The sequence below is a fragment of the Cheilinus undulatus genome, linkage group 24, assembly GCF_018320785.1.
Source record: "Cheilinus undulatus linkage group 24, ASM1832078v1, whole genome shotgun sequence".
Lineage (NCBI taxonomy): Eukaryota > Metazoa > Chordata > Actinopteri > Labriformes > Labridae > Cheilinus > Cheilinus undulatus.
This window is the reverse complement of record NC_054888.1, coordinates 21,035,901-21,143,155: the sequence shown is the minus strand read 5'-3', so window position 1 is coordinate 21,143,155 and position 107,255 is coordinate 21,035,901. Positions and strand designations below refer to the sequence as shown.

The following is a 107,255-nucleotide window of genomic DNA, read 5'->3' as shown; positions in this document are numbered from 1 at the left end:
ACGACAAAGACGTGATGAGACCGACCAGAGGACAGATGGAATAAAGTTTCTGCACAATTTCCCTTGTTTAGAGAAGAGGACGATGAGAATATAATGGAGGAGAGGGAGAATGAAAGAGATTAATTGTTCGACACAAAAGAAAAATACATTTAAAGTTCAAATACAGCTCAAGACTTAATGTTGATTCTCTCTTAAAATGAACGTGTTCAATTATGATGAAATCATTAGAACAATCAACAATGAGGAGCTCACAAGCCCTGCCCCCATCGGTGACAACACGGTTTGATGAGTCATAAACAATTGTTGGAAAATGACAGCAATTTCACAGCTAATTCGTAGATTTCACGAGTGAACGCCCCCATCACCTCCCTCCATTTAACGCTGACATTATGAGTGAGAGAGCATGGAGGGTGGAGATCCCATAGGATTGAAGTTTTAGTGTCAGACACACATCACTAGTGTTTATATCAAATCTGATTGATTCCCCTTTATCATAAACATGAGCGTTCATAAGCTGATGTAAAAGATGAAAACATGCAACTGCTGAAAAAAGCAGCACTTTAAATATGATGAAACTGTTTATATTTATAAAAATAAACCTTTTTATTCTTTTAATTTAAGTCTAGAGCTAGTTAGAGGTAAAGTATGCCTAATTTTTGCGCTAAAATGTCTTCACTAATTGAAAAAATACTACTCAGGTTTTATCTTACTACTAGAACTGGCAGCGTGTCCGTTTGTCTGTGTTGATTTGCAAGCCACACCATTGCTCCAATTGTCCTTAAAACCTTTCAGAAGACTTCTAGGGTGTACTGGTTTGAAACTGGTGCCTTAAAAAAAAACATAAATATGCACAAATGTTCTATAAAATCCTAAAATGTCATCATTCATTAACTTCCCCTGTGCTATAAAGTGATTGTGGAATGTTATTGCGACTTAGTGCCAACAGAGGGCACCAGAGTAAAAGGCAAAGAGTGGGTGAGAACTGGGAAAGCTGGCGCAGGACTGTGACTTTGATGAATTGTTGGTAATAGTGTTGAGAGATCATAAATGAAGCCAGGAGGACGCGCTGGCTTTTTTAAAAGCACTTTAGTTTGCATAAGTAATGGAGGCAAAGTCAAACAGACATTGTGGATTTACATGGCATGAAAGAACCTGGGAAAGAGCGAGGGGGGCAACTGTGGCTCAGTAAGTAGAGTCAGTTGTTCTGCAAGGTAAGGCAGGCCTGCCCACAGAGTTAGCTGGACCCCCTGACAAACCCAGTGAATAGGCCCTCCTCCTTTGATTTGGTGCTGGTGTCTAAAAGTGTGCCAAGCTCGTATTGGGCTCTGATGATTCATATTATTTATTGGTGCCTTTTCATCACTATTTCCACCCGCTTTTGCCACATTTCTCTCGCTTTTGAATAATTTTCCCTCTTTAACCAACTTGTGCCACTTTTTAACTGCTTTTCCCCACTTTTTTTAAACCCATTTTTGCAACATTCATAGTATTTTTGTCTCATGTTACACTTTTTCCCACTCTGTAACCACTTGTCAACATTTTTTCTTGCCAGTTTTTGCCACTTTGCCAATATTCACCTATTTTTCTTTTTGCTATTATTCCATCATTTTTAAGTTATTTTGATCTTTCTACTTTATTCTCTGGCATCCTGACATTTGTGCAGATTGGCTTAGCTAGCTTTTCTTCATTTTTATAGTTTACGGCCATCATTGCTGTTCATGTCTTGTGCTACTTCCTTGTGATTGACCACGATTATTCTCTGACATCTGCTGCAAGTTTAACTGCCTAAGCTTCCTCCATAACAATGAACTCCACCCCCATTTGCCTGGAGACGCTGTGGCCTGACTAGATGACACCAAATTCATACACATGTTAATAGCCTCTAAAACACATGCCACTCACCAGGTGCCTGAGCACATTTGAGAACCATTAGCCTCTCCAGGTGCATCTCAAAAAATTAGAATATCATGTAAAAGTTGATTTTTTTCTTGTGATTTACTTCAGACAGTTCCACATATTCTAGATTCAACAGGCGAGTCACACAATAATTCTACCCTTAGCTCTAGAGACTAGATATTTCGTACCAGGCTAAAGTTTGTTCAATGGAGTTCTCTGGAAATTTGCTCACTATAGGAACCAGCCTCTAGTGGCCATTTAAGGAACTGCAACTTTATCACTTTTCCGCTGGACTTCTTCCCCTTGTCAGATAACTAATAAGACTTACTCCTTAAGCTGTTAACCTTTGCATCAACATGATTTTAATGCCAGAAAATGTATCAAAGCAACTTTACAGGATTATTTCTAAATCCCTCTATTTTCTAAAGTTACCTGTTGCTAATCGCAGCTTACTCTGAGCTTTCTATTCTTCTTCATTTGCCACATCCACACTTTTCTGCCAGCCCTATTTCTGTTTCTAAACATCTTATAAAGTGCACCCGACATGTTGAGTATTTTCACTCTCTTGGGGGTGTGAGTTCAGCTTCCTAAAAAGTGTGTTACCAGTGTTTCACTTTTGTGCTAAAGCTGCTGGAGATAACAGAAGTCTAAATCGGAGCTGAAAATGTTCTAAAGAACCCGGTTACACCTCAAATTTCATCTCCCACCTCTCTATATTTTTATGATGTGAACCTTAACAATATAATCCCAGGTAGACACACGTCATATTTTTGGTTTTAAGCTTGTAGAGTTGATGAAATAGGAGGTAAAATGTTCAGACTTTGCTCGTTCTGCTCACAGGTTTAAAATGATTGAATGAGTCACTGCGATTTAACCGCTGAGAGAAAATATCTCAGCGAAGGTAGAGGACGTTTCAGAGGCCTCAATGAAAAAGCACAGGCGCACTTCGATGTTTAATTCTCCCTATTTTCTCTTCACCTCTGACAGTCGTGCCCTAGATATTTCTGCCTCGCTGTCACACGCACTTGCAGGTCTCGGCGGCTGCCAGCTGTGGAGGAGAGGACGAGCAGATCTGCGAAGATGAGAAGTGAAAAGGATGAAGGAAATCCAATCGATCCAGAACCTCCATCCTAATCTTGTTGACGTCCTCGGATGGTGCAGACGGCAGCCCTGGAGCAACTCACAGAACACATTTAACCTAAAATACATTTTTAACCACCACTGAGCATTATTTTTCATTCAGACAGCACAGCAGCTCTGATCTGTTAGAAACACAGTCTCCTTAATCTCCTCCTCATATCTGCTTCTGATCGGATTTCATCAGATTCAGATCTTTGGAAACTCTTCAGAGGGGTTTGGTTTGTCTCCTCAGATCTTTAAAGACTTCAAAAAAAGCTCTGTGACTATCAGAAATACTCTACTGCCTCCATGTGGACAATCAGAGAAGCACAGCTACAAATACCTATTAACCCCAGCCCACTTCGGCCTGGGGGCCAAATCAGGCCCCCCAAAGCTTCCTGTCTGGCCCCTAAAAGATCATTAAATTCAGAGAAGCAGGAAAAGAAAATGTTGTGGTTTTAAGAGTGTCTTTTGGCTGTTAAATTCACCCCAAAAGCAATTAATATTCAAATAGTATTAGAATAACTTCACTTGTCAGCCATTAATAGTAAAAATGTAAAAAATGTGTTACAACTGGTAAAAATGGCCAGATAAAGGGGTTAAAGAGTGGCAAAAATGGGCAATAAGCATCCAGATTGGCTTTTGAGTGGAACTAAGGGACAAAAATTTGCAGGAAAAGTGATAAAAAGAGGTTAAAATGTGGCAAAACATTGGTATAAAAGGAAAAAAGGGGCAAAAAGTATGCAAAAAATGGGGTTAAAAGTGGCAAAAATGGTGAAAAAATAATGAAAAGTGGCAAAATGGATAAAGGAGGGATAAGACAGGCAAGAAAAGTGGTTTAAGGGAGTTATAGAATGGCAAAAATGGGTTAAAGAGGCAAAAAAGGACAAAAAGTATCAAAAATGTGTTAAAAGTGGATAAATGGTGCAAAAATAGCCATTGGCAAAGCAGTGAAAAGGCAGGAAAGTGGGTTAAAGATTGATAAAAGTGGCAAAAATGGGTTAAAAGTGGCACAAAGTGGTGCAGAAATGGCAGAATGAAGCAGTGAAGTAGTGCAAAGTGTGAAACATGAGTTCATATTGGTGCTAAATTATAGTTGTTCAGGGCTCATTCTCTGGAATTTTCGGGAGCCCAGCCAATTCTGTGGGCATGCTTGTCTGCTTGTGGTCACTGGTGATGTCTACAAATGTCCTGTGTTTTGACAGAAAACACAAATACATATAAAATAATATGTTATTCAGAACAAAATATTGATTTAGTTTGTCTTTATCTGGAAGTCTGGCCCCTAGAGACTCTGTCAAGACTAAATCTGGCCCTTGTTCAAATGTACTTGATGACCCCTGCCCTAAACTTGAATGGCCTTTTAAAACAAAAACCTATTATTTTCTACACCTCACTCGCATTATTTGTGGCTTACACTGTGACTCTTGTACAGTGCATTTAGAAAGTACTCAGACCCTCTTCCCTTTTTTTCAGTTTTGCCACATTTCAGCCTGATGCTACAGTAGAAAAAAATATTTTTATTCTCAGTACTCTACACTCAGTGCCATATCATGACAAAGTTAAAACAGAATTTTAGAAAATTTAGCAAATTTATGAAAAATAAAAAACGGAAATATTTAGAGACAAGTATTCAAACTCTGCAAAACACTGAAATTCAGCTCATTCAAGCCCATTTCTCCTGATCTTTTCTGAGATTTTCCACACCTTTATTACAGTCCACCTGTGTTTTTTAGTATGTTCTGAAAGCTCTTTATATCATTCATCTGGAGAGGAAATACTAATAGTGTAATTTTGAAAATAAATTCATACACCCAGCCGTGATCAGCTGGCAAAGCTTAATCTCCTCCACCCCAGCCTCCTCCTTTGTAGCACAAAGCCTGTTGGACCCTCATATTCAGATTCATGCTACTATGGATTAATTGCTTTTGCTTTAAACTAACTTTTTTGTACTCAGTGTGCATTTTCATAAATGTATCCCTCCATATGGAGGTTTCTACCAATGTGCTCCCTGGAAAGTTAGAGCATCCTGCTTGACTAACCCAGCGAGCATCTTTAGAGCAGAACCTTCTCTGCCAAGCAAAACTGTAGATCCATTTTGCAGTAAAATGGTAAAATGTATGACAAGTGTTCCAGACTGAAAGTTACAGTTACAGGTAGCCACTGACCACCAAAACAGATCGCTTGAGGTCAACGCTCTGGTGTCTGCGACTGACAGAAGCACTCTGTCTGAGCTGTAGAGTCATTATAATGACTAACTGAACAGAAGCCAGCAGAATTTTTGCATCAAATGTCTGCAGCCTCGCCCCTGCCTGGCTGGCAAAAGGTGCATATTTGCTAAATAAATACCCTGCAAAGTAATCTGTGTAGTGCACATTTCATACATGGAAAGTTAAGCTTGTTAAAGTGTTTGATGCTTGCAAATAATTTTTTAAAGCCTTAAATTTAGCATTTATCCGTGCAATTTCTCATTTGCAAGAGAAGTTCTGATTGGGCAACTGCGAATGCCAACACCGGTGTTATGGTTTAAAATGTGACCCTTCTTACAGATGGCTTTGAGCCGAATTAGATGTTGAAAACAGAGTACTCTTGAGTGCCTCTTTGTGTTGTCTGATGAGTATATTTTGACATTTTTATGACAAAGTAAACAAAGACAGCTACACAGGCATCGAGGCTTTCCTCTGCCTTAAATTCACTGCCAGTGTTCTTTATCTTCATGATGTAATGGTAGCCAGGAATACTGATTAACCGGGTGTCTTTATACTACAATCCCTGGAGACAAACATTCAAAATGTTAAAAAGTTATATGGATTAACAGACTGAGCAAAAATTAAGACTTTCTGACTTTGCAGGTAACCTTTAGGGGGATTACAGAAAAAAGATCACATTATTTCAGATTTTATGTTTCCATTTCTTTTATTTCCAAGCAAATGTACAGTCGTTTGCCATTGATAACTACAGAAAGGTTGGCAAAGTTCTTTATGATATGACTCTGTTAAAAACTGTATATAAAAAGACCAAAAACTGTACATGAATGAACATTACTACATTATTTATTGTAGTATTTATAGTGTATATATACCGCAGCTGAGTGTATAGAGAAGATACTGGAGGTTATGTGAAATATTGAACACTACAACAATAACAGCATAAAAGACGAAGATAACATTCTGTTTGAAGGCTGTCAGTTCAGGTGCGGTTTGTTGAAAGACCAGGACAGTTTTTAAAAATGAGCATTAATGGCTTTAAAGTTTCTACAGCAGAGTGTCGATCAGCAGACGAGACGATTCAGTGCATCACGGCCAACAGCTGAGACAGAATCCGTCAGAACTACGCAAATGTACGGGGCTAGTTTGGTCGCCTCTACATAAAAAAGACACACGTTAAATACTGTCTCAGTAAGCAGTCTCTCAAAAAAGTAAAAAAAAAAAAAAAAAAGCAAAATATGGGAAATAATTTAAGGGATTCCAGTTTATAATGGTAGGGAAATTAATAGTTGATGATGAAGATGCATGAAACAAAACATCCAAATATAGATATAAATGAATGTTTTCCTAATTCCATGCTTTTTTGCAATGTTTTTAATTGGTTAAGATGATATAACAAGGACATTAAAGGGTCAGTCCACCCAAATTTGATTTTGCATCTTAACATGTATCCCTCTTGTGTCTGATTTTCATATGCATGGAAGTAAAATTTAGAAAAATAAACAAAAATAAATCAGTTAAAACTAGCTAAAATGTTTTTAATTCCATCAGTTTTACATGTGAAACGTTAAAAGCCCAATGTTAAGCAAGAACAGTCAGTATTTGGTTGATTTCAAGCGCCACAACATGGTTAGGTTTAGGCAAGAATCCACTGTTTGGCTTTACACATGGTGGTGTACTGTACTTGATATCTTGTAAATTATCTAGGATTAGGAACAACTTCTAGAAGCATCTTGGCATCACACAGTATACAACATGGACATAGTCTCTCTGGTTTCTGAAGAGTTTTGAAGGCCAACCCTGGAAGTCAACATATTGAAAATGCCTGACTTTAGATCACTCTATAAACAAAGCTTGAGTGGTTCAAAGGGGGCACTTACTTTCTGACATATATAATGTCTCAGATGAATGGACATTTCTGACGCTCACTCTCAAAGACTGGCCTGCAGCCAGATTCCACTCCCTCATTTAGACTCCGTTAAAGACCCTGTAAACATGTGAAAACACCGAGCTCTACACGTGACTGAAATTTGGATTTACAAACATTTTTGTCCTCTTTTCTGAAAGGGTTTAATAAAGGCAGGGCCCACAATGAGGAAACACCCTGCCCCTTTAACCTTACAATAATATAAAATCACAGAGCAGTTCATCTCTGTACAGTCTGCCTTTTTTGAAAGTTAACAGCTAGTTTAATGCTGATCTTAGGCCAGTGGAAGGTCAGAGGCAGGCTAAATGTAGAGGGCTCATGCAGGAGCTGCTAAAGGTGTTTTATAATTCATATTTCACTCATCTTTAGTCTTTTATGATTAAAAGAGGTTGTGGCTTTGTCTCTCTCAAAGCAGCAACAGTTCAATCCTTCTGTCTGTTAGTGTCGCTAATCTAAAGTTTAGCATTGATGCTAATGTTTTCCTGCTAAGTACATCACAGTTAATTATTCATTTTACAGGGTCTACAGGGTAGTTAAGATAGGGAAAATGTTATAAAGTGTTTTTTAAAACTATTTGATGCACAAAATGTCTAATATACTGCTTTTCAGACATTAGGCTTGTTTTCTCCCAAAAGAGGGGTATGGTCACTTTGAAGAGTAGGAAAAGATGTGAACTGCTCCTTTAAAACTAAACACAGCTACACCATCTCCTCAGAATGTATGCCAGCAGAGGATTTCAATTGTCCTCCATGTTTGTTTTTCTTCACAAGCCATGTTTCATGCAAATCTTTAAGGTAAAAATCATTAAAGGTGGGTAATTTAGGTGAAATGCCCCTTTAATGTCCCAGAAGATTATTTAAGTCAAAAAACAAAGTGTAGATTTTACCACAGACTCCAACAAAACAAAACAAGAAAAAACATCTTTAGTTTCACATAAATACTGATGGAGAAAACAGACGTCAGAGACGTTCAAAACAAGAGGAATGTACACAAAATATTTTTAAAAATCCCCGTTTGTAACGATCGATAGAGCTGAGCTCTTCAAGTTTTTACCATTCAAATAAAAATCAAATTGACATTTAGTTTATAAATTTCCAGTGTGCTTGTTTGTGCTATCGTGGTGTCAAAGGGGAATTTAACACGTCATACAGGATAGAAAAGAGTAAAAATAACATTTCAGAGACGTGGACATGTAAAAAATTTAGGTTAAAAACATAAAAAACAAATATTAAACACACATCATTAGTTTGTTCATCTTTTGTTGATCTTTTTAAATACTTCAGTGCTGTTTTTGTTCGTAAAGGGGACAGCCTGATCTGCTTCAATCCTTCTAACCCATTCTCTCAGTCTACATCTACAAAACATCCAAATGCCTTTTAAAACATTTTCAATAAATTAAGCAAAAACATCCGACAGAGACAGATCATCTAGCACAAGGCACCTAAAGTTAAAGCAGCTAAAAGTATCTCTAGCAGCAACAAGGCTTTGGTTCATAAAGATCTAGAGTAAAAACGTCATTTCTACTCTGTCTCACGGCGAACGCTTTAACGTGTGGAGGAGATGCAGAAGAGGACAGACCATGATGGGCGGAGGCGGCTCTCACAGAGGTAGGAAAACTTCCAGAAAGAGAGAAGAGAAAGAGCTAGAGAGGAGAGGGGATGGAGAACACAAGTGTGAGACAGAATAGTGAAGGTGAAGGTGAAGAATCTCAGCAGGCCCTTTTAGTACAACCACAAGGCTTTAAGGGGACAGGAGAGAACGACTCAGCGGTTTAAGAATGGTCATGAATCTGACGGCTTCTCTTTGAAAATCTCAATAACAAATTAAATTACAATCCTACAATGATGAGTTGTTCAATCTTTAAAATAACAGCCAACTTATTAAAAAATGTGTAGTTGAAATGAGGACTGGCCACAATATGAGGGTTTCTGAGAGAACGTACGGGTGCTCGGGAAGGTCAAGCTGGATCTTTGAGAGGGGTCTGCCTGCAGACCGTACATCTCTGACAGCCACTCACAGTGGAATACATGCTAAAACTTTTCAAATAAAACTTCTGTTTAGGGTAATGGTAGGGTTAAGGTAACAGGTAAGACACCAAAAGAATGTTTACAACCTGACCTACAGAATCTGATACAAAACATTTAACAAAGCCAAGAAAACAGCTCACAGAATAAACGCTTGTACTCCATTAAACATTCTAATGTAGCAAGTGAAGCACACATAGCTGTGTAAGCTATGTAGATAACATGGCTGATGCAGCTGCGAAAGCTATGTAGCCTAATTCTCTACATAGCTACATCAGCTTTAGCTATGTATAAAACTCACATTGCTAAAGCTAAGCTATGTAGGAACATTTAGTACATAGTTAGCATAGTGAAAGTGTAGCTCACATAGCTCTGTTAGCTATGTAAGCTACGTAGATAACATAGCTGATGCAGCTACAAAAGCTATATAGCTAAATTCTCTACATAGCTATGTTAGCTTAAGCTATGTTTGCTAAAACTCACATTGCTAAAGCTAACCCATGTAGGAACATTTATTACGTAGTTAGCATAGCTATGCTAGCTTTAGATAAAGCTAACAAAGCTAAATGAAAAGTGTATCTCACATAGCTCTGTTAGCTGTTAATGTAGCTACTGAAGTTATGCAGCTACATTCTCTAAATCGCTACATTAGCTTTAGCTCATATTGCTAAAGCTAATGTAGGAACATTAATTACATAGCTAATGTAGCTATGCTAGCTTTACCAAAGTAAATGTAGTGTACACTGTGTAAGCTTTGTAGCTACATAGCCATGTTAGCTTAACTACGTTTGCTAAAGCTCACATTTCTAAAGCTACTTTATGTAGTAAAGTTAACTATGTAGCTAAAAATATGTAGTTTAAATCGGGATTGGCTCCATAAATACAGTTAACAGGACAGGCCATGTTCTGAGAGAATGTAGGGGGCTCTGGTATTTTATTTTATTTATAAGCTTTACCACCAGGTGGAAGTGTAAATTATTGTAAAGTATAAAAACAAAACACAAAGATGAATAAAAAGTAAAGCCATGCCTACTGGGACTATTGTAAGCTCTGTATATTCAACATGAATTAAACTCTGACACTGGCTGGTATCTCATAAATTTAGAAAAAACAGCAGATTCTGATTTTCTCATGTGAGTGTAGCACGTTTCTGTAAGTCTAAGCCTTTTAGGGAGCACTTTTAAAGCATACAGACTAAAATCAGTGACTTTTCTACAGGTTCATCTAGAAAACAGAGCTTTAAATGATCCATAGCAAACAGGAACATTTGTTTTGCATTGATCTTTTAAGATTTAATGCTTTTAAGAAAGAAAAAGATTTCTTTGAAAGGGATCTTTACAAATAAGATGTGGACGTTTGTCTTTTTCAAGTTGTCAAGCACACACACCTTTGGTGTGTGATTAAGAGCTACAGTCATTATTTATACATAAGGCATTGAGCGCTGTGGGGCACTTAATATAAAAATTGTTGCTCCTTTTAAGGTGGTGGTGATCTGCATTTTTCTACCATTATAGATTAAAGATTCATTTTTGTCTACATTCTTTCTAAAAATACTTTACAGATCTAAAAGTGAATTAATTTACCGATATATTCCACATTCAACCTCCTTAAGATTTCACTCTATCTTTGGTAAATAAAAGTCTATGTAGGGTATCGGGGTCTTTACATGGTGACATTAAGGCAGAAAGGAGCAGCTATGAGGCAGCTATTGCTAAAACATGAAGCCCTAAAAACAAACAGAGTCTCTGCAGTGGACACATATGAAACACAGAGGAGTGGAGTTAAAGGGCAGTAAAGGTGCTAAGACTAAAGTAGATCAACATGACTGCTGTCAGCAGATACAAACACTACAACACACTGAGGCTAGACTCAAGCACAAAGTGTTGGATATAAGGCTGAGTGGGCCTTTTATCCTTTAAATACTTACATTTTTGTTTAAACCTGGCCGGTTTTAATATTTTGGGACTTCAATAACAAGTAAAAAAAAATGTTTTGGGATTGCTCCAGAAGATTTCTGAAACTCACAGTAGCAAAATAAACACACCCAGTGGAAATGCATCTAAAGTTTGTTTTTGCCTTTTTTGGAAACACCCAACACAGTTTAGTTGCACACTGATAATCTCACACAGACCATTTATCTAGGAGGATGTATATCTTAAAACAGAAATACACCCTAAAACCCTGGAAATACAATCTGATAAAACTGCCGTTTAGGGTTAGAGTAACGGTTAATACCAGAAGGTAAAAGTAAAAAATTTGACCTACAGAACCTGATTACAAAACATTTAAAAAAACATGTAAACAGTCTTAGAGGAAAAAAAACATTCTAAGGCATAAAACATAGCTCCGTAGCTAACTGAGCTATGCAGCTAAAGCTAAGCTCACAAAACAGCCGCATAAGCTCACACTGCTTCAGCTAACTTAGTGATAGATAACAGAGCTACGTAGCTGATGCCTCTTAAGCTTAGCTCACACAACAGCTATGTATCTATGTTATCTATGTGGCCATGTTGGCTTTTGCTATGTTTGCCAAAGCTCACACTGCTACAGCCAACTTAGCCATAGATAACAGAGGTACGTAGCTAATGTAGCTTAAGCTAAGCTCACAAAACAGTAACATATCTATGTTATCTATGTTGCCAAGTTGACTTTTGCTATGTTTGCTAAAGCTCACACTGTTACAGCTAATTTAGCTATAGATAACAGAGCTACATAGCTAATGTAGCTAATGCTAAGCTCACAAAGCAGCTATGTAAGCTATGTAGATAATTATCTATCTAAATAGATATCTGTTATCTATGCTAAAGCTCACGATGATAAAACTAGGCTACATTGTCCTATGCAATAACATTACCCATGTAGCTGTCATAGCAACATTCGCTTAAGCTAATGTAGCTAAAGCGAGCCACTGTTCATGTCTACTTTTAAAACAGGTCCATACATAATGCTATCCTGGAAAGTGATTGATTGAGGCCAGTGGAGCTGAGTGCACCAGCTGGGTGTAAATACAGTCTTATCTCCTACGTTTGACGTAGCTACAATCAACTTTTTGGCTTAACATAACAAAGTCAAATTGGCTGTTTTTGTCTAAAAGAGGTTGTTGGTTGGCTTCAAAAAAAGAAATATGCTTCTGTTTCTGCTTAAAGAAAAGGCTTCTCACTTTGACAAAAAATGTTCATATCTGCAGGGAATATAAGCATAAAAATACAAGTTTTTAGCCGATAAATTTAGGTCTTTTAGAGGAGTGAATTAATGTTTATGTTGCAGCATTTAAAGTAAATCTCCTTCCTGCAAGTTAGAGCAATCTAATGGAGCAAATTCTGCAACTTTCTGTCTCCGAAGATCCCAAAATATCTCAAACTAAGGCCAAGGATTTAAGAAATGCACATAAAAAAAACCACTCAGCCCCTCTTCTCCAACACTTTGTCCCTCCTGCTCTACCACACTCGTCCTTACAGTTATCAGATCTGACGCAGACTTCACGGAGTATTTCTGGACAGTAAGTTTGCACACAGGCAACACAAGTTATTCCTGAAGAGAGGCAGAAAAGACAGAAGGAGAGAGGGATGATGGGAATGAAGAGAAAGAACACGTTTGGTCATTGTCATACTCATCAGCCGCCGTACAATCACACGCTGGATGATTTTCCTGCAGAATCGCTTCTTTAAAATCTGAATAATCGGAGTGAAGTACACTTCTGCTGCCTGGGATCAAACACAGGCACATTTAAAGGGCCAGTGCATGCATTTTTAGTGTTTTTGTGACATCATTACACTGAGCCCTTTGTGGCGGCGAGTGAGTCCTTCCCAGTTCGCTGTACGCCACACTTAGCTGCAGACCTGGGATCAGTTCAAAGGTCACTTCGTAGCACAGAAACATAAATAAAGCGGTCATCTCAGGACCAGTTTCAGTTCTTTTGTTTCTGATATTAGAGTTTAAAAAACCAAATAAGTTAAACTGATGTATCAGGCCCCGCCCCGCTGTAGGCGTAGCCCCGTTTAGGGCTGAGGGTGCCGTCAGCGAATCGGAGGAGGGGGCTGAAGGTGCAGTAGTTTGGCGTTTCCTGCCAGCGTGTGAACATGATTTTCTTGGATAAGGGTTCAGACCTGCGGGGGTTCTGGATGTTCCTCTGGGCGCCGGAGCCTCGCCGCTGACCCGACGCTTTGTTCAGAGCGCTGAGGTGAGCCAGGGGGGAGAACTCGGACAGCTGGCCTTTGTAGAGTTTGTCTGCGTTCTGCGAGGAGGGGGAGACATGGATGAAAGAGGAGAGACAAAGTAAACAGAGAGGAAGACGTGTCAGTGAGTGAGCTTACAGACGAGAGGTGGAGGAGACATTTTCATCACAGTCTGTAAAACCTGGCTTCCTCTGGCCACAATTCCCATCCGTTTATTGCGTTGTCTTTAACCCAGTTCTGCCAGCTGTGATGAAAATGTTTTTCAGACAACAGCAATGCAATCGGAGCAAATGTAGCACAAAAAAATATGAAACAAAAACTAAAATGTCATGAAAAGAACCAAACCAAAACATGCAAATGCAAACACGGCTTGTAGACATGCGTCTGAGCTCTGTAAAGTCTTCTGCTTCTGTAGCGATGCTGCAATGAGCCACTAGAGGGCGCCACAGCTCCATATCACCAGAATAAACCACACCTGGAGGATTTTAGGCTTTAAAACCCTTCAAACACAAACTACGGCCCAGGTGTTAGTCAGATCTGTAAACCACACACCACCACAAAATAAAAGGATGTTAACACCCACCAGTCCAACCGTCCACACCCACACAGGCAGAAACTCACACAGACGGTGGTGTTTTACCGTTCTGCAGCTCTCTAGGTTTCTGTGACCGCTACTTCATCTAGTAAGGAGTCAGAGCTGTGGTAGACCATCGCTCGCTCAAACTCTCGCTCACCCCTCACACGCTGGAAACACACATTCACAGACAGACACATACGGTTAAAACAAAATGTCAGGCTGGGATCACAATGAACAGGAAGGAGGATTTACACTGATCAGTGGTGGATTGAGCAAAGGTCATGCAAAACAGAAGAAGAGGACGGAAAATAAAGGAGAAGATGGAGGCGTCTGGAGGAAAGGTAGAGGGTCACCTCAGGGTTAGAAACTCATTCTGCTGGAGGTCTGGGACAGCATAAAGATGGTGGAGGGCTCAGAGGCCAGACACCGACGCTTGTTCTGCCACAGAGGAAGGAAAAGAGGAAGAAGGAGAGGGAAAGGAGGGGTTTAAAGGAGAGGAAGGGTTAAAGATCTAAATATGAGGCAGCTGTGTAAAGATTAGGTTTAGATTAGGAATATACAGAAGAGCTTTTAAACAACACAGAGAAAGGAGCAGGTTAAGACATCAGAGTAAGAACTGAAGGTTGCTTAGGATCATTAGGAGGCAAAAAATCAAATTTCACTGCACACGGGTTAATAGAAACACACCTAAGAGGCTGGAAAACTTCTACTTTAAGGGCTGTACAACACAGAAAGGTTATTCAGTTTGCACTCCCATCATGGTCAGTGTATTCTCTCTGGCATGTCCATTTCTTGTTTGAAACCAGCTTTAGAAAATGTGGAAAAAATCGGCCATCAAAATGGCAAAAAGCAGTTAAAAAGTGGCAAGAATGGGAAAAATTGGCAAAAATAAGAGAGAGATGGTTGAAGAGTATGCAGAAATAGGTCAAAAGAGGCAAAAATGGGATAAGGCACCAAATATTGTTTGAAAAAGGAAAAAAGGGTTTGAAGTGGCAATAGTGCATAATAGTGGCAAATATTTGTCAGTAAGTGCAAAATGGGCATTTAATATGACAAAAAGCAGTCAACTAGTGAGACACTAGTGGTGAAAGTGGTTTAAAAGTGGCAGAAATAACTAAAAAGGGGCATAAAAGAAAAAAAAACACCAAATGTAGAAAAAAGGGGGCAAAATTGGGCAGTAAAAATGGTGAAAAACAGTTGAAAAGTGGCAAAAATTCATGGAAAGTGGAAAAATTGGCAGTAAAAATGGTGAAAAGTGGATAAAAAGTGGCAAAACAGGGTTTAAATGGCCAAAAATTCATATTAATTGGCAAAATGGGCAGTAAAAATGGTGAAAAGCGGATATAATTGGCAAAAGGGGTTGAAAGTGCCAAAATTACGCAAAAAATTGGAAAAAAATGGTAAAAAGTTGCAAAAATGCTTTGAAAAAGGCAAGAATCAGGGGTTAATATGGTGAAAATTGATCCAAAATAGAAAAAACAGGTTGAAAGTGATAAAAATGCATTAAAAAGAGGCAAAAATGGGCAGTAAAGATGGTGAAAAGCAGATAAAAATTGGCACAAAGTTTGAAAGTGCCAAAAATATGCAAAAAATTAAAAAAACAAAAAATAAGTGGGAAGTAGTTAAGAAGTGGCAAAAATGCTTTAAAAAAACAGCCATAAATGGATGGTTAAAATGCTGAAAAGTTGTTCCAAAGTGGGAAAAAATGGATCAAAAGTGGCAAAAATGCTTGTAAAGAGGCAAAATGGGAGGTAAAACTGGTGAAAAGCAGTTAAAAAGGGGCAAAAAAGGGTTGAAACTGGCAGAAATTAATGAAAAGTAACAAAATGGCCAGTAAAAAATTGTGAAAATCAGATAAAAATAGGCACAAAGGGTTGAAAGTACCAAAAATATGCTTAAAAAGGAAGAAAATGGAGGAAAGTAGTTAAAAAATGGCAAAAATACTTTAAAAAAGGCAAAAATGGGTGGTTAAAATGCTCAAAAATGTTGTTCGAAAGTTGAAAAAAACAGGTTGAAAGTGAAAAAAATGCATTAAAAAGAGTCAAAATGGGTGGTAAAACTGGTGAAAAGTGGTTAAAAAAGGGCAAAAATATTTTAAAAGTAGAAAAAAGTGGGAAAACTTGCTTGAAAGGGACATTAAATGGAAAAAAGCAGCAAATTTGGGTTAAGAAAGGAACAAAGCAGAAAACTTTGGCAGTAAAAATGGTGATAGGCAGTTATAAAGTGGCAAAAAGGGTTGAAGTTTGAAAAATAGTTTTAAAGTTGCAAAAATGTATAAAAAGTGGCAGAATAGGCAGCAAGAATGGTGAACAGAAGTTAAAAAGTTGCAAAAATGGGATAAAAATCAATAAATCACAACTGGGGAGGGCCCATTTTAAGGGTTTGTCAGGGGTCCACCTATTTCTGTGGGCAGGCCTGCCTAGAATAACCCAGAAATCGGTGGCCAAGTCTAAAAGTAGACAATTGTTGCCTACTCCGTCTCTTAATGTCTACAGTAGTTGTTCTGTAAAGCATCTTTGAGTTTCCTAGAAAAGTGCTATATAAGTCTGATGAATTATTATTATTATTATTAGTAGATGATATGATGAACTCAGAAACAATTCTGGAAGAGTCCTGGTTGTGCCAAACTTCAAATAAAAAGCTTTATACATCCTTTAAGCAACTACACTACACTACTAGTTTAAAAAAGAAGCACTGCACACAGACAGGGAGTTAATATTCAAGGACTTACATCCAGGAGAGCAGGGATGTAGCCAAAGCCAGCACACACCTGCTGACCCACAGTCACAGTCGTACATTTTAACACTGGGTTTACACTCTGCATTATCACTCAGGTATGAAAGGCATGAATGTGTGTGCACACACACCTGTATGCGTTCAGTGGTGGTGGGCCACAGCGCCCTCCAGATGACCTTCTTCACCACGTCCGGCAGCAGACTGGCCGTGACGAGGAGGATGATGCTGAGCCAGGCCGGACCGCTCGACAGCATCTGCATGAAGACGTAGTACATCCTCTGGTAGTTCAGGAAAGGCCTGACGAGGAAGAGGAGGAGAGAAGACGTCATGATAAAAACTAGAGCCTCCAGGAGGATCTATTCTAGATTCACCTCGTACAACATGAAACTTACCAGATGATTCCTCCCCACAGCAGGGAGAAGACAACAAAGAAGATAAGCGAGCCCCAGATCACAAAGTGGTTGATCCAGGTCCAGTAATGAGTGTCCAGAGCCAGCTTCGACGGAGAGAGAGGAGGGAGACGAGGGGTTAAACCTTCAACCTGCCAGACCTCACAGCTCACTCTTAAACCAGCTCTGCTTTACAGCAACTCCTGCACAGACTGTATGAGTGTATTTTTACCTTTAATGTAACAGTGAAGACCAGCACAGTGAAAACCAGCGTCCCAAACGTCCAGTTCCCAAACATCTGCAGAGGAAAAATGACAACAGATACATTTATTACACATTTATGCACCTTTTTCATCACGTTAACTCACCTTTCTTACTCTCTAAACGGTGAGGACAAAACATGGAGGTGTTTTTAAGCTCACAGCTCACGTAACCCCTTAACGTTTTTTAACTACAGTAGAAAATAATGTTACAATGCAAAGTTTACAGGCCATATTTAAGCATTAAAAGCAAAGAGAACATGGGGAAAAAACATCCTGTGAGCCTTTGTTTTGATGAAGTTTCTAGAAAAATGCTTAAAAGTTCACATGCTCAATAAGGAGCCAATCAATCCAACAGATGGAGGGAGCTGGGACAGTGAAGACGAGATTATTGAACGATTTATGAGGGAGAAACAGTTGGAATGAGGTGTTTTAAATGCTTTAAATGGAGTGCATGTGGATGTGTGATATCTTTCATTATGCAGGTTTTCTGTCATTTATACACTAACATAGACAACACAAGGAAAAGCAGACACTAACATGATTTATTCAGACTACTATTTATCTGAAAAGGAGCATAATAGATGAAGGTTAAAAGATGTTGTAGTTGTAAAGTGGATATGACAGAGAAATGGATGACTACAGTAATGATGGCTGTAGCAGCATTAATAATGTGACATATTTTACTACTTAGGTTGCTCACACACTTTATATAAGGTGTTTTAATGAGTTTCCTCTCGACTGGTACTTGTGTAACATCAGCGCCCTCTGCTGGGGACCCTGCAGACTTGAATATTCAACCCTGTGTCTTGTAGTCAGTCTACGACATGCTGACCCCACGGTGAGGTGAATTTAAATAAACTGTTAAAATACTTTAATGTCAAAGTGAGAACAGATTTCTACAAATTAGTATTTAATAAAAATAGGTAATGTACAATAAGTGACTGCATAAATATTCACATCGGTACACTGAAGTTTTACTACATTCTTCTTTGTAAAACTGCTCAAGCTCTGTCAGGGACGAACAGCCCTTTACAAGTCCAGCCACAAAATCTCTATCAGATTAAGGTCTGGACTTTGATTCAGCCACTCCAGAACATTCATTTTGCTGTCTTCAAACCATTTCTGTGTAGCTTTGCTGGATGCTTCAGGTCAATGACTTTCTGGAAAATAAATCTGCTATACTTCTCTGCATTCATTTTACCCTCGACCTTTACAAGCCTACCAGGGCTGACTGCTGAAAGGCATCCCCACAGCATGATGCTGCTGCCACCATGCTTCAAAGTAGGGACTGTGAGTTTTTGGTGATGAGTTATGTTTAGTGACTACTAAACATTGCATCTTGTCTGATGGCCTGTCATATGGCCAATAGTAATAATAATTAAATTACAATAATAATTAAATAATAATAATAATCATAATAATAATAAATAAAATAAAAATCATAATAAAAATAAAAATAGAAATAATAATAATAATAATAATAATAATAATAATAATAATAATAATAATAGGATTAGCGGTTATTATTAGTCATTAACGTTATGATTTTTATATAAAAACTTGCCCTTTTTGTAAAGTATCTTGAGATAACTTGGGTTATGAATTAGCGCTATATCATTGAAGATTGATTGCTAAATTATTTATAAAAATACAACCAATCAATAAATCAATCAATCATTGTGGGTAATTTTTTCAGGTGTAATTGCCATCTTTATTGTAAAATTCTACATGTAAAGACAGAAAAATGATGCTACAATCTAATAAATTAATGCATTCAGCGTTACAGTTGTTGCCATCAAAATCAGCAAACATCCTTTAATTTTGGTCTTTTTCATGCTGCTTTAAATAAACATTTTACCTAGTTGCACCAGCTGATATTTGGAATGTGCCTCCTGAAAACATAACAGAAATATGTTGAATACTTGCTCATAACTATCCTGTGAATGTTTAATTTACAACATCCTACTTTGAGATTTTTTAAAACAACAAATAATAAAAGGTAAAACAAAATCTATGGGTTGAATAATAGTGACCTTTTTCGATGTTTACAGGAAATGCGTTGAATAAATAGTTCAATTTTAAAGACTCAAAAACATTTGCACGTGACCTCCTCACAGTTTTCTATGAAGTTTATATAGAGGCGAGTCAAGACTTAAAATAATCTCAAGAATATAAAGGGGGCTTCAATGTCAAATCAGAAAACAACTCATACTGAAACAAAAAAGGGAAAAGTAAAATAATGCACAAATCTCTGAAGAAATCTGGGAGAAATACTGTTTGTTTGCTTTTCCAGCTGTTGGAGGAACTGTGGAGACAATCAGTACCATCTGATTTGGGCCTTTTTATCACGTCCTTTCAAAATAAAAGTCCAGTGACAACGAATGCACCTTTTAAAGCAGTGGTTCTCAGCTGGTGGGTCAGGACCCAAAAGTGGGTTGTAGAGCAGTTTTCAGCGCAACTAGGTGTCAGAAAAAAAATGGTGGCAAAAATCCTGAAGTCCTTATTGGACATGCATTGATACCTTTTATTTTACCCTGTTTTACTGTGAAATTAAGTCAGTTTAAATGTTTGATCAATATTTCAACTAATTTATCTCCTCTTTTTGCAATAAATGGCTTCTTTTCCCATGATTATGAAGTAATTTCACAAGTTCTTGCGAAAATAAAAAAAAGACACATAATGATGGGGAAGAGGGTATAAAACTCGTCAGTTTTGTCCCATTTCTTTTTTATATTGGGTGTTTTGGTCAAATCATGCTCCAAACTGCAACATATTCAATTAACTAAACATGCATTGTTGAACATTTTTGGAAACGTGGGTCATGATCTGTTGTAAGACAGACTGGTGGGTCCTGAGGCTGGACCAGTTGAGAACCAGTGATTTAAAGAACTTGCAAATTCAGGGAGAAAAGTTTTTGACGATCTTACTAGATTTGAAATAATGAATTTTAAAAACTCAATTTCAACCATAAAATCAAGCTAAACTATCATAATTTGAAATTCTCATGTTTAAAATGCCATTTTTAAGTGTCAGTAATCCATTTATTTACTCAGACGGCAGCACCACCTGACATTTTTAGGATTTGAGACCTAAAAAATCTACTTTGTTTGAAAATGTAATAAAACTACAGAAGAGTATTAGGGCCACTGAAAAAAAAAATTTTGAGACAAATTTTTTTTTTTCAATTGTGAGAAAAAAGTCAGAATTCTGAGATTAAAGTCAGAATTCTGAGTTTAAAGTCAGAATTCTGAGATTAAAGTCAGAATTCTGAGTTTTAGGTCAGAATTCAGAATTCTGAGAAAAAAGTCAGAATTCTGACTTTAATATCAGAATTCTGACTTTTTTCTCACAATTGAAAAAAAAAAAAATTTGTCTCAAAATTTTTTTTTCAGTGGCCCTAATACCCTTCCATATAAAACTCAGTAGATTTTATAGAATAAATAAATATATATGCCATGATTTATGCTCAAAGACTCAAGAATATGCTTGTCATGTCACTGAACTTTTCTGGACTGGTAATGCCTGTTTTTTTTTTATTTTAGTGAATACAGGATGGAAATCACAACACTGCCAAAACTAATTCTGTTACTAAAGCTTCTCCTGCTGCATTTTAATATTTAGAAAAATGACTGTTTTCCTCCTAAAACATTTGTGTAGTTTCATATTTGTCTGCTGTTGGATGCAAACTTTATTACCCACCTCTTTGCGTCCCATTCAGACTCCAGCTCTGTGTTTTCTTTTTAAATAAGGCTATAGATAGTCCTGATGGCTCAGAGAAAAGCCACAAACTGGAGGTGGATTGGATTAGAAAGGTACTGAAAGTCTCAGATGTCGTGTAATGGACGCAGGAGGGCGGCTACTTCTCTAAACTCTCAGCTCAACTTTAGGACTTCTAAACAACAAATACACAAACAAAGTCAAGCTAAGGTGGTATGGATCTCTACGCACAAGCCTACAGTCGATGTTTCTACAACAAGCACTAAGGGCTGGACAAAGAGATGAACGAGTGATGTAGGAAAAGGAGGGAGCGATGACCGAGACAGGGACAGGCTTACCATCTGTGTGTTGGTTGTCATTAGCTGGGACGAGGAAAGAAGCAAAAAGAAAAAGCAACACAAAGGTAAGAAGGAGAGGAAGACGGAGAGGAGAAGGCCAGAAGAAGAAAAAAATCAGAATAAAACCATAACAATAAAGAAAACAACGATAAATGATAGTTTCATGGTTGGAGAGAGATAAAAAAAATCAGTCCATAAAGAAAGTTTCTGAAGAAAAGGAGAGCTGTAAAAACAAGGAGAATCAAAACAGAGAGGAGGATGGTGGAAACAGGCCATGTTGTTTGAAATAACACAAACATGTCTACTCATACACTTCCAGCCTTTATAGACTTTAATTTCTAACGTCCAGGCACTTTTTCCTTCCTTATCTAACAGAGAGCTCACACAAATTCTTCTGTTTAAATGGAAGGTAAATACATTTTAATTACACTAAAGAGGACAACAGCTATGCATTATCATCTCTAAATATATCAAATTAATTCCATTAATAAGTGTGATTCCATGCACACTATTTAATCTGTTGTGCATCTATGCAGACTTAATTCATGGGCCGTCCAGTTTGCCTTAGAAGACCCTACCAGAGCTCCCAGGTTCACAGGGCCCCACAAACCAGCCATCCTAGTACAAGTTTACTCACTTCTCTGACAATTACATCAATGTAGTACTCCTGTTTGTTGTAAAAACTTCATATGTGGTTAATTTATATTCTTTGTTTCCATGCAGCAACTGCTAAGAAAACCTACTGGTATATCTCCCTGTATATAAATATATTCTAACAACTGACAGATGAAACATACATTTCTGTGGCAAGTTAGTCAGGTAAAATAAATATTTCTATAGTATTTTGTACTTTAAGTAGTTTACAATGGTACAGTTAAATCAGCTGGTAGAGCAGATGCCTGTAAGAAAGGTTAAGATCTGCACCACAGAGGTCAGAGGTTTTAATCCTGATCTTGGCGCTGTTTGGTGTACATCTCCGCCCACTTTCTCTCCCCATACAGCTGCACCTCAAATAATTAGAATATCATGAAAAGGTTTTTTTTTCCTGTGATTTATGAACTTCTGCAGCGTACTCTGATTAAATAAGCTTTGATAAAGCACTCTGAGAACAGCCTGTCCTTTCCCCTGACCTCCTGTGGCTTACCCTTGTGGAATATGCTTTGATACAGCACTATGAGAAAAGTCTGTCCTTTCCCAATGACATTCTGTGGCTTACCCACCTTGACTATGCTTTAATAAGCCTCTAGGAACAACCTGTTCTTTCTCCAATGACATTCTGTGGCTTACCCACCTTAAATATGCTTTGGTCAGCCTTCTGAAAACAGCCTGCCCCTTCCCTTGACCTTCTGTGGCTTACTCTTCTTAATTATTAATCTAGACTATATATAAGAATAACTTTCTGAAGTAAATCACAGAAAAAAATGAACTTTAACTTGATATTCTAATTTTCTGAGATGCACCTGTGTTTTGCATCTCCCTTCCACTGCTATATGAAGGCAAAAAGTCCGCATAAAGGAGCAAACTTAGCCTAGAGTTGCATCAGAATCCAAACAAATCAAATCTGCTGACTTGTCTCCTTCAGACACGGCAACGTGAACTGACAGCGTCCTGTGGGAACCAGTTGCGAGCTCTAACTCGTCTCGTCATGAATCTTCAGTCTGAACTGGGCTCAGATCACGAGCTTGGATAACAAAAATAAAGAGTCTATGCTCAAAAAGTTGTTTAAAAATCATAAATAAACAAACCAAATAAAAAAGACAGGCGAGTGCATGCTGAGAAAAGTGACAAAAAGTGACAAATTATAAAAGGAAATTTAAAATGAAATGTGTTCAGTTGAAGTAAGCCCACAGACTGGTGGAAATATGAGTGTTTGTGATGTGATTAAATGAGGTGCATGTGTGACGAGCTTCAGTATATAAAATTAGAGAATTAGACAACAGTTCTGTTGAATTTATATACATTTTACTGAAATAATGTTCCATAAATCTGGTTTAAAGGGGCTGTTGTAAAGGTGTGGCTGTTACCTGTCCATTGCTGGTGAAGGTGGTGTTGTCAAACAGGAAATAAGCACCAAAGAACATCACGATGGCGTCATAGACACCGAGGATGGTCCAGTAGATGAAGATGGGCCACCGCAGCAGAGAGTTCTTAGCAATATCTCTGTAAACAAAAACATCACGTTAGTGATTTTAAATCAATACTGCATTAGCTGCAATTTAAAGGACATTCGCAGGGGATGACTTTGATCATACTTTTTATTTGATTTAGAAGCATTATGAAGCGTACACTACTAAATAATGATTTGTGCATCTCTAAAAGTTTGATTTCAAGGCCAGAAAAATGAAACAGCGTGTTCTGGAAATGAAAAAAGGAAAAGTTTGGGCTGCAGAGGAAATGTTTTATCAAATTATGTGAACCCTTGAGAGCTTAATTTGGAAATGTTTAGACTTTGACGTAACCGGACCCAAAAAAACCCATTTAAAGTCAGAGGGTTCTGACTTTAATTTTCTCAAAATGCAGATATCTAGTGAGATTCTCAATATACATCGAAGAGATACAAATATATATCCTGGCTTTTGAAGCCTTTGACCTTGCCACAATTACCATGAAATTAAACACACTTTCAGATGTAGACACTGACCGATACAGCGTGGGGTCCTTCTTCAGGATGTCCATGTTGATGTGCTGCTCGATGAGGCTGTAGAGGAGGATGGGGAGTGATGTGAAGCTGATGTTGTACAGAGTCAAGTAAGCTGTATCGTACAGCGGCTGGAAAGAAGGACAGAGAGAGTTTCAGGCTTTTCGACCTTATATTTTACTCACTTTAAAACTTAAAGCCTCTTCAGACCTTGCATTAACATCTTCTTTGTGCATTGAGATACCAAGTGGTATTCCTAAAAGATCCAGTAAAGTAAAAATAAATTAAATAAAGTTTATAAAATTAAGCTTCAAAATCATGAAAAATGAGGCAGTAAAATCTGCTCCAGATTGGTGTGGGCTTGTCTGTTAAATGAGCTGAAGCCACACCCACTCAGGAGAAAAACAACCCTCTCAAATTTACCTTTTTTTAGTGCTACAATGCAGCAACAACTTAAACTCAATACAGAAGCATAAACCTGGCTTTAACCTCAAAAACGATGAACGATTTTTTGCAAATGAAGCCGGTAATTGAGATCCAACTGCAGGAAGTCTCTAAAAAGTTTTGATGCACGATCAAAGTACAGTCAAATGTGGTAACCAGATGCCCAAAACAGATGTTTAATGCAAAATAAAACATAAAGCATGTCTCAGTGAGTGTTCCTACTTGTTGTGAGAAGCCACAGAAGAACTGGTAGAGGAACTGGGGGAAGATGAAACAGACGTTCTGGGAAAAAAGACAACAAATGAGAGAAAAGAGAAGTTTTCAGTTGATCATTATTTGTGCAGATGATGAAATGCTCTTCTGCAAATTCTATTTGAAGTTTGACAGGTGTAAAGGTAGACAATCAGTATGAAAGACGGTATGAAGGTGATTTTGGAGCACCAAAGTTCCCTTTCACTTCTCTAACCTTGACTAAATTTGTCTTAAAATCAGTCAATAAGTTCAGCTTATTCCCAAAAATACTACTTCTAGAAAGCAATTCAGTATGCAACAAAGCTACAGCGCTACAAGAATAGAAAACACATTAAAATAAAGATAAAACTCTCAAATTCTTATCTGAAACTTGTTCAATGACGGATTACCTTGTAGAAGAAGTATTGCACAAGTTCAGAGATGCGGATATAGTAATAATGTCCATGGACAAGCAGCATCTTTTTGAGGTGTTTGAACTTTGGGATGGCGTAGTCGCTGTTCCTCACTGCCTGACGGCCCTCCTTACCCATAATGCCTGCAGAAATGGAGAAAAGTTTCTTATTATATTTCTCAAATATACAGTAGGAAATTTGGATTAGGAGACACAGGACTGGAGCACTGAAGCACTGACCGATGCCGACGTGGGCCTCGAGGATCATGCTGACATCATTCGCTCCATCGCCGACTGCCAGCGTGATCGGATGCTCTTTTGAGGCCTTGATCAGTTTCACGATCTAGAAATGTAGAAACCTTCAGATTCATGTCCTCATATAGGAGATAAATGCTAAAGCTAAAGCAGCTGAATAAATCAATAAAGGGATGCATGCATGTTCTTCATACCTGTGCTTTCTGCAGCGGAGCCATTCGACAGCAAAGCACGGCACTGCAGTTCCTGCAGATTTCTAGGAAGATCTCTTTGTAGTTCCCTGAGTTTGAGTCCTCCTGAGCCGGCCTCATCACCGCAGAGAGGGTGGCTCCATCGATGATCAGACCGTAGTCCGTGCAGTCTCCTGATAAGCTGCAGAAATACACCAGTCAGACAATGTTTGCTAAGAGATTGAAAAGCCGGTTAAAAAACTGAGACCAACCCGGAGAAGTTGTCCCTGGTCATCCCTCCGTGCTGCCTCAGGACCGTCCTGCTTAGGTCGAACAGGACGTCGTGCAGGCTCTGCTCCTCGGTGCGTTTGGTGGTCAGCTCCAGGATCTGGGTGTTACGGCGGAAGAGCTTGCTGGCGTAGCAGGTGGCAGCCGCCGTCTCCATCTTGTCGCCGGTCAGCACCCAAACCTTCATACCGGCTTTGTGCAGGGACTCGATGGTGTCTGCCGCTTTGTCCTGGAGCCTGTCAGGGAGGAAATATGACACAAGTTACAACCCCACAGGTGTCTGAGGGTTGACCTGCCTTTCAGTAAAATATTAAGACGTGAACTGTCACATTAACAAGAAAACCCATCAGAAATGGAAATAAAAAATCATTTAACACAGAGTAGGTGGCATGGATTTGCACAAGTCTTCAGGTATGCATTAGCCAAAGTGGATTAAACCACTTAGAAATAAAGAAACTAGACTTTTTATGACATTTTACAGCTTTATATTTAAAGAGTCAGATTCTAGATGCTCCACCTGTCCTCCACAGCAGTGGCTCCCAGCAGAATCAAGTCCTTCTCGATGAGATCGTACGCCTCGGCCAATCGTTTGTCCCGGTCCTGGAGGGCGAGCTTGGCCCTGCTCAGCAGGTCACAAACCTCCTGGTACTGATCAGGAGTGAGAGGACGATAGGCGACACAGAGCGTCCTCAGACCCTCCTACAGGAGAGACAGGAGCGGTGCGAGGGTTAATTTCGTATCTATTAACCTGTTTTATTACATCAAGGTTTCTAAAGGACTTTTAAATATTTGTGGGTCTTTAAAGTCACACATCCCTTAAACCTCTCAGGAAGTGAGTCAGACATCTGTGAGTATTGTGTGAGCTCTCACCACTGCGTTGTGCTCCACCCGAGCTCGGACCTGCTCCACCTTTCCTGATATCACCCTGGGGAAGATGGACGAGTCTGCACCTTTACAGAACAGGTAGAGCTCCCCTGCTCATGCATAAAAAACAGAGACAGGAGAGAAAGGGAACACAGGACAGCGTGTTAAGAAGCATGCACTTTGATCAACTTTATTCACTGCTATTAAAAGTCTGTTACCTGTGCTCCCTCTGACGATGACGCTCATCCTCCGTCTGACCGAGTCGAAGGTCAAAACTTCCAGTAGCTCAAACCTGAACAAAAACATTTTTAGATATTTGAAAAAAGAAGATTTGTTTGGCACAACTGGAAATACATGTGTCTGAGCAGTGGCTCTTAAAAGTCTATACATTCCTGTTATACAAACTGACCTCTCGATCTCATCCTCTCTGTTTAGGATCTCCATGTGACTGTCCTTCAGCCTCAGAAAGGTGAAACCGAGCCTGAGGAAAACATGGACGGGTGAAGTGATTTAACATCCTGTATAAGAGAGGAAAAAGAGTCAAATGAGTCTTCATGCCGTACCTCTTCATGCCCTCCACCAGGGCCACCTCGTCTGGAGACGATGAGATGTAGAAGGAGGTGGATTTCCCCTGATGGATGCCGTGTTTGATCCCGTCCACCGTCTCCTCCTCCTTCACCTGCACCGTGTGACACAAACACAACGCCCGGAAAAACAACTCCTCGTGCTCCTGTAGTGGAGAGACAAAAGCACAGAACATGCAACATGTTTCCCAAACTCTAAAACTCTCCTGAAAAGTTCTAGAAATGTTCGGTCATGCACGTGAAAGCGGCGTTAATGCTCACCCTGGCTCCTGGACCTGGTGATGTGTCAATCATGTCCATACCTGCTGCACCGGGCATCACCTACAAACAACACAAATGGAGTAATTTAAATCAAAGATATCAACATAAACAGAGAGAAGAGTTTTTTAAATAAAGTACAGCCACTAACAGCTAACTTGGGGGCATTAACAGGCTCAAGAACTCAAAAGACTTCACAGAAAATTGTCCCCCCTGTGGAAATTTAGAGCTATTTGCTTGAAAATTGGTACACATATGTATCATGATGAGACAAAAAAAAAAGAAGTATCTTGGGGCCATCCTGTAAAATGTACAGAAAGAGCACAAGAAACAGCTAAAGGTCCAATTGTGGCGCTTTTGGGCGATTCACAAGATTCATATTTTAACAAACTTCTCCAAGGGATTTCATCCGTTTGACTCAAGAATTTTTTTGCTCATTCTAGACAACCCAGAGATCTAAATCTTTACAAATTGTGAGTTTTCACCATAGGGCAGGGCCGTAACCTGAACCCAAACCTGAACTACTATTTTGTACCTTTTTGGAGTGAAAATACACCAATAATGCCTTACTACTTTTTACTGTTTATGTCAATCATCACCAAACTTCACAAAGATGATCACAAATTGATCCTGAATACATTCATGTATAAATATTACTATTTTGTCACAGTGCCCCCTTTTGCCAGTTGAACATTTCCACCTCTGATTCCTTAAATATTCCCTTTAAATAATTAGGCCCCTCTCACCATTCTGCCTTGGCTTACGATTTTCAGTGTGCATATGGATCATCATAAGGTCTGCAAAAAAGCCTCTTGGACCCATGCCCTAATCCCAACAGGAAGTCCACCAGCTTCATCTCAATTTCAAAATAAGATATTTTTGATGGTGCCAAATGACTTTGACATAACTCCAGTAAACAATATTCTGTGATCTTCTGGTCTTTCTTACAACACAATCGTATCACACTGAACACGCCTGAATGCCAACATCTCGTGATACCGCATTTTCTTATTGGCAAGTAATTCGTGATCAGGAAGTTACTGTAACTCTTAAATGAAAATTCTGATTTGCATCAAATCCCACATGTATGATTAGGGTCTGCCCCTCTTCTTATATAACGGTGTATTTTTATGTATATTACATGTTTTTGCTAATGTGTCAATCAGAAAGCAGAAGAAGCTGAAGTGGAACAGAGATTGAAAGCCAGACCTTCTCGTCCAACATCAGTGCCTCACCCCATAAATGCTCCACAGAATAAATGGGCACACATTTCCATAGAAATGCAAAAAAATCACACCAAAATCTTGTGGAAAGCCTTCCAAGAAGAGTGGAGGCTGTTATAGCTGCAAAAGGGGGGCAACTCCATGTTAAAGTAGATTTATTTGAATACAATGTCATTATGCTCCCTGTTGGTCTACTTTTGGGTTTTGCAGGTTGCTAGTGGTCAAGATAAAGAAATAAGGTGGTGTTTACCTGTCCGTTACAGATGATATCAGGTACGTAAACGTGTCCGTCCACACAGCACTCGATAAACTCCATGTTGTTCTCTGTCAAGGTCCCTGTTTTATCTGTAAACACATACTCCACCTGGGAATGCAAGCAGGGCAAATACTATCATAAGAAAACACACATTTTTAATTCAGTTTATGTATTCGTTGTACTCTCTAAATCAGGGCAGACTTTTATCTCACATTTAACCTTTAAATTCATGATTTTGAATTTTAGCCCATATTTTTACCTTTCAAACTCATGACCCGGCCCTTGCTGTGATTGAGTTCGACCCCCTGCTCTAAATTCAGCACAGTAACATTAAAGATTTGTCTTACCTGTCCGAGCTCCTCGTTGAGGTCAGACGTGTTGACGACCGCCCGCTCTCCCAGCTCCTCGTCAAACATTTCATCGTCCCACATGATGAAATACGAGCCTAGAAACTTCTGCATCTCCACAGTGACGTACATGGAGACGGGGATGATGTAGTTGAAGAGAACCATGAAGGCCAGGAAGTCTGTGAATGCCCTGATCACCTGGAGATGAAGAGGAGGAAGAGTTAGAAATAGAGATTTTGTATTTTTATTACATATCTTTATCAAATCAAACAGACTGACAATGTATCTCTGCCTCTCGGTCTCCGTCCTCTCGTTGTACCACGGCTCGTCTCGGTTAGGGTCGGCCTGCCAGGCGTACTTCATGATGGTGTTGACGATGGATTTCCCGATGAGGATGCACAGGTAGACCACCAGGTAGGCATTCATCGACCTGCAGAGGGACACAACAAGAACAGACATTATCTAAGCTTTATTTTAGGCCAATACGGACAAAGAAATGGTGCATTCACTCTTTCCTGTTCATTATAAGCTCCTCGACTGAAATAAAAGACAAATCCACTTGTAATGAGTCAATCAGGCTTTAAAAGTGTAAATGTAATCCACCTCCAGTCATTGAGTTATTAACACGCCATCTGGATTAAAGATTCACATCAACACCAGACGGACAGAAGAGGATCCAGATATCACAGCGAGCCAGAGACGCTCAGAGTCAGAGAAGGAATAAATGGACTGGCAGACGGCTGGGTTGAGAATATTAATCATTATTCAAGAGTGAGCAAATTAATGCAGCCAAATAAATACGATTTATGTTCATGTATGTGGAAATGAAAGAAAGAGGGGCTTACTTTTCCACAGCCGAGCGTTTCTGAGACTTGGACTGGTAGTTTAGAGCCATCTTGGTTTCCATTCCCGTGTAGATGGCTACCGCTATAAAAAGGGAGGATTTTATAGAGGTGAAAGTGATATTAGGACATGATTTACTGAAGAAATCCAGGGTTATTCACTGCTTTTAGTTGCACAACTAGCACAAACAGCAAAAAGGGAAAATGCTGGGACTTTTAATATCAATTTAAACTCTTTTAAATGAGTGAGTGTCTAAATAAATAACAGGGACAGAAAATGTTGGGATTGCTCAGCTTACAGCAATATAATTTTTTAAAAAACAACCTATGACAACATGTATGACATAGAGTGCTTCTTTAAGGCATTCAACAGGCAAAGAGGGTTAGAAAAATGTCCCATTAGAGTTACCGTAGATATACTCAGTGTTCTTCAGCGTGGCTCCTCTCAGCAGCAGATTCTCTGATCCTAACGGCCTGCAAACACAAAACAGCTCAGTAACACACTAATACACATATACATTACTCTAAGTATTTTATAGTTCACTTTTTTGTCTTAGATTTCTTCAGGATTAACAAAGCATCCATCCATCCATCCAATTCCATCTATCCATCCATCCATCCCTTCATCCATCCATCCAACATCCATCTATCCATCATCTACCCATCCATCCATCCATCCATCCATCCATCCATCCATCCATAACACACCACATCTCTTTATCCTGACGTTTGATTGGCTGTGAGAGCTGGGAGGTGATAACTAGGATCAGCTGGCCGTCAGCTGATCACGGCTGACTCTCATGTCCTACATGAACTAACACTGAGCTTCATTTGTGGTATCTGACATCCTTAAAACCAAACAAACATACCTGGCTATGGGCTCATTGTCCATGTAGATATTTATTCTTCCCACAAATCTGTTCAGGACAGAGATAAAAAGCTTTAATTTGGTGTTCAGGTATTCAATCGTGCATTAGAGAGAGTTTTACTGACTTGTAGAGGTCTGGCTGTGGTTGTTCACATTCAATGGTCGCATGTATGGAGTCCACCTCCTTCTCTGTGTTGTAGGCTTTGGTGTCTTGAACTGCATAGTATGTCTAAGATGGGAGTAAAGGAGATGAAGTCAGAAAACATAATAGAGGAAAAGAGAGTTAGAATGAATCTCAATCAACACTGGTGAATTTTAAGGCTTTCCAGCCATTTCCATGAAGCTATGTGATTGATTTGCACCCATATGAAGCTGCATTTTCCAAGGCATTTTAAATTACCTGGTTCAGGTTAAATGAGTCATACTGAGTCCTGCTTGTTCTCTCATTACAGCTGTCAGCTGTCAGTTGCTAACATGAACTCTTAAGCTCTCTGAGTCTCCATAAAACCCAATTTTAGCCCAGAACATGTGGGACTTTATCTTCTGCATTCTTGTGAATGTTCTCCAGTGAATATTGTGATGCCTAATTGTGGTGGAAGTTTTATTTTGTCCCTCATTTGTTTGGTGTGACTGATCATAAATCTAATAAAAGTTGAAAATTCAATTTAATACTTGACTAAAATCCCCAAACGCCAAAGGAAATAGTTTATAATTACAGTAAGTTGATTTTCCATGCATAACAGCTCAGAGTCAGGCTGAAAAAAAATAACTGATCCCTTTGTTTTAGAACTAATCTACAAAATTTCAATATCTGACTAAATAGCTTTGGTATTCCATGATTTCACTACAACGGGGACTTTCATGCCTGGTTTCTAAAAAAAGAAGCACATTTTTGTTAAATCAGCTGTTTATTCAAAGTAAACATGGCAAAGTTAAAGCTCTTCCTCTGGCTTTGAATGCCTATTAAATCAAAAATGCACAAAAATTCAGGTAAAGATGAGGACAGAATTAGTAGCCCCCCTATAAGAAAGTCCGTTTTTTCCACATTTTTCCCAAGTGCTTTAAAACAAAGCAAGGAATTTTTAACACAGCTTATCCAGACATCCTAGTTTTAGTTTTGATGCTAACATTATTTTACTTCACACATGAAAACAAAATCATTTCATAGAAACTACAAGGGTCTAAATTATTAGCCCCCTTTAGAACTGACCTTTTTGTTGAGTCATAGCACAAACCACTGTTGTGCAAAAATGTGTTCTAACTTTGTAATGCTCAAAGCAGTAAAATCAAGCTAAAATTGAGGGTTGTCTTCAGAAATGGCACTGCATTTATGTGGTATATTTTCCTTTTTTAAAAGTTATGTTTTGGGCATTTATTTTGATAAGACAGCTAAAGGGAGACAGGAAATACAAGGAGAAAGGTTAGGGGAAGACTCGAGTCTCTGCATGTGGAAGCCTGCTCTACCAACTGAGCTACACTGGTGCCTAAAGTTCCTGTTTTTTATTTTTAAAAACCTACCTTATGGCTGCTCTCTCCGTCCAGACTGGCTGTAGTGACGAAACAGGTCCCATCTTCTCGAGACGAGGACAGGAGGATGAGGTCGCACGGAAACGTCTCGTCCTCTTTGACCGAGACGACATCTCCAACCTGAGAAGGACAAATCAAGATCACGCATCCTGTTTGCATTCATGAATAAACATGCTGCATTAAAAAAATCCACTCTGAAGCTATAAACGGAAGTTTTATATCATTATTCTTTCTTTTTTATGTGTACAAATCATGCACAGTGCATGAAAGCATATGTGAACATATAAGTTTGGACTGTTAATACATTTTTGCTTTCTTCCAACGTCTCCATGGAAACTGACTCCTAAACTTTAGAGTCTGCAGGTAGAGCATGTCCCTTTTATCCTGTTAGTATTGCTAATACAGTTGCAGCTAATTCAGTTAGCCTAACAGGCTAACCGTCTGCTGCACCACCTGGAAGCATCTGAACATCAGCCAGCAGTCGCTCATGTTTGTCCTCTCCTGACATGACTGCCGATCATGAAACAGATCGTCTGTGCTAAATTAAGCTGTAATATCACTCTGAATTATTATATAACAAACACGAATAAGGCAGAGGTTAAAAGCCCTCAAATGTAGGACTGTGCACACACACAGAGCTTAGGACGAGCAAAATCCCTCGGCATGAGCCAATAAAACAAACGCACCAAAGCTCACAGACGGAGGGCGATTTATCTGATCACAGACGTACCCTGAGCTTGCGGCTTTGTTTGCGGACCACTTTCCCGTGCTGAACCACGTGGACGGGACACTGGTTGACAGCGTTGTCTGCTTTGTGTCTCAACCAGTCCTCGTAACCCTGATGGAGACAGAGAGGGCTGTAAATATGAGGTTTTAAGATCAAATATGGTCGTGGAGGTTTTTGGGTCTCACCTGTTTGATGGCGGTGACTGTGATGACAAAGAAAAGTGGCAGGCCGCTGGTAATCGGACTGGTGGGAGTATCGATGATTAACTGAAATTAAATAGAAATGTCATGACTGATGCGCATTTAGTGAATAATCAAATATCCAAACCAAGGAGTTACTTCTGGAGTCCCTAAAAGCAAGTCTATCCCTGTGAAAATGTCCAACAAGTTTACATGAAGGCTGTCAACATCTTCAATCCTTTCTTAAGACCACATGTGTTAAAATAATGCAATTAAAGTTATTTTAAAGTTCTATAATATTGAAAAGAACAGAAACGTTTATAAACTACATTTCTTTCCGGGAAGAGGGGAGTAAAGGGAAATGATAGAAAAATCATGCACACTTTCTAATTTGCACAAAAACGTTTGCAACATGGTTTAGTGCAATTTGCACAGTTTGTAGAAGTTTGCTTGCAATTTTTGACAATAAAGAAAGAGAAATTATTGACAACAACTGTTGGCCGGGTTCTTCACCAGTCAAAGCTTTATGGGGGAGTGTCAAAGAGAAAGCCACTGTTGAAGAAAACTCAGATTCAATCGTGACTAGAGTTCACCAAAAAGCATGTGGGAGACTCCATGGTCGAGTGGAAAGTTCTTCGGTCTGATGGAACCAAAACGGAGTATTTTGGCCATCAGATGCCAGACACTGCATGCCTTCATAAACACCACACAACTGGGAAGCACAATGGCAGCATCATGCTGTGGGGATGCTTCTCAGCATCTAGCCCTAGAGCAAAATATAGGAAAATCCTGGATACTTATGGAGACTTATTCAGTCTGCAAGAAAACTATGGCTTGGAAGATTTATTTTCCAGTAAGACAATGACATGAAGCAGACAGAGAAAGCTACATAGAAATGGTTAAAAGACAACAAGGTGAATGTTTGGAGTGGCCAAGTTAATGCAGAAATGTGTCGTAGTATTGTCGAACTTATCTAGGAATGCACACTTGATTTTATCAGCCATGTCGTTCATTACAGGAAGAAAAGCTTTACCTGGATGAGGAATATGATGAGAAAGTAAAAGTTGGCGATTCTCCTAAACTGCTCAAACATATTCTTTGGGATGAAGTTCCAAAAAGTGTACTGGAAACAGAAAAGAGGAAACTATCAGTCAAAACAGAGGCTGAGGTCACTTATGATATCTATCATAAATTTATTCAGCTAACTGTGCCAAATCCACCTCCAGAGGTATTTGATCGATATATAGGTGTTGGTATTTTCATTAAAATAAACAGACATTTGTCAAACATCTGGTTTTCTCTATTATTGTGCGCTTGTTTGAGTGTTTTCTGACCTTGGAGGAGACTATTCTGTTGTCAGGGTATCTCTGTTGGATGAAGGCCTCTGTTCCTGGAGGAGGCTCCTTGTGTCCGATATAAATGGTCCTGCTGTCCACCCAGTTCTCCTCACCAACGCACTGCAACCAAAAAACACACAAATATGAGCATGATGAGATAAAAACATTACTATGTTTAAATAATGCCTCAAATGGCATCTGAAATCTGGAGAATTTTCCTTCTAATTGGACTTCAAAGGTTTTATTTGAATGTCTAATGATTTAATAAACTCCCACACAGTAGCAACACAAAGCTGACACACAGCAGCAGAGCTGCAGACATTTATACAGTGAATGAGTAACTCCTCCTCTATGAATGAGAGCTTTTGTTAGTGCAGATACACCGGCCTGCATGTGACTCACACTGGAATGCATCATACACTCACACAAACACTGATAAGACTCAGAGGGTTTGGCTCTGTTATGTTGTAATTTATTTTAACACAGATTCAGCCCAAGTTTACCGACTCCATCACCCAATCTTTCTTTTCTCTCATTTAGTGTGAAATACTCTGAGAGTAAAGAAGGTTACTGGGAAAATGGCTAAACATAAGATTTACATGACACCAGCATGAGGCATTGAACCAAAAACAGGGTCTGGGTCTGACTCAGAGATGGATAAAAGTGTCTTCAAACACACTTTAGTTTAAGAATGCAGAAAAATAAACAGAAATCAGCCTTTGGAAACCAGCTCAAGGTTCAAGGAATGAGGATGAACAAGTATTTCTTTTGGTCCAGTCTTAAACTTCATAAACTAATTTGTACATGTTGACAATATTAACAGCAGTACAGGCTGATTTTAACAGATGATATAGGTCGATATTTCAGGCAATGTAGGCCAATATGTAAAGCCATTATAGGCCGATATTTGAGGATGATAAAGGACAATTGTCAGAGCTGATAAAGATTAATATCTACAGCTGATGAAGAACAATATTTACAGCCTGTTTAGGCAAATATTTACAGCCGATAAAGGTTGATATTTGCAGCAAATACAGTCCCATATTAACAGCTGATAAAGGCAGATATTTGCAGCCAATAAAGGCTAATATTTTACAGGGAAAATAGGCCCATATTTATGGTGATATAGGCCACAACAAGGCGTATATTTACAGATGACAAAGGCAGATATTCAGAGCCAATATGGGCTATTATTACAAGGAGGATATTTACAGCCAATATAAGCCAATATTTACAGTGATATGGGCCATGCCAGGCCCATTTACAGCTGACAAAGGCAGATATTTACAGCTGATAATGACTGGTTATTTACAGATGATTTAGGCTGATATTTACAGCTGATATGGGCCCATATTTACAGCTGATAAAGGCTCATATATACAGCTGATAACAGCAGATATTTACAGCTGATAAGGGCCCATATTTACAGCTGATATCGGCCCATATTTACAGCTAATAAATACTAAAATTTACAGCTGATAAGGACTGATATTTACAGCTGATTATAGCTAATAATGGCTGGGATTTACAGTTGATAAATGCCCATATTTACAGCCAATATAGTCCTCTTTTACAGATGAAGAATGCTTATCTTAAAGGCAACATAGGCTATTTTTTAAGGCTAAATATTTACTGCCAACTGAGGCATATATTGGCAGCCAACATAGGCTGATATTCTCAGATATTGGTCATACACGGGCCAATATTTACAGTCGATAAAGGCAAATATTTTCAGTATATTAAGGCCAATGGTTAAAGCTGTTAAAGCAAATTTGTTCATATAATAATTTGCTAATAAATGCTGATATTTACTACCAATACAGGCTTATTTTTACAGTGATATAGGCTGTGCCATGACCAATATTAGGCTAATATTTAAAGCTGATAAAGGCTTATATTTACAGCTTATGAAGGTTGATATCTACAGCTGATATAGACATTTACAGCTGTTAAGGCCAACAATTGCAGCCAGTACAGTCTGATATTTACAGGTGATAAAAGCAAATATTTACAATCAATAAAGATTCACATAACTGCCAATGTAGGCCCATATTTAGAGTTATTTAAGTCACAAGAGGGTAATATTTACAGCCACTAAAGGCTCATATTTACAGCTGATAAATGCTTATATTTACAGCCAATGCATTCTGATATGTACAGTTGATAAAGGCAGGTATTAACAGACAATATAGGCCCATATTTATAGTGATGTAGGTTGTGACAAGGCCAATATTCATAGCTGATAAAGGCCAATAATTACAGCTAATAAAGGCTAATATTCAAAGCCAATATTTACAGCTAAATAAAGTGGGTATTCACAGCCATTATAAGCCAATATTTACAGTGATACAGGCCGTGCCAGGGCCAATATGGGCCATTGTTTGCAGCTAATAGTGCTGATATTTAAAGGCAATATAGGTCATTTTTTACAGCTAATACAAGCCGATGCTCAAAGTGATATTGGCCATGCCAGGACTAACATTTACAGCTGAATAAGGCCAATTTTTACAGCAAATTTATGCAGATATGTATTGCTAATAAAGGCAGATATTTACAGTCGATACAGGCTGTGCCAGGGCTAAGGTAATGTGCCGTTGCAGAGCACGGTCACCAGTCAAATAAAAAAAGGCCTTTAAGGGTTAAGCATGCTTGAGCATGGTATAACTTGTCTAGTCTAAGCACACTCTAAAGAGAGCCTCCTAGTGGCTGAATTTTACACCATCTTTCAATAGTTCCTCCTCCTTTTAAAAACTTCTAATATTGCCAGTCTGCTGTTGTGTGAATATTTAAAATATGAGCATAAGCAGTGGTTGCAAAGTTTGAGAGATAAATGTTCTCCAACAGTGAGTGAAGCTACAGTTCAGAAGGCTTTCACTTCCTATCAGACCATCACCAATTCTAAACACCTGAAGGTAAGAACTAGAGGCAGGCCTAGACGTGAATCCTTTACCCTCTGTCTATCAGTAAACATGTCCGTGGGTGGCTGTCAGTCAGCGGGCAGATCATGTTTTAAATCACCACTAAACAGTTTGTGAACACACCGTCGTCACAGCCTAACTGGAGGTGACAGTAATCTGTCAGATTGAGTATCAGGATGTTGTGTGGCCCACTTTCTTCACTCTCTCACATAGTAACCCGTTAACTTACTGCTCTAAGATTACACCGTCCAACATGGAGACTATTTATATCCTCGACCTCCAATTATCTACGAGAGAGCGAAGAAAGACGAGAATGTTAAGAGGGTTGAGGCTGAAAATGTACAGAAATCAGAAGATTTCTGTGCAGATATTCAGTCCTGTTGTCAGCTCTGCCTCCTACACATTCTAACTGATAATGCTACTCTGACTCTTCTGTCTGCTCCGTCTGTTTCCACTCACACACTTCACACTTTCTGTTTGCTGTCTGCATGTGGAGACGAGCCTCAGACACGCAGACACATGAACACAGCTGATGGTGATATACAGAAAAATGTGGAGAAAAATGATGCTAGTTAAAGATCAACACAGAGGGGCTTACTGCATGCATCACATAAGGGAGTTTGTCTATATTCACAGGTTTATTTCCACAGATCATCCCTGCAGCAGCAGCACGGCGAGGGAACAGCATCACAGGAAACCTTCATTTTAGTTATAATATCCAAGAAGTCCAGCAAAGAAAATATTTTCTGTCATCAATAGACTAGTAAATAGGTAGTCTTCATAAATTAAATGAAATTAAATTATCACTTTAATTATTTATTAATGCCAGATATATATTTGAAGCCAATATAAGCCCATGTTTTCAGCCAATATAAGCATATATTTACAGCCAATATAAGCCATTATATTCAGCCAAAATAAGCCCATGGTTATAGCCAACATAAGCCATTATTTACAGCCAATATAAGCCATTATTTTCAGCCAATATAAGCCTATTTTTACAGCCAATATAAGCATATATTTACAGCCAATATAAGCCTATTTTTACAGCCAATATAAGCAAATATCTACAGCCAATATAAGCCGTTATTTACAGCCAATATAAGCACATATTTTCAGCCAGTATAAGCCATTATTTTCAGCCAATATAGGCCCATGCTTACAGCCAATATGGGCATATATTTACAGCAAATATAAGCCATTATTTTCAGCCAATATAAGCACATATTTTCAGCCAATATAAGCCATTGTCTTCAGCCAATATAAGCCATTATTTTCAGCTAACATAAGCCCATGTTTACAGACAATATAAGCCTATTTTTACAGCCAACATAAGCCATTAATTTCAGCCAATATAAGCCCATGTTTACAGCCAATATAAAGATATATTTACAGCCAATATAAGCTATTATTTTCAGCTAACATAAGCCCATGTTTACAGACAATATAAGCTATTATTTTCAGCTAACATAAGCCCATGTTTACGGCCAATATAGGCATATATTTTCAGCCAATATAAGCCATTATTTTCAGCCAATATAAGCCCATGTTTACAGCCAATATAAGCCATTGTGTTCAGCCAATATAAGCCCATGTTTACAGCCAATATTAAGATATATTTTCAGCCAGTATAAGCCTATTTTTACAGCCAGTATAAGCATATATTTACAGCCAGTATAAGCCATTATTTTCAGCCAATATAGGCCCATGTTTTCAGCCAAAATAAGCATATATTTACAGCCAAAATAGGCCAATATCTACAGCCGATCAAAGTTGACATTTCCAGTGGACACAGGAAGATATTAGCAGCTGACATCTCACAATATTAAAGTTAGTATAGTTCAATGTCTATAGCTGATAAAGGTCAATATTTCTGGCTGATATGAGCTGATGATTTCGCAGATACAGATCAATATCTACAGCTTATATAGGCAAGTATTTACAGTTGATTAGGCCAATATCTACAGCTGATACAGAATAATATTTACAGCCACTATAGGTATACATTTGCAGCTTATATATTGGTTGTAAACAATTGCAGACATTTTCTGATCTGCTGATACGATAACTGATTTTTTAAACTAATAGCTGCTGATATTGATGACATATACATGTGCATTCCTAATTCACAAACATGAAAAGTTTTAAAGTTGTTCCCATATTGCCAACGTTAATACCATGTGTTCAAAGGAAATACGGCTGAAAACAACATGGAATCTATTAGAACGATAATGGAGATGAATGCATGAATGTGTTTCTGTCAAACACTGTAAACAAAGACGGAAAAATCAAAAAGACTCGTCTGCTCTCCTCTATTTCCTCCATAATGTAGCTTTATTGGTTTTCTCACTTCTTCCTCTCTATCTCCCACCACAACGTGAGGGCCTCTAAGCCGGCTATCTCTCACTCATCGATTACGTTTAGCTTTCATCAGGATTCAAGCTTTTTACATGAAAGCCTGTCTGCGTTTAATTCAATCAAAAAGCATCATCACAAAATAAAACCGGGCTTTATAAAATCAAACTGGCCGGCGTTAGCCCGGCCCGTTAGCCTTTGGATGTAAGCGGAGACTTCGGAGCTATTCTGGACCGGCATAATCACTTTACGCTGCGTTTCATGTTACAGGATGCTGCAGGTTTCAGGGTGTATTTATAGTTAGAAGGGAAACATTTGTGGTCTGCATAGAAGGATGGAGAGAGCGGGCAGGCTTTGTTTCTGTCTCAATCAATCACCACACACACACACACACACAAACACACACTTTGTTTTAAAGCAGCATTGGTAGAAAGCATGAGCAGGCTTTCAGGGAATACACGCTAAAACACACATGCATGCAAATACATCCCTGCAACATAAAACATGCATGAGAGCGCCATAAATGACAGCAACTTTAAAGTGTTTCCGCTGCAGTCCACGGGGTATATTTAGCTTCTCTTCTCCTCTTTAGTCTCACTTCTGCTGCAGCTGCACTTTTATCAGTATTTACATATTTCTGATAATTTCAACAGGTGTAATTACAGAAAGCTTTGGGTACTCTACAGACTAAACAGGTGATATTAACGCTATGGTATGGGTGATGTAGACAAGTCCTGCACTGGCTGCAGGATCGATTCCTAATCTTGGTGCATGCCTTCCCCCAACTCCTCTACCCATAATCTCTCTTCAGCTGCCCTGTCAAAAAAAATATCCCAACTTTCCCACAGTATAAGTTATCTTAAAAATCTTATAATACAAGAAGCAGGTCAGACCAAGCACTTTCTGGCAAGCAGAGCGCGATCTACATGTTTTTCTTTCAATCTTTTGGGAAATTGCTTCTCTCACTGTCCCTGAAACAAAATAAGAACACTTGGCACACAGATCCTATAGAAACTATTCCCTCCTTGGATGTTTTAGCCTTGAATTGAAGGTAAAACATCACCTGACACTGGTTGATCAGTATCCCTGGCTACCATTACACCATGAATACAAAAGAACACCCAAAGCAATTTAGAGAAAAGTTAAGTGAAAAGTCAGGGGATGGATTTAAAAGCATTTCCAAGGCACTGAGTTCAGTTAAATCCATAATCAAGAAATGGAAGGAACACTGTGAAACTTCAGTGGTGGCAGCATCATGTTGTGGGGGTGCTTCTCAGCAGCCGACCCTGGAAGGCTTGTAAAGGTAGAGCACGGGTGTCAAACTCAAGGCCCGGGGGCCAAATCCAGCCCATGAAACGATTACATCCTGCCTGCAAGATCATATCATATTTGTATTATAACTGGCCCACCAGTATGAGGTCTGCAGATTTCCTCCAGTTTGAAAATGTAAACATATCCTTGATGATTTAAAATATCCTTGTTAAGCCATAAAAATCAGAATAATTTGTGTTTTATTTCATATTTTCAATTTTGCATCTCAAGATTATGACTCAAACTTATGATTTGACTTTTCATTTCATACTTTGACCTTTGCAACTCAGAATTTGGACTGTATGTCAATTTTTTTTCTTTTAGATTCCCAATTTTAAATTTTAAGTCATATTTTGACCTTTTCAACTCCTAACTTTGGCTTTTTAATCCCATATTTTGAATTTTAAGAACATGATTTCAATTTTTCTCAAATTTTGACATTTTGAATGAATAATTTGTACTTTTTATATCATATTTTGACCTTTCACTCTCCCAATTTTGAATTTAAGTCATATTTTTTTAAACTATTTAAATCATCATATTACATTCTAGCCCAGATTTTGACATTTTCAACTCCTAATTTTGGCTTTTTAATCCCATATTTGGACCAATCAGACTCACAATTTAAAATTTTAAGTCATATTTTGACTTTTAAACTCATGATTTCAAATTTGATCTCATATTTTGATCCTTCAAACTTATGATTTCAACTTTCTCCTTGTATATTTGCTCTTTAAAAACATTATTTTTCTATTTTTAATATTGTGTTCTGATCTTTTGAACTAATAGATTGGAATTTTTATCTTAGATTTGTGCCTTTAAACTTATCATTTTTAGTTTTTTGAACTTCCAAATGATTTATCATCAGTGCTGTTTTTTTTTAAATATTTTATCACTGGTGAAAAAGAGGTTGACAGTTATGGTTAAATGTTGACTTTGTTAGGCTCTCAGGTTGGACCTAAATCCAGATATGGCCCCTGCTGTGATTGAGTTTGACACCCCTGAGGTAGGGAGTAAAATGAAAGCAGAAAAATATAGTCAATCTACTGAACACTGACTTGAAGGGGGTAACTATTATTTTATCTTATATTTTTTTTTATTAAATTGACTTTACTTTTTACAGTATCTTTGAAAAAAAAGGTAAAAAAAAAAGACAACACACTGACCATGATTGATTTAGAAAATCAATAAAAGGGTAATACTTTTGATCATCAAATACACAATATTAGAAAAATACTGTATAATGACCATGCATCAGATCTTTATATAATGTTTTATCCAGTTAATGCTAAAAAATGACACCCCTTATCTCCAGAGGACCTGAATGCATCACCGTACAGCTGTAGACTGACTGATTAGGAGCACACTGTAAACAGGAAGTGCTGGACCCTCCCACTCACACACCAAGGACGCTCACTTCCTGAAACAAGTGGCCAACCCCCTCCATCCGTCCACAACCCCGCCTAGACCACCAGAGAGTCTGAGAGCGTGAAGATCATCAGCACATCTCTAATAACCAAAGTAATTCCTCACAGTAAAACTAGAACTGAGGGGCTGTTACGATCAAAGAATCACAGAAAATTCAATTTCAGAGATTAAAAGGAGGATTTGATCCAGCATATTTCTGTGCACAACAAGGAAATTCATCTCCAGAGCAGAAGCAGAAGCATCCTGTGAAATCCATTTTTACAGCAGCACATGACTCAGACATGACTTAGTGACACAACTTCAGCAAACATCATCAGACAGGGAGAGGGCCATCAATAAAACTGTTACAAACACATCAGAGTGTCGGTAAAGACAATATGGGTCAGGAAGAAGAGGGGGCAATGTCAGAGTATCACAAGTACACAGGACAAAACCTGAATGAGGTACAGCAACAGAAAGGCAGCTTCCGGTTCTCCTGTTCAGGAATTGATTTGTTAAAACAGGTTAAAAAAACAAGGAATCCTCCTTTAACAATCCAATTGCATTCATTCTCCTCTGTAATGCCAGTTTATTGCTGCTTATTGCCTGGAAAGAGAAGATAACACTTACAGGGCAGGGTGAGCAGGAAGAGAGGAGTCACTGATGACTATTGTTTGTCTGTAGCTTTAAAAAGCAGAGCCGTTGTTCCACTGATGACCAATCCTGAAGTATTTTATCTCCCTCTGCAACAGGCTGAAAACGGCTCTGCACAAAAGCTGTGGACGGCATGCTGCTTTTAGAGATACCACACGCAAAATCACACACTGTTTCAGCGTTAAATCTGAGCCGTGTATCAGAGGACGAGAGCAAACATCGGTGTGCTGCTACTGAGGGAAAGAGATAAGACAAATTCAGTGTCCTTCAATAAATCACAGGATTAAAATACAGCGCCTATTAAAAGTATCCATTATTGTCAATATAACTCTTTAATGTCAAAGTGAAAACAGGTTTCAACTGTGCACTATAAAGACACATTTGCCTGGAAGGTCCAGTCACTAGTTCATCAGTGTCCCTGACTACCATTACACCATGAACACAAAAGAACACTCCAAGCAACTCTGAGAAAAGGTTACTGAAAAGTATAAGCCAGGGGATGGATATAAAAATCATTTCAAAGCACTGAAAATCCTCCTACTTTGAAGCTTCAGCAGCTGAGATGGAAGAGACTCTGCAAAAAATAACTCTTGCCCGGGTTAAATCTTTATTAGAGTTCCCCAGAAGGCATGTGGGAGACTCCAAGGTCAAGTCGAAGAAAGTTCTTCTGTCTGATACGTCCAAAATGGAGCTTTCTGGCCATCAAACAAGACGCCAAACACCACACATCACCACTGTGAAGCATGATGGTGGCAGCATCATGCTGTGGGGATGCTTCTCAGCAGCCGGCCCTGGAGGGCTTGTAGCTTAGAGCAGCAGTTCTCAACCTTTTCAGCTCGCGACCCCCAAAATAAAGGTGTCAGAGACTGGGGACCCCCACTGTACCTGAAGGTGGCTGAACACAGCTATGCACAATTAAGAAGAGTCATGTGGAGACAAGGTCGCCCATCAGGGGGAAAACTGGCCCAGCCAAACTGGGAGCCAGCAAAATCATGGTCCATTGTAAAGTTCAGCTGTGGTATTTTATATTTAACCTGAATCAAAACCACTCTTATCAAAGAACCAAATATCTTTTTAATTTATTTGTGCAGTAAGTAGCCCTCTTAAAAATGTTGATCCTGTTTAAAACAGAATTAAAATACATTAAATAGCTCAAATGGGTTAATAATGGCAAAAAATGATGGGAAAGGTGATGAAATTGGAGTTTAAAAGTAGCAGAAACAGGTTTAGAAGTGCAAAAAATTGGATAAAAATGGCAAAAATAACCAAAAATGGGTTAAAGTGGCAAAAATAGGCATATTAAGTGGTAAAAAGGGGATTAAAAAAGTGGCTGAAATGGCATTAAAGTAGCAAAAATAGGTGGAAATTTAGTGAAATGGGATGAAAAATTGATATAAAGTGGCAAAAAAGGATTAGCTGAGGCAGAAATAGGCAGAAATTGGCCAAACTGGCAAAAATGGGTGTATTAAATTGTGAAATGTGGCATAAAAATAGATAAAGAGCAGTTAATAGTGGCAATAATGGGACAACAATAGGCAAAGAGAGGCAAGATTTGATTTAGAAGTTGCAAAAACAGGCAGAAACAAAGTGGTGGAAAGGGTTTAAAATGGACAAAAATGGGTTTTAAGTGGCGAAAATGGGTTATAGTTGGCAAAATTGGTGGGAAAAAAGGGGTGACAACGTGTTGAAATCTGGCAAAATTGGTGTAAAGTATTTAAATATTCCTAGCTTCTTTAAGGCATCTGGAGACCCCCTCTCAGTGTCTCGCGACCCCAACGTTGAGAAGCCCTGGCTTAGAGGGTAAAATGAATGGGGCAAAATATAGGAAAAATCCTGGAGGATGGTATCAAAGGTACAGAAACATAATCTTCAGGCCGAACTTTAACCAAAAGAAAGAGAGCACTGACAAAATTGCACAGATATGTTGTCAACATTTGGAAAAAGGGGTAGAAGTTAAGGATGTAAATAAGCATCTATTTCCCCATTCGGCTAAATGCTCGTTTGAATTTCATTTAACCGACTAGTCTAAAGAGGAGGAAATACTTAGAAAACAGTCAACGTCATCACAGGTCACTGTGTCAGCGAATGTGTGAGCCTGATATACTCTCTACAGCGTGGCTAACATTCACAGCTAGCTCCGTCAGCCTTCGTTCCTCTTGGCAGATTAATATCATGCTTTCATGACATTAATCAGTTACATGTGAGTTCAGCCCTCGACAGCCTACAGACCACTTTATTTCCATTAACTACTTAAAAAACTGTCATACCGCGCTGTTCCTAGTTCCTACTACAGGCTAACCGATAAGCTACGGCCTAGTTTCTCTTATTTATGTAGAGTGAAGTACCGTAAATGCTCAGAAAGGGGGGCATTAATAAAGCTACAGCGGCCTCTAGTGGCGGGAGGTTTAAAAGATCATTAAGGACTGGGATTTCAAGCCCGTGTTTATAAAAACTGGTAAATAGTTTAACCGGCTTTAACCGTGCACATCCCAACTAGAACAGGTAAGATGTCTTTGAGCAATTTAGAGTGTGCAGGAACTTTCCTGCCAATACTGGGTGTCTAGGACTTCTATTTTTGTCGTTTTGGTGTCAAACAAGCATCAATATGATTTGTCTTTTCACAATAGTTCACATGTTCCCAGTTAAAATAAAATAAATCTACTGATCATTCCTGTGTTCAGTCTAAATATTCCAAATAGTTTCTCTTGTGGTCAATAAGCACATTATTGTTCATTTAAACATCCATCTTATCTGAAAACATTCTGATTATCTTAAAAACTCCATCCTGAGATAAGGAGCTCCTGTTTGTTCTGAGCGTTTTCCTCAGTCACCACTTTCTTCTCCCAGCTCCCGATGGACTCAAAGTTTAAAAACAGCACAGGAACACGTTTAAAATAGCAGCAAACATGCTCTATCTTGCGTTTTACGCAGGTGCAGGGCTTCACTGTGAGGAGATAAAAGATTAAGTTTGTTCCTGCTCGCTGCAGGGAGACACAACAATGACAAAAATGATGAGTAGGATTAAAGATTTAGCGTCAGTGTCTGTGCGGTGCTGTCGTCCTATGTGATATCCTGATGGATATTCTGATATCAGAGTGACTGTGTGTTACCCCAGTCAGATTAAATACCAGCTGTGCTTCCCATCTGTCACCACAGCGCTCAGCCTCAGCCGGGCCACGAGCCCAGGCCAAATAAGATAACGAAACAATCCTCATCAACCACTTTCAACCTACAAAGTCTGCCTCTGATATTCCTGTATTCAGAACATGCAGTCATACAAAGCAGCATCTCTTCCTCTGCAAGCAGCATCTAAAAAATATGAGTCAGCATAGTTGACAATATTGTCTGTCCATTTTCCACAAAGTGCCATGGTCATCTGTTTTCAGCACAACGTAGCTTTGGCTGCAGGCTCTTTACAATATGCTTCATGGCACTAGTTCACACACTGGCCTTCAGCTAATAAGAAGCCAGTTAGCTGTCTCTGTAATGTGTGGCTGAGGATAAGAGCTGGAAGAGGACAGTGAAAGAGAAAAAGAAAAGGGACTAAAGCTAGAATGGGACAGGCTTTCAGTTAGCAAGAGGAGAGCAAAACAGCAGACTGCAAGTCAGACGCAGAGTTGGCCTCGTTCATATATTTTGTGACAATGAAATCGCACTGAAAGATGACTGGGTTGCCTCAAAACCATCAAACAATATTCCTAAACTACGTTGCTTTAATAGTGAAACGTAATGGCTGTGTCAGACTGGGTGCAAGTTTGCCGCATGTCAGCTCAAATCAACTCAACAGTTACAAAGTAGCTCTGACTACCACATCATGACTCTGTCCCACCACCGATCTAGAATCTCGTCCTCCAAGCCAGAAATCTCGCGTGACCACACGTGATCTAACAAAAACGAAGAAGAAACACAGCAACAACCGGGAAACACAACACGCAACACAGAAGAGGACATACAAGAAGAGGGAATGACTATTTTTAACAGAAAAATCCCAAACTAAAAAAAAAGAAAAGACGGGAGAAAAACTTGGAGACAGCGCGAACATGAACTTATAGTCTACTGGGCGAGCTAGAGGTGAGTTGTTGTCAAATGAAGCTAATGGCTGGTGTTAGCCTAGTGACACTAAAGCCTAAATGTAACTTAGCTAAATAAACTTTATGATGCTTCAGCAGGTCAGCCATGCTTGTTTTCATTTACGCCTGCTTCCTTGTTCTGCAGTCAGCTCGAATCTTGATTGGCTATATTCCATTTCACGTCACAATTCACGGAGTCATGACTCGGGAATCATCAGCTTTCCCCACACACATAAAGATTTTTGGTCGATTGTCGGCCCCGACTGTTTTTGGAGTCGATTATCAGCACAAATTCACTCTTAACACACCTCAGAGCACAGGATAATCTTATAAGACCTAAGATAATCAGGCATTTGCTGTCCTTGGTCGAGAAGGGGGAAAATTGGGACAAAAACAGCCCAGATATCTATGTGTGAACAAGGGCTGAACGATTTGAGAAAATAATCTAATTGCAATTACTTTTTCAAATATTGTGATATGCATTTTCTTTTTTAGTTCCTCATATAATGCATTTTCAACCAACCTAAGCAATAAATCAGTCTATACTTTAACCAGCATAATATTAAATAGATACGGCTACGGCTGAACAATTAAAAAAAAAAATTCAAATGCAATTTTTTACACTCATATTGCAAACTCTACATGAATCCTTGTGTTAAAGGGAATGATAATATTTATATTTATATAATTTTGACGAGAAAAACATCTACAAAAAACAAGAAAAATCTGATTTTTTTGTAGACTATTTAAAAAAAGACACTTTATGGTTGCATGGTGTGTAGAGTATAACATCTCTGCTGCAACAACTGTATTAAACTGGTATTTCAACAAATTTCAGGATAAAAAAATATTGCATTGTCTGCAATTTGAAAATTGCAGCAGGCCATATTGCGATTTAATCTAATTTGCGATTAATTGCCCAGCCCTCGTGTGTACCCTGCTTAAGACGACAGCTCGACAGTCCCAGAGTTCTCGTGCCTTACCTCACTGCACTAATCAACTATCTTAAATTATCTTATCTCCGTTGCGTAAATTTGCCCAAATCCTAGAATTTTTTTTACTCCTTGTCATGGATAGTCAGCATTCTTGCACCCTTTGCATATCATGCAACTGTACTATCAATGCACATGAACTTGTATGCACTAGAAAAAAAAACCTAACAATAGCTTGTCCATATTTTAATCTTTTTTTAAGATACTTTATTGAGTTTTGTTTATATTTTTAATGTTTAATTCCTGTACATGAGAGCAAAGCTAACCAGAGCCAAATTTAGCTTCCATTAGGTCTGTGTGGATACTGCAGAAACTTCTAGATCAGAGATGAGAAGGCTGAAAACTCACTGGTTAAATTCATGCACTAGCATAAATACCCAGCCCTCCACCCACACTGATGGTCCAGTCACATGAGAGCACTGCTGGTATTAATCAGAGTCGGTGGACTTTAAGATTCAGCATTTTCACTGATCTGTGGCCGTGTATCTCTGTGTGTGACTTTATAAATACTCTGCAGTCTACACCCACGTGAACAAATTAATCAGAAAACAACAGTAATAGAATCAGAGAAACTCCATCTTTGGATCGAGTGAAGTCATGTGACTTTCTTTGCAAGCACACAATATTTACAAGTAATCAAGGTCACTTTCTTCAGCTTTGTTTCCTGAGTTGGTGTGGTATTCCAGATAAATAAGCTTAAATCCTATCAACAGATTTTATGTCATTAAACCTACAGGATTAGAAATTACTCCAACATGAGCCCAAATCTCTGCATGCTGCTTAACTTGTAGTTTTCACAGATGCATAAAACTCACTGAGATTAATCCAGACTAGGCTATATGCAAGATAAGACAAGCAGAGATGTGGAGAGTGACTAGCTGACATGTCCACAACTCCACAACAATCACAGCAGGCAGCGAGCTCGACTACTGTATTATATCTAGCAGAGGAGCAAACTCAATGGTGAAAACAGATGATACACAAAGAGCTACACAGGAATAGCACTTTGTGGATTTCACTGAACAAAATATCAATCAGGAGATCCTCAAAAACAGACTTCAGATTACATAATGCAACCTACAGCCCAGACTTTGCAATAGAGGTCAAAAACTGGGAAACGAGACTAGCAGCTCCCTGCTGCAGGTTACATCCACACACACACACACACACACACACAGCAGAGAGAGTTTAGCATCATCTTGCTGCAGATCTCTGGTGTGATTTTGCCTACAGGGAAAGTTTCTTAGTGTAAACAGCAGGACTACAAACTAGCAGGAGATAATCCTTCACTGAGCTCAAGTAGAAGTTCACCTGATTCTATTAGCAATGTGGGTCAGAGGACTAGAGAACAGGAGAGTGAGGGCTGTTTGTGAGAGCCTTTAAAGCTCTGTGTAAAGCTTTAAAAGGTGTATAAATATAATAACCCATCAATTATGATCACTTGTCAATATAACACAAGATTAGGGTGGTCACAATACTAGATATAACTGATTAGATATAATTAGGGTCCAAGCACTGACTAGGGTCGGCGAGGACAGGGGGCTGGGTCAGAGCTACAGGCATGAAAATCGGCACATATATGTATCATGGTTAAACAGGAAAAAAAGTCTATTGAGGCCATCCTCCAAAATGTACAGGAAGTACAATACAAACAGTTAAAGGTCAAATTTTGGCATTTTTGGGCAACGCAAAAGTTTATATTTTTATGAACTGGTCACAGGGATTTCATCTGATTGACTCCAGAATTATTTTGCTTATACTAGACAACCTGGAGATCTAAATCTGTAAGAACTGTGAGTTTTCACCATAGGGCGGGGCTGTGACTGGAGCCCATACTTGTTTGTACTTTTTTTGCAGTGAAAATACAACAATAATGCCTTATAACTTTTTAATACTTAGGTCAATCATCACCAAACTTCACAGGGATGACCTCACGTTAATCCTGAATATATTCATACAACAATATCCTTACTTTGTCACAGCGCCCCCTTCTGGCAGTTGAACATCTCCGCCTCTGGTGTTTTCAATGTTACCTTTAAATACACAGCCCCCACACACCATTCAGCCCAGACTTACGATTTTTGGTCTGCATATGGATCATCATAAGACTAACAAAAAAGCCTCTTGGACCCATGCCAAAATCCAAACAGGAAGGCATGAACTGGGGTGCAAGTGCTGCTTGCAGCCCTCACTCCAGTTATTATCAAAAGATGTCAATGCCTGTTTTAAAACCATGGAAAGAAAAAGAAATGTTGGGCACCAAATACTGGGTAATTTTCTGGTTGAAATGATCAATTATTAAAGGCGAACTCACTTGCTGTCTAAATGGCACATTGTCAGGGTTTCTGTCTCTTTCTTGGTTAAAATTAAAGCTGAGGATCTTTAAAGCTTTGGTACTTTTGGATGCTATTGATCCTTTATCACAGAGCTTGTATCGTTTAAAAAAAAATCCTATCACAATATTTCTGCAGCCTTAACGCTCATATGTGCTGGTAGAATTTCTGCTAGAGAATAACCTTCATCTAAACACAAAACCACCATTATGTGTTTTTACGGGGGCTGTTTTCCTCTGCACTAACACCTCTCCCACAATCCCTTCCTGCTGAATCACAGTTAATAAAACATCAAAAATGGACTAAAGTGGATCAAAATGCAGGAGGAGAGGAGCTGTAACCTCTGTGCTTCTGTCAGCTATACAGAGACATTCATTAGCCTGGTTTCCACCCAGCACATCTCAGCAGGGAGTTCGTATAATGTCCCTGCGTCTCTACCCAGCATGCTTCACCTCCAGCCGCAGCTTTGGCTGAATATTACAAATACTTCATGCACTGTGCTGTTTTATTTATGTAAGAGTTGAATAACCGCTGTAGCTGCATTACCACGGCCTGCACATAAAGCTCTGTTAATGGCGTTGCTTACTATAAGCTTCTTTATGGCCGCAGTGAAGTCCGTGCAGGAGGCAGAGTGGCTAATAAACCGACCAGTGTGGCTCTGCTCAGAGCTGGATATAGGAGCTCCATTGTTGTGGATTTCCTGCAGATAAACTCGCTCTAAACTTACACAACATTCAGACTTGATTCATTGTGTCGCCGTGTGAAGGAGAGGAAGGGATGGAGGGAGAGGGCGGCCCGTGGTCACATGGAGTCTATGACTTAGCTAATGTTGCTTTCACGTCTGGTGATGGTATGGATGTTTTAAAGGCTCGTCTACACATCCCCTACATGTTTTATGGCTAATACGGATAATAACTGGTGAAATTATGAGCTGAATTGGGATTAAAACTTTGGAAAGTTTCCATTTTGTGGATTTTGCATGGATAAAACTCTGCAAAGATTTCCTGGAAAGTGCAATCTTAAACAAATGCAGTGCCTTTAACAGTTTTATTGATTTTATAAATCAATTGTGGTCAACATAATCTGGCTTTTTGACAAAAAAAGGCCCCCCAAAAAACGTCTTTATCATTGTCTTGCTGGAAAATAAATCTTCTCCTAAGCCGTAGCTCTCTCGCAGACTAAATGAGATCGTCCTTTTCTATAATTTGCCGTTTTCATTTTACCCTCTACTTTCACAAGCCTTCCAGGGCTGCTTAGAAGCCTCTCCACAGAATGATGCTGCCCCCACTGCAATTTTTACATTGTAAATGTTCAGGATGTTCAGGGCCTTGGACATTTTTTGTATCCTTTCCCTGATATAAACTTCTCAATAACATTTCTCTGAGTTGCTTGGAGTGTTCTTTTGTCTTCATGGTGTAATGGTAGCCAGGAATACTGATCAACTCGTGACTGGACCTTCCAGGCACAGGTGTCTTTACACTACAATCACTTGAGACACATTCACTGCACTCAGGTGATCCCCATTTCACTAATTGTGAGACCTCTAGCACCAATTGGCTTCAATTAAAGAGTTTTTTTTTTGTCAAAAAGCCAAATACTGACCAATAAAAGGGTAAAACATCCAAGAAGGTGAATACTTTGTACATCCTTATGAAAACTTTTAAAGCAGACCTCTTTCTAACCTTCCTCTCTCTTGAAAGAATTCTTAAAGCTGTAGCCAATCGGCTGTTTCACTGTCTTCATCATTTTTTGTTTTCTCTGACACGACTCGACTCCTAAAGCCACAACTAAATTGTATTATTGCAGAAAACCTGCCTTCCTCTGGGATGTTTATGTGTGTCTGATGTGTTCAGACATTTTTATTCTCCTTTGGGTGACAGTACCATTAGCCATGCTATCATACATATCTCTCTGTGAGCACTCCCTGCTGTAAAGTCTCTCAGGAGCTCAGAGAAAGATCCAAAAACCCTTTTAATACTTTTATCTTCTCCTAATGTTTTTGTTTCTATCCTAACTTTTTCCTCCTATCCTGCCCTGTTTTTATTACTGGGAGCTCTTCCTGAATCTTCATCCTGTAGGGAAACGGCTGTTAATGGTGTTTATTACTCTGTGCTGCCAGTAATCTTCCCCTGATTCAACACAGACAAGAGTCAACATGAATGATGCAACCCAGCAATGGAATAAGGAGTGCAGGGTTTCCACTGTCAACAAGTTAAGGTTTCTATCCATCCACCCATCCATCCATATTCTTCCACTTATCCAGGGTCGGGTCGCAGTGAAAGCAGGTCAACCCCAACAACCCTCTCCTCTGCAACATTTTCCAGTTCCCCCTGAGAGGAGGCGAGACCAGATGGGATATATAATCCCTACAGCGAGTTCTAGGTCTGTCTTGGGGTCTCCTCCCAGTTGGACGTACCTGGAAGACTTCCACAGGAAGGCACCCAGGAGGCATCCTGATCAGATGCCCGAACCACCTCAACTAGCTCCTCTCTATGTAAAAGAACAGCAGCTCTACTTCGAGATCCTTCCGGATGTCCGAGCTTTGTATCCTATCTCTAATTTTGAGCCCAGCCACCCTCCTGAGGAATCTCATTGCCACTGCTTGTACCAGCGATCTCATTCTGTTGGTCATTACCCAAAGTTCATGACTGTAGGTGAGGGTTGAAACAGGACCCTGAGATACTTGAAGTCCCTCACTTGCGGCAACGACTTACTCCCCACCTGGAGGCGGCAGTCCACAGTTTTACGGCACCAGACCATGGCCTCAGATTTGGAGGTGCTAATGTTACAAAACATATAAGCACTAGCAGTTTACCACTAGGTATGCTGTGGGAATTTGTACAATACGTTATTACTACAACTTTATGGCAAGTACTGTAACCAAGCCTGCCCACGGATCTGGCTGGACCCCTGAAAAACCCCAGGGAATGGGACCTCCCCTGTTGGGATTTATTGATAATATTAGGGCATGTGTGTTGGATCAGTAGCATTGGTGCTAACATCCTGGCTAGCAGTTAGCTCATTAAGAGCTGAAAATCATGGCAAGCTACTTTTGGGTTGAAATTGGTGTTGAAAGTTTTAATCCATGCTACTTTTAACCAAGTTACCCAATTTTTTGACCCATTTTTTCCCACTTTTTTGAAACTTTTTGCCACATTTAACCCATTGTTGCTACCTTTCACACAATTTTGCTATTGTTTGGCCATTTTCCCCAGTACTTTAACCCTTTTTTTAAACCACATTTTCACAACATTTAACCCGTTTTTGCCACTTGTGATCTATTTTGACACCTTTTTGACACATTCATCCAATTTATGGCACCTTTTTGCCAATTTTTGCCCACTTTTGTCTTTGTTTGATCACTTTTTTGCTCAATTTTATCTTTTTTTCACTTTGAATCCATTTTTGCCCCCCTTTTGTCATCTCCATGATGCCCCAGTTGGCTGTGCCCCAGAAAGCTTTCCCCTTTATCTCCCCTTAGAGGCCACCTTGACTGTAACATTATTCAAAAAGTCTATTTTGTGTCGATTTAAATATGGTGTGCCTTGAAATTTGGCTTTGGGGTGAAAAAGTTTGAAAACCACTTGTCTATCTCACTCTTTGTGTTTAATGGATCTATATAAGGTCCATTAAACTCCATTTATTTCATAACTCCTGAAATAAATCAACTTTTCCACAATATTCTAATTTATTGAGACTAGTAGAGCGGTCTTTCTTCAAACTCAAGACACAGCTCGGGAGTAAGTAAGACAGGCTCCTGATCTGATGCTGCTATCCATGGAGAGGGACGTCCTGACTTAGCCTGATATCTTCAATCACATGGCCAAATGACTGCTGGACTTCCTGACTACCCCTGCTTGGACTGAGTTCATCTCGCCTGTGTATCTGGATTAATGTATGACAACTTTTTGCCTCAAACATCCTGAGTCCACCATTGGTGCTTTGCTTGTGTTCACACCCATCAAATTAACAAGACTTTTGGATTAAGTGTGCCCAGACCCCAGCCTGATTTCCTGATGTGAAACCACCTTGAGCTCTTGCTAAAATCCTCCCTAATTTCAAGAAAAGGTAACTCTAATTCAGCATCTCCTAACTCAAAGTCAAACATGAACCTTTTTTTCTAACATGCACGAAGAAGTGGGATAAATCTCAACGGCACAGTGACACAGAAACCCTAATTACACAACAACACAGAAAGCCAGAGCTCAAGTGCGCACATTCTCTCAAAGCCTGCTGCAAAAAAATCGACTCACAAGCGTAACAAAGCTACAGAAAACAGTGGCATGATAAAGCCAAACTGCTTTCACCTTAAAGGATTTCAAGTATCTAAAACTTTAGCTTTAAGGTTGAAATGCTGCAGATATTTTACTATCAAAAGAATACAGCTTCTCACGGTTATTCAATATTAAAACAACCTTGCTGTTATATTTTTCTAGCTACTGAAACAGCAGAGCTACACATCATTACATGAGAGTAAAGTGTTGAATAAAGGCAGAAAATGTTTACCTGAACCGCCCTCTTCATTCTTACTGCCTCCTAATAATCCACACCTGCTCTGTCAGCCATGATGTAATCTGGGTTTTTTCTAGTTTGGGGTATTTTGAGTCCATTTTTGCCCTCTTTCTGTCTCCATCTCGTCTCCTCTCTGCCTGCCACAGACTGGTCCACCCAGCTGGTTTGGTTTATTACTGGTCAAGACTCCAGGGAACTCTAAATCGATCACATGATGATCAACTGATTAAGACCTGCGGTAATCCCAATTCTAGACTCCTTCTGCCTCGCTGAACCCCACTTGGCATTTTCACTGAAACTAAATCATGAGAATAAATTATTAACCAGTTCTTAGGAGGGAAATTAGGCTCTCTGAAAAGGCTGTTTGTTTCGTTTAAGGTCACTTTTCCACTGTAAACAAGCAAGTTAACATCCAAAGGAAGCACTCGTAAAATCCAGATCAAACAGCCAAAGGCATTGTGGGATGAGCTGTTAGCATCATTGTGTATAAAATTAAGTCATGTTTCCTTTTTTCAGGAGGTGGCAGTATGCATATAGCTGGTTTACAAACCTGCCAAGAAGAAGAAAGAAGAAGCAGCAACCATAATTAAAAGGGCTCACGCTTTGCTGATACAGTGGATTTTTGAGATAACAGGAGACGTTTAATGCCGTTGCATCTCATCTCACTGACTCCAACTTGTGTCCAGCTGTAAGTAGGGCTGGGCAATTAATCGCAAATATAAATCGCAATATGGCCTGCTGCAAAAGGTACAATATTTCTTTGACCTGAAATTTGTGTCAAAATAACAGTTTTATTTTTATGTTTTTTGCAGCAGATGTTATGTATGACATGTCATGCAACCATTCATATTCCATTTTTTTAGAGTAGTCTACAAAAAAAAAATTCTACCTTCTTTATTTTTGTACTTTTTTCGTATTAAATGTAAGAATGACAAAACCCCTTCAATGCACTAATTCATATCTACTTTGCAATACGAGTCAAAAATCATCAAAATTAGATGCTCTCAAAGAATTTTTCAGCCCTTGTTTAGGTATAAAAGAAAGTTAGGGAATAATCGCATATCAAATCGCAATTGCAATACTGGGGAAAAAAATCGCAATTAGATAATTTCCAAAAATCGTTCAGCCCTAGCCGTATGGTGAGTCATGACAGACCGTTTGGTGACTTGATTGTGATGATTTATGTCTTATATTGAGGAATATGGGAACAAGCTGCTGTGCCGGGGAAAGAAGTTTTGTTTTAATACGGGCACAATTGCATTAACATCTCAATTGAACTGTGCAAAAGTCCACCTAAATTGCGCCCAAGGTCACCTCCCCAAGTGGGCCAAGGCGAAGTTTGTACAAATTCACACTGACCAAAACGAACCAGACTTTGGGCTCAAGTGTACTCAGATCTAGTATTATATCTAGGATGTCTGAGCTCCTCTTCCCATCTCTGAGCCACCCTCCTGAGAAATCTCATTTCAACTTCTTGAACTCACAATCTCAGTCTTTCAGTCATTACCCAGAGTTCATCACCTTTGCCTGCTTTGCCTTACTTGTCAGCTACCTCTTCACCATGACGGTCCAATACTACATCTGCAAAAATTGCAGATGCTGCAACAATCCCATGCAATCGTTTCATTCAGGTCGTGGTGAGTCCAACCTGGATACTTCTGGCAATACGACTGATAATGGAGAAAGTAATGGGAATTTTACTTCTGGGACCATGCTGTTGAGCTCTATTCTGCAGGAATGGAATAAAAAAATTTTTCTAAAAACATGAGAGAGAGAAGAAGTCAGAACCGTCCATAATATTCATGTAAAGAGTGTCATACAGAGTTTACATTAGCTGGTGAACATGAAGCTTTCAATCTTTAAAATCTGTCAAAGCGCGGGTGACTATGTTTGGGAGAAATTACTGCAAAGTCTGAATAAAATTTCAGATTTTCTTAATGTATGAAAAATCATTTAAGTTCAAAATGTGACGTTTGACGTGTTTTTAATGTACTAAGCCATGCTGAAGCCAACGCCTTCCATCCAGTCCCGGGCCAAGGCGAATATCAAGCAAAAAAACTGGACTCTGGGGGTCAACTGTGCTTGGGTACGGTACAGAGAGCTCCCTGTGTGACATTTTGAATTAAAAGTTTTGTCACACAGTGAAGATTACCGTCACAAAAAGTTCCCCGTTAGTTCTGTTCTACTATTAAATCATTGCAGGTCAGATTATCCTCTGCTCTGCTCTTCTCTGTGCTAGTAATGGGCTTTCATTGTATCTGTCCTCATGAATCCTGCTGCCCTTCCATGTCAAAATACACTGGACCACTGGAGGTGTGAGTGCAAGAGAGGGGAAAATTACTCTGTGGTCAGTTTGTTCTTTATTTTCTTCTCGGCTACTGCTTGATTGAACATCTCTGTCTGCCTCTGTGCTCATCTTTTTCTACTTAGATTTTTCTCTGTCTAAACGTCTCCCCCTCTCCTTTTGATACTCATGACTGTCCAGACACAGGACATAAATCTGCCTGGCAACAACCGTGATTACCAGATCTCCCTGGATGAATAAAATCTCAGACTGAGAGGGGGGCTAATGGCATCATGTGGCCCTCATGAGACTGGTCACCTGATGGGGCCAAATACCACGGTGGGAATGGATTCCTGGAATTTAAGTAAGATCCTTACATTTTCCAGGACGTCAACTTACAAGAAGTCAAAGAAGGAAAACTGTAGTCACTATTACAGCTGCAGCAGAGTCTCTAACACATTTCTACATCTGTCACTGCTTATTTGTGCTGCTGTTAAATTCACTCAGCTGCAGGAAAAATAATAACCATGATTTAGTGAAATCCTTCATTGAACACAGCAGTTTAAATCACATCGCTCTAGAAACTGGAAGAACATTTTGCTCATTTGATGAAGAAATCCTGGAAGAAAGCCCGCCTCCTCAACCACCAGTGCCATCTTTAACCCTTTATTGGGCTCTCACTGAAATACTTTGGAATTCAAAACTTAAGCTCTACAGTATTACTAGTGGAAATCACAATACTTTTTTACTTTTGCCACATTCACTGCCTGATTATTATCATAATAATGGTGAAAATCAAGGCCAAAGAAATGATTTATTTCACTATTTATACCACCTATTAGGGCCAGTTATTATTTCTGTAAGAGAACTGTTCATTTGGGGGCTTTAACAGGCCCCAAAACTCACCAGAACCTTCCAGAAAATTATCCCCATATGGAAATGTATGTATTTTCTTGGTTTCATCCAGGTCCATCGTGCAAGTGCCCCACAAACGAGAGATACAGGACCGAGTAAGAGGTACAGGCATGAAAATTTGTACACTTATCTATCAGGTCTAGACAAACAAAAAAGTTTCTTGGGACCATCCTGTAAATCATACAGGAAACAGACTACAAACAACTTTTGGTCAAATTTAGCTGTTTTTGGCTGGTGGAAAGGTTGCGCATAATTTCAAACTCCTCCAAGGAATTTCATCAGATTGACTGCAAATCTTTTTTGCTCGAACTAGACAAGTCGGACATCAAAACTGATAAAAAGCTTGAGTTTTCGCCATAGGGTGGGGCAGTAATGAGCCGCCAAATCTGGAACACTTTTAATCTTTTATTTTTTTGCAATATACCTAGTAGGGGTGCACTGATTGCAATTTTCTGGTCGATCACCAATCACCGATCTTTAAAAAGCCTGACATGCCCATTCCGATTTTGGCCAATACCGATTTTTTATAACTGACAACATACACCTTCAATGTTCCAATCTTATTTTATTGAATAACATTGAACAATACCCGTGAAACAATACAAACTTGTTGTTTTAACTGCACATGAGTTCTCTCAAATATAAATGAAAAGTTTAAAGTATTGCCGTCCAAACTACCAAATTATATCAGTTCCTTTAGTTTTTCATTTTTCACATTTTAGTAGGTAGAGGCATATGAAACCGATCTTATCCACTGATCTTAATTACAAGTATTGGCCGATCGCCGATCTCCTAAAATTAAGGATATCGGCGCCGATACCGATTTTGGCCGATCGATCGGTGCACCCCTAATACCAAGCATGATAATGTCATGAAACTCTACAGTGTTTATTTCAGTCATCACCAAACTTCACAGAGATGATCACACGTTGATCTTGTATCCATTCATGCATCAATCTTCTTTCTCTGCCACAGCGCCCCTTTCTGCTCATTGAACATTTCTCGGTACATTTTCCCTATACATAATTCTAATCATTCAGCCTCCACAAACCGTTCAACCCACGGTTATGAATTTGATTTAAACTTTCAATAACCTGAAAGTTGTTTTGAGTGTTCTTTTTGTGTAATGGTAGCAAGGAATACTAACTTATTATACTTTAAATGTTTTTCTTTAATCTTTATTACTCTGTAAAAATCTGTTTCCACTACGTTCAATGTTGTAAAAAACAAGGAATTATGTCTAATAATCGTGATCTCAATACCGATCAAAATAATTGAGCTAAGGATTTTTGCCACAACCGAACAGCTCTACGTCTCTGTGATGGGATATCTGGCTCTTTCTAGTGATCAGGATCATTTGGCTTAGCTCAAAGAGTAAAGCCGGCTCTTTCAACCCAACTATTTCAGCCATGTTTAGACATATAATTGGTATTTGTTCTGGTGTTTTACTCCAGTTGTGCCGTACAATTTTAATCAAGGAGAGTCTCATGCAATTGTCTCCCTAAATATTACTTCTCCTCAACATTTCTTGGATGAAACCTGGAATAAAATACTAAGATCACCCTAATTCTGTCAAAAAGGTCTCTTTGAGCGTTCTTGTTCATGAGCAACACGACACTAATGAATCAAACTCTCTGTTGCATGCTTCAGGAACTCTAGCTGATCTTTTCTGCACTAAAACCAGCATTTTATCATGACTGCTGCAGATTTACCGTCTTATCTAACCCTGGAGGTCACGATTGAATATAAAAGCTGCGTGTTTGCAGATTTAGAAGCAGCCTCCATTGTTTGGGGCAATTACACTCAAATATTAATGCAGTGATTATTTATTAATGCTAAAATGCTGCACGCAGGTTTAAAGGAATTAGAGAGTTCACTTTGGTTCAAGTGGAGGTTTACATCGATGTGACCTTTGCTCCATTATTTATGCCGCTCCTCTTTGTTATACCTGTTCCCGTTTGTGTGTCATCACACGCTGCATCTTTAAATCTTAAATTCAGCCGGCTAACTCTCAGCAGAGTTTACGAAAACACTTTCTATTCTCAGGCTTCCCATCACTCTCAAACTGCAGACTTTAAAAGCAGTCTTGTCATCATCTCATCAGGTAAGAGAACAAAAATAAGCCGCTCTAATGTGCCAACCTGCCCTCTCAGCTCCATCGCCTAACAGCATTGATGTGTTTGCTCAGTGTTATATCACAGCGTCTCTCTGATCTGGCAGCCTGACAGAGCAGTAATAGACGATCACGGTCGTCTGCTCCGCCGTGGCTGCTAGAGAGCATCGATGAGGTTACAGAATAATCCATCCTGTTCCATGTGCACTAGTTGCTCTAGATGCTACCTCTCTGTTTAGTCGTTTTAACTTCATAGAAAACATCCACGAGCAAACTCACAAACTGCACCTCCAAGAGGGAGTAATAACAGTGGTGGGATTTTGTTGCTTGGAGACAAATGCAGCTTCAGGAAGTGGATCTTTGACAACAGATAGTTTGGAGCTGCAGGGGTGGACTCAGGTCTCTGGCTGCCTGTCATGGGAATTCCTGCGAGGGGCTGAGTATCCTGGGATGAATCAGAGGAAGGAAACACTCAGATCTTTTTAGACTTTTTTTAAGAGCAGAGCACTGGTGACTTCTATGCACCATGTGGCTGAGTTGCTGTTATTTCTAAACACTTCCACTTTTAAATAATAACACTTACAGTTGACAGTGGAATATCCAGCAGGGATGAAATTTCATGAACCATCTCATTGCAAAAGGTGGCATCCATCATAGTACAACGCTTGAAGTCACTGAGCTCTTCAGAACGACCCATTTAAATGGAGACCGCATGGCTAGATGCTTGATTTTACACACCTGTGGCAACAGGTCTGATTGAAACACATGAATTCATGATTAACAGGTGTGTCCAAACACTTTTATCCATATAGTTTACAAGGAAGTGGGCTATAAAAGAATAAAGAAATCTCCAGCTCTGATCAGACTGATGCTATAGCTAAGTCTGAGCTAATCGCTGGTTACCGTTGTTTACCAGCTTGTAGTACAACTTAACCCTTCCTATAGCGACCGCCTCTTTCTCCTCATATGACACCGACTGGTCTGGTCAATCTCTCACAGGGCACAAACGTTTCAGGCTGGAGCTTTGCAAGATGGATCTGTCTGAGGTTAGTTAGATGGGGGATCCCATCAGGTACTAGAGCCACAAAAAGCTGGACTAATTGACAGCAATGATGACCTCTTGTTATTCCTTAAAGTCCATTTTTGTTTGAGACAGCTCTACCCTATTGTATTTTCTTCTACCAAACATTTAAGGCACTGCTTCTACAGTGAACTTGTGTGCATGACGGCTTTCTAACTCAAGCATTCATTTGAGAAAAAACATTCTGTCTGGAGTGAAGCAACCTTAACTCATAAAGGCTTCTTCTTGTTCAGTCTTGTGACGCTGAGGCCTGACTGTAACAGAAGCTGGGACATGTTTAGGTTAGTCTATACATGAGAGCCAAGAAAGTCAGAACTTCTGACCTCTTGTTAAACTTTACATTCCTATAGTGAAATCTAACTGAGCAATCAGGTAGAGTTAACAAACGCAGCTGCCTCAGCCCTATATTCATACGCTATTCAAAGTCCAGCAAAGTCTCCAGCACTTTTACAGGTATGCAGCCTTTCTCTAAGTAAGGATGAGTTTGAGTACAGCACCAGGCAAGACTTGTAGGCATGTTTGGGCCAAAATTTGAGGCTCAAGTGAGGCGTAGACGCAGCAAGTAAGCCCGTCTGAGGTCACCACAGGACAGGAAGGAGGACTTACACAACCCCGGTCATGCTCGGGATGCCCCTGCATAATATCAGGGCCACTTTTAACAGCTTTTCTCCCTTGTAATGTGCACAAAACTTGCGGTTTCCAAACCACTTTTCCTTGGAGCCCCCCCTCCTACATGTACCTAATATAAACGTAGCCCCCCAGGACCTAAGAGAGAAGAAAAAGTGACATACTTCAGCCAAAAATCAACATAGATTTTGATTCTTTCACTGATAAAAATCCTAAAAAAGGCCTGTGCATTCTATTCTTATCACAAGACCCTTGTATAAACTTCTTCATAACTGCTTTTTCACAGTTTTAGTCAATATTTGCAATTTTAATTTTGGCCGCTTCAGAGCAGACAAAGCCTTGAGCCCCCCTAGATCTTTTGTGCTTCCCTGGGGGGGTCCCAGACCCCAGGTTGGGAAACAGTGGTTTACTCCTTGGTAAATAGACCTTGCAGATTGCAGTTTGTGTTGCAAAGAGTCCCCAGTACACAGTTTAACATAAGCAGTGAATGTGGGTAGAGCTGAGCCGGGTCTCTGGTCGGCCTGGAAATGTCTAGTGGGGCCACATCAAAATTGTTCCCGCTGATGGCGGAGAATAATCATGGATCGTCAAAAGTAGGTCGCACAAAACGTGAGTGAGCTACAGCAACAGAACGGCAGCTTCCTGTAGTCACACCTTATTATGTAGCATTCTTTGGTGTTAAATTCAATAAATATGTTTTGTCTGACATGGCAGGAAAGAAAAACATGCCAAAACTGACACGTCAATAAAACTGTGGACAAACGATAAGCCTTCAGGGGAAAAAGTGTCGTTTTTTTTAGTGTGGCAGAGCGAGGGGAAGTGAGAACGACAGGTACCATCATCCCTAGAGTACCCATCATCCTTTGCGCTCCACTCACTAGCCTTATTTAACGGCGCAGAAATGGTGGATGCTACGACACAGTTGATGCTAGTAGTCTCACAATTAGTGAAATGGGGATCACCTGAGTGTAGTGACTGTAGTATAAGGATTCCTGTTTTTGGAAGGTCTAATCACTGGTTGATCAGTATTCATGGCTACCATTACACCATGAAGACATAAGAACACTCCAAGCAACTTGGAGAAAAGGTTCAGCAGAAACTGCAAGGGGGAATAAACAGGCAGGGACAGCAATTTATGGCAGAGTTTCCTTAAAGTTCTTTAAAGGGTCACTAAGAGGAAATGCTGTTAGTTTCTTCTTCACTTTCTGTGTGAACGAACAGTAAGAGGTGAGTTTAAAAACCAATAATCTAAATGATCAATAGTTCTATAAATAACATCATAATGCTAATGTCTGAGAAAACCGAAGAGAGAGGAGAGGAAAAAGGGGAACGTCCTAGCTAAAACGGCGAGGGTATAGGGTGGGATGATGTCATCAAAATGCCCCGTCAGCATCCAGGAAGAGGCTGAGTTCCCTCTCACTTCACTTCCTCTCCGACACGAGGGCCGCGGGGAACGTTGTGTTTCAGCAGTTCATCACAGGAACATTAAGGTGCACCTACCCCCCCCCCCCCCCCACCAGCACTTTACCCCACCCTGCCCCGGCTGCCCCGGAGCAAAGTTATTACGACGACCCGAGTTCAAACATGGTCTGTGTGTCTCTTTGGATAGAAACCTCCATGCTCCATTACCCTGGGACTATCCATCAGCTGTCTGCCTGCCCACTGGGCTGTGATGCAGCGTTAATGCTGCTGATACGGGGCTCTAATGGAGCTCAGTCTGCTGCAGGTACGGCCCAGGTCATGTGAGGAGGACGGAGCCTGTTTAAAAGCAATCATACCTTCATTTAAGGCTTTTCTTTCAGATCAGCAGATAAGAGGAGGAAGAGTAACAGCAGTCCTCACTGTTTAACCTTTTCATAGCCGCTCTAAACACAGATAGAGGTTTGTTAATAAGAAATATCTTAATTTAATAGAAATCAACAGTTTACTGCTCTAAATGAAGCTCATTTTTATGAGAATGTGTCTTCTGTGTTTCTACATGTAAACAAACAGCAGGGATGCTTGAGTATGATTTGAAAGTGAAGCAACAGCAGCGTAAAAGACGTGAAACAATACTAATCAGACTGAGGGGCTTAGTGAGAGCCTGTAAATCCTGCAGGTAAAGACGATACCCTGCTGCTCTGTGGGACGGTCGTGTTAAATAATTAGAACGAAGCTGAGAGGAAACCTGCTGCTCCCTGAACTACAACTTCACAACAATACGGCAGTCCTTTATCGCCATTACTAGCTTTACTGAGTCTTTAAATGCACTGTCTGTAAATATACGGAGGCCCATGAGTGCAAATAGAAAACACATAAATGCATGGGCAAATATACGAAGGAAAAAGTAGGTTAATATAGATCAATATCTATATCTATATCTATCTATATATATATATATATATATATATATATATATATATATATAGATATAGATATATATCTATATATATATATATATATATGTGTGTGTGTATTCATCTGAAAGTTTAAAAGGTAGAGCTGTTTCAGAGACTAGTTTTTAGCATTTTCATTCATTGATCGAGCAGGAAGTCCCGCCCACAGTCTGCTGATTGACAGCAGGTTTTCTCTAGGATAGCCAAAGCCAAAAGGCAACAGGAAAAATCTGATTTTTTTTATTCATTCATCTAAGTATAAAAGAATAACCTCTTAATTATCATGTTTATTTAAAAAGTAGCAAAAAAATAAAAAAATAAAAATCAGCAATAAATTTGGTAAATTTAAAAATATTCAAAAAGATATCAAAATCAAAAGTTAACGTAAAAGCATGACAAAATAAAAAAAAATTACAGAACAATAATTTTAAATTAAAAAAATAAAAATAATACAAAGTATTTTTTAATCTTACTGTATAAAACACTTTAAAAAAAATTAAATTTAACAAGTGAATACAAAAAAATATTGAGAAGAAATCAAAGACAAGTTTTTAGAAAATATATAAGACAAAACAAAAAAAGATTAAAAAAAACATAAGGAAGAAGGGCAAAAATGATTGTTACAAAGCAAAACAAAAAAAATAAATATTCAAATAATTTAAAATATATAATAAAATAAAATAAAATAAATTGTTGAAATATAACTGTAAAAACGTGAAAAAAATCAACAATTTAGTTAAAAACATTTTTTTTAAAAAGTGCCAAAAAGTAAAAAAAAAAAAAAGACCCAAATACATTAACAAGCAATCACTTAAATATATAGATGTAAAATTATAAGTATAAGCATTTGGGATACTATTTAAAGCAAAAAGAATAATAAAAACAAAAATACCAGTAAAGTAAAAAAATGTAAAAAGTGATAAGAAATTTTTTTAAAAACAAAATATTTAAAAAATCCAAAATAAATTTAATTTCAATGCAAATACTAAAAAAAGAGGAGAGAAAAATGAAACATAAGCGTTTGGAAAATGAACGAGCCAAAGAAATACTGAAGTCTAGCAATAGAGTTAAAAACCACTAAAAGGGTAAAATTATACTCACAAGAAAAAATAATTAAACTTGCCTGCAAAAAAATAATAATGTAGAGGAAAAAACCATGAAATACAATATTTTGGATAATATGAAAAGATTTTTTTTAAACTATATGGTTAAACATAAAACATGCAAAAAATGATCATTTCATGTTAAAAATGCATTGATTAATTGAATTGTATCAATTGAATTGATCAATTTTGTGCAAATAAATCAACAAAAAATTCTAAAAATTACTTTTATTATTTTAATATAGAGAAAATAATTAAATGATAAATGAAAATAATTATTTTATCATCTTAAATTAAATGTTAAACTATTAACAACAGAAGTACTTGTTCATATTCCTTTATCGATTTTTTTTTGGGGGGGGTAGCTGCCATTTATTGTTTTAAAATGGATTATTTTAAATATAATTCATGTTTCAAAGCACTGTATCTGCTGTTGGATTTTCTGGGGATGTTCTTGGAGCCCCTGAACCTCATATTGAGCCACCTCTTTGGAGAAAACTCTAAGAAGCCTCCCCATCATCGGCCGTCTTTATCGGCCGGCGTGTTTGTGAATAATTGACGAGCAGACAGAGGAGAGGAGTTCATGTGATCCGCCGCCCTCTGCGTCACCTGGCTGCTCCTCGGTTCCACCTGCTCGCTTACATCCTCAACAATACGAGCCGCAGACGCGTCCGCTAACCTGTACCTACTGCTCTATGTGTGCGGGTCGCTCCCCACTGCTTTAAAGAGAGGGGGAAACTCAGCCACCAATCAGCAGGTGGGACTAACACGGCAGGAGGTCAGCGATTGGCTCGGATTTGAAGGTATAGCTGTAAACTGGATTAAGTAGGTGAGGTACAGTGAACAACAGTAACCCTTTAATCCAGCGGGGGGAGAGAGGAAGAGCCAGACAGAGAGAGAGAGAGATTTTTCCTGTCCTGGTTTCCAGAGGAATGCTGCCGGCCCGGCTCCTTTAGCACGCCCACTCACTGACAGGATGATATCAGCTGTTTGTTTCTGCACAGCTGAAAATTACAACACTGCCAGATTAGGATTACACGACCTAAACAGTGAGGACTGGGCCTGCTCTGATAATCAAAACCTTCTGTATACAAGGATCATGCTTACTAGATCATCTACAGAGGGGTTTGGGTGGTTAACAGAGGCCTTTTCTGTCAGGATATCATCAATAAAAATCATTTAGATCAGTTTTTACAATACTGAATCAATGGGAACAGCTTTCGAACATCAGAGGATTTTCTGTTTGGTCACAAAAGTCAGAAAAAAATCCTCAAAATTAAGCAGCTTAAACATAAAAAGTTGACATTTTTCCTAAATATAATAATTAGCCTATGTAATCAACTAATAATCTTATTAAAAAGTCACCATGTCAGTTTGTCTTTGCAAAAATAAATAAACTGAATGCATCTGTCTACAAAAGTGTCCTAATATTTAAGTCATTGTCTTGAAAAAAGCTCTCATTCTTCACTATTTAAGCCGTTTTACGTTTCATTACATATGAAGATATGATGGATTTTAAGCAGCAGATGGGTAAATACTGATAGAACACATAAGGAAGATTTCTCCTTTACATTCTTCTTTAATCTGGTCCTAAATTCTAATCAAAATGCCAAAAAAAATCAAGTCAACATAACCTAAATTAAGGAGAAAAATGTTAGAAATTAAAGGGAAGATGGCAAAAATAAGTGAAGACGTCCAGAATTAAGACAAAATGTCAAAAGCAGACTAAAGAATCCTGGAAGTGGGTCAAAAACAGTTTAACAATATTAAAATACTGAAAATGATGGTCAAAAAGGCTAAAACAGTCAAAAAAGGCCTAGTATGTTGAAATAAAGCCAAGATATGTAAATTATGGATGACAATGCCTACATGCTGCCTGAAAAAAATTGTCAAAATACTGCTTAAATATTGTAAATTAAGGATAAAAATGTTGAATCACAGCTAAAATACCATAAATTCAGGCACAAAATACGTAAATGCTGCCAAAATCTTGTAAATTTGGGTTGAAATTGTTGAAATGCTGCTTTGATACTGTACATGTAGGACAGAATTGTAAAAAAAGAAGCTTTACTTCGCAAATCAAAGTAAGAGAAAAGCGTAAAAGCTGTCAAAATGATTTAAATTAGGTACAAGGATATCAAAAAACTGCCAAATTACCGTAAATTTAGGTTCAAAATGTTGTAAAGCTACTTTAATATTGTAAATTCAAGACAAAAAAATGTAGAAACATATAAATTTAGCAAATTAATGTTACAAAGAGGCTGTCAGAATTATTCAAATTAGGAAAAAAGATGTGGAAATGCAGCCAAATCAATGTAAGTCAAGGAGGAAAATGTATAAATGCTGTCATAATATTGTAAAAAAGGACAAAAATGTCAAAACACTGCTAAATTAAGCACTGTACACTGTAAAAAAATTTCAAATTAGGTACAAAGAATGTCTAATGCTGTCCAAATAATATAAATCAAGGAGGAAGATTTTAAAATGCTGTCTAAATATTTACATTTAAGGAGGAAAAAATCATGAAAAATAAGGACAAGCATGTCTCAGTACCGCCAAATATTGTAAATATATGAAGAAAAGGACAAAAAGCTGCCTGAAAAATGTAAATTAAGGCTAGAAAAAACTAAAAAGTGTCAAAATAAGGCAAATTAAGGAGGCAAAATTTAAACTCTGCCAAAAGTTTGCAATTTAAGGAAGAGAATTAAGCTATAGTTATAAAGACAGATTTGCATGCTGTTTATTTCTGTTTTTCTTAAACTGTCTAGTCATGGGGAAGGGGTATTATGTATTGTGTTCAAAACTTCAATTTTTTTTTTAATAAAATGTGTTTGACAAAAAAAAAAAAAAAAACTCAGCCACACAGGGTGAAACAATGTCTAATGGCTGTCAGAATTATTCCAGTTAGGGGCAAAGATGTGAAAATGCAGCCAAAATAATGTAAATTAAGGCCAAAAATGTCAAAACTCTGTCTCAATAAATTAAATCATGAGTAAACAGTCAAAGAGCCGTTTAGATACTGCCATTTAAGGAAGACTATCAAGCTTAAAAAATGTCTAAATACTGCCAAAATGTTGTAAAGTAAAGGCAAAAGGAGTGTGTCCTATAAAAATATTGATAAACAAGGACAAAACCCCAAGAAAGAAGTTAACAGAGCTTTAGAGGAGCAGAGAGGAGAATTCATCCTCGATACTCTGAGCAAATGTTTGATTTTTTAACTTTTCTTGACATGTAAAATAGCACCAAAGAGATTTTTCCCCTTTCATTTTAAACAGAATCACCTAAATCTCATTTAAAAACCTTTAAACATAAGCTGATATATTTGCTGATATATTTGCTGATAAGCAGGGGTTTAGTTTCAGTTTTATTCTGCAGCCTGAACATTGACAGATCCCTCATAAAGCCCTCTGATCTTAAGCATTCAGCACATCGTCTCTGCATCCTGTTTTTTTTTTTTGCAGCAAACAATCAATTTACCCCCGACCCATTTGTCTAAAGCAGTTATCCAGATCAATTAGAGCTCATCAGCGTCCACATCCTACCATCCCGGTGCTTGTCTCTGCATGTTTCTTACTATCAAGGCTCCATCTCAGCCACGGCCCACGGCAGGGATTTGATGTTATCTGCCGTTGGGGAGGCGGCGTCTAAGCCTCGGCTGAGCGTGGAGCCGGGGTTTAGGCTCTCGTGAGTGGGGCTCGCACCGTCTGGATTATTGTCAAACACATTACCGCGGAGCCTAATGCTCCTCACAACGGCTGGACGCTCCTCTCTCTCTCTCTGCTGCCCATCGATCTGATGAGCAGGGAGAAAACAACCAGATTACATAATTCATGGGGATCCATTTGGAGTCATGATTGAACTGGGAGAGAGGAGCGCCTCTGGTTCAAAGTAGAAAAAGACGAGCTCTAACTAGCTGAAGTATGTGCTACTGTTTTTAAAAATCCTGATTTTGATATTAACAATGTGTGGTTAAAAAGCTGGATTAATAACAGACGCCTGTCTGCTTCTTTTGGCGTGTTCTGCCATGTCTTAATGTTTAACCTACTTTCAGGAATGCTGCATTACAACAGGTGATAGACAGACGACTCCACCTTCACTTCAAACTCCTGGCTGTCAGGAACTTCTCTAAAGACCTGAACTCCAGAGGAAAGTCCAACAAACTCACAACATCTCCTGTCCTATCTGCTACTCCTCGACCCTCATGACAAACATCAGAGGGAATATGACTGCTGCTACACAGGTAGATGTTACAGGTGTCATTACTACTGTATCATTATCACCTCCAACTCCGAGGCCATGCTTCTCTGCTGGAAAACGGGGGATTGCTCCCTCTGGGTGGGGAGTGAGTCTCTGCCTCAGGTGAAGGACTTCAAGTATCTTGGGGGTCTCGTTCCCAAGTGAGGGTTAAAGGGATCATGAGGTTGATAGTGCAACATCTACAGTTTTACGGTCTTTGTACCGCTGTGGTGAAGAGCGAGCTGAGCCGGCAGGCAAAGCTTTTGATTTAACGGTCGATCTTCCTCCCAACCCTCACCTATGGCCGTGAACTCTGGGTAATGACCGATCGCAGATACAAGCGTCTGAAATGAGTCTTCTCCAGATCTGATGAGGATGCCTTCTGAACGCCTCCCTTTGGAGGTTTCCTGGGCACACATGGCTGGGAGGAGACCTTGGGAAGACCCAAAACGCACTGGAAGGATTATATATCCTGTCTGGCCTGGGAACGTCTCGGGAGTACAAGTACACGCTAAAACCTCCAAAAATGAAATCGGTTAAAACTTCCGCTGTAAACCTACCACTGTCAGGGCTGACATTTAACACAAACCATTCAAAATAAAACCAGATTACACTCCAGATTAAGAGTTTTAGCTATACATCTATTTATAATGAGTTACCTCCGATTTCCATCTACAGCATGCGCACTGCGCACCAAAGCGCCGTGGGTTTGCTCCGACCGAAGGTGAGCGACGTACCCCACTGGAAGCGAGTCCGGAGCGCTGCGCCATGGCGCGCAGTCCTGATCAGCAGGAGGAGATCACGGGAGAACTGTGAGTTCACGCAGGAATAGCATGTCAACAGTGGACTATTTTACCTTTCAGGGTTAATTTATCATCCTTTCCAGTATAAGTCCATGATATTACTGCTTCCGCCATTGAGTGAGTACATTGGGAAGTTAAAAGGTTAATGTTTGCTTAAAGGATCTGTGGTTTTATGCAAAATTCTTTGGCTAAATATCCCCAGAAGTTAACTTTGCCTCGTCAATGGCACTGTTGTAGCTCTATGACCCACTGACCTCTCGGTGACCCTTGCTCTCGCTGCAGGATGAAGCGTAATGTTGATATAGTGATGATTTACGATTGGGAGTCTGTGCATTGTGTTTTATTTTGAAAGAACCGGATGTTCTACGTTTGTGACCTCCATGGTTGGTGCTTTCTGAATGACAGTGAATTTACGAGGTTTGGCAGCGGCCGGCGCTGAAAATAGACCTGCAGCGTATCTGAAACGAAGCGGAGCGAAGTGTCGGTCCAGGCACGCGCCACTGCCCGTCTGAAGCGCCGGCTATGGAAATGCTCTGATAGACTAGAGAGGGAGCAAAGTGCTCTGCAGTATGATTCACCGGCGTTCTGCAGCGGGCACGCTATAATGGGGGGTTAGACAGTCAAAGCCTTTGTTTAGCATCTGAAGTGTGCTGTTTGTCAGAACCATCACATGTGAAATAGTCTACCACTAACGACGTCACTTCCTCTTTTTTTTCGTTGGTGTTTATATGTGGTTGGCATTCACTTCCTTCTTTTTCTATTATCAGTACTAAGCTTTCGTCTAAGATATGCGGCGTCTCACATAAGCGGTCTGCTGGAGGGCTGTTTGAGTTCGACGGTCTGCAGCAGGACCCCTCTCGATCCCCCAGCAGGAGTTAGAAAGTGCCACTGGGGAGACGGATGTCTGGGTTGACTTACTACCGCCATCCGGCCCCGTATAAGCGGAAGAACATGGATGGATGGAAGAGCCGGCGCTCTATAGAGAGGCGAGAGTCCTCCATGTACGAGCAGGATTGATCCCAGTCCCAGCACTGTTTGGTGCATGTCGTCCCTAATTTCTCTACCCATACCTCCTGTTTTTCTCCAGCTGTCCTTTCAGAATAAAGGCAAAAATAAACCTAACACTTAAATGTTTCATTTTGTGCGCCAAAAGTCATTCAAAACTCTGACATTTTAACAAACGCCTGGCTAAGATAAAGTCTCAGTAACTGAAAAACTGCATGATAAATTTAACCTCTTGAAGAGGTAAAGACACACAAATGTGTGATTCATAAGCTACCAAACAAAGCGTTAGAGGTGACTATGTTTGGATGTGGTTTTGAGCTTTATTTGGGACCATTTACTTTGACAGCTCGTGTCTTAGAACTGCCAAAATGAGTCATGAAATACTTAGCCTACTTTCATGAATGCTCCATTACAACAGGTGACAACTACAGCCGATTCCACCTTCATTACTGCAATTCCTCTCTGATTGGCTGATTGAATTGCATTTTAAGCGCCAAATTCTTGACAATAGATCACAATAGATCATTGGTTCCCAACCTGAGGTCCAGGCACCCCCGGGGGGGCACCAAAGATCTCAGGGGGTGCGTGGGACCCTGTCTGCTCAGATGTACATCTTTATTTTTTTATTGAATCATGATTAGCAACATAAAGTACTAAGGCCAACCTTAATTTTATTTTTTTTAATTAAGAGAATCTGTTAATTTTTAAGCCAAAAAGTCAACATTTTTACAGGAAATGGGATTATACAGTTGTTTATTTACAAGAAAAAAAAACTCAGAATTTCAGAGTTTGAAGTGTAGAATATTTACAAGAACAACTTGCAACTTCTTAGTTTATAAAGTCTTGTATTTTGACAATAGAACCTCAAAAATCCTACATTTACAATCATAAAACAGTGGTCAGATTTTTGACTTTATAGTCCCAAAAACATTACGCTTTGGTTCACTTGCATTTACAACTTCTAAAGTAAAATATTTCTACTTTTTTCTTGCAAATCACTGACTTTTTAAACTTGAGAATTAACAGATTTTTCTTAAAATAAACAAATCCTCTTTATTGTTGTTTTCAAGAGTGGCCACAATAAACTCATAATAATGGATACTTCATACAACCATTTTGACAACAAGTGTATGTGGGTCTATTATGTTCTGATTATGTCAATGAAAACAGTTAAAATTGATTTGAATTTTTCCAGGTGGGTCCTGGGGGGCTTGGCTTTTCTCAGACCTGAGTAGGGGGGGCACTAAGGAAAAGGTTGGGAACCACTGCAATAGATGGTATATGTCAGAAAACCTGCATTTTAGAAAACACTCAAGCTGAGGTCTAACTAAAGGTTGCTGCAGAATGAAGTATAGATACCGTATAGATACATTAATGCACCGTTTAGAAACGGGTTCAAAAATCCTAATAATTGCCTGCAAGCTGCAGAGGTGCACAAGGCGATAATACAACATGAAGTTTGAATTTAACTTTATTTAAGGGGGTTTGTATCATTTTAGAGGATGTCAACTCTGACCAATCATGATTTAAAATTGTGTGGCATGCCTATTAAGCCTACTTTCCAGCTAAATCATTGAATTATTGATATCTTTAGATCTTAAATAAATGTGCAGATTCTCATATTAATAAATCTCAGGGTTATGTCACCCATGAATATCAGGAAATGCTGAACTTTTGTGAAGACCAGCTCTGATAAAGCCAAAACACATCTTAAAGCAGGATTAATGCCGCACTAAAAACACTTTTAAAAAGAAATGCACCTTTTAGGAGTGGGTTAAAGTAGTCAATGATAAATAACACCCTATAAATGTAAATCTGCCAGTATCCAGACTGGGTTTAAAGGATTATGAGCTCGTCTAACTGAGTTGAAACTGCCTGTTTTTAAGTGAGAATAAACACATTTTTATAAAACTGTTTTGCCAATGAATGTGAAGGGTTTCTGGTGTTTTCCAGCCTCAGTCACTTTCCCAGTCATTCCTCAATGAGCCTCCCTCCACTCCCTTTCTTTCACAGTGAAACTTAATCCGGATGAGTAGCTGCTTCGGTGGAATTTGAAACCAAACGTGGGTAAAAACTCGCACATTTTCTGTAAAAGTGTGGCTCATGTGGACAGCTTCGCTGCTGAGAGACCGAGCAGTAACGATAATAAGAGTTAGTAGACACATGGAGGGTTTAAACTCACGTATCTGCTGATGAGGGTCCGGAGAGTGCTGAAATCCATCCCCATCTTCTTCCTCTCTCTTCGTCGTTTTCCCAAAGAGGCGCTAACTTCTGGTTAATTCTCCTCCTCTGTCCATGACTTTCCCCTCCTGCTCTTCTTCCTGAATTTAAAAAAGTCTGAGGGAGTCAAAAGCTCACCTTCGCCTCACTAAAAAGGAGGAGTGTCTGCGCGTCTCTGCTCTTCAAACAGGCACGGACAAGTGAGGAAGAAACTCTCCTCCTCCTCCTCGCGCTTCCTCTCCCCCTCGCTAATAATCTGCTTGTCTCGCGCCGCGGCGAAAGGAGCTTTTCTTTCATCTACGTCACGAGGAGCCAGGTGGTGGTGGTGGCTCGGACTGAAGGTGAGCGCATGCGCACTCTAGCGATTTAAGTGTGTAATTGATTGGACATGGAGTTAATTAGGGGATTGATTTTTCTTCTTTTAGATGCGTGATGATGCACCAAACTACAACACAGTTTTCAACAGACACCTGTCTCTTATTTTATCTATTATCAATAATTATAATAAAGGGAATACTTTTTAAAACAATGGTAGTTATTTAAATGCTATAAAGACTCCCGTAATGACTGTAAAACTATCCTTTTCATATTTACGGTCTGCAGAAGCGGATTAGGGCAACTGTTTAATTAAGTATCATTTTTTTAATTTTATATTTTACTTTTTTGGGGTCAATTTCAGGGATAAAGAGTCAGAATTCTGATTTTAAAATCGTAAAAATAAATGAATAGATAAATGAATGAATAACTAAATGCGGTCCTAATAATTAAAAATTATTTATATGATCATTATCAGGATCGTTAGTGGTGGTGAGTGCATTTTGGGACACTCAAATGGTGCTTTCCATCCATATGGTGCTGAAATATATGCAAATTATATCATAAAAAAATCCTAAATTATATCTTTTTCCTTCAATACTAGCTTTAATTTTTCAACCATGTGCCAAATAATTAATTGGTTTAAGTTTTATGTTTTATTTTGAAGGATTATTGGGGGGAAATCACATTCAGCTCTTCTCTACAGTTAAAAGGTAGTTACTCTATAGTTTTATTCTTCATTGTTTTTATATTCAAAGACTTTCATCATGAGAATTTAAGGCAGTGAATCTCACCTGGTTTAGCATCAGGACTCACTATTGGCTCCTTTATGAGACACTGCAACCATAGTTTACATCAGTTTTAATCCAATCAGATTAATTTAATCAAAAATAGTTCAATGTGGACATCAACTAGTAAAAATATCGCAAAACAATGAGAGAGAGAGAGAGAGAGAGCGTATCATTCGTGTTGAAAAAGTGACTCATAGACTTTTTGACACTGTTTTACCATTCAGGACCCAATTAAAACGGTCTCGTGACCAACTTTTGGGTCTCTGCCCACCAGTTGAGAACCACAGGTTTAAGGGAAAATTTATCTAAAACACACAAGTACAAATAGCATAATATTAAAACAGTGCAAACGGCAAAAATCATGACAACAAAGCAAGGAAGTGAGGAAATTTTAAAAATACATCTTAATTGTCTTGTAATAACAATTTCTTAAAATAATAATAATAATAATAACGATAATAATAATGAGTTGAAGTAGTAGTTTAGATACTGCCTTAATTTATAGATTGAATTTAACGGTCATTGTTTAGTAAATCTTGAAGTTTGGTTGAGGTCAGCAGGATCAGAACTAAAGTTCACGGCCTTTTGTTTCCGGGGGGAAATGTTTTCTTTCGGTTGTCCGTGCTCTGTTTCCTGGAGACGCATTTCGGCGGGTTACAGAAGTGACAGTAAGAGCATCCGGTTACTCTCTTCAAAATAAAATCAGTAGTCTAACTGGTTTATATGCTTTTTTTGAGAGCATTTATGACCAAACGATTACGGGATGAATAACCAGTACGTTCTTTTCAGCTAGATAGTTTTAAGTGATCAAAATTTTAATCATCCAAAAAAAAAAAAAAAAAAAGTTTGAAACTACATTTCAGTGTTAATGTTAATATTTTGCATGTCACGCATTTTGGCCCATTACCATTGGTTTATACCTTTATTATCACACCAAGAAACATTTTAAAATCAGTATTTAATTGAAAAAAAAAAAACCCGATGTTTAAAAAGGATATATATCAATAATATCAAATGCATAATTATTATCTGTATTATCTAGTACAAGAGTCCAAGACAAATTTCCTGAAGGGGACAATAAAGTGTATTGTATCGTATCAGTAACTAGTCTACAAAATGTAGATGTAAACGTCATTAATTAGACTAATTTGAAAGTCTATGTACTCCATATTTTAACGTAACTCTTACATAAATACGTAAAGTATTATTATTTTATAAATGCGTCTTTTGTACTTCTTACTGCTGCAGTTGTCTTACATGGGACCTTGCATTAGTGAAATTGTTTACTGTTTAATAATTAATATTTATTTGTGCTTAACAAAGTCAGTGCCATTATGTAATAAGTAAGCATTCCTGGCCAATTAACATTCTGATTTTAGTTCTGCACCCACTTCCCAACGTATTTCCAAACTGCATATTGTCCATCAGTTGTATAATAAATCTAAAAGTGATTGTTTTTAGTTCTTGATCTAAAATTTCATAAATAAATCGTGATGGTAAAAGTCGGTCATCCAGTCTGTGAAATGCAACCCGTGACAAATTCCAGGCTTTTATTTTGTATGAATCCTACCGGAAGTGGCGCCAACGTTCGTTCCCGCTTCGTGATTCATCTTCTCAAAGCGGCGGTGTTAGCAGTTCGTGGTATTCTGTTTTATTTTTTCATTTATTGGGCGCTGTTTGGCTAACCGAATGGCGAATTTGGATCAGAAATCCCCCAATGTGCTTCTCCAGAGCCTCTGCTGCCGGATCACTGGAAAGAGCGAAGGTACAGCCGTTAGCGTTAGCATCCTCCGCGCTGCGTTTCATTCAACGTCAGACCAAAGCTCGTTCGGAACAGCAGCACTTTATGGTTACCTTCACCTTATTTCCCCTGCATGTTTTAAATCATAAAGCTAAGTAGTCTGGTAGATTTGTGTGTGTGTTACAGGCGGTTCGGCTGATGATTTTCTCCAAATTTAAGTCAAATGTAACAATAAAGACACTTTAAACACTGCCTGCGCCGGTTAAATTCAGTGTGTTTCAGTGAAGGAATGTGATAAAAACCGTTAAGATGTTAACGGGCTTCAAGCGGCGTTATCTCCTGTTTATGCCGAATCAAAATGAGATATTTCTTAGTAAGTGTCAGCTTCCTGATTTTGGACTACCAAACATTAAACTGTGTTGGAACAGAAAGGCGACATTGTTTTGGTTTTAGCTCCGTTTTAGCGGCATGTAGCGGGGTTCGGTCTGCAAAGCGCTCAGCCAATGGGCTGGGCTAGATGCTGCTCATCCCGCTAAACATCCGTCAAAACAGCGGACTGTTAGCTGAAGTTTGGTTGAAAATACTCAGCTGGAGTTTCCAATCATCTAGCCTTGTACTTGCTAACGTTTCGAGCAGCTCTCATGCTGTTGGAGGATGCTGAAGGGACGCCGTATGTCCTGCTAGCTGAAGGCCCCGGCTGGATGCAGACATGTCAGAGATACGGCGAGAATATCAACATAATTCAATGTTATTGGTCACTTTGAGAGGATTTATAGTCTTAATCCAGGGATTAAAGACACCTAATGTTTGTAATACGGCTGTAAAATAATCCCAATCCAGATCTGGATCCACTATACACTGATCCAAAGATTGACAGACATTTTTACAACAACAGCCTGATCATACCGGTGATCTAGGACTGAAATTTATGGTGTTATTATGGACATCCACAACTTTTAAAGTAGCATAGATAGGGAAAATGTGGCTAGGGCTGGGAAAAAGGGACAAAAATAACATCTAGGTATTATCTTAGCTTTTAGGTGGCAAAATACCTCAATATCTTTTTCTGTAAAAGTAATGACACTTGGTCACAGTACCAGAATTTAGAGGCACTTTATGTATCCAATATAATGTGCCGTCTTCACAAACTATTTTCTTCTCTGTTTTCTTATTGAGCCTCCAAGGTAACACAAAGCTATACTCGTCATTCAATAAGAAAAGAGATCAAATATCACTACAGCAAACGCGAACTTCATGTTCTGCTGCAGACCAATTAGAAAATGGGCCAAGGGCCGCATTTGGCCCCCGGGCCATAGTTTGGACACTCTTAAATACCATGTGTTTTCATGATAAAATGATAAAAACTTCATTATTTTAATGGTTAGAGTATAAAAAAAGGCAGACACTTCTTGAGCCATATTTTTAACCAAATCAAAGAACCCACTCTAGGGTGTTTTCATGTCTGGCTCTATTGCTCCTGCTGTCTTGCTTTGCCTGAGCACACTAATGTATGCACACAATCTGATACAGAAGAAGAACCACTGAGCTGACGTTTGTTTACGCTCTGTGGAGACTATAGAGTCCATCCTGCAGACTTCTATGGATGTTTTTATTTTTTTTTTGAGAAGGCAATAAAAACCGTCTTCACTGTTTTACACATAATGCTACTATACAGCAGCGTTACTCAACTCTGGACAACCAAAGAGCCAAATTGTTAAACATAACTTTGCAAGAGCCACAATCTAAGTGGTGACAAGTGGCAAGAATGGGTTAAAGTGGCAATAAAAATTAGTTGAAGTGGGCAAAAAAAGGAAAAGGAGGCATACAATGCCAAAAAACTGGATGAAAGTTACAAAAATGGGGAGAACAAGTGGCAAAAAGGGCAGAAAGTGTCAAAATTAGGGTGAGAAGTGACACAAAAATGGGTTGAGGGTGGCAAAAATGGTCAACAAATGGCAAAAAGCTGACAAAAAATAAGTGAAAAGTGACTTAAAGGTACAGTGTGTAAAATTGGGACTATCAACATCTAACAGTCAATTCTGGAGTGTGATGCTCATTTCTCTGGTGACAACTGTGGGAACCAGTGAAGTTTAAAAATCAATACATGCTTAACTGTTATTTGGTTCCTTCTATGGTGCCATAGAAACAGGCAAAATGCAAAAATGCAAGATGGCAGCTTCCTTGGAGGGGACCCTCCCTATGTATGAATAAAAGGCTTATTTTGAGTTAATTTAAAACATAAATTTAAAAAATCTGTCATCAGATGTCAACACTAATTTAGATCAATCTACTTATAAATGTTATGTTTCATTTTAACCAAGCTTGTTTTGCTAAATGCTAATAGGCTAAATATTACACACTGTACCTTTAAATGGGCAAAAAGCAGAAAAGAGTGGCAACAATTGGAAAAAGTGGCATTTAATGGCAAAAGGCAGCTTAAATAGATGAAAGTGGCAAAAATAGCAAAAAGAAGGATAAAAGAGTCAAAAACATGGGAAAATGAGGCAAAAATCGGGTAATAGTGGCAAAAAGAAGTGGCAAAAGTAGACTTAAAACAGTAAAAATGGAATAAAAGTGGCAAACAATTGCAAATAAGGGCAATGGAAATATACAGAGAGAAAATAAAGGTTGACAATTAAAGCCAAGTGTTAGAAACAAACTGATTAATTTGATTTGCAATGGATGATTTCTGAGGTCAAAATTTCCCTTTTCAGGTTTTCTGGGGCATAATATTTCAAATTAAGACATAAAAGAGCCACAAATCATCACCAAAGAGCCACATGTTGAGTATCACTGCTATACAGGGATAGCAGGGATGTGTTTCTGCTGTTTTGACAACATTCATCAGCAGTACGTTGTGTAAAGACACTCAACATCACTAGCCTTTAGAAATGTTTCACTCAATAGTCATCCCCCCTTTTATTGGTTTTATAGTTAAATGATGTTGTCTTACCCTGTGTCTAGTTAGAAACAGTCTTAATCTCTAGTTATTGCAGCAGAAGTGGACAGTCAGTCTCCTGGTCACAGCTGTCAGATATTTTAAAGTGTTCTAGGTGATTTAAAGTGATCTGTTCTCATTCTTGTTCTCCAGCTGAAGTCGCCCACCAGTTCCAGTACGCCGTGCGAGTCATCGGCAGTAACTACGCCCCCACTATCGAAAGGGACGAGTTCCTGGTTGCAGAGAAGATCAAGAAAGAACGTGAGTACCTTTGAGACAAATACTGTCCATCTAAACAACAGCACAGTCATCCTACAGGTAACTTAAATCCTGTAACAGAGACCTGAAACTTACCCCAGCTATGAACGTATGACTATTTGTCTTTCATTCATATTTCATGCACACAAATGCCCAGCCCTCCAGGGACAAAAAAGGCCTGAATTTTGTTACTTCTAATGGTGTTACAGCTGTGCAGATGAAATCCAAGTCATCATGAACTCCTGCAAACAGCAATTTAAGCTGTATGCAGGAGTTTTTCTGCATTTTGTGTCATTTAAAACAATAAAATACTAAATATTTGATGTCTTTGACTTCTATTTTTGTTGCTCTGCTCTGCTGAAAACGAATTCAATGTCATTTGATTTTACTACAGCCATATCAAAGTTTAAAAATCTGCTGTTGCCTACAACATAAATAGTAAGTCCTTCCTTGTAGCCAAGGTTGCAGCATTAGCGGGAAAACATCGATCCAAGCTTTTATGCAGAGAATAAACGTAAACAGCGCAGCAGTCACTGGACATTAGGTTTATTTATGTCCAATCTTTAGAAAAATATCGCCTGGTTGTCACAGCAGAACTTGCAGATCTTAGCTGGGCTTATTTATTTGACTTTTATGCCTATAAGGAAGCTTTTAGCTGCATTTACAAGTTATAGTTTGATTTTCTTGCAAGGGAGCGGTGCAGAGATTTCTCTTGCCCCCTTTTTTTTTCTAAAAAAGCCAAATTATATTGACCCTGATTGATTGTAACATCAATAAACATACTATATAAATGCACTTTAAAAGGGAATTTTTGAGTTTTTTTTCATGTAAAGAGTCTTTTTAACGTTGGAAGTAGACTAGAGCAACAATAAAAGTCTTTATGCTGCAGGTGTCCTCCCTCACTCTTTAAGTTCCTTTTTCATTCATCTTCAAACCAGAGATGCTGTTTGTGGAGATGTTTTGTTGCTTGAAAGCTCAGTCTGCTTGATTTGATTCATAAAAACCTTCAAAAATCCCACAGAGACTGCCAGGACTTTCCACCCCTTGTTGTGCTTAGATTAGTCTGTTTTTGAAGGGCGCTCTGTTGTTCTTGACTGTGACATTGAAACATCCCCGCTGACAGACTGTTTGATTTCAGTGCTGAAGCAGAAGAGAGAAGGCGACGCTGCTCTGTTCTCTGAGCTGCACAGAAAACTCCAGTCACAGGTTGTTACTGCATTAATAGTTTATGAAGATAAGCTGATATTAATCTGTGGAATCTCCTGCAGGGCGTGTTGATGTTTAGGTCATGCTTTTGTCATGTTTTGTGCTTGTCAGAGTGTCCTGAAGAATCGCTGGTCTGTTCTCTACCTGCTGCTCAGCCTCTCTGAAGACCCCCGGAAACCATCCAGCAGGGTAAATTTGATACGATAGCTTTCTTTCAAACTAAAACCCAAGCAAAAACAAACGAAACCAGACTAATATGACAACATTAATGAAATAAAGGAGATTTAAAAACAAAATTTAAGTGTGATACTGTGTCCTCTCGTTGTCTCTATCCCAGGTGGGGAACTATGGCGCCCTCTTCGCTCAGCCTCTCCCCAGAGATGCCCTGTCTACCCCGTTCTACTGCACCCGGCCTCAGAGCCTCGCTCTGGGCTACAGCGAGAGAACCGCTGCCCTGTCGGGGAGCGTGGGCACCAGCGGCATCTCCAGTCTGGGAGTCTACACCCTGAACGGACCCACACCGACGCCGCAGTCACTGCTGTTTGGGTGAGCATCTTTGAACCTCTGCATAATAACGCTCCGGTATCTTTCATGAGATCGAGACTAAGAAGAGATCCATAGACTAAGATTTCCACTGTGGAAAACAGGAATTAAAAATTATATGAAAATATTTTTCTCCAATTTTCTAGATTGAATTTTCTCATTGACTTCAGTCCTGTCCAAAATGACCACATTTTTGAATAGTATGGGGATTTTAATTTTTTAAATGCCAGTTTGACTGCAGAAAGTCCTGGTTGTTATTTATGGAAACAAACACACAGAATGAGAATCATGAAAATAAATGTCAGGTGGCTGTAGGATTTTTTTCCAGAATATTTCCAAATGTGTCAAAGATTAGTAGCTAATTGATTTTGATGCATTATTGTTTTTTTTGTGTCATCTAAGCAATTCATAAACTTACAAAAACTTCTTTAAAAATCTCACAGATTAATTTTTTTCCACTTTTTTTGGCTTAAATCTTTCAACTAACTTTAGTCCTTATAAAAACTAGCAAATATTGAATTATTTTCTGGATTTTAACCCTTTAAATGCCAGTTTGATTCCATGGTTTTACTGTTTTATATGAAAATCACACAAAAATGAGTTGTTTTCAATAAAATACATGTTGGGGAGCTGGGGTAGTTTTTCAAATTAAACTCTTGCTTGTGTCAAAGATTAGCAACGGAAGTGATTTTGGTGCATGATTAGTTTTTGTGTAGGGTCTGATTTAAAAACCCTATAAAGCCATTCATGACCAGAAATGTCCCATTTACCCCCATCAGAGGGTTAAAATCATGACAATAATGGAACATTTGCTCGACTTGATCAAGCCTGGTGTTGACTTAGAGGTTTAAGCAGAAAAAAACATTTTTTTATAGCAGTTTTCGTAAGTGGACGTTGCTGTTTACTATACCAGTCATAGAATGTATGGTAGTCCTAAGTGGATGGTAATTTTCTCAAGATTTCCACTCATTTATCTAATTCTCTTGGGATAACAAAGCTAGTTTTCCCAAGATAACGAGGTAATTCCTCATGAATTTACTAAAATTGCGTGCTGTCCAGGGAAGAGGAAGTAAAAATGAAATGCATGTATAAATACTTTTTGAATGCATTTTTTTAAACATTCTGGAGTGGCCCTGGCTCTTTGCTCAGTCATGTTTTGTTCTTTTTAAGATCCAAACTGCTTTAAAAAATTGAAACAGTTGAAAATTTTGAAAAAATTTGGGTAGCGATTTCTGATAAGGGGGTAGTGGTGAGTCCTGATGCCGGACCAGTTGAGAACCGCTGACTTACACTACACAAAAACAATAATGCATCAAAATCATTTTTATTTTGATATATCCAAGACTATGCTTGAAAATATCCCCATTTATTTTTGAGAAAATAACTCATTTTATGTGATTTTTTTTTCATGAATAACAACCGGCATTTAAAGGGTTAAAATTCCCAAAATATTTGTATACATTATATAAATATATAATTCTATATTTATTTATTTATATATTTTATAATCAAAATATAATAAAATATATTTATAAAATTTGGTACCTTTGGACAGGACTGATGTTGAAAAGAATTAATCTAAAAAATGTTGGATAAGACATTTGCATCTAAGTTTTTAATTTCATTTAAGTGGCAGTTTTTGGTCCATCAATGTCTTATTAGGACAGTAAATTTGTACAGAGTACACTGAAGGCCCTTTGAAAAATAAATTTGGAATTTCAAAATTTAAAAGAAAAAACAACTTTCCAACAAAAAATCATGAATTTGTTGCAGGGACCCACACAAAATTATTGCAAAACAAAAGTGAAAAATGCAGCCTTTTCTAGAGTGATAGTAGAGGTTTAAAGACCTGCTAAAGACATTTTTCTGAATTTTTCTGCTCGGACTTAATGCTTAGATTAAGTTTGACACTCTCTCTCACCTGTCTGCCGTGTTAAAACGGTTAAACTTCAGCGTCTAGGTGGAGAGGAAGGTTATTTATCCACTGATTGTCCACCCAGGCTAAATAAAGAGAGCATCAATTAGCACCAGAAAATAAACTCGCCTCTCAGCCGCTCTTAAATCTGTTTTATGAGGCATCAGAAGGCCGTGAAGCTCCATTTACCCAAACATCCTACTTAATAATGCAGCAAGCCTTCAGACACAAATGACCATTGAGCTGTCTGGGCTCACCTTTTAGTCTAAAAAAGAGACTCAAATGAGAAAGTCTTAGTTATATTTAAACACTGAAACACAGCATTGGTGCTTAAATTAAGGAAAAATGTGCTTTTTAGGAGTCGTTTAAATGTGATCTAGTGGTTGAATTCTTTGTCAGAGTTTGATAAAATATGAACAAACTTCTGAACTGCAAACCGTGAGTATTCACGCTGATGTTAATGTGTTTTCTAGTCAACCTCCTCAGTCTGCAGCGGCCGCCGCTGCTCAGCCTCTTGGCTCCCGTCTGGCGTGGACTCTTCCTGTCAGCTCCTCTCCGTCCTCCGCTCTGGCTCAGCCCGCCACTCGAGCGCCGCTCGGACCTCCACCCCCAGCTAGCAGAGCGGTCGCACCTCGCAGAGATGGTCAGTGACATGAACACGGTCAATGCTGTTGACCTACAGGATGACGAGAAAAACATTAAAGAATTATTGAACAAAAGTCAAGGCCAAAACACTCTGAACTCAAGTCATCAGATCATTCAGAGGGAGCAGGAAGTTTCCTTTTGTCCTCTGCGGTTTTACACAAATGTATCTTTGGTTTTGAAATAGTTCTAAAACACTCTGAGGACTTAAACATCCCCTTTAGAGACACTGAAATGTTCCTGCTGTTGACTAAATCCTCTGTCCTCTTGTCCTCTGTGGGTTCAGGAGAGGTGAGTGAGGCGGCTCTTGTGCGGGACCTCCTCTACGTCTTCCAGGGAATCGATGGAAAGTTCATCAAGATGAACGCCCAGGAGGACTGCTACAAAATAGACAGCAAGGTAGGTGAACCTGCAGGCAGCGCTGTAAAGTTTTTATCGGAGTGATTAGATCAGCACGCATTACCCAGCATCACTGAGAGGGCAGATCCAGTCAGCTCAGGAGGAGGGTCAAATAAGGCTGGGCTGAAGAGATGGGACATCAAAGATTAAATTCAACCTCTTTCAGGTCTTTTCTTTGATGCTAAATATAATTAAATTAGATTATCTTTAAAGTTGACTACACCATCAGTTTGAGACTGCAGTTTTTCCTTTAATCATTAAATCTGACCTAAAGCTACAGAGCTAGTTGTGAATGAAGCAGTCATGGTCCAGGGTTCAAAGTTCATTTACCCACCTCAACACCAGCACTGATGTGTCACATTTGATTTCTAATCACTGATTGTTAAAAAATGTAATTCATTTTCACAATCTTGATCAGCAGCGCTACAGTAGAAGCGTTTTCCTTCCCTATAGAGACTCTAGTGTGGAATTTAAGTCACAATAAAGCCTCTTCTTGTGAGGGAGTTAGTTTTCCTGTTTGGCAGTAAAGTTAAAGTTGAGTCAGATTGAATAATCTGATTTTTATTGTTGATGATCAGAGTCTAAAACAAAGGTTAAACAGATCAATATGAAGCTCTTTGGCTCTGATCCACATCGACCTTGATTTCCTCTTTTCCCTGTCCCGTCAATTCCTTTTCCTCCTCTCTGTTGTTATTGATATGATATAACCGTCCCATTCTCCCTCAGAGAGGATAAACTTAGACTGTGGTCAGTCTGCTGTCATGGTAGGAGATTCTCTGGACTCAAAGGCTCCTTAAAGTTTTTACATGAAATGAATGCAGATCTGTTGCTGTTAGACTCCCTGAGGTCACTTTCATGTGATAGATGTCATGTTTGTATCATCTGACTCCATTCTTCTTAGATATTTCTGAAACTGTGATGATGGTGCCAGATGAAACACCTCAGTTTGAACTAAATGTAAAAAAAAAACAAAAAAAAAAACATTAGCTATGACTAGATCTGGCACATCAGTGCCATTAGAGTTTACTATACGAGGCATTGCTATTCTCCTTAAATCTCCTCCCCTTCTGCATCATCACACCATTCTTTTCTTAACTTCTAACACAGTCTCTAAACTCAGAACAACCAATCCAACAACCATTGCGCATATAACCAAATGAAAAGGAACTTTTTCATGCAATACCTTGTGTTTCCCACCAGGTGGTGGTGTGTAAGCCCCACAGAGACCTCTGCAGCAGACTGTCTGAGCTCGGCTGGCTCCACAACAAAGTCAGAAAGTACACCGACACGCGGAGCCTCGACCTGGCCTTCGGACTCGTCGGACAGGTGAATCCTCTTCAGACTAAACCACCTGAAAATAAGTTAAATGTTATATGAAATCACCAGCTAACAAGCCTCGTTGTCCTCAGAGCTTCTGTGCAGCGCTCCACCAGGAGCTGAAGGAGTACTACAGGCTGCTGTCTGTCCTGCACTCACAGGTGTGCATCCTACATAACTGCTTCCAAACTGCATAAATGGAGAACTTAATTAGATAATGACTTGAGTTGTATTTGTGTTGTTCTAGCTGCAGGTGGAGGACGAGCAGGGTGTGACCGTGTACACAGAGAGCACTCTGACTCTCAGGAGGCTCCTCGTCTGGACGTATGACCCCAAATTTCGACTCAAAATGCTGGCTGCTCTTGTCGATTTCTGCCAAGGTAGACTCAAACAGCAGAACTAGAAAGAACTGCTAATTTGCCCCAAAACTTCCCAGATGCTGTAATTCAGTTGTTAACATTCACATACTGTAGTACTTTCATTCATATGCATCCTAAATGTGTGCTAAAACCTTAGCCTCTTGAGGTGGTTGCATGAAAATCTTCACACGTTTACTGTCCAGACAAACAAACATCTTCTTGTGTCATTGTGAGAGTTTGTGTCTTACTGTTTTGTTGTTCAGGTCGTAAAGGAGGTGAGCTGGCCTCGGCCGTCCACTCTTACACAAAAACAGGAGATCCTCAGATGAGAGCGCTGATTCAACACATCCTCAGCCTGGTGTCACACCCCATCCTCAACTTCCTGTACCGATGGATCTACGATGGGGAGCTGGAGGACACCTACCACGAAGTAAACACTTCACAGATCTTACAGTCCAGAGTAGTTTCAATTAGCAGCTAAGTGTTTTTTAACTCAAAAAAATAAGAGAGAAGGAGGGCAAGTAAAGGAGCCATCAGCTGGATTAGAACCTAGACTCGGAGGCAAAAAGAGCTTAGGACAGTAACGGCTACCTTTGAACACTATCAACAACTTTCTTTTATTAAAAAAAGAGATAATGTGGCTAAAATCTGTAGATGGCAACTGAAACTGTCGACTTCTTTATAGTGTGAAGCAGTAAGAAGGCTTTCCCGCCCACCAGGGGGCAGTTTTATCAGTGTGGAAGATGTCACATAGGAAGCTATTTTTCTTTTCATCATTAAAACCAAAAACACTTAAACCCTCAGATTAAAAATGTAAGAATTCCCCCTTTAATAAGCCAGAGCCACAGCAGAAATTTACCGCTCATTTCTGATTACTGTTTGATTTAACTGCTCTGATATCTGACCCCAATCAGAGAGGACGTTGCACAGAGGAGGAGGCGGGACAGTGGGGAGAAATAAAGAGGGAAAGACGAGACAGCTCCTTAAATGAGGACTGATGAGAGGGGTGTAATGGAAAGCTCAGAGACGGATGTTTCTCCTTTACTTCTCCTTCTGTTTCTCTCTACAGTATTTATTTTTGTGTCTGAGGGTTAGCTTTTTTGTCGCTCTGCTTTGGTCTTAAGTGCAGAGTTTAAAAAAAACAGAGACAAAGTTATCTGGTCTTTCAGGAGGGAATTTATCCAGGGAGTGGGACATAGTCTGTTAAAACTCACAAAGATATTTATTATGGAGCAGAAGCGAGATGTTAAAGCTGTTCAATGACAAAGAAGTTATGGGCAAACAAGCATTTAAAATGGCTTACTTCCTGCTGATTCGGCAAACCTGATCCAAAAGGCTTCAATTTTAGGAGGATCAGAGGACCCCCATAGAAAATGTAAGTATAGAGGAATCCCTGGAAATGGCTTCATTTTCCAATTGTTCTTTTTTTTTTTTTTTCCAAAAATTAAAAATGGCTTACTTCCTGTTGATCTGGCAAAGTTGGTCCAAGACTTTTTTGTAGGTCATGTTATGATGAATATGTGTACAACTTTAAGTCAGGAAGGAACCCTGGAAATGGCCTCATTTTCCCATTCTTGTCTGTAACAAAAATTTGAAATGGCTTACTTCTTGTTGATTTGGCAAAGTTGGTCCAAGAGACTTTTTTGTAGGTCATGTTATGATGAATATGTGTAACAAATTTTGAAATTCTACATTGGACCTGGTACAGGGGCTGAATTTTTCAAATTTTTGTAGGGGGTGCCACTGAGACAGTATGCTACGTCCCTCAACTAAACCCACATGTAGCTTTTAAATTTTTCACTGGGCTTATTGCTATTTTCATATTAGCACAAGCCCTTTAAAGCACTTCAAACCCTTCAAGAAACTACTTCCTTATTTCATGGCGTTAAAGCCGTTCAATGCTAGAAGTTACCCAAATCAGAAAGTAATAACTCATCTTCATACTTCATTGCTTTTTTAAGCCATAATAAGGCTTTAACATTAATTTCAGCCTTTAGCTGATCTCAGGAATAGAGCGAAATTCAAACCCTATCCAAAACTAATACATCAAACCTCTGACACATCTGCTGTTACTGGTGTTGGTTCCACCATCTAAGGTTACAACACTCTGCTGTAAATGCTTTATTCTATCTACAAGGCTGTGAAATGGTGCCTTTTGGAGATGGATTCTCTCAAAGGATGATGGTTATTGTGTCAGCACATCAGAGCCTTCAGTTAGAGAGCGAGGGTAGCAGGCCCTCTTAAGTGAACGTGGCCAAGGATAAAAGCCTCGTCATCGACTGCAAACTCGGTCCAGAGAGCTATTTAGATCTGACTGTCATCAAAAGTCTCATTGAAATCAATTCAGGCTGAGGACTTTCCTGTAGATGCTGTAATCAGTTTAGCTGTAAATACATGTGTAATTAATGAAAGCAGCATCGTGTACTGCATGTCAGACACAAGTGAAATGAGAAGCTGGAGAATTTATGTTTTTTGCATTATAACTTCTCTTGCAGCTACTCTGCAGCATCATCCAGACTTTAAATAAGGTGGTGATCATCATGTTAAAGGTTGTTTCTTGAAATCAAACATGTGTGGAAATGTTTGTTTTCTGCAGTTCTTTGTAGCATCAGACCCCAACGTGAAGACAGATCGTCTGTGGCACGATAAATACTCCCTCAGGAAGTCAATGATCCCCTCCTTCATCACCATGGACCAGGCACGAAAGGTAAACACGCCACAACGCTGTCGCATATCTGTACAGGCTCAGATTTCTGTTCTGCACTCCACATGGAAACGCACCATTTATTTTAAAGACAAGCCCCTTTTTTAAACAAGAAAAACTCTCACCTACTTCCCTCAAACATCCTCAAAACTCTGTTGAAAAGTTTTTCTAGCTTGCAAAGTTGCTTGTCTAGTTAGCACAGCTTCAACTACTGCTTTTTGGTTGTTACAAATACTTAAATGCTTTTAAATACCTTTTTTTTTTTTTTTTTTTTTACACAATCGTGGAAAGGTTAAATCATAACTGAAATTCAAACTAAATAAATTACCCAGCATTAGCTCATATCAACAGTTTCCCTCTCTATCTCTAATCCCTCTAGGTCCTGCTGATCGGTAAATCCATCAACTTCCTGCACCAGGTCTGCCATGACAGAACGCCTCCTGGCAAAATCACACCAGCGTCCACGTCTGCAGATACACCCAAAGACGGTAAGAGGCATACAAATAATACATATACCCAAAATGTGAATAATGTGAAGGAGTATGCATGTTTTTGATATGCTGTTACGCAAGGTATATATGATAGGATCTGTCAAAGCAATGAGGTTGTGGTTGGCCCTTATTTGTTAGTGTGGACCATGACTCTGGCTGTGATAGGGGGCCTGGCCGCAGTTTCTCGGTCAATATTAGAGGAACTACGGTATTCATATGCTCAGTATGGTATTATTTGTTTTTTTAAGGAGGCAGACTCAAAAGACGGTCTTAAAAGTCAGGATTTAAATGTTTACCTGAGTAACCACTGTATTTAGGGCTTGTAATAGCAGTTAAAAAAAAGGCAGTTGTTTTATTTTTTGTTTTTTAAATCCCCAAAGACTCGGTATATCCAGTTATCTACTTGAAGGATCCCTTTTACCTACTAGGAAGCAGGGCCAAAGTTAAAGCCTGATAGGTTGCTATCAGTAATTGCTGCTCGTTGTTTTGTGTCTTATTGTCATGACCTCATCAGCCAATAAGGCTGTACTCATCGTATTGATTCTGTTGTATTGACGGGGGGCTTGTTGACTTGCAGTGATCGATGCTCTTACCGCTCACCAGCCTTGTCCTTCTGTTTTTAAACATGAAAAGAAATGAGGTATACTTAGCTTTTCTGATTGATTTATTCTGCTGGACTTCACCTGACTAGTTTGATCTTTAGCTTTTACAGCTGAAGGGTGGCGAGCTCTTTTCTGTCTCATGTGCAGGACAGTTTAGTCTTGACTCAACATTTTTAGCCTCTTCTTTTTAGGCTTGACTTTCTTAGACTTATACTGCTCTGTTTTTAACACCTGAAAGAGTTAAACTAAGGGTGTATTCACATTTGTGGCTCGTTTGCTTTGTTCTGATTCAGGGGTAAAAACGATACATTTGTTTCAGTTGTCACTTGGTTCGTTTGTGTTCCCACAGCAAAAGTCTCTTGCGGTTCAAAGTTGGAAACAAATGCCACAAGCGATCCAATTCATCTCTCATTGGTCGGAAATCTTACCCGGAAGGTGGGGGAGTTTCCTTATCTTAATTCATTCATTCAGGTTCTTAACCGCTTTCCACAGGGAAAAACAACAGCCATGGAGCATCAGCAGCGTGTGTGGCTATTTTTTTTTTTATAGCAATCATCTGGCTAATGTACCAGTGTTCGCTAAATCAACAAAACATGCATTTTTTTTGACAGTCAAGACTGCATCTGGAAAATAATGTGCTGATGCACTTGTTAAAACGAAGACGCGCCACCTCACGGAGCCCACGACTCATTTTGCTCAGATAGATCTCTTGTTCTTCCGCCTTCTCTTCTTCTTCTGCTGTTGCTGATTCTTCTACTCCTTCTTCTTCTATCGTTTTAACTGAACGGTTGGCAACCAGGCGCATTACTGGCCCCACGACGACAATGTGTACAACAGTAACGAGTCAGTTGTGCCGGTTTGTGAGGTGATTGTGTTCTCACTGCAAAGGAACCGGTACAGGGCTCGAATGGAAGCAAGCCGAGACCACCCTATTTTGGTGATCTCGACCCGCTTGTTTTGTCCCGCATCCAAATGTGATTGCTGTGTTCACATATGTCCAAACGAACCGGTCTTTAGGGGGGGTGCTGACTGTGGGAACAACTACCCCAAACGAACCAGGTGTGAATACACCCTAAGAAATTAAATGTCTGGTCCACAGCTGCAGAGCTGCTGTCTGACCTGGAGGGGGCATTCCAGGCAAAGATTGACGTCGCCTACAAAGACACCAGTAAATACCTGCTGGACGTCCTGAACAGAGACTACCTGCTGCTGGAGCACCTGCAGGCCATGAGGAGATACCTGCTGCTGGGCCAAGGAGACTTCATCAGACACCTCATGGACCTGCTCAAGTTAGTGGCACCTTTTTGTTGTCTTATTCCAGTCATCTGCTACTTTGTCTGTCTAAAACGTAAATAAATATCTGACATCTCTTCTCCTGTTCTGTCCCAGACCCGAGTTGGTTCGTCAGGCAACAACGTTGTACCAACACAACCTGACCGGTATCTTAGAGACGGCGGTTAGAGCCACAAATGCTCAGTTTGACAATGCAGAGATACTGAAGAGGCTGGATGTACGCCTCCTAGAGGTAATGTGTTAAAAGTGCGTGACTATGTGAGTGGGATGATGGCTGTCCAGTGTATAAGACACACCTTAACTGTCTTCTTTATCTCAAAAGTTGTCTGCTGTCCTTACGTAGATGTGGGCATTTGAGTTTTTGGCTTTTCTGAATACTAAAGAAAACAAAAAAACCTTTAAAACAAAGTGGAGAAAACTTTGAAAGCTGCACAAATGGACAGAAAAGGTGGTGGAAAGATTAAAAAGGAGCAAATATGGGCAGAAAAGTTGGTAAAATGGGATTAAAAAGTAGCAAAATGGGTTAAAAATGGCAAAATTTGGCCAAAAAATGGTGATAAGTCATTTAAATGCGTCAAAAATAGGTGAAAGGTCACATATTTCACCCCGTAAGGACAGATTTATATTGGTTTCAGAGGTCCCCAAACATATCTGTGAAGTTTTCTGATGAAAAAACACTCCAGTATTAGATTTTTTCATGTCTGAAACCCCCTCTGTTTCAGCCCTGCACAGAACGAGCTGTTTCTCGGTCTGTGACTTTAAATGTTACTGAGTTGTCTGACTCCGCCCCTTTCAGTAAATGGATGTGGCTCTCCTGATCCTCCCCTCAGCTGAGAAGAGGGTGGAACTTTCTTCCAAGCTGAAAGGGCCAACTGAACCTGGGGGTGGGGCTAACTCCTCAAATGACATCATGAGGGGAAAATCTGAGAACGGCTTGTTTCAGCACATATTTTCTGAAAGGTGGGGAGGGGGCTTAATATGTGACCTTTAATAGTGGCCATAAATGTATTCAAGGTCACATATGGGCAAAATTTACACAGCATTGATTAAAAGTGTTGGAATAATGATGCCGAAATTGAGCAGAAAAAAGGGTTATAAAGTTGCACAAAAAGTACTTCAAACATCAGAATTAAACACACTTTTCAGCTCCAAAATGATGTAACTGTTAGCCAGGATGCTAGCACCAATGCCACTGATCAAACACACATGCATCAATATCAATAAATCACAACTGGGGAGGGCTGATCCACTGGATCTGTTGACAACAGTCAAGTTTTGGGGCGTTATATTTAAGTGACTTCATCATGACCTCACCTTTCTAACTTCTGCCTTCTGTCCTCTCCAGGTGTCTCCAGGTGACACGGGTTGGGATGTTTTCAGTCTGGACTACCACGTCGACGGGCCGATCGCTACGGTATCAACATAAACGCATTTTAAATATTACTTACATGTTTTTCTACGTCTACAGAACAGCTGCCTGTGCATGAAAGTGGCTCATAAGTATGTGTATTTTTTTAGTTGTTTACAAGGGAGTGTATGGGACACTACCTGCGGGTGTTTAACTTCCTGTGGAGGGCAAAGAGGATGGAGTACACGCTGACTGACATCTGGAAAGGACAGATGTGCAACGCCAAGCAGCTCAAAACAATGCCGGGTACAGAAAACAACACAAACACAAGCAGAGAGAACACATTTCACTGAGTTTTGGTGCTTAAATTTTCTCTGAACACTTTGCTTTTATGACTAAAATGTCTAATTTATCAAAGCTTTGGATGTTTATATTTTCTCATTTGAGTGTTTTCTTTTTAAAGAGAGAAAAATGTCAGGCATGCAACACCTAAACTTGTATTTTGTTCCAAAAGATCTGTTTCTATAGTCGTTCTTTTCAGGCTTCTTTTAAGGGCAGAACTTTCTTTTTAAAAGCTCTAATCTACAGCCTTCTGTTGTGTATTCTCCTCCAGAGTTATCCGGCGTGCTGCATCAGTGTCACATCCTGGCGTCCGAGATGGTCCACTTCATCCACCAGATGCAGTACTACATCACCTTTGAGGTCAGACCATTAGCGGTGCTGTTAGCAACACGCTGTAAAAAAGAAGTAGTAATTACCGCTGTGTCTGTTAAAAGCAGAGACTCTGATTTACAGGATCAACAGCTAGGTTAACTCGGTTTAAGACAACAGAGCTGAGGGCAGGAGAAGTTTGTTAGGTAGACACTTAAACGTTCCAAGTCCTGGAGTAGAAGAGAAAATCTAACATTTTTAAACATGGATTCTAAAGGAAAATATTCAGAACTTGTTTGTACTCTCAATGACTGGATAGATTTATCAAAAACAACCAGGTTTCAACAGGATACCTAAGGACAAAAAAGTCAAATCAAAGTCTGTGAAAGCCTTTTGTTTTTACATTCATATTCTACAGGGATGGAACTTTTTGTCAAGGCGAGATTTCTTTTTTACCTGAAACAAGCTGCTACTTTGCTCTCTGAAAAGATACAAGACTCCTTTGACAAAAACAGTTACTTAGATGTTTTCAGGACATTTTCAGTGCTGCTTCACAGCTGCTTACACCTGATTGTTTTCATGCAACAACCAAAGAAACACATTCACTGCATGACAGCTGAAACAAGTTAATCATGAAGGAAAGATGGGCGACTTTCTTTTTCTAAAGTCTGGTGGCACTGAAGATGGTGATGCAACTGCAGTGACAGTGTTCAACTATCCGAACCTTTCAGTGGCAAAAACAAGCATTGTTATGGGAGAACTCTGATTGAGCATGTTTTCCCCAGCTATTGCAACCAGCTGTAACTAGAATTACAAGTTTAGTTGGGCCTATTATATCAGAAGTTTCTCCTCCTGATAGGCTACTTTATCTTTTCTTATTATTAGAAAAATGCTGGAAATGTTTCTCTGAATCCTTCAGCCTACAAAGAAACAGCATCTCCTTTACAAGCAGAATACTCATGAGCTCTATATTAAGTTATTAATTAGTGAAAAAGCTTCTGCTTCCCTTGTCTTCTGGGCTGGACTGTTTCTCACTAAAAATCATATTTTTGTGTGACTTTCCGTAGGTGCTGGAGTGCTCCTGGGACGAGCTGTGGAACAAAGTGAAGCAGGCTCAAGACCTCGACCACATCATCGCTGCCCACGATGTCTTCTTAGACACCATCATCTCCAGATGTCTGCTGGACAATAACAGCAGGGTAACATATAGAAACAGACAACAATCCTTTCTGCATCCTTTTCTTTAAAGAGTCACTTGACCTCTGTCTCCATCTGTCCATCCAGTCCCTGTTGAACCAGCTGAGGGCGATTTTTGACCAGATCATCGAGTTTCAGAATGCTCAGGACTCCATCTACCGCTTGGCTCTGGAGGAACACACCCTCAGACTGCAGTTTGAGGAGAAGAAGAGACAAAGAGAGGAGGAGGTAAGATGGAGAGATAGTGAAGTTTTCTTTATTTTAATAGGACTTGAATGTGTGAAACCATCCTTATTGTATGTTTCAGGGTGAGTGGGGAGTGACAGCCGAGCAGGAGGCAGAGGAGAAAAAGAGGATCCAGGAATTCCAAGAAACGACGATACTAAAGATGCGTGCCCAGCTCCGACTCCTCACCCACTTCTACCAGGTAACTCAGCGAACGACCTTTCTTGTCGGTAATTTTGCTGTTTAACGTTTCTCCTTCACGTCTCCTCTGCTTCTTTTTGTCTCTTTTTTCCTTCAGACCCTTGTCCAGCAGTTCCTCTTGTTGCTGATGGAGAGTTCGGATGAGAGTCTACGTTTCCTCAGCTTCAGGCTGGACTTTAATGAACACTACAGGTGTGTTCTCACTTTTGCGCAGTAGGTCCCCCTGTGCCCTGTGCTGCTCTGCTCTCACATTAGAAATGTTTAGTGACCGAGCAAACATTCTGTATGTATGCTGTCCAATACAGAAGAGGACGGTATGGGTGTAGTTGGTTTGCAAATCCACCAAGAAGAGGCAACCATGGCAAGCATTTGTTTATGCTCCTTGGGGGCAATGAAATCCGTCCTGCAGGTTACAATGGATGGTTTTATTATTTTTAAGATGCCAACAAAAGCTTTCCTCATATTTCAACGTCTACTGTGCAGTTCAGAGGTTGAAATAGACAAAGACTGCTTAAATGTCAGCCTTTCAAGAGAGAGGAGACAGCATGGCCTTCACAGCTCTACTTGCTAGTACCCTGTGTTCGGGCATGCTTGTGTTTATATCTCTCCCATATTGTTTCTGAGTATTTTTCAAGCCAATTTGGAAACAATGCCACAAGAGAGGATAGAAAGAGAGAAATATATCTTAGGAAAAGGGCAAGGGAAAGACAGACAGGGTGAGGTGCTCTGGTCTGGGCTAGCGCTCATCCTTGCCAGGTCTACCTATTGCTGTACCACCTTCTACTCCTTCAGTTTCATTAGGGTATTTAAGATTGTGCTCATCCTGCAGTCTACCTATTGCTCTACCTACCTCTACTCCCTTAATTTCAAGAGGCAGTATAGGATAGGGCTCATTCTGGGATCAACTTATTGCTCTACCTCCTTCTACTCCCTAAATTTCATGAGGGAAGATAGAATCTTGATCATCCTGCAGTCTACCAACCACTCTACCTCCCTCTACACCCTCAGTTAACAGAGGGAAGAAAGGATTGTGCTCATTTTAGGATCCACCTATTGCCCCACCTCCCTCTACTGCCTCAATTTCAAGAGGGAAGATAGGATAACAATCATCCTGAAGTATACCTATTGCTCTACCCCCCTCTGCTCCCTCAATTTAATCTGGGAATATATGAAAGTATTCATCCTGGGCTCTACCTAGCACTCTACCTCCCTCTACTCCCTAAACTTCATGAGGAAAGATAGGATAGCATTCATCTTGTAGTCTACCAGCTACTCTACCTCCTTCTATTCCCTCAGTTTCAAGCTGGAAGAAGGGCTCTACCTATTGCCCTACCACCCTCTACTCCCTCAGTTTCACGAGGGATGATAGTGCTCACTCTGGGATCTACCTACTGCTCTACCTCCCTCTACTTCCTCAATTTTATGAGGGAAAAAGGTTAGAGCTCATCAAGGGAGTCTTCACAGGGGAAGACAGGATAGTGCTTTTGCTGGGTTCCAACTGTCACTCTCACTCCCTCTCCTTCAGTTTTGCAAGGGAAGTTAGAGCAGTCCTCATTCCTGGGTCTAGCTATCACTCTGCCTTCCTCTACTCCCTCAATTCCCACCCCCACTAAATTTACTGATTAGTTTTAACTGCTTCATCTGACCTTTTTTCCCCTCTTTTATATCACTGTTGTATATTTTTCCCCTTGTAGGGCCAGAGAGCCGAGGCTGCGTGCCTCACTGGGCGCCACCCGAGGGCGAAGGCTGTCAAACATCTGACTTGCCTCGAGCCAATGGAGCACAGAGTATAACATCACACTGGGCAGTTGTGACATCACAGAGACGGGCTGACCAGCAGATTTTAAGCTTTGTGTTGTGATGATGTCATGACCTGGAGGAGCAAATCCAGCGCTGCTCTGAATGTTCATGTTCGGCAGGAGCAGCAGCCATCGCCAAGTGATGACATCACAGCTGACCGTTCCTGTCAGCTGAGTGGGATCAAGTTTCTGTGCATTTTGGACAGTTTGCAGGAGTTCACCTGCAATTTTTGGTATTAAAAGCAAGAAACATAGGGTGCCTAGGGCTTCCTTTTGCCCGTGTTTATTCTGTGTATTTGCCTCCTTCTCCAATGGCACAGCACCACTTGTCATCTCAAACTTTCATTTCAATCTCTGCAGCACTCCACAGCTCAATAGGATATTTCTGTTTCTTCTAAAAGTTTGACTAAAGTGGCCGTTCTTTCTAATCAGACAATCAACGAACCACAGTCAGTCTAGCCTAACCCAAACCCTATAGGATTAAAAAGGTACCCTTACAGAAGGGTGCCAAGAAAGTAGGACGGCACTAGTTTGTTTTGGAGCCCTTTGGAACTTGTGCGAACTTTTGACTGTGGAAATGCTTAAAAATATGAACCCAACTGCTTTTTTTATGAGTATGCTGGTGAAGAAATCTCAAAAGTGTCTGTTCAAATTAGATATCTATACACTAAAATACGTCCAAAAAGTGGGATCCAGCTTTAAAAAGACCAGAATCTCATCTAAAATGCAGACGTGTCATCAACAGTTTGAGCTTTTCCGTCTCCATGAGATAAGTGTCACATCAGATAAAGAACCAATCCTCACAACCACAGCAACCTCACAGCATAAACAACAGGAACTATAACAGTCCAGATGTGTCTTTATCAAATGTAAATAGTCCTCCATGTTCAGAGAATGTAATGGTTACATATATTTACTCTTCGGTTTATTTTCTTACACAGAAGAGTGCTGTTTGTAGTGTTATAGAGTGAGCTTTACTCCATGTGACATAGAAAAGCTAACACTATCCAGGTTTGTAAACTACATCAGTTTTTCCTGATGGATGACTGAGACCTTAAACTCAGAGTTTAAGTGACTCAAGTATTTCCTCTCTGCAGCAGGTTCACCGAGTTATGGAACAGCGTTGACGTTCTGGTTTTGCTTTCTGTGCTGGTTTTCTGTTGTCCATGAAACAAAATTGGTGCTGGATTTTTCACTTGACTTGCTTTCTGACAGTTATTCCCCCTCGTGTACACTTGTAAAAGAAAAAGAGAGAGCGTGGATGAATCTCGCTCTGCCCTCTTCCTCCTCCTGTCCTCTTTGTTGTACAGCACATAATGTAAAGAATACAGGGAAACAAACCATCCTGCTTCTTTAATAATAAAATGTTTTTTATTTATGTGTGTTTGACTTTCTTTGGATTAGCTTGAACCTACATTCATCTGTTTTCCTCCACGAGTATTGATCGGTATAAACTGAATGGAGATACTAAAACTCGTCTGAGTTCTCCTCAGTTGGCAGCTGTTCAATTGCTCGTTAACACAAATAGCTAATCAGCCAATCACATGGCAGCAACTCAATGCATTTAGGCATGTAGACGTGGTCAAGACTTGCTGAAGTTCAAACCGAGCATCAGAACCAGGAGTATAGGGGGCTTAAGTGACTTCGAACATAGCGTGGTTGTTGGTGCCAGACGGGCTGGTCTGAGTATTTCAGAAACTGCTGATCTACTGGAATTTTCCCGCTCAACCATCTCTAGGATTTCCAGAGAATGATAAGAAAAAGGGAAAACATCCTGTGGTGAAAATGCCTTGTTGATGTCAGAGGAGAATGGGTAGACTGGTTCAAGATGATAGAAAGGCAACAAATAACCACTCGTTACGACCAACGTATGTAGAATAGCATCTTTGCCGTGAAGAACCTTGAAGCAGATGGACTACAGCAGCAGAAGGCCACACCTGTCAGCTAAGAACAGGAAACTGAGGCTACAATTCACACAAGTTCACCAAAATAAAACTAGATTGGAAAGATTGTTAAAACGTTGCCTTGTCTGATGGGTCTCGATTTCAGCTGTAGGGTAGGTAGGGTCAGAGTTTGGCATGAACAAAATGAAAGCATGGATCCATCCTGCCTTGTAGCAACGGTTCAGGCTGGTGGTGGTGTGATGTGTAGGGCAGTGATGCTCCCTAAAAAAGAGATGGCTCTTTTCTGTCTTAATTTGAAATATTTGCCCAGAAAACCTTAAACGAGAGAAACTTTAACCTCAGAAATGATTCATTACAAGTCACATTAATCAGTTTGTTTCCCTCAGTTATACAGTTTCATTGTCAACCTTTAATTTTTGTCTTTATATTTACAGTGCTCTTATTTTCAATATTTTGCCATTTTTTTGCCACTTCCTTTTTTCAATTTTTTGCCATGTTTTCACCAGTTTTTACCTCTTTTACTGTTATTTATTTTTACGCCTATTTTTTATTTTACCATTTTCTACCACTTTTTTCCCATTTTGCTGCCTTTTGCCATTAAATGCCACTTTGTTCCCCATTTTCCACCTTTTCACTGCTTTTTGCCCATTTCAGTCCCTTTAGACTCATCTTGCCATATTTTAGCCACTTTTTGACCATTTTTTCACCTTTTTCACTGCTTTTTCCCATTTCAGTTCCTTTTGACTAATTTTGTGCCATGTTTTAGCCATGTTTTAGCCACTTTTTGTCACCTTTTCACTGCTATTTGCCCATTTCAATCCCTTTTGACTGATTTTTTTCCATATTTTAGCCACTTTTTGACCATTTTTGTCACCTTTTCACTGCTTTTTGCCCATTTCTGTCCATTTTGACTCATTTTTTGCCATGCTTAAGCTGCTTTTTGACAATTTTTGTCACCTTTTCACTGCTTTTTTGCCCACTTAGTGGCTTTTGACTAATTTTTACATACCTGGCCAATAAAACTGATTCTGATTTTACCTTTGCACCCATTCCCAACATGTTTCCGATCTGCATATTGTCCATCAGCTGTTTAACAGATCTCTAAATTGATTGTTTTTAGTTCATTATCTAAAATTTCGTAAATAAATCGTGATTGTCAGAGTCGATCATCCAGATTATGAAATGCAACCCGTGACACGTTCCAGGCTCTTATTTTGTAGGAATCCTAGCGTAAGTGGCGCCAACGGTTGTTCCCGCTTTTAGCTTGATGTTGTTCGCGGTGGTCGACTGAGTTAGTTAGTATTATACTGTTGTATTTTTCATCTATTGGGCGCCGTTATGTTAGGCTAACAGAATGGCGGATCCAAAATCCACCAGCGCCCTCCTCCAGAGCCTGTGCAGCAGGATCTGTGGAAAAAGTGAAGGTACAGCCGTTAGCATGAACATCCTCCGCTGCGTTTCATTCAACGTCAGACCAAAGCTCGTTCAGAACAGCAGCACTTTATGGTTACCTTCACTTTATTTCCCCTACATGTTTTAAATCATAAAGCTACGTAGTCTGGTAGATTTTTGTGTGCGTCATAGACGACGGCTGATGATCTTCTCCAAATTGTGTTGTACTCAAGACCACACTATCTGAGACCTAGACTTGCCCAAGACTAGAGTGCACCAAGACCAAGACCATCAAAATCAATTTTAAAAACCATGACAAGGTTGAACAGTTAAAGAGCATTCTCTCTTAATTTTAGTTTTTTTTTTTTAAATAAATTTGACGGATAAAAAGGTGTCTGCAACTCTTTCAAAGCACAACATACAAAAATCCCAAAGTCGGCCGGTGTTCTGACATATTTTGCTTCCTTGTCAGATTTTGCTACCTATCACTACCCCATGGACTACCCTAACCCTCTTTCTGACGAACCCCGCTATGATAAAGAACAGAGAGAGATGGCAGGAGAGAGAGAGCCAATGGGCTGGGCTAGATGCTGCTCATCCTGCTAAACATCTGTCAAAACAGCGGACTCTTAGCTGAAGTTTGGTTGAAAATACTCAGCTGGAGTTTCCAATCATCTAGCCTTGTATTTGCTAACGTTTCAAGCAGCTCTCATGCTGTTGGAGGATGCTGAAGGGACGCCATGTGTCCTGCTTGCTGAAGGCCCCAGCTGGATGCAGACATCTCAGAGATACGGCGAGAATATCAACATAATCTAATATTATTGGTCACTTTGAGAGGATTTATAGTCTTAATCCAGGGATTAAAGACACCTAATATTTTTAATGTGGCTGTAAAATAATCCCAATCCAGATTTGGAGCCACAGTGAAATGATCTAATGATTTACAAACATTTTTAAAGCAACAGCCTGATCATACCAGTGATCTCGGACTGAAATTTAAGGTGTTATTATGGACATCCACAACTTTTAAAGCAGCATAGATAGGGAAAATGTGGCTAGGGCTGGGAAAAGGGACAAGATAATATCTAGGTATTATTTTAGCCTGATGGTGGCATAATACCTTAATACCCAAACATTTTCTACATTCTTAAATACCATGTGTTTTTGTGATAAAATGATAAAAACTGCATTATTTTAATGGTTAGAGTATAAAAAGGGCAGACACTTGAGTCATACTTTTAAACAAATCATAGAGAACACTCTCTAAGGGTGTTTTTATATCTGGCACTATTGCTCCTCCTCTCCTCTTCCCTGCTGTCTTGCTTTCACATTAGAAACGTCTTTCTATGCCTGAGCACACTGATGCATGCACACAGAACAACCACTCACTGATGTTTGTTTATGCTCTGTGGAGATGATAGAGTCCATCCTGCAGACTTCTATGGATGTTTTTATTATTTTTGAGAAGGCAATAAAAACCCTCTTCATTGTTTTACACATAATGATACTATACAGCAGCGTTACTCAACTCTGGACAACCAAAAAGCCAAACTGTTAAACATACCTTTGCAAGAGCCACAGTCTTAGTGGTGAAAAGCAGCAAGAATGGGTTAAAGTGGCAATAAAATAGGTTAAAGTGGGCAAAATGGTTAAAAAGTGGATGAAAAATAACAAAATTGGGGAGAACAAGTGGCAAAAAGGGAAGAAAGTGTCAAAGTATGGGTGAGGAGTGACACAATAATGGGTTACAGGTGGCAAAAATGGTCAAAAAATGGCAAAAACATGACAAAAAAATGAGTGAAAAGTGACAAAAATGTGCAAAAGGCAGCAAAGAGTGGCAGCAATTGGGGGAAAAAGTGGCATTTAATGGTAAAAGGCAGCTTAAATGGGTGAAATTGGCAAAAATAGCAAAAAGAAGGATGAAAGAGTCAAAAACATGGGAAAATGGGCAAAAAAAGGATAACAGTGGCAAAAGTAGACTTAAAACAGTAAAAATTGATTAAAAGTAGCATACAGTTGCAAATAAGGGCACTGGAAATATACAGAGAGAAAATAAAGGTTGACAATTAAAGCCAAGTGTGAGAAACAAACTGATTAATGTGATAATTTCTGAGGTCAAAATTTCCCTTTTCAGGTTTTCTGGGGCATAATATTTCAAATTAAGACATAAAAGAGCCACAAATCATCACCAAAGAGCCACATGTTGAGTATCACTGCTATACAGGGATAGCAGGGATGTGTTTCTGCTGTTTTGACAACATTCATCAGCAGTACGTTGTGTAAAGACACTCAACATCACTAGCCTTTAGAAATGTTTCACTCTATAGTCATCCACCCTTTTATTGGTTTTATAGTTAAATGATGTTGTCTTACCCTGTGTCTAGTTAGAAACAGTCTTAATCTCTAGTTATTGCAGCAGAAGTGGACAGTCAGTCTCCTGGTCACAGCTGTCAGATATTTTAAAGTGTTCTAGGTGATTTAAAGTGATCTGTTCTCATTCTTGTTCTCCAGCTGAAGTCGCCCACCAGTTCCAGTACGCCGTGCGAGTCATCGGCAGTAACTACGCCCCCACTATCGAACGCGACGAGTTCCTGGTTGCAGAGAAGATCAAGAAAGAACGTGAGTACCTTTGAGACGAATACTGTCCATCTAAACAACAGCACAGTCATCCTACAGGTAACTTAAATCCTGTAACAGAGACCTGAAACTTACCCCAGCTATGAACGTATGACTATTTGTCTTTCATTCATATTTCATGCACACAAATGCCCAGCCCTCCGGGACAAAAAAAGGCCTGAATTTTGTTACTTCTAATGGTGTTACAGCTGTGCAGATGAAATCCAAGTCATCATGAACTCCTGCAAACAGCAATTTAAGCTGTATGCAGGAGTTTTTCTGCATTTTGTGTCATTTAAAACAATAAAATACTAAATATTTGATGTCTTTGACTTCTATTTTTGCTCTGCTCTGCTAAAAAAGGTTTCAATGTCATTTGATTTTACTACAGCCATATCAAAGTTTAGAAATCTGCTGTTGCCTACAACATAAATAGTAAGTCCTTCCTTGTAGCCAAGGTTGCAGCATTAGTGGGAAAACATCGATCCAAGCTTTTATGCAGAGAATAAACGTAAACAGCGCGGCAGTCACTGTACATTAGGTTTATTTATGTCCAATCTTTAGAAAAATATCGCCTGGTTGTCACAGCAGAACATGCAGATCTTAGCTGGGCTTATTTATTTGACTTTTATGCCTATCAGGAAGCTTTTAGCTGCATTTACAAGTTATAGTTTGATTTTCATGCAAGGGAGCGGTGCAGAGATTTCTCTATAAGTTAGTCATTTGTTAGATAAGAGGTCTGTTCGATCAAGAAGTGTTTTGCCTCACCCTTTTTTTTTTTAAAGGTTTATTTTTGGGCATTTTTGTGCCTTTATTTGATAGAGGAGGACGGTGGCATGCGGTGAGGGGCCTCAGGCCGGATTCGAACCCGGGCCGTCTGCATACATAGGGCGCGCCTTAACCACTTGGCCACCTGCGCCCCTTTTTTTACCCTTTCACTGATTTTATAAATCAATCATGGTCAATATAATTTGGCTACTTGACAAAAGTTACCAAAAACACTCTTTAATGTGAAAGTGAAAGCTGAATAAGATTGTCCTACAGCAGGGATGTCAAACTCAATCACAGCAGGGGCTGGATTCTGGATTCAGGTCTAACTTGAGGGCCAAACAGGGTCACCTTTCTAACCATAAACTCTCAACCTCATTTCACCAGTAAGAAAATATGAAAAAAAAACTAAAGTACTGATAATAAATGATTTTGAAATGTAAAAAATACAATAAAAAATACGTTTAAAGGCTCAAAATATGACAAAAGTACATTTATTAGTCTAAACAGGTCAAAACATGAAATTGAAATTGAAAAATAATGTTTTAAATACATTAGAAAGAAAGTCAAAATGAGTTTAAAAGTCAAAATGATTCAAACTTTTAAATTGTCTAAAATATCAAACTGTGGGATTATGAAGTCAAAGTTAGGAGTTGAAATTATGAGATGAAATACAGAAAAATTTGTTAAAAAGGTCAAAATGTGACTTCAAAATTAAAATTATGAATCTAAAAGTTCAAAATATTATATAAGTCAAAATTATGAGATGAAATGCTCAAAGTACGAAAGAAAGAGTCATAATCCTAAGTTTGAGTCCTAAGTGTGAGATGCTCAGAAACAGAAAGCAGAAAGCATTCAGACCAACTTGACTTTTTCAATTGTATATTTCAGCCTGATGCTACAGTCAAAAATATTCATTTTTATTCTCATTAATCTACACTCAGCATCCCCTCATGACAAAGTGGAAACAGAATTTTTGAATTTTTTGCTTATTCATTAAAAATAAAGAACTTAAGTATCACATTGACATAAGTATTCAGACTGTAAATGTAGCTCAGGTTCCTCCACTTCCTCTGGATCTTTGCTGTGCTAAATGAAACTGATTGGACATGATTTTGGAAAGGCCAAAGGAAGTGCCTGCAGAGCTCAGAGACAGGATTGTTGACGGGCACAGATCTGGGGAAGGCTACAGAAATCTGCTGCACTGAAGGTTCCCAAGAGCACAGTTACCTCCAGAGTTCTCACAATCAAGATGTTTGGCACAGCCTGGATTCCTCCAAGAGTTGGTCACCTGGCCAAACTGAGCAATCAGGGGAGAAGGGCCTTAGTAAGAGAGGGGACCAAGAACCTGATGGTCGTTCTGTCTGAGCTCCAGAGCTCCTGTGTGGAGATGGGACAAAGTTCCAAAAGGGCAACCATCACTGCAGACCTCCAGTGATCTGGGCTTTATGGCAGAGTGGTTAGACAGAAGACTCTCCTCAGTGCAGATCCTGTCCCCAATCTCTGCAGACATTTCCTTTGACCTCATGGCTTGGTTTTTGCTCTGATATTATCATCAGCATTCTATAGAGAGGTATGTGCCTTTCAAAATCATGTCTAATCAGTTTATTTACCACAGGTGGACTCCAATCAGGTGAAACATCTCAGCAACAATCCAGAGAAATGAGAGGAATCTGAGCTAAATTTACAGTGTTGATGTGATATTTCAGTTTTTATTTTCATACATTTGCCAAAATTTCTACAATTCTGTTTCCACTTTGTCATGATGGGGTACAGAGTGTAGATTAATCAGAGAACAAAATATTTTTTGACTGTAGCATCAGGATGAAACGCAACAAAACTGAAAAAGTGAAGGGGGTTTCAATAGGTTTCATCTGGAAAAAAAGAGGTCTGAGGTTTCAGTGTCTCTAAATAAAATAAATGACCTAACAGTGGATGTCTAGGACTTCTATTTGTACTGTCTCTTTAGCAGTATCATTTGATTTTTACTACTTAATTCTCTATTTCTTTATTTCACCTCAACATTTATAGATTATCTTGTAGTGAGTAAGTGTATTACTGTTAGTGATTCTTAGTGTTAACAGTCTTTTCACTCAGCATTAGGCCTGGATCGTCGTAAACTACATCAGTATACAGGATGATTTTCTCTAACCCTTTATCTTGTCTGAAAATAGATCGATGTATCTTAAAAACTTGACAAATTGCCCAGCTCTGCCTGTAACTACTGCTTACTAAAGATGGCACCAAAGAAGAAGAAGCTGAGCCAGTAGAAGCATTTTCCTTCACTCTAGAGAATCTAGTGTGGAATTCAAGTCACAATAAAGCCTCTTCTTGTGAGGGAGTTAGTTTTCCAACAACCACTGCTCATATAAACAAAATGAGAAGGAACTTTTTCATGCAATACCTTGTGTTTCCCACCAGGTGGTGGTGTGTAAGCCCCACAGAGACCTCTGCAGCAGACTGTCTGAGCTCGGCTGGCTCCACAACAAAGTCAGAAAGTACACTGACACGCGGAGCCTCGACCTGGCCTTCGGACTCGTCGGACAGGTGAATCCTCTTCAGACTAAACCACCTGAAAATAAGTTAAATGTTATATTAAATCACCAGCTGACAAGCCTCTTTGTCCTCAGAGCTTCTGTGCAGCGCTCCACCAGGAGCTGAAGGAGTACTACAGGCTGCTGTCTGTCCTGCACTCACAGGTGTGCATCCTACATAACTGCTTCCAAACTGCATAAATGGAAAAATTTATTAAATAATGACTTGAGGTGTATTTGTGTTGTTCTAGCTGCAGGTGGAGGACGAGCAGGGTGTGACCGTGTACACAGAGAGCACTCTGACCCTCTGACTCAAAATGCTGGCTGCTCACGTCGATTTCTGCCAAGGTAGACTCAAACAGCAACACTAGAAAGAACTGCTCATTTGCCCCAAAACTCCCCAGATGCTGTAATTCAGTTGTTAAAATTCACATACTGTAGTAGTTTCATTCATATGCATCCTAAAATGTGTGCTAAAACCTTAGCCTCTTGAGTTAGTTGCATTAAAATCTGCACATTTACTGTCCAGACAAACAAAAACGTCTTCTTGTGTCATGGTGAGAAATGTACAGGAAGTCAGTTTGTGTCTTACCGTTTTGTTGTTCAGGTCGTTCAGGAGGTGAGCTGGCCTCAGCCGTCCACTGTTACAAGAAAACAGGAGACCCTCAGATGAAAGCGCTGATTCAACACATCCTCAGCCTGGTGTCACACCCCATCCTCAACTTCCTGTACCGATGGATCTACGACAGGGAGCTGGAGGACACCTACCACGAAGTAAACACTTCACAGATCTTACAGTCCAGAGTAGTTTCAATTAGCAGCTAAGTGTTTTTTAACTCAAAAAAATAAGAGAGAAGGAGGGCAAGTAAAGGCGTCATCAGCTGGATTAGAACCTAGACTCGGAGGGCAAAAAGAGCTTAGGACAGTAACGGCTACCTTTGAACACTATCAACAACTTTCATTTATTAAAAAAA

General features: G+C 39.3%; 3 protein-coding genes across 5 annotated transcripts in view; 2 read left to right on the top strand and 1 right to left on the bottom strand.

The window, feature by feature from the left end:
* Positions 1 to 5,927: 5,927 nt before the first annotated feature.
* atp11a (ATPase phospholipid transporting 11A) lies at positions 5,928 to 74,316 on the bottom strand. 2 transcript variants are annotated; one of them, XM_041781950.1, is made up of 30 exons: positions 74,095 to 74,316; positions 34,816 to 34,938; positions 34,515 to 34,604; positions 33,488 to 33,568; positions 33,306 to 33,413; positions 32,567 to 32,695; positions 31,174 to 31,277; positions 31,050 to 31,097; positions 30,590 to 30,654; positions 30,184 to 30,265; positions 29,618 to 29,768; positions 29,339 to 29,536; positions 28,986 to 29,099; positions 27,516 to 27,575; positions 27,234 to 27,400; positions 27,080 to 27,151; positions 26,889 to 26,962; positions 26,677 to 26,780; positions 26,324 to 26,505; positions 25,791 to 26,042; positions 25,543 to 25,720; positions 25,334 to 25,436; positions 25,092 to 25,237; positions 24,673 to 24,732; positions 24,010 to 24,137; positions 23,393 to 23,528; positions 17,283 to 17,348; positions 17,054 to 17,157; positions 16,793 to 16,958; positions 5,928 to 13,407 (listed from the first exon to the last, which is right to left on the bottom strand). In XM_041781950.1, the coding sequence occupies exons 1-30, from the start codon at positions 74,137 to 74,139 to the stop codon at positions 13,126 to 13,128; spliced, it is 3,618 nt and encodes a 1,205-aa protein (XP_041637884.1). In that variant the 5' UTR covers positions 74,140 to 74,316; the 3' UTR covers positions 5,928 to 13,125. The 2 variants fall into 2 exon arrangements, with proteins under 2 accessions (XP_041637884.1, XP_041637885.1); XM_041781951.1 differs by lacking the exon at positions 5,928 to 13,407 and adding an exon at positions 14,232 to 14,363.
* A 2,527-nt stretch (positions 74,317 to 76,843) lies between these two features.
* Positions 76,844 to 98,445, top strand: tubgcp3 (tubulin, gamma complex associated protein 3). 2 transcript variants are annotated; one of them, XM_041781410.1, is made up of 23 exons: positions 76,844 to 77,003; positions 80,071 to 80,178; positions 81,314 to 81,381; positions 81,493 to 81,570; positions 81,719 to 81,927; positions 84,313 to 84,482; positions 84,768 to 84,880; positions 86,081 to 86,206; positions 86,290 to 86,358; positions 86,445 to 86,577; positions 86,820 to 86,986; positions 89,153 to 89,263; positions 89,640 to 89,748; positions 91,453 to 91,642; positions 91,743 to 91,878; positions 92,992 to 93,060; positions 93,165 to 93,300; positions 93,608 to 93,696; positions 94,713 to 94,844; positions 94,930 to 95,070; positions 95,150 to 95,269; positions 95,366 to 95,460; positions 96,963 to 98,445. In XM_041781410.1, exons 1-23 carry the CDS (start codon positions 76,928 to 76,930, stop codon positions 97,027 to 97,029), a joined length of 2,712 nt encoding a protein of 903 aa, XP_041637344.1. In that variant the 5' UTR covers positions 76,844 to 76,927; the 3' UTR covers positions 97,030 to 98,445. The 2 variants fall into 2 exon arrangements, with proteins under 2 accessions (XP_041637344.1, XP_041637345.1); XM_041781411.1 differs by lacking the exon at positions 76,844 to 77,003 and adding an exon at positions 77,611 to 77,690.
* Positions 98,446 to 100,325: 1,880 nt separating this feature from the next.
* Positions 100,326 to 107,255, top strand: part of LOC121505977 (gamma-tubulin complex component 3 homolog) — a 14,600-nt gene continuing 7,670 nt past the window's right edge. The window contains 7 exon segments of the mRNA XM_041781436.1: positions 100,326 to 100,395; positions 102,875 to 102,982; positions 105,307 to 105,320; positions 106,169 to 106,294; positions 106,378 to 106,446; positions 106,533 to 106,629; positions 106,889 to 107,055. Coding sequence (XP_041637370.1) covers positions 100,326 to 100,395; positions 102,875 to 102,982; positions 105,307 to 105,320; positions 106,169 to 106,294; positions 106,378 to 106,446; positions 106,533 to 106,629; positions 106,889 to 107,055 — 651 coding nt within the window.

Excerpts from the sequence above, each read along its gene's own strand:
- tubgcp3 (XM_041781410.1), top strand. The coding sequence starts at position 76,928 with ATGGCGAATTTGGATCAGAAATCCCCCAATGTGCTTCTCCAGAGCCTC. Across the intron at positions 81,928-84,312 it reads CCGCAGTCACTGCTGTTTGG|TCAACCTCCTCAGTCTGCAG; the intron begins GTGAGCATCTTT and ends TGTGTTTTCTAG. Across the intron at positions 93,061-93,164 it reads TCGACGGGCCGATCGCTACG|TTGTTTACAAGGGAGTGTAT; the intron begins GTATCAACATAA and ends GTATTTTTTTAG.
- atp11a (XM_041781950.1), bottom strand. The coding sequence starts at position 74,139 with ATGGGGATGGATTTCAGCACTCTCCGGACCCTCATCAGCAGATAC. Across the intron at positions 27,576-28,985 it reads ATATCATCTGTAACGGACAG|GTGATGCCCGGTGCAGCAGG; the intron begins GTAAACACCACC and ends TGTTGTTTGTAG. Across the intron at positions 17,349-23,392 it reads CCTTCACCAGCAATGGACAG|ATGTTTGGGAACTGGACGTT; the intron begins GTAACAGCCACA and ends TTTCCTCTGCAG.